Source organism: Rattus norvegicus, chromosome 7, assembly GCF_036323735.1.
Source record: "Rattus norvegicus strain BN/NHsdMcwi chromosome 7, GRCr8, whole genome shotgun sequence".
Taxonomy (NCBI): domain Eukaryota; kingdom Metazoa; phylum Chordata; class Mammalia; order Rodentia; family Muridae; genus Rattus; species Rattus norvegicus.
The window spans coordinates 126,274,114-126,400,440 of NC_086025.1; the positions used below are offsets into that span (position 1 = coordinate 126,274,114).

Below are 126,327 nucleotides of genomic sequence, written 5' to 3' on the forward strand. Positions count from 1 at the left end.
CACACCCTCACAGCGTGGCAAGCAGAAGGCGGAAAATGGTTCATGGGAAACAGTTTGAGATTTACTGCTAGGAGGGCCACCCCAGTCTGAGTGACCTTGTTACTTCCTGGTTGTCATACGTGATGCCTTGTGTCCTACAGGAGGGTAGGCTGTGTCTCTTTTGCGTCTACGTGATCAAAACAGGATTGAGGCTAATACATCAGACGCAGGGGGGTCAGTGTGGGGCAATCACTTGCTCAAAGGTGTATCACACAGCAGCAAGGGTGTCGCTTGGAGATGGTATCAGCTCCGCCAGCTCTTCTCACAGGCTGATTTTCCTCTTCTGATAACCACCAGTTAATTAATTGGAGTGTGGGTGTGTTCTGGAGTTACTATCCACAAGACAAATGACACCAGCTCCATGAGCAGGAGCTACAGTTCAATTTTTCTTAATTAGGCAGTGCTTATCTAGGGAAGGGTACTCCCAAAAGATCCTTGCCATCGCCCACCCTCCCAGGGGAGAGGGGTGTCATTTCATTGTCCCTGCATCTGTCCTTGTTTCGAATTCCAAAACAGGGTTTGCTCCTCATTTACATTTGGGGTCTATCCTGGACTTAGAATGCACAATTGGTGCCCCATTATTATGTCCTTAATCTGGGCAAAGTGAAGATAGAAATCCAAAATGAGGGTCACACTGCCTCAGCCACCCGACTCTCCACCGTTTCTGCCACCAGGCTGCACCCGCTCCACATTGACAGAAGGAAGCATTTTCAAAACCATGACAGTATCCGGTCTGTACCTGTTCTCCCAATGCTCCTGGAAATTTTCACCTAAGCCGGTGTGATGGCATTTTATTTTTAAAGTACCATATGGGGACACTGGCAGAAGGGACCCCCTCCTTCAACTGGATCCTGGAATGGGAAGCTAAAACCAAAGTACACCAAGTGTAAATGTTTCTCTCTCTCTCTCTCTCTCTCTCTCTCTCTCTCTCTCTCTCTCTCTCTCTCTCTCTCTCTGCTATTGTGTTGGTCTTTTTGGAGACAGGGTCTCACTCTATAGTCTATGAGTCCTGCCTTCTGAGGGCTGGAAGGCAGGCATGTGCCAGTGTGCTTGGGCAGCTGGCTACATCTTAACCATTTCTAAGTGTAGTTATGGTGGTTCACGGCACTATGTGAACCCATTAGACACCACTACCAGCTCTGTTCCACTAGTCTATGACCCCCTTTGATGGGCTGAAGAGATGGCTCAGAGGTTATGTGCATGCTGCTCTTGCAGAGGACCTGGGTTCATTCCCCGATACCCATCATTCATTTTTTAAAATATCCACCCAAAAGTGACCTAACATTCACAATAGAAACACCAAGCACACACTATCTAACTCTGGGCACATGCGTGTTGATGGCACTTGTGCTGGGAAGTTTCCTGGTACCCTCTCTCCAGCTCCACCCTCCACCAAATTCCTCACCAGCTCTGAGCTCTGAGATCGGACAGCACGAGCTCCCTGCCGGGTTCCTCCTTGCTTCTGGACGATGTTGCCTAGGTCCTGGAACCCTCTCTACCTCAGAATAGGTTAGGAAGGAGTAATAGCTGTCCACTGCCGTTAGCACTAGAGCTTTCCAAAATCTTGTGTTGTTCTCTTATCCCTTATGTGCAAATACTTATTACATTTAGCATCCCATTCCAGTATCCCCCCCATCACTTGGACACACTCCCACTCTTTCAAAGGTTCTTGTCGAACCACCAGTCCAAAGCCAACTTGGGCTGTCCTCCCTAGAAAACCTGCACAGAGCACTTATGCAGCTCCTCATAGTTCTGATTTCACACTCCTACATCCTTTCTGGTTTGCAATACAGGGTACTTGTGTGTATCGGGCTCTGTTATTGTCTATTAATCAATGCACCATTTCCAACTGACTAGGGCTAGTGCTGTTGCTGATCTGGCCCTGGTCCTCAGTTTCTCTCACCCTCCCAGGTTTGTTGGATACACTGTGGTTCTCTAACGACAGCACTGCGATGACGATGTTCAATATTCCACATACTGGATATATGGCTGAAGTATGGCCCGTGCTTTGTAAACTATAACAGTGCTCTAAGCAAAATACAAGTCACCGTTAAGTAAGATACAATGTGGTGTATCTTCAGTCACAATCTGGATTAGACTTCCATCCCCAGTCTTCATCTTCTGGCCTTACAGTTTGAACATCAGTCTCCCTTAACTGTCCCCAAGTGTATCTGAGCAGTCCCCAGTGAGCCACTTCACAGGTATTTAGGAGCAGGGTGTTCACTGTCTTCTCCTCTGGTTGCCTGGTGTCCTTGTGCTGAGGTCCTTGACGTTTTTAAGATTACTGCTGCACTGCCACTCCCTCCCCAGAGGAATCGTCTTCCCCCCAACTTCAGCAGTACTACCTCAGAGAAAGTCACACTTTTATGGGTGACACAAATGAGTATTTGGATGCTAGTTCTTACACGTGGGGGTAGGCATACATGGCACATGTAGAGGTCACAGGACAACATTCAGGTGGCATTTACCTTCCCATCCTGACAGGGTCACTTCGCCACTGAGTAAGCCAAGCTGCCTGGACCACAAGTCTCTAGGGCAGTGGTTCTCAGCCTTACTAATGCTGTGACATTTTCACACAGTTCTTCATGTGCGGTGACCCCAACTATGAAGTTATTTCCCTTGCTACTTCTTATCTGTAATTCTGTTACTGCTACTAATCATAATGTACATGTCTGTGTTCTCTGATACTCTTAGGTGACCCCTGTGAAAGGGTCATTGGATCCTGAAAGGGACTGTGACCCCCAGGTTGAGAACTACCGCTCTAGAGATTTTCCTGTCTTTATTTCCCATTCCCCCATAGGGACAACCCTGGATCACAGACTCTTGGGACACTGCAGCCGGCTTTAGTGGGCGCTGAAGATCTGAACGTCATCAAGCTCAGGTGGCAAGCTTTTACCCATTGAGCCATCTCCTCCACCTCAGATATAGTAAATTTAAATAAGTTTACTACAAGTCCTGGGATTGTGGGAAGTTCACCAGAAACACTGAAGAATAAGGGAGCCCCCAGCGGTGGTGCTGAATAATCAAGAAAATTGACAGATCCACCAAATACTGCTTCTAAATACGAGATGATGGAGCAAAAGAATTACACTAAAAAAAAAAAATTTTTTTTTCACACTGATAATGTCCAGCATTTTCAAATCTACAGATGTCTCTGTCTCTCCTTGCCAACCCAGGAAACAGCCTCCACCCTGGGAAGGCATGTTCAGTCAGCTAGTGATGACCAGAGACAGAATGGCCGTCAGGTTCCACCCTAGATTCCCATTCCACAGCCAATGCTTGCACTTCAGTCCCTTCTGAATGCCACATTTCCAGGAGGCAGCAAGGCACAGACAGTAGTATCCCAAGACCTGGTCACAAGCTCCTGCCTCCTGATGGAGCACAGAGGAGCTTCTCATGTTTCCCAGTAGCCTCCAAACTCAAGTGGAAGTTTCTACTAGTGTCATGTGATACAGACTCACATGGTGTTTTGCTGAGGCGAGACCCATGGGGAGACGCTCGATGTGGGAGAGAGTATAAATTGGACTCAACTGTGACAGTGACAGAGAGAGCTTGCATAGGTAGCTTGGCAACACTTCCTTGGTCTTCCGTCATCACCGATCTTGAGGCCTGGGCACAGGGTAGGCTTGGATTTTTCACAGCCTACTTTTAATAAGGGTACTTGAAGGCTTTGACCTCCCTTCTACCCCGCCACCTACCAGAGGCAGTAGAAAAGAATGGTTATCAGGATATGGGGGAAATGGACCGGTTTAGAAATTGTTCTTTGAAGCAAATCCAATCTGCGTTGTCAGGAAATCGGCAGTTCAGTTCACAGAAATCAGCAGCGGCAGCTCGATCCACTCACAGATACTTCATGAATGCACCAGCAGTCCAGTGCAGTAGTGTCGGGTAGCAGACACGAATCAGCAGCCGTGGCAGTGGCACAGCCTAGCAGAAGCAACCGGAAGTTCTCTGCTGTGCCACTCTCAACGAAGTGAAGACCAACAAAGACAGGAGACCAAGAAGCGTTGCAAAGATAGCTGTGCAAGCAGGCTATCACTGTCCACTGGGTCCTGTTTATACTCCCTCCAAACAGCATGTGACCTCCCACAGGTCTTGCCTCACCGCCTGAGCCTGTTCGGCAACACTGGAGTCTAAATCAGCTGACAGTGCTCTACCAATTGGTCAGAGTCTGAAGGAGCGGCAAGAAGCCGTCAGACCACCACCAGAAGTTTTTTGGTTTCTCTCTATAGTCACAACAGAGCTCAGCAACAAAACGTAAGGCGAGAACCATAATGTGCTCCGTTAGCGAAGAATCCTTCATCATCTGCCCTTTCATGTGCTCACTTTAGCAAAACACCCTTTCATCTGTGTCTGCTTCAGCTAAACATTCCTTCACAGGTCTGCTTTAGTAAAACATCCTTTCACACATGTCTGCCTTTACCTAAACATCTTTTGGCATAACTGACTTTCCAAAGGAACCGGAAGTTTCCTCTTCAGCAGAGAACTTCTCCTGGAGCACCTGCTGGTCCTGGTTGCTCCTGCTGATTCATTCCTCGGACACCGGGCTGTTTCTGCTGGGTCATGCTACCACTGCTGATTCCTGTTTGCTAACCTTGACACTACCAAACTGGACTCCTGGTATCCTGACAAATAGAGATAGGAATTCCCCAAGGAACTACTTTTTTTTTTTTTTTTTTTTGAGGTAGTTCAGCAACTTTATTTGACATTCAACAGGTTAGTTCTCGACCGTCTATAGATTTTTTTTTAATTTGGTAGCTACTTCTAAATAGATCCACATCCCCTTGTCCTGTTTACCATCTCTTCTCCCCCACCTTTGGACAGTGGGCTAGAAGGGGGTTTGAAGCATTTGAAAGCCCTTATTAAACACAGGTTTTGAAAAATTTAAGCCTATACTACATGTCCACCCACGACAGCACTTTAGGACAACTAGAGCTTTTGTGATTCTCCAACTCACTACTTCTAGAAGCTTCCTTGTAAACTGGCACACCTCTCAGGTCCTCTGGAAGAGCAGTCACCTCTCTCTCCAGCCCCTCCATTATTGATCTTAAGAACTTTTAAGGTCTTAACAACAGCCCCCATCAACTCAACCTCCCAAGACTGCTCACACTGCAACACCCCAGAAGACAGCCGGATAAACAATCCACAAGGCTGAAGGCCAGCATGACATTAACAGACGCACTAAACAAAATCAGTCCCTGGCAGAGTCGGGGTACTCTTCTCTGGGCTTGCCATTTAGCATTCCCTTAAAATTAGAGCAAACACTCGCCAGTCAAATAAAAGACAGCGTGTGCCCACCCAGTAGCTACTTCCCAAACCCTAGCCTCCTACCCTAGCAACTTCACCCAGAACTCACATACTGGTTGCTCTGAGTGGCCATTCCTCTTCAAAGGGAAGCCATTTTTAAATCTAGGGGCAAACCTCCATGATCTTAAACCCATCCAGTGTGCTTCATTCGCTTTGAAAAACGGGTGTTTGTTTTGTTTTTTAAAAATGTCATAACTAGCAAGCCAAGTAAAACCTACCTCTAATTGTCATCTGTCACCCGGAGGCCCAAGAACAAGCCAAGTTCACAAGGTGAGAGGTGAGGGACACGAGGTGCTGAGGTGCCTGACGCTTTCAGCTGCTCAGATAGCCGATTCCAGACCACCCACTTCCCTTCAGAGACTGTTACTAACAGCCCAAGCTGGAGACTGTGAAGCTGCTCCTGCATTGCCTTTTCCCTTGGTGCTGCAGACTAGGCGTCTAGCTGTCTTAATACTAGTGTATACCTACGGTGTATATGTCTGTGCACATCTGCAGTCATGTCGAGTGCCTTCCTCTGCCACGCTCCAACTGTCTGAGATGAGATCTCGCTGTGCAGACCCAGAGGCCTGGAGTTACACAACCCAGGTTGGCATCAAAACTCAGAGACCCACCTACCTCTGTCTCCCAAGTCCTGGAATTAACGGCTTTTAAAATCGCCTCTCTGCACCCAGAGTTCACTGGCTAGAGCAGCTGGCCGGCAGCTGCAGGGTCCACCTGTGCCTCAGCAGCTCGAAGGTTACAGGTGTCCTTCAGCATGCCGGGCAGCTCTACAGCTAGGACCCTAATTCAGGAATGGAACAGGTTCTCTGCAAGAGCACCAACTGCTCTTACCTGCTGAGCCCTCTTTTCAGCATGTAAAATAGTTTGCCTGGTAAAAAATTAAGACACATGAGGAAATCCAACATTTATTGAGTACATATTTAGTAACAGCATACAGCTTCTCAAGAAACACCTGAGCTGAACCTTCCAGAACAGAGCAAGGCATCTTCCAATACTGGTAAGCTAGACCCCAAATTCATACTTTTATACTCCCCATTAAGAGTTCTCAAGATACACAAATGACTTAAAATATTCACATTATTATAAAAACCAAAATATTTTTAAGGTAAAAGCAGTTTCGAGGCAGTAATGTCTACATAGCATGGTTCATCACGATGCCTTCCCGCAGCCGCAGGCCACTGTGCTCAGCACAGTAACAGACCCAAGCAAATGCTTGGCAGACGTGAGCCCCTGCAGCTGGTTCCAGGCTCTCATTTCCATCTCAGACACCTTCTGATACAGAGCGCATCAAATCCCTCTGATCAGCCCTCACATATAACGGTAATCGTGCGACAAGGGCATGTTCTGCTGTATTCAGAACAGGCACGGTCTAGAACAACGCCACAGCTATGGATTATTTTATAACATTTCAATATTCCCTGAAGAGATTTAATACAAAAGCTGAAAACAGCTATTAGTTTTGTGTTTTTAAAAAGTCCACTTGTAACAGTTGGACTTGTAACAGTTCAGACAGAAGTATTACCCCAGGGGAACGATTTACTGTTTAAATGGCATAGGTGGTCGAAATCTCTAAATGAACTTTCAGAAGGTGCGGTCATGGTGTGCTGTGTGTGAAGATGCTCCAATAGTCTGACTGCATGTTTTATCTACACAGGTCAAATGTCCCAATCAGTTCTCAAGTTTGATAGGAAAATATCTGGTATTCACAGCATTACTGAGAGAAATTCACTACAAAACTCCTGACTGTTTGAAACATAAAATTATAGAAAAGTCTAAGGAAATCACAGGAGATACTTGTAATTATTGGCCAGGATGAGGTGACAAGTTCTGAAAAGTAATCCTGACACTGGTATGTAACCTGGTGTAGATTGCCAGGCCAACAGGCACACACTGTCTCACGATTCTCTAAGGACTACATATCTGATTAGCACACACTTGTAGAGGTTTTTCTGTTTTGGGTTTTTTGTTTTGTTTTGTTTTTTTGTTGTTTTTATTTTGCTTCTTGAGACAAAAATCTCAACAAAGGCCATACTGCCCTTGCATGCACCTCAATTTCCCAAGTACTGGGTAACAGGTCATGTGCCACCACGCCCAGTTGTGATCCTTATAACAGCTTTTAGACATCGGTCTCAAATCTATATACCTCAGGGTTTTGTTTTTTTTTTAATCTTATCTTCAATGAATTAAAAAAACTACAACTATCAGAACAAGTTAGGTAGATTCTAGAAGAAAGGGGCTGCTTTGGCAGTGTAAAGGATGACCACGGCAAAACTGGCCACCTCGGTTACTTCCACCGGGTATTAAAATGCAGTAAGGTGGTTATTACTTTAAGACACTTGAAATTACACTTAATAAATGGATAACTGGCCCCACGCCGGACATATTGCACATTCTATTTTTCTTCTCTATTCAAAAACAAAAACAAAAAACAAACCAGAAACATTTTTGAAAAGACAGCTCAACCACATTAATAAGAACATCTCAAAGGAGCGAACTGTGCTTGTGCTATTTATTATAAGCAACTGGAAAGGACAGTGAGTATTTTTAAATGTTTTTAGATTATATGTATGTGTTGCCTGTGTGTGTGCATGTGCACCACATATGGGTCTGGTGCCCAGAGGTTAGAAGAGGGTGTTGGATCCCTTGGAATTGGAGTTATAGGTAGTTGTGGACCACCATGTGGGTGCTGGGACCAAGTGCTCAGAATCATTGAGCAAACTCTCTGTCCTGACAATGAGTATTCTTTAAAGGTTTGCTTTTAATGTTTCCACCATCTGTCTCCTGAGTCACTCACCAGTTCCACTGAAAGTATCCCCACTGGGACGGGGAGGAACAGGTAGGTGTAACCACTGCCCTAGCCACCATTCTAGGCAACGCCGCAAGCTAAGGATTATTTTATAATATTTCAGTTCTCCCTGAGGAGATTTTTATATATAAGTTGGAAATAGCTATACTTAAAAGTAAACAAACAAACAAACAAAATGGTCATACTGGCCTCTAATTAGCAGTGCTAGGGAAAAACGGATAGGAGAGATTTAGACATTACAAAGCTGTTTCCTTCACAGACTTACCCTGGATAAGCTAAAGGACATTAAAATGGAAAGTATGTGTGTTTCCACAGGCAAAGAAAATAAAAGGACAACTACCACTCAATGAACAAGGTGACCAAAAAACGTGTCTGTTATCAATGACTCCAACAAGACTGGCTCTGCTATCCCCAGCCGCAGGCTCCAGGCAGTGTAGGGCAAGCACTGACCTAGGCAGGGGACCCCATGTTTCCAGTTCCCTTCATCTGCACCTACCCATCTCCCCCCTTCCTTCATCTTTCGCTCACTTAGCCTTCTGTCATTCTTTTACCTCTCTCTCTCTCCTTTCTTGACTATTCATTTGCTTCATCCTTTTCTTCTCTTCCTCTCTTCCTTAAAATCTGTTCCTTCCACATACCATCAACAAATCCACCCTGGAGAAGACAGACAAAAAGCTCTCAGCCTCAGGAGGCAGCCCAGCCCCTGGCAAAACTGGATGCCATCAACACTGGCATGGCTGAGGAGCTACATGCGTCCCTCCAGCCACCCCTTCCACACCTCCTCGCCGCTCTAGCACGGTGTGGTCAGCACACCCCTCAAGCCCACAAAGGGAAAGCAGGCCAGTCCCCATCTGTTCTCGTCATGACACTGACACTTGACATAAGCCGATGAGAGCCATGAGGAAGCAGTGTCCAAGGCAAGCATGGCATAGCTCATGAGCTCATCCTCATAAAGGCAAACTGCATTTTCTTAAAACAGACTTTCTAGAGGTTTGATGCATTTTAAGATTCTTTCTCTAAACGGCCTCAACCAATCAGAGTGGAGCGCATGGGGTTGAGGCTTCGGCTACTGAGAAAATTGCATCTAAAGGTACTCATGAGTCCCTCTCTCGTCAATAACCCCAAGTGCTTCCTCTATCTGAAAATGGCACTTATAAGTTAGCAATTGTGCCAATAACTGTGACATCCTAACTCCAACCTTAAGGATGGCATAAGAATTTCCAGTGCTTCCTAAACTAGCTACATCGGAACCTTCTGAGGAACTCACTCAAAGCAGAACCATCGTGCACCAAGCGTATGTAAGACAGACCAAAGGCAGCTGCTGCTGTTGCTAAGGATGATGTAGTTGCCGTGGTTACCTGTAAGTACCAAACCATTTACTGCAGGGACACAGAATGATGCCTGAGACTTTAATATAAAAAAGGAACAGATGACGTAAATGTGGCAAGATCCTGACTGGTAACAGACATGACCAGTGAGAGCGCTGCACTAAGATCTTACTTCCTTCTCATCTCCTATTATTTTCTGCACTGCTGGTTCTTGAGCACATGAAGTAAGCACTCTGACTATTGAGGTATGGCCCTAGTCTACTTTGATATAATTTTTAATCTCTTCATTTAAAAAATTTCTTAAAGACTCCTTCCTAGATACAGTATATGTAGGACTTGTTTTTGGCAAGCTCTCTCACATTATAAGCCAAACTTCAAAGGCTAAGGTTCTCATGTTTCCACCTAACAAGCTAAACTTGAACACAGGCCACAGAATCTAACTTCATGATGACATTCTGCCAAGGAATCATGGCTGCTGCTCCCTCAACCTATCTGCGTACTGAGCTAATAACAATTCCTCTCCTGGGCGCAGATACTTTGATGGCATTTTAAACCTTCTCTTGGTCTGTCTCTGGCTGAACTACTGAAGTTGGAGCAACTGCACTGATCGCTTCCTACAGAGGATCCGGGACCGTCACAGCTGATACTGCTCCTTCATTAACTTCCCCTTCTCTGGGTGAGCGTTAAGGTCCAAGAGAAACAGAATACAGCCCGGGCCTCAGAAGCACCTGGTAGGAAGAAACTGCCCCAGAATGGCACACGCTACCCACTCAGAATACAGTAAGTGTCAAGGCAAGATGGACAAGGAGTGAAGGTCCAGATATTAAAAAGGAACTATCTTCAATGGTGTTCAAAGTAAAAAATACGCATATTTACCCAAACCAAAACGCCTTTTTCTACAGCTAGATGTAAAAATCTTCTTCCTCCAAACCATCCACCACAGCTGTCTAATCTACTCTAAGTAAGGCTCTGTCTGCATCTGCCTCCCTCTTCAGACGGATCCTGGAAATGCACTTTGAGGTAGAAGGAAAGCTGAAAGGACCACTGCTAATCTCACAGGCTTATGCATTTGGTCCGCTGCATTTTCCACCATCCTGGTAGTGTTGCGACTAGGTTCTTACTTTATTCTCAGCATAATATATTTTGCTTCCAGAATGCCCAGTAAAGCTGAAATTTTTCACTTAAAGTGATTTTTAAAATGTCCCCAAATATCTTAGAGCTTAGGTTTGGCAAGACAGTTTAATACATACAAAATGAACACACTTCATTTGTCAACACACACGTGCACACGCACACACAGCACTCTCACACACACACACATATACACACCACACTCATACACACACACATACATATACACACACCACACTCACACACGCACAAACACACACATACATATACACACACCACACTCATACACACACACACACATACATACACACCCACCACACTCACACACACATACTCACATACATACACACTCACACACTCTCACTCACACTCACACACTGGCACACACACACTGCCTCCTTTTAAGTTTTACTATTTTCTCCTTCCTCATACAGCTAATTTTTAAATGTGCAGCTTACGTAAAATCTACAAATAATCTCAAACATGATTGTCACCAAATGTCATAGAGCAGAGATGAAATGTATGTGGTACATAGATTGTCAACAGTTAACATTGGTTACATCACATTTCTTAAGAAACAGAACCTTTCTGCTCCTGTAAACTTTTCTCACACTTAAAGTGAGGTTAGTGCTGACATAAATTATTGCTACACTCACAGCTTGAATGTCTCCACTATGTCCGAGGTACACTTTCTCCCCATCCTCCCAGTCCTTACTTACTTGATCACGAGCCAACCCAGCCCCACAGCCCACACTGTCCAATGCGTTCACTAATGCTGGAAAGACACCAAGTAATGTTACAAACCATCTTCTTACTGCAGCACCAGAGTTTAACTTATTCTTCATGGCATGAATATACTGCTCATTTAATTCTTCCGAAGAGGATTATTCTGGAGACAGAAACGCCCCCTAAATCCTTTTCCAATACCATTCCTTCATATCTCCTGAGGCATTACTGTTTCTTCAGTGTACTTCGTCATGAAGAATCACCTTTCCTTTGGTGGTGTGTCGTAACGGTTTCTTATGCTTTTCGCCAACTGCTTGATAAATATTTTGTAAGTTTTTCCACAATACGTGTGAACTGTCTTCTGTAGTTCCAGTTCTAAAGGTTTGAGTAAGGAACGGACGGAATCATCCTCAAGAGAACACTAGAGAAGAAATATAACAGACAACAATACACACAAGAGTTTAATTATTTTCCAAATAAGTTCTTCAGTCAGTTAAACATTAACAACTTCCACCTGCTATTTCACGTGAAGTACACCCTTACCCAGTGTATCAGTGAATTAAGCATGACTACCAGAGAAGGGGTTGACAGTAAATTTCTGCAGACAGGGAGACTTCAGAAAGAGGCAGTGGAAAGGCCTCCCAGCCGGGGAAGAACACATTCAAGAGCAGAAAAGAGGCAGAAAAATGCGGAAGGGAGGTGGTGCTCGCCTTTAATCCCAACATTCAAGAGGCAGAGGCAGGAGGATCTCTGTGATTCTGAGGCTAGCCTGGCCTACATAGGGAGTGCCAGGACAGCCAGGGCTACACAGAGAAGCCCTGTCTCAAACAAGCAAACAAACAAACAAAAGGATGCAGAGACACTGGCACAAAGTGGCTAAATCTTGTTAAAGGCATCTGGAATAACTAGTAACAGCTAGACTCCCAGAAGAGGGAGCATAAAGTCTTCCTGTGCTCTCCATGGCACTCCATCCCCTGACCCCACGCAGTGAGACTGCTGATGCTGACTTAGACATGAACACAACGGCCAGAGCAGGAAGAGTGAACGAGTCACTTCCCAGAGAAACTCAGACCTATCATAGTTTGGTTATGTGTCTCCAGAAGATCCGTGTGCTAGACTGGACCCTAGATCACTCAGTGACGGTATATTTGGGAGGGGATCTATAGATCACTGATAACGTTCCTTAGACAGGACACAGATGGTAACGACTCCTGTTCCTTCTCTTGCTTCTCCTGCCATCTGCTCTCACCATGATGTAATGTTCTACCACAGGCAATGGGACCAGGTGACTATGGACTGAAATTTCTGAAACTGAGCAAAAGAACAAATCTCCCTACACATAAACTGGCCAACTCAAGCATTTCCTAACGTAATGGGAAGTTTACTGCCACACTGCACAAAGGGTCCAAGCACATATGCGAACTGCTAAGTACCTCAGACTCTTCAGGGCTGTCTAGAAAGCAACATCAGTTAAATGCTGATGAGCCTAATAATTTCAAAGTATACTTTTGGCCACCTTTATCTATAATGTAAAACATATAAAAATCTGAGATAAAATGAAGTGAGATTAGCCCTGAGGCTCACAGCCCGCCAAGGGGAAGAAAACAAAGCTCCAATCAGGTTGGAAGTGAACTAGAAGCTACTTCCCTGCTGGCTTGCTTTAGTATGGCTGGAAGATGCTTTGCAGACTGATGGGAAGAAACAGTGGGCAGCAATCATCAGACTCACAAAGGGTTAAAATGCTGAGAGTAAGTGCGGTGAATGCTCACCAGTAAGCGAGCCATCTCACAAAAGGAGGGTGTGGGGATGCCAAGATCTGGATCGCTGGGAACACTGTCCTCCAAGCCACGACATGGCTGCCCCACAGTCTCAGTGGCTCTGATTATCTCCGTGAGAGCAGGCACGACTGCGCAGAGCACTAGTGTCATGGAGGGATGGCTTGAAGAGGTGGCGCCCTTCCTCAAGGAGCTAAGGGGCAAGTAATGGTTCCTAAACATGGAAGCTCTCTTCTACAGCTCTACACTGTCCTCAGAAGTGCGCCCACTGGGGAAGCAGAGGGAGGGAGGGAGGGAGGGAGGGAGGGAGGGAGGGAGGGAGGGAGGGAGGGAGGGAGGAAAAGGAGAGGGCAGTAGAGGGACTCTCTGGGTAAAGGAAGGGATCAGAAGGACGACATGAGAGGTGATGAGAGATGAATATAGAAAAGTGCATATAATATACGTCACACTATATATGCCATATATGACACGTGTTCTATATGTGCTAACGAAGTACTAACTATGTAGAGGAGGGGAGCTAACAGTGACAAGCATGACAAAGACCCCTCCTTCTGTAAGTCATGTATGTGCACAGCCTAAGACGCTGGTAGTGAGTCTGAAGGGAGGTGGGTGTTCCTGTGCTCCTGCCAAATCAGAAGCACCTGCAGCACCAACAGGACTGAAGGGAATACTAATCGCGGAGGGTGGGTACCCCAAAGTCTATAGTGGTTATATGTGGGTACCAGATGTCAACTGTGAGCACAGCATTACGACTGCAGGAGAAAACTACACAACTGGAAGCTATCAGGGAGTGTTGCTGTCTACTAACCAAAGGAGCTTAGGAAACACAGGGCAGACACACTGCGCGTAATGCTGCTATGATGGTTAATAAATGCCACTAGTCTTAATAAAAAAGTAACTGCAGTTCTTAGGTATCAAAAAGATAATATATATAATTCACGTTCAGAAATGCACAGAGAGACCCTGTGACAAACCATGAAGCCGGATCTTGGGAACTGGTGACTTTACAATAAAGGATAGGAGATTCTTTACAGTGTATTTACAAACTCCTCAGGATACTGCAAATTTTAAGTGAAAACTTTGGCGGAGCAAACCTTACATTTCTTAGTGCTTCATACATAGCTCTGAAAGCTGGCTGCTTGTCGTCATGGTAAACCCCTCTGTTTCCATGAAGAATGAAGACTCCTTCCTCTTCTGCTTCTCGGCAATTGCTTCCATATATACAGTGATCTGGCCGGTAATTCCACTGACACGGGAAGACAAAAAGGCTTTCTACAATGAAGAAAAGCCCAACAACAGGGAAGCGATAAAGCACACAATGATTCTATTAAAAATCTATACATGGTATTTAGATTCCTCCCAACCCAATCAATATTCAAGTCTTACTGAAAATCCTAACAACCATTAATAAAGAGAAAACTGAGCCAGTGCGTCTCCTGTGGTGGGAAGGACTGACCTGAGGACACCATGTCCGTAAGCAAGCACTGTCTCCACTGTGCTAGCCCCAGCCCACAGCTTCCTGCCTCCTGATTTTTAATCTGCAATTGGTTTACAAATGCAAAGAAATAAAGGAATTTAGATGGTTACCTGGATTATGATAAAACATGATATTTAGCAGATCTTGGTCACCCCATGTGATGTTCAGTTTGTACTTTTTAAGCAGTGGCATAAGTATGTCTCCCCATTGTAGCCGTGCAGTGGTCATATCGTTCTGTTGATAAAGCATTGAAAAGTCTTAGCATTCACATTTCAGGGGAAACATAGCAGCTCCCCCTTCTCCCCTTAGAACCATTCAAAGCCCAAAGAGAACGGAAAGCCCCTAGTTACAAAATCACATATCGTGTGTAAACTGCATGTGAGGAGGCAGCTGGTCTGAGGGAAGGCTGCCCTGATGGTAAGACAGAGATGAAGCTAATGAAACAGGCAAAAGACCCACCCAGAGCGGCATGGTGGCTCACTACGTCATCCTGCTAAGGTAGGAACTATGAAAAGTGGTTTCTGGTTTTGTTACTTGAGACAAGATTTTACCAGTAGTCTAGGGCTATCCTCAAACTCATGTCCGTCCCGTATCTGACTCTGGAAAGCCAAGATTACAAAGTGTTGTGCTACAGCCATCTTTGAAAGTTCGAGGCTTGGTAGGCTGGGTGACTGTGCATGTCACTGCAGATGTCCCTGGTGCCCTCCTGGGTAAGCACAGATTTGTCCACAGCACCCCAGGAAAGATCACTGAGCAAACGACCTTTCCCTGAGGCACTCACTGGGACTCCTGTAATGTACTGCTCTCAGCCCGAGGGGATAAAGCACCACCAGTGCAAAAACTCAGCAATTAGTTTTGTCCTTATTTCCTATCATCTACAAACTTATTTTTGTCACGCTTCTTGCTTCTCTTTTTTCTTTTTTATACAGTTTTATGTAACCCAGACTGGCTTCGAACTCATGGCCTAAGCACTCTTGCTTCTCTCTGCCTCCCATGCTACTGAAGCATACTGTTTATTAAAACTTTAATTGTATGTATTTTATTTATTAATTCCCAATAATTTTCTTTAAACATCCAAAAGAACAATGGCCTCAACAGGGGAAAACAATCACATGCAGGCATTGTTCAGAGCACTTCTTGCCAGTTCAACCCAACTCTAACACAAACACACAGATATTAAACATGAGTCCATTTTAAGGACAGTCTTCATCATAAAATGTACGTATCTACGTGTGTGTATACATGTGCATGAGTGCACATATATGTATGTCCATATATAGATATGTACACACACACACACACACACACACACACACAATTAAAGCAGATATTTACAAAGGGAAAGAAAAATGACTACAAATGAACGTTTTCAGATTCACCATTGCAAACAACACCAGGACAGAAAGTACAAGTGCATATTAATCGTTTAAACAACAGAGTGTCCTGCTTATCAAGCAGTAAGAGATACAAAGAACTAAACAAAACTTTTACTTTTAAATTTTTAATGCTAATATAATGTAGCAGATTGGAACTGCACAGGGTATCAGCCGCAAAAATCAGGGACTAGACAAGGCCTTTTGTTATAAACAGGTTCTCTAAGTTTTCTTGTGATAATAACCATGAGGTCACATTTATGGAACTCTAAGGAACAATCTGGAAAATGACTGTGAGTCAAAAGATCTAAAATTTATAATGTATGTCCAAAGTTATTGAACAGGGAAAACCAAGGCAATGTTTGCCACAGAGACAGGAAAACGATGAAGAAAATATACATGAGGAAATCAGTAAATGTTATAGAGCCATCTCAGCAAGGTCCTGTAGATTAATGCTGAAAAATGACATCTTCACAGAGCCACATCTCTATCTGGCTTAAACCTGAAAGAACAAAGAAACAGGGTGAGGTAGGAACTTCTCAGGAAGCAGGGAGGGAACTTTAAGAACAGTAATGAATTTCAGCTATATTGTTTAGTTTTAAAATCAAAGTGTTAAATTATTTCCACTTTCTTTTGCAATACCAAATTCTACGAAGATCAAAATGCAGCTAGTGAGAAGTCAAACAGTTCTCAGCAGACAGATAATCCTACAGCACCATCTTCTGGCATGACATCGGCAATCACAGTCTAGCAATCAGAAGAGCAGGCACAGAGGAAAGCCTTACGGCCATGAAATGTAACCGCCCAGACGGTGAGCAAATGTAACAAAGTGTCCATTGCTCGGCAAGGGCTGACGCCAAGTGTGGTAGCTCCTCCTGGTGTCAACTTGACTTCACCTGAAACTGACTGACACCCAAGCAAATGACACCGGTGAGGGGTTTTCTTAACTAAACCATTTGAGGTGGGGAGACCTGTACACTTAATATGCGGTCACACCTTCTGCTGGCAGCCTATATAGAGGACAGGGAAGAAGGAAGCTCTTTGTCCTTTACCTCATTCTTTTTTTTTTTTTTTCTTTTCTTTTTTTCGGAGCTGGAGACAGAACCCAGGGCCTTGCACTTGCTAGGCAAGTGCTCTACCACTGAGCTAAATCCCCAACCCCAAATTAAGGGTTTTTTTGTTTGTTTGTTTTTTGTTTTTTTATGTATATGAGTACACTGTAGCTGTCTTCAGACACACCAGAAGAGGGCATCAGATCCCATTACAGATGGTTGTGAGCCACCATGTGGTTGCTAAGATTTGAACTCAGGACCTCTAGACAACCAGTCAGTTCCCTTAACCATTGAGCCATCTCTCCAGCTTTGTGGCCCTCATTCTTGATGGCAAGTCTGTTCCTCACAGGCACTGCAGCCTACCTCCTGAGGAGGATTCCAACCTGAAGACCAGCTGACACACCTTGCCAGTAGACTAAACAACTACTGGACTCTTATTCTGTTGGTAGACAGTCATTGTTGGACTATCAGAAGCACATCCTATAAGTCACTCTAATAACTCCTGTATGTATATGATATGTTTACATATATAAGTTCCACATGTACTATACAAATTTAATGAAAAAATTCATTCTATCCATGTGTTCCTCTAGAGAACCCTGTCACAGCATTAATGGTGGAAAGGCTGACATACAGTGGTGACATCGGCCAGCGACACTCTGCCCATAGTGAAGACAACACCAGCACGGACACAGGGGTGCACAGCTTTCACCCCAGCACTTGGCAGGCAGAGGCAGGCAGCTCTCTGCCTGCTGTAGACAGAAGTTCAGAACAGCCAGGAGCTCAAAACCACAACAACAAACCACAGGAAGGAAAAATCCGACATGACAGGAAGATCTGAAGATTGACGCGCATATGCAGAGGGACAGTAACAGCGCAAATTCTGATCTGCCAGAACTCGCTGAAAAACAAGTGTAACTACAAAATACAGAAGACTCTTAATTCCCCTGCGTCTAATTATCCCAAGCTAGAGATAAAGAAATAAGCTATGGAGGGAGGGAAAGCCTGTGTTTTCCCAGAAGTCCATGTTTTTACCCAACTTTACCTAATATTTATTTAAAACTTTGACTACTAAGTATCATGCTGTAAACTGGCTTTGTAGGGTTGTGTGCTTTTGTGTATTATGTATGTGTGTAACGTTATATGTGCTGTGTTCATGCAGTTACCTGTGGAGGCCAAGGCGGGGCAGAGAATGCCCTGGAACTGGAGTTACCAGGCACTTGTGAGCCTCCAAATTCGAGTGCTGGGAACCAAACTCAGGTCTTCTGCAAGAGGTCATCAGCACTGAACCACTAAGCCCTCATAGAAAGGCCTAAAGCACAGGCATATTACATCACCCTCCCACGTACAGATAAAGAAAACCCTGAGATAGTCAAGACTCACCCCACTCACTGAACTCTGAACTGAGACGAAATTAGAGCCAGACTGACAGGCTGCAGAATCTACATTGATAACCAAACACTGCCCCAAATGTCACTTTAGAGTCACGTTCTCTGTGCTGTACAATGCTGACAGCTCCCAGCACTGACAGTCTAGGGAAGGCGGTGGCTACTCGTGCCCTGCTCTTTTACTTCACCGTGAGAAAGACCATGATATGACCAACTTGAATTTACCACTGCACAACACTATCAACACTTTTCTCCAATTATCCTAAATAGAAACATTAGAAACACACACACACACACACACACACACACACACACACACACACACGGGGAGGGCAGTGAGATAACATCTCACCTATGTAGTTTTCTCTAGCTGGCAGAGATCTTTCTTGCCCCTGCTTCCTGAGTACTGGGATTAAAGATGTGCATCACCACATCTCGAGATACACACGTGTACACACACAGGGCATATTTATTTTTCTTTTGTTTTTCTCACAAGTAAGCGTATTTACCATATGAGTCCCTGGTGCTCTTAGAGACTAGAAAAGGCACAAGATTCCACTGGAATTGGAGTTATAGTTATCGGCTGCCTCCCGTAGATGCTGGAGACTGAGCTGGGGTCCTCTGTGACAGCCGTGGGTATACTTAGCCACTAAGCCATCTATCTATGCTACGTATCTATGTGTTTTTAGGACCTGTTTCATTTGTATTGTATGTGTCTGTGCCTGCAGAAGCCAGAAGAGGCCGTCAGATGCCCTGATGTCCATGCTAAAGTCTCAACACTGTGCAGTGTAAAGGCCTTAAGCACTGAACGGTCTCGGCCCTGAGCTAATCAAGGTTCTAAGAAGACAAAACCCCGCCCGGGAGAAGGGTGAGCCCGGTGGAGCGCCCGCTCGGGAGAAGGGTGACCCCGGTGGAGCGCCTGCTCGGGAGAAGGGTGAGACTGTGGAGCGCCCGCCTGTGCGCTGCCTACCTTGAAGTACTTTCTCCTCATCCGGGTCATGTTCATGAGCATCACTCCCGAGTTCACGCCTGTGCGCCCGTAGTACGGGTGCCGGGCGAAGCGGTTGTACCATCCGACCCTGGGCTCCTCGTGCTCCGGCGCCATGGCGGCGATTTGTGTGGAGTTGAATCTCTCCAGCAGCGACCAGATGTCATCAACAGGTCGCAGGAAGAGGACATCCGTGTCGACGTACAACAGCGAGTCAACCCCTTTCAGTATCAACTATGGGGAGGTTTGAATAGTTACAAACATATTTAATAAAAGGAGATTATCAGAAATTACACCTAAGTGATATGTCAACTTAAAATCTTTTAAGGTAACTTTTTTTTGTCATTTTTGAAAAATCCGTAGGTACTCTGCTATATTTTTCATCAAGTTTTAGAAAGGCTAGAAAAGCAAGCCAGGGGGTTGGGGATTTAGCTCAGTGGTAGAGCGCTTGCCTAGCGAGCGCAAGGCCCTGGGTTCGGTACCTAGCTCCGAAAAAAAGAAAAAAAAAAAAAAAAGAAAGAAAGAAAAGCAAGCCGGAATAAAACCCTCGCTCCTCCCAGTGAGAAACATCCTCACGGGTTGGGTCGGGAGGAGCCTGTCTTCTTGCTGCACACTACACTACTTCTGTGCCTTCACACGTGGAGCCTTAGCACTGAGGAAAGTACAGGGACACGGAAATAAAGGTCTCTCAGACCCATCCCTGCGCTGCACTGCTTCAGGGCCCACTACCAAGTGCCAGCAGATGGAGCCCAGGCTATCCAGATGGAGCCCAGGCTATCCAGACAGAGCCCAGGCTATCCAGACTGCACACCATCAACAAAGCAAACCTGCACAACTCAGGAAGAGCCAGGCTTTTTAAAACTAAGACTGGGGGTTGGGGATTTAGCTCAGCGGTAGAGCGCTTGCCTAGCGAGCGCAAGGCCCTGGGTTCGGTCCCCAGCTCCGGAAAAAAAAAAAAAAAAAGAAAAACTAAGACTGGCTCTGCTGTACCTTCTAAACCTTCAGAGAGCCGGATCTCCTTACAAACCTTTTAAGTAATATACCTGCAGGTTTAAATTTGTTGTTTGTCCCGGTAGATCCATAAAGCTCAATGGTTAGGTTTAAAGTAGCAGGAGTGTCCAACCTTTTGATATCTGAAACATGACATCACCCACAAAGTTCACACGCCCGAGGACCATGCAATCAAGTTACCAAAAGTAAAAGAATTAATCCCACAATATTCTATGTAAGTCTATAACTTTGTAACGGAATCAGTCCCACAATGTTCTATGCAGGTTTATAACTCTGTAACGGAATCAGTCCCACAATGTTCTATGTAAGTTTATAACTCTGTAACGGAATTAGTCCCACAATGTTCTATGTAAGTTTATAACTCTGTAACGGAATCAGTCCCACAATGTTCTATGCAGGTTTATAACTCTGTAACGGAATCAGTCCCACAATGTTCTATGTAAGTTTATAACTCTGTAACGGAATTAGTCCCACAATGTTCTATGTAAGTTTATAACTCTGTAACGGAATCAGTCCCACAATGTTCTATGCAGGTTTATAACTCTGTAACGGAATCAGTCCCACAATGTTCTATGTAAGTTTATAACTCTGTAACGGAATTAGTCCCACAATGTTCTATGTAAGTTTATAACTCTGTAACGGAATCAGTCCCACAATGTTCTATGCAGGTTTACAATTTTGCAGAGGCTGCATTCACAGCTGTCCCCTGTGCGCTGCAGGCTGAATGTGCCTGAAACATCTCAGTTAAGCACAAGGAGAGCAAGACTTGATCCTTTCTGCTACTCTGTCCATTTCCCCATCCCCCCAGCAATGCTCAGCCACTACCTCACGAGCAGCTACGCTGAAACCCAGTTCCTCTCAGGCTGCTACAGGCTAGGTTGGGAGCAGACACAGAAACATCTGATGGTGATGGCTGAGCCTGGATGTTGAAGGCCCACAGTTTAAAAAAGGGGAAGCTAGGCTGTGCCTCCCCGCCAACAGGAAAAGGGGTGAAGTTGTTTTTAGGTGTTACTGGGTTTCTCGTTTGGTTTTTTAAGTCTTGTGAAGAGTCCTGTATGATGGCTGATCTCAATTGTCAACCTGACTGCATCTGGAATCAACTAAAGTACAAGGAGTTGGGCACCTTTGTGCGTGTGTTGGGGTGGGGGCTTCTTCACTGGGTCACCTGAGGCTGAAAGACTCTCCTGAAATCTGAGCTGCACCTGCTGATGGGAGCCTGCGTAAAGGGTACAAGATGAAGCTTTTGGTTGGCCTGCTGGTTTCCTCCTGCTAACACACTTGTCTACACAGCTGCTGGGGCACTACTTCCCTGGAATATAAACTCTTTCTCTGGGACTCCAATGCAGACTGAAGCCTGGGGGAGACATCAGCCTTCTTAACTGGACAGCTACTGGATTCTTGGCCTTTCTGTCAGGAGACAGCCATTCTAATAAATGCCCTTCTAATATACATAGACTCATTTCATCAGTTATGTTCCTCTAGAGAATTCAGACTAATGCACCTGGGGTTTCAGTACATAGCCCAGGGTGGACTTGAACTTCCTGGGTTCTTCCTTCCTCAGCCTCCCAAGGAGGATCTGATCACAAATTGAGTACTAAATTACACCTAGCCCAAGACTTGTCTTTCTATCAATGTTCTGCCGCTAAGCCATACCACATAGAGTAACATCATTGGAAGACTGGGAAGACATTGTTTATGGCTTCACACTTAAAACCAGGCCGAGTGTTATGGACTCTCTAACGCCCATCGTTCAGGAGGCCGATGTGAAGGATGTTAAATTCAAGGCCAGCCAGGGCACTGTGGGCAAACTCTCTGAGGAGTAACTAGAAGGCTGCAAGTACAGCTCAGTGGTAGATGGGTTGTTCCCCACACTACTAAACAAAAAAATCATGTTTTCATTTTATTCATGTATCTATTTTATGTTCCAAGTTCAACACCAACATACACAATCGCATAGATTATCTTCCCAGTGTTCCCTGGGAATAGACGGGACAGGTACAAGGCACACGAGTGCTTTCTTTTACAGCAAAGGAAGGGAAGCTCAGCAAGAATTATCATTAGGGGAGAAAAGTATAGATCTACTTAAATCTTTTTTTTTGTTTTGTTTTGTTTTTTTGTTTTTTTTTTTTTTTTTCGGAGCTGGGGACCGAACCCAGGGCCTTGCGCTTCCTAGGCAAGCGCTCTACCACTGAGCTAAATCCCCAACCCCGATCTACTTAAATCTTGTTGAAAAGATAAGGTAACAGTAAGGTACTCAGACAACTAAAGGTTTTGAGGATGTTAGTCCCATCTAGGACTTTAGCCCAGAAGCATGCAAATGATCCAGTAAATTCAGTTCAAAACATCAGCAATTAAACCTATTAAGTACAAGTAGCAGAGAAATCCACAAGGCCATGCTCTCCTCTCATCACATATTGTTGTTGGTAAGGCATCTGGGTAATGACCTCTTCCATGGCCATCCCTCCACCGGACAAGAAGCCCCGTGAAACACTCACTGCTATGCACCCCGCACTCCTGCTGCCTGAGGAGAGACCCACACCACACAGAAGCAGCTGTAACACGGCAGTAATTCAGTGTAAGACTCAGGTGACGCCTGGCGTCATAGCCATGCCGTCAATCCCAGAACTTAGGAGGCAGGGTCAAGTGGACCTCTAAGTTCAAGACTAGGCCGTTCAACATACTGTGCTCCAGATCAACTAGGAAGACGAAGTGAGACCCTGCCTAAAACATAATAAGGCTCATATTAAAAGCTTACAAATTCTCATGTGTGTTTTAACAGCAGAAAGGAAATTTTAAAAAGATCCTAGGGGGTTTGGTCCCCAGCTCCGAAAAAAAGAAAAAAGAAGAAGAAAAAAAAAAAAAAAAAAAAAAGATCCTAGGATCCAAAACCTTTAAGCACAGCCTCCAAGATCACTGTGAAGACAACTTGTAGGCCAGCCTAAGCTAGAGGCTCCCTACCTATCTGAAAACAAACAGAAAACTCAAACGACAGGGCTGCAGGGACAGCTCAGTGGTTGGCAGTGCTCCCTGCTCTCCCAGCACCCACACCACCCCTAACTCCAGCTCCAGGGACTCCACGGTCTTCTCTGGGCTCCAAAGCCTCCACATGTACATGCAGTCACACACGTGTGTACACATAATTAAAACAATAAATGTCACAGAAATATTCAAACAACCAAATAAGGGCAACCTAAACTTACAAATAATTGATGGACTTGGGTATGGTGAGCTACACCTTAATTTACTCAGGTGCTTGACCCACTTAAGCAGCAATGAAGATTCTTCCCTATAACTCATATATTTTCCAGGAACTTATGCCTGTTTTGTTTGGTATGTGTTTTTGAAGCAAGGTCTCTCTGTTACGTAGTTCTGGCTTTTCTGTCTCTCTCTATGTAGACCAGGCTGGCCTTAAACTCCCAAAGATCTTGTCTGCCTCTCTCTGTGCTGGGAGTAAAGGTGTGCACCACACCTAGCAGAACTCACACCTGTACCTTGAACACTTGCACTGCCATAAGAAAGTACACTTTTAAACCGAATATACCACAAGAATTTTAAATCCTGTGACTGAGAAAAATAACCGTGGGTTTTAAATTTTAAATCAAATCAACTCAAACTTGTGGTATCTTCAGATTGGGGTTTGTTACCCAAAACCATCACCAAAGAGCTCTAGTGACCAAACGGCTCCCCTCTGCTCTCTCCTGCCCTACAGCTGTACAGCTGATGCAGGTGTCACTCAGGAAGGTGACTTCCACAGCAGTGCTGTCAGGGGTGCAGCAGCCTGACTTCCTGCTATGCCTGCAGACCCTGGACACTGAGACCCTTGCATGACTCTTTCCCTCGGTTAACGCCATTCACGTTTCTTAGGGCTGAAGATCAGCTCCATCACTGCGCTAATCCAAAGCCCCAGACTCTTCCGTTTTCCCTGTCCTTATGATCACTCCGACTTGTTCTATGGAAACTCTTTTCTTGTGTCTGACATGTGTCTCTGCTTACTTAATGAGGCTTATATGTAATTATTCGGAAACTCTTCTGTGGTGGTTTAAATAGCTCCCATAGGCTTAAGGACTTGAATGCTTGGTAACCATGGAGTGACACTATCAGGAAGTGTGGCCTTGTTGGAGTAAGTGTGTTGATGGGGATTGCTTTAAGGTTTCCAATGCTCAAGGCAAGTCCAGTGGCTTTTTCTTCTGTTGCCTGTGGATCTAGATACAGAATTCTCATCTACCTCTCCAGCACAATGTCTACCGGAATGCCACCATGCTTCCCACCATGATGGCAACGCACTAAGCCTCCAAACCTATAACCCAGCCCCAGTCAAATGTTTACCACTGTAAGAATTGCTCTACTAATGGTGTCTCTTTACAGCAACAAAAACCCTACTAACATGTTCTGTGTTAACTTTCAAATTTAAAAAAGAAAAAGAAACGAAACTCTGGGAAGAACAGCTCACTGGCAAGAACAGCCTCTGGGAAGCACAGGGCTTGAAGAGCTTCTTCCACTCCATGGCACTGTCGCTTGGGAAGGTGATGGGATACAGGCTATAGTTGAATCTCTGTAGAAATGACCAGCTGTCGAGCTAAAAACATAAAAAAGAATTAACGCTAAAAACAGAAGCCAATTTAGATTTGTTTCACTTTCAACCTTCTCTGTAACATCACAAACCAACAGCTACAAAATAAAACTGCTAAAACTAAAAGCCACACTTATATTATACAGTTAAAATTACTTTTTTACAGTTACTTTTATTTTAATTTACAGTTAAAATTACATCTATGTTATAAAGTTACAATTACTTCCTTCATTTTTATTTCAAATCTAAGAATCATAATGATACACTACAAACACTTTCCCATCAAGATCTAAGGCCCCGTGGATTTTGGTAAGTCAATGTTCAGGCCACTAAGATTGATCAGTCCAGAGAGCTAAGAATGAGAATCCGAGTTCAGATCCCCAGCGCAGTGCTGGGAGGAGACAGGGAAACAACTGTGCTGGCTCAGTCTGACAACAGTGACTTCCGGGCTAACCCAGAAATCTCATCTCCAAAAGCAAACAGAAAGGCTGACCACACAACGGTGACTCCTGCTTAGCCCCACAGCCCAATTCCATCTCCCTTATTTCACCCATATGAATTTTCTCAATTCTAAGCAAATTAAAATCAGAAAAATTAACTTATTACCATAGTACACATGATAAAATGTTTATATTGAGTGTCAGACTAATATAGCACCAGTTGAGTCCACTTATGTAAAGTTTAAATGTATACTGGCTTTCCTAATACACTATGCTAATAATCCTAATACATTATTCTACATATCCTAGTCCACTTTTAAAAATCATTAAGGACCCAAAATACATTTAAAAGAAAATCCACAATGAATTCTACTCTTTAGTTTTCCAAACTCACTTCTAAACACTGCCTTGGTCCATTCTCAAACATAATCTCTGACTGTTGTTTCCCAAAGGGCTTATGCTACTACAGCTGTGTAAACTGAGAAATGGACCCTCAGGAGGCAAGCGTCATCACTGTGATGACATGGGGTGAGGAGCACATGCTTTAGAACTTCTGGTTCCAACCCAAAGAGCAAACGGAAGTGACCGGGAGGAGGTGGGGATAGTGTGTCTTCAGTAACAATTGTGGTCAGGTACTCTTCAAAGCATGAGCATCTTCCCACAGTTTAAGAATGCTTTTGTTGTGACACCCTGCTTGATGTCCCTGTTAATCATCTTAAAAGAATAGCAATTCCATTTTCCCTTTCAATTTACAAATCACTTAAAGATCTTTGTAATATAACTTCAAAATGAAATCTTTGATATTTTTCATTTAATACTGGAATATTTTGCAATTTGGTCCATCAAATATCTGATATTCTTACATCAAAATCAAAGCCAAACATTTCACTTAACAATACAATAGCGAGCTGGGCCTGGGACTCAGACCTGTGTAATCCCAGCACTCAGGAACCGGGGCGGGGGGGGGGGGGGGGGTTAGGGTTAGTTACCTAGACTCTAGTTAGTACCTAGGGAGCACCAGAGAGAGGCTGCTGAAGAGCGGTTCTAACAGAGCAGATTCACGTCCAGTCAGCTCTGCACTGTTCAGTGAGCGCCAAGTACTTACTCTGTCTTTAAAGCTATCGTGTAGTTGGTCTTCAGCAAAAATGTGGACGTGCAGTGGCTTGATGCTGAAAATCAGAGCCGACTTCAGCATGGTCACAGTTTCTTCCAGTCTGTCACCACAGGCGACAACGGCAAGGTGCATTTTCTCAGTGGGCCTTGTTTTCAGACCATACCTAGCAACAGAGAGAAGCATTTCCAACAGCTCAGTATGCACTCACTAATAAAGTACTTTACTGTGCTCAAAACCAGTAAAGTTTACAACTGCTTTTTAAAATGCAAAAGAAATACCAAGCTACACAATATTAAATCACCAATCGAGCATGTCTGCGCTTTCTCCGGTTTCCCACGGCCAGCATCCCAAGAGGCAAACCTCCCAGGGCATAGATACTCAGCACTCGCACTGTGTCAAGACCGGAAGCCTGTGTGATCTGATCTCCTGCCATTCAGATACCTAAAATCTGCATTTTTTTTTAATTAAAATTTCTAATTCTATTTAAAACCCCTCCACATGCCTTCTTCAACCCAAAATCGGACCACTATAATGCAAGTAACGTACAATTTCATCCATAGATATTTCAGTATTTCATCTTACCTTAAGCCAAGCCCATTACAAGAAATCTGTTCATGTAACTGTTCACTGGCGTGCGTCCAGCTGCACTCACCGAGATGTGCAAACATTTCTGAAAGGACCTTACACATCAGGGTGTCTTTTAAGCAGGAAGGGTCTCCTCAGACCCCTCCCTGCCTAGGCAGGAACGTTCCCGTAACAGCAGTGGATTCAGGCTGGGGGCCCTTCCCGTCCTCTGGTGTGGCCTCCCCACACTGCCCTACCAGAGGCACTGGACAGAAGTGGTGCCTTCTCCCCACTGCTCCTTTAATCCCTTCCTCATATCAGCTCCGTCCTTCGTTTCCTAAGACGGAAACCACAGGGCACCACCTTATGCTTGTGTGACAAAGAAACATATCTAGTTCATCCAAGAACAACAGAAGTCACAGACACAGAGAAGACACGAGGCACGTAATTCTACAGAATTCAACGTCATCTACCTGCTAACTACTTCTCACAGTGGTTTTTAAAGTCTTCACTAAAATATCAGCCTGAGGACGGGGAGACGGCTCTGTGGCTGAGCACACCTACCGCTCTTGCAGAGGACGGCTGGATGCTGGAGCTGGCAGTCTCCCTCCCTTGCCCTCTGACGTACTTATGAGGAGAGGCTTATGTCACCACTCAACATAAGATTTTGCTTATTTTAGTATTGTTTAACAGGCTATCCACGGTTTCTGCTTTCCTAAATGGTCTCCACTGTCACTGTCCACAAGGTGGCTCACAACCATGTGCAACTCCGATGCACAGGTCTGACACCCTGTTCTGACACTGCAGGCACCAGACCGCACCTCTGCAATGCACATGCAGCATCGTGCAGACCCCAGCACCAAGTGACAAGAAGAAACGCGCACTGAGATCTCTACCCTCAGTACCAAGAACAGAAACAACTGCGGGAGAACTAGAAACCTGCTGTAAGCTTCTCCATTGCAGTTACGGAGAGCTGAAGTTTTCTAAGCTCTCACAGGGAAGCCACCTCTCTGGTAATTGTGGCCCAGAACAATGGTAGGGTCTTTATCATGCTCTTAAAGTCAAATCCCTGCAGACATAGATGCTACCCAAAAAGAACTTTCAAATAAAATCTACTTTCCATATAACAAGAAGAAATCTCTAGATAATTCAAAGAACACCAGCGGGCTCTCACAATTCAGTTAAGCATAACGTAAGTGGGAGGCACAGCACTGGCTGCCTGTGGGTATGAGGACCCCTCACAGCATGGCGGGAAGTGGGAGCTAGGTACACAGTTCTTGAGGCCCAGCAGGATCCAGCAGACCACTGGAAAAGAGACAGCAGCCTGGTCAGCCAGAAAGGAGCGGGACTACAAAGGCGTTAGATTTTGCTGCAGGCAACAGGAATCCTTAGCAGGCAGGCTTCCTACCCAGCTTTATTTCCATCAAAGATCCTCCCAGCCATCCTTCAAGTACTGCGAAGAGGCATTCCAACTGACAGCTAAACTTAGTGTCCTGAGTGACTGACTGGAAGTAGTAATGGTTGTTCTGATTGTCAAACTGACATACAGTGAGCTGGGAAGGAGGTCTCAGAGGAAAAACTGTCTAGGTCAGGCTGGCCTGTGGGCACACCCTGTGAGACACTTTCTTAACTGGGTTTACTGATCTGAGAAGGCTCAGCAACTCAGAGTCCTGGGCTCAGTAACAAGGTGAAAACAAGCCCAGCACTAGTTCATACAAATGAATCCATCGCCCTCTGTTCTTGAGTGTGGGGGTAACAGGTTTAGGTCACCCTGACTTCCCACAAGGATGGACTGTAACTGAAATTTGGAAGCCTCCTTTCCATTGTTTGTGTAGGGTATTTTATCATAGCAACAGGAAATGACACTAAGACGGGGGGGAAAGGGGAGCCTCTGAAAGTGTGAGGAAAGAACCTCACACAGGCAGTTCCTTCCCACCCCTAACTCAGTGCAGAAGCCCCTCTAAGGGCCTAAGCAGTATAAGCAGCCGTGCCTTTTCTTACCAGAGCAGTGTCTGGCGGCACATGTAAATTCTCTCATTTCCAATGACCTCCAGTATCCGAGGAACTCGAGGCTCACAGTATCCGAGGAACTCGAGGCTCACATAGAACAGGGAGAGCTGGGATGCACCTCAGTCATAAAGCTCAGGCCCAGCTTGCTCTGGGTTCAGTCTCCAACACCACCACCAAAACCCCAAAAGCTATGGCACTAGCGAATATCATAACAGAGTTAAAAACATGAGCACCTTTAAGTAAAGGAGACCTCTTCAAACTCTACAACCAACAAATACAGCACAGCACAATTGTGAGAGAATCATCACCATCAATACTTTGTCAAAAAATAAAATAAAGGGAAAGATCGTATTTCCCACATATTTCAAGGTGGACACAGAGACACTTACAGAGCAGACATAGCGTCCGTAACTGTGTGCATGATAAAACTTAACCAACAATGTTAAGCTTACGAGACTGACTAGTGATAGTGTGGGCAGAAGCGTGTAACACCATCTCTTCCTGAGGACTCAGGCAAACCCAGACCAAGGGGAATTCTGCAAAACAGAGTATCGCCTCACAAATGAGGAAGGCCCTGTCTATCTGCTACAGTCACCGAATGTGAGGGAGGTTTAGTTCTACTCAAGGAATTGAGTTAAGAGCTGGAGAGATGGCTCAGCACTTACGAGCTCGTACTCACTCTTCTAGATGACCAGAGTTCTGCTCTTATCACCCATATCACTCAAAACCACCCATAACTTCAGTTCTAAGGAATCTGACACCCTCTTCTAGACTCTGTGAGCACCATTCAAACTTGTACACAAACGCACATACGTGCACAAGAAAAAAGAAACTACCTTTAAGGTATTTTTCAGAACGATGACACATATTGCAAACTGGTTTACACTTTGTATGCACATGGTATAAAGATACAATACCACAAGCACAAAGTGTAAAAGAGGAAAATGAAGTAAAATCTCTAGTTTATGAGGCTGATAGAGTGGTGGTGCATGCCTTTAATCCCAGGAGGCAGAGGCAGGCAGATCTGGTCAAGTCCAGATTGATCTGGTCCACAGAGTGAGTTCCAGGACATCCAGGGCTACACAGAAAAAACCCTGCCTCATACATACAAACAAACAAAAAGAGCCTAATGCAGTGGTACCCTACTTCAGCTACCCGAAAGACTGAAACATGAAGATTACTTGCATTTACAAGTCAAATATCAGCCTGGGACAAGACAGAGGAATCTGTCTGTCTGTCTGCCTCTCCCCTCTCTCTTATACGCACGCGCGCACGCACACACACACACACACACACACACACACAGATGTAATATCAACTAACCCTTCCCATTTGCCCACAGGATGCATAAGTGAGGATTTGAGACTTTATGAGCCCCATTACACACACTACAACTGCAGCTTGTATTTCATAACTGTTGGAAGGAGAAGACCCGAGTCTTCCCTAGCAACGATCCCTCTAACTGGCCTCCAACTGAGCCCTCAAGTGGCCCTAAGCAGCTGCGGGAGGTACCATCTGAAGGTAGATGGATGGGCTTTGGCTCTGTAAGGGAAGCTGAGCTAAGCTTGAAGAAAGCCAGCGAGCAGGCAGCACTCCTCCATGGCTCCTGCCTTCAGGTTCTCCCGACTTCCCCCAGGACGGACTGTGTGACCTGGAAGAATAAACAAATAAACCCTTTCCTCCCAAGCTGCATTTAGTCAGAATATTTTATCAAACTAGAGCACAACTACACATCGATTTATCAGTAAAGCTCAACCATAAATTCCTCTAAGATTTACAGTTTATCTTAAAAACATTTGGAAAAAATTAGAGCATTTACACATAATATTAAAATCAGTAATAACTAAAAGATGAGATAAGGAAGAGAAAAGCTAACCAGAAGATCAATGTAGTTATGTGATACTGGAATACAAGAGAAAGACTGTTTATACAGTGAAAGGTTTGACCTACTACCTAATCTCACCTACTCTGATCTATTAATGAAATAGTAAGGGCCTACCTAAAAGCCGCTTCCCAAAAGCAGTTCACTCCACAAACATCAGAGGGCAGCATCCAGTAGGGATTCCAGTAAGACAGAGAGACCTCCTTACACCTGACAGTGGGAAGAAACAAGAGTCCTGGTGAGCATTTAGATGAAGAGCGGCCAAGGAGCTCACTGAGTAACACAGTAAGTGCACCTTCAGCTTACGGCATAAGACTCAAAGTCCAGCTGCCATAGAGAACTGAAGCATCTTTAGAAAACCAGTGTCTTCTTCACTTAGGGAACATTATTTTAAATAAAACTGCTAGGTGAAAATATCTTATGACTGGAAATGTTTCCTGGTCAGGAACTCACTGGAAACATTAAGATCTCCTTCCCTCTGATGAAGACATTTTATCTTTTTCTTCACAGACTATACATACTATCTTAGAAAATTCATCTGGCCAACATCCATCTGGTCACAAATGCAGGTATAATGAGAGAAAAAGAATCGTTAAGGGCTGGAGACATGGCCCAGCGGTTAAGAGCACCCACTACTCTTCCAGAGGTCCTGAGTTCAATTCCCAGCATCCACATGGTGGCTCACAACCATCTGTAAAGAGATCCGATGCCCTCTTCTGGTGTGTCTGAAGACAGATGCAGTGTATATAATAAAGATCTTTTTTAAAAAAAGTACAAAAAAAAAAAAAAGAATCATTAAACAGATTCAAATTAAATGACTGAAACTACTCAATATTGTGTTTCAAAATGGAAACAAGACACTGTGCTGACAGTCCATAATCCCTACATCCCTGCTTTGTTATACTCCAAAAATATACCTGCAGCTTTCTTCTTAAGGCTGGATAAAAAGTGGGTCACGTTACCAAAATGGTCTTCCCTGTCACTTCCTTCCAAGGTCGCATCTGACATTGACTGCCCTTAGGGATGTAGTAAGGGAAGTCACTCACCTAGGACCTGTCATCTTAGAGCACGGAGCTTCGTTTTCTCCGTGGATTCAATTGAAAGTTGCTATTCTAATATCAAGATCTATAAAATGTCAGACTTGAAAAACCCTTTGGTCTGATGTCCCACAAACCTCTATGATCTATGATCTAAGACAGGAGTCCTCAGCCTAAAGTCATATTACCATCTCTAGGAAAGATGCACACCAGACTAATGACAAAAAAGACTCTGGGACCAGGGTCTGACTGGTGATCTTTAAATGCTGCCTACAAAACTCTGCATGCTATTGCATAAGCAGCTACAGCACTGGAGGTTTAAGATCACTAGGAAAAGTCATACTGTTACACGTAGTTTACCTGACAGACACATCAAAGCCCACAAAGGTATATATCTTACTTTTAAAAAGAAGTTTAGTCAGGAAAGTAAATGTGTACCTAACTGCATTTCTTAAGGCAGTCAAACTCAGTGGCCCCCTAATAACAAAAATTTCAAATTGTGTCAAAGTCAGGTACCTGAAAATCCATTTACTAAGCCTCACAAACTTTTCAGATAGAGACATTATCAGTGTTATTTTAACAGCTTATTTACAGTCAGTACCTAGCATGTATCTCTGTTCTTGGCCAGGAGTGGGGTTAGAGGTGGGAGGTGTGGGCGTGGTGGTCAGAAACTAAGCAGATTATTCCATTTCTCCTGTCAAACTGCACAACAGGGTAACAACGGAAATGAAAATAGAAATCTCATTTTCAATAAAAATTATGTTGTAAAATTGGGTGTAACAATACCATTTTCTGTTGCAGCTCTCACTCTATTTTACACAGCCATTTGTGCATTGTTTTCTAAATCTGTCTGGTCCTAAGGTCACTCGTTAGTGACCTATCCTCTGCCTGGTTAATCAAGCATCTGTGGACTTTTCCTTACGTCATCTTACTGCTTTAATGAATACACTGCCCTTATTTTTACAGCATGGCAACCTTGAAGCCCTGCTTCTTGGACCTTTGAACCCAAGGATACATAGGTAAGACACCTAAGGAGTATGGAGAAATAACATGAGCTGGTACAAGGCAGCAATCCAAGAAGCCAGCACTAAATGCCAGTTCTGTGGCAAGCTGGCCTACAAGTGGGTTCTCTCCCAGACAGCTTTTGAGCCAACTTCCTCCTGTCAACACCAAGTTCTGCTTTCTCTTCCTGTTTATTACTATATTATCAAGTGAATGATCAGATACACCGCCAAACACTAGAAAACCTGAAGTGAGCAAGAGGCCAAGATCACAGTGTCCAGTGGGGTGAGAAAATATCTTTGATATTGCAATAGGGGATACCTACCCAGCAGTTGGGCTCCACAATCCTCCAACAGCACTAGCTTGCACCCTACTCCACTGACCTAAAGTGGGAACTCCTGGCTGGACCTGCTCATCTTCCGAAACTGACCGCCTACACTGTAGTCCATTCTCCCCGTCCTGTCAGGTAATCACTTAGGTCACGCAGGCTCCCTCAGACACTCATTTCCCTCCGTCCTTAGTGCAGGGCTTACCTCCTTTCCTACGTCCTCGACTCCTCCTCTGTCCTGTGATAACACCTTTCTAGAGGGATCTCATTAAGTCCAGGCCACTTATTCGAGGCTCAGATGAGGACAAAGCAGTCAGGAGAGTATGTGGACTCAGGAGACTAACTCAGAGTTGCCTGTAGCTGGGCCTTTGAGGACGCAGCACCACAGCATCCACCTGCACTAGACTGTTAGGCTTTCCTCAGGGGCCTTGAAGACCACCTTGTATCAGCCAGCTCTACTTCCTCTGTAAAAAGCATCTACCTAGTAAACTGTCCTAATGCTCTTAGCACTCAAGAACACTAAGATCAGCTATGTTTATAGGAAAAATATCTACGGCCAGGTAGAGTTGAGGGACAGAGAAAGGAGGAGATCACTTCAGGCCAGAGAGTGAGTGTGAGGCTAGCCTTAGCTACAAGAGACCCTGTCCCAAAACAACAACAAAAGTAAAGATGAACGGGAGTTCATAGCACCATCATTCCTAACAGTCAAACAGTGGAAATCCACCCAAATGCCTGTCAGCTAGTGAACAGAACGTGTTAGATCCATTTAATGAACAGTACCAAGTGTAGTAACCCATGTTATGGATGAACTCTGAAAGGCAAACTAAATGAAAGAGGGCAAACTCAAAATCCACTCTTGAACTGATTCATTACGGGAAATGTTCAGGATACGCAAATCTACAACCACAACAGACTCACGGTAGTTGAGGGCTATAGAGCTAAGAAACAGCATGGGAAGTAACAGATACAGGGTCCTTTGTGGGCAGCCAGTGAACTCTCTTGAGAGCTAATGCAGGCATATCAAGTTTTAGGGTGTTTCTTGGTTTAACACCATGTTGAAAAACACAAGTACATAGACAAGATTTAAAATTTACTACTGGAGGTTGAGGAAACTTCAGTCAGTAAAGTGAGAAGCAAGCCTGAGACCAGTTGGGATTCTCGGCGCACAAGCGAAAGACCAAACCTGACAGCACCCCTGGGGCCCTAGCATTGCAGGTGGAGACAGGAAGGTCCCTGGGCTTGCTGTCCAGCCATGCTAGTTCCATGATCAGTGAGAAACCTGTCTCAGAAAAAGGGTGATTGAGGAAAGACACCAAATGTCAATCTCTGCTACACACGCGCGCGCGCGCGCGCGCACACACACACACACACACACACACACACACACACAGAGTTAAAAATAAGTCCAGAAAAAGAGAAGCGACGTGGAAGCAGGACTCTTCGGGTCAGCTGTCTTGGATGGAAAGTCGGAGGCAGGTGAGCTTGAGTTCCAGGACAGCCAGGGTTAAAAACAAAACACAAACATCTGGCACCAGCTACTCGGAGGCTGAAACAAGAGGATCTGAGTCTAGGAGATGAGAGTGCTGTGAGTAATAGTGAGACCCGGCCAAAAACAAAACATTTAACAGTACTGCTCTCCTCAGTAACACCCCTCAAGCTTGACGCAGACTTAAATCCACGGACAGATGTCTTCTGAGGGGATCTGGGGGGCCATGAGCAAATGTGTAAAGAGCAGATGTGTCCTGAGTACATGTGATCGCTGATACATCAAGGACCTAAGCTCGATCCAGAACAGGAAAGCCTCTCCCCCTCAAACCCCACCCTCCCCCATGAGGCTCAGAGGGTGACCACGCCCTCCTCTGGCCAGTGTGACTAGTGAGAGAGTAGACAAGAACAATTACTAACAGTGTAGCTGAGGAAGACTGACTAGTGTGTGCTAGAACTCCCAACCCCACTTTCCTCCCCGAGGTTTACAGCCCATGAGTCCCCACTGCACACACTGCCCCCGTGAGTCCCCACTGCACACACTGCCCCCGTGAGTCCCCACTGCACACACTGCCCCCGTGAGTCCCCACTGCACACACTGCCCCCGTGAGTCCCCACTGCACACACTGCCCCTGACAGCTCTCTCCTCTGTGCTGTGGTTCCACACCAGAGGGCAGGTGCTCCCCACCCTCAGCCCAGCTTCTCTGTGCATGAGTGTCCTTCCTTCATTCCCTCACTGCTCCAGTCAGATTTCCAGGACCAAGTCATGTAGAACACGGCAGTCTTCTTTATTTAATTAAACTAAAAAAGGTATTTGTTCTTTGTTTCAAAATGTCAACAGCAACCACAAGATTTCTTTAAAACCTGTAAACAACAGAAGATTTCCTTGACTCTTAAGGAAAATTTGGACTTGACTCTTGGAGGAAAATTTCAGGCAAATCCTCTGTAAGGATATGGCGGACTAAGCTCAGGGCTACAGGGCAACACTATAGAATCTGAAGCCTGGGCACCCGCGACCACGCAGGGCACCCGCGACCACGCAGGGCACCCGCGACCACGCAGGGCACCCGCGACCACACAGGAGACCACAACTCACACAGCACTTTAAAGACTATTCTCAGCACACTGCTACACTACCAAGATTCGCCATCTGCCTGGGCAACTCACCTGAGACTGCTTCATGTCTAGACCACTTCGCGACTAGCTCTAAATCTGACCGTCCCCATTCTCTAATGTTGTGAGCACTCAGAAGTGAGGGAAAGCAGTTACATAAACAGATGGCGCTGAAACGGTCTTACCATTTCATGACCTGACCAGAAAGCGCACTCTCTTCCCTTGACAAAAAGTAAATCTGGATTACAGATATAAAATTTTTTAAGAAAGGAACTTTGGAAGAAAGTTAAAGATTAAGAACAATAAAGAAAAAATAGCCAATCAGAAAACAAAAATTTTAACATCCACTTCAAGATACACTTTCCCAACAAAAACTGTACGGGGAGGGGAATTTCAATAGAGATGAATATTTATACTTTAAAGTAAGATCTCTAGGCCAAAAGTACACTGTTTAGTGAAATGAATATCTCAAAAAGCTCATAATATTAATTACCAGCTTTTATTAAATATTATGGATCAGAATTATGCTAAGTATTTGGACTGTTTTGTATGCTTCCCTCACCAGACAATTCTTATCTTCCGCATGATGACTGACGTCAGGGATGGAGGGAGCCTTCGGTGTGTGACGAGCCTACAGGAGTCAGTGCCCCAAGAAGGAGATTACTAGAAGCGGCTCTAGACCTGCCTGGCTATGTGGGCACACCAGAAGGTGTACGAAAGGATGGCAGCTGTTGTTCCCAGTCTGCGCAGTCACAAGTTTTGCTACAGCAGCCAAAGAACATTCAGCAGAGGTGTGAGCAGAAGCCACTCTACTGCCCAACAAGCCGGACGGAGGCCACTGTTTGACACTCATATAGCAGGTCCCACTTGGTGAGCCCGAGTAAGGGCCTGCCCTGAGTATCTCTACTTCCTCCAGCGTTCACTGCCCCAACTCCCCTCTCCTTCAAAAACAGATGCAAGGAAGGGCAAACAGCAGTGCAAAGGAATAGTGGTCAAATCTCTCTCTCAACTGTCAGTGGTTCTCGGAGTTTATTTGCACCTTAGTAATAGCTCGTGGTTAAAACACAGGTTACTGGCACTCTAGTTTACCAGGTTTCTCTACCAGGTCCCAAGAACAGATACTTCTCCCCAAAGAGTGAGTGTGTGTGTGTGTGTTGAGAGAGAGAGACAGAATGGATGCTTACATGAAAATTAAAACAATCAGGGTTGGGGATTTAGCTCAGTGGTAGAGCGCTTGCCTAGGAAGCGCAAGGCACTGGGTTCGGTCCCTAGCTCCGGAAAAAAAAAAAAAAAAAAAAAAAGAACCAAAAAAAAAAAAAACAATCACCCTGCTTTTTCGGCCGCAGCCATCTTCCAGTAACTCGCAAAAATGGTAAATACAAAAGGAAAGAGGAGAGGCACTCAGTCTATGTTCTCTAGGCCTTTCAGGAAACATGGAGTCGTTCCTTTGGCCACATACATGCGAATCTACAAGAAGGGTGATACAGTAGGCATCAAAGGAATGGGCACTGTTCAAAAAGGAATGCCCCATAAGTGTTACCACGGCAAAACCGGAAGAGTCTACAATGTCACTTAGCATGCCGTGGGCATCATTGTAAACAAGCAAGTTAAAGGCAAGATTCTGCCAAGAGGATCAATGTGCGGATTCCTGAAGGGGGTGAAGAGAACGATCAGAAGAAAAAGGAAGCCAAAGGGAAGGGCACCTGGGTTCAGCTGAAGCGCCAGCCTGCGCCACCCAGAGAAGCCCACTTTGTGAGGATTAACGGGAAGGAGCCTGAGCTGCTGGAGCCCAGTCCATACGGACTCATGGCCTAATGGACACAAAGGAAAGAAAGGACCCAGACTGCAAAGTGTTTTCCTAAAAGAAAAAAAAAAAATCACCCTATCAGCTAGTTTTACCGTGCCAGGTAAAGTTCTAAGCAATTTATGCAACTACGTCACTTCGGTCCTCACAAATGTTCCACATCTAATGAGGAAGTCAACACACCAGTACATAGCAAAGGTTAAGGTGCTGACTCAAAAGCCTTCAGTCTTTCCTCTTTAAATTCTCAGTTCATCCTACCAGTGTTGACAGGACTCAGCAAACATGAACTTTAGGTCTAGCCAGTCTGAAAGGGAGAAAGGGAAGTGACAGTCATTTCAGAATGTGCATCAAGATATCAAGTGGTTAGTATTAAATATATGTAACTCTTGTCAATTACATTCCCGTGTAGCTAAAGATTCACTATCTACACCTACAGTAACAAAGAAACAAGTAAGAGAAGTAACTGTGTGACCAAGGAATCCTGCAAAAGTGAGTGGACTGGGGCAGGTTTGTGGAACTCTACTGACCCCCTGGAGGGGTCGAACTCAGCATGTGACAAGGCAAGTCCTTTACCACTGGGATACAAACTCAGCCCGTGGTCTGCTGAACCTGGGTCTCATTCTGTAGCCCAGGCTGGCCTGGAACTCCCAATGAAAACCAGACAGGTACTGAATTTTCCCTCCTCCTGCCTTATACCTCCTGAATGCTAAGAATACAAGTATAGGCCACCAAACCTAGTTTGAAATAATCACTTCAAATAGGATACACTAGGTGAAAAGAGATTTCTCTTCACTCACTGTCCTTACCATTTAAAAAATGTTTTCCTTTATAGAGTTGGGGTTCTTTTTTCCCAAGTACTTCTTGTTATATAATTCTGGGCAATTAATACTTTTTTTTTTGTTTTTGTTTGTTGAGACAGAGTTCTTCTGTATAGCCCCGGCTATTCTGGACATTGTTCTGTGGACCGAGCTGGCCTCGAACTCTGCCGGCCTCTGCTTCCGGAGCGCTGACTACTGCCAGTCTTTTAAATGTGTAGCTCAGGCTACCCTCGAACTCATGATCCTCCTGCTTCTGCACTCCTCAGCAAATCCTACTGGGGGCGTAGGATGTAGGTGATGGAACCTGAGAACACGCCTAGACCCCACATTTCTCTGTTGACAATCAAACCGTAAACCAGTAACTCACTATCTCCACGCAGGCTTCTCTTTACACCCGCCTCCCTCTGGAAGAGACCATCAACTCTCAGATACATACATAATAGCTCAAAGTGGATGGTACTCTCTCTACAATTCCTGTCTTCCACTCTCCAATTACTTGGTCTCAGAATTGCCCAAACACAGGTATCCTCCACCCAGGCAGTGCGAAACGCTCAGACTGTTAAGTAAACTGCCAAAACAATTTTCCATTTAAATTTCATAATTCTCACCGTGGCAGTGATTTATGCAAATCCACCAAATCATTATGCTGTGTTATAAATATCCAATTAAAAATGATATCTCATTCCCCCACTCCTCCCATAAAATATAAGCATACTAAGTATCGCTCACGTTTCTGAACTTCCTTTACGTTTCCGGAAAAAAAAAAAGTATTTTCAAAACAAAAATTCAAAGCTCGCTTTATGTCACGTCCAGATTTCTTTGGCCACGGTTACTGATAAAATGTTAAGATTTAGGAGGAAAATTTAGACACCTGGGGGGGGTGGGGGGTGGGGGTTCAACAAGGGCGCCAGCCTGATTCTTAAATAGTTCAGCTTCGACACCATGGAAACAGGAGGGAATTCCACTAGCCGCGGTGTAATTAGGATTTTGTGGGACACCACTTACTCCCAACGAGCCTCTCTGAAAGTCGCAAAGTTATTCAATTTCTAACTGGTCTAACACTGGCTCTGAAGCCAGACAGACAGTGCTTGGTAGTGGGAGCGGCGCATCCGGCCCTCCCGGACCCTCGAGCCCGGCAATGCGGCCCGTACCTGCCGGTCCGGCCCGGGCCCGCGCTGCCCGCGCCTCTCCCGGTGCCGCGTCCGCCGTCCGCCAGCCAGGAAGCCACCGCGGCCTGCGGCCTGCGGCCTACGGCCGCTCCTTCCTCCAAGGACACTGCGAGCTGGCTGAAGGCGTACAGCAGCGAGCAGAAGCCGCAGGCCAGGCACAGCCCTACGACCCGCAGGTAGCGCCGCATCCCGGCCCGCGCTACCGCCACCGCCGCTGCCGCCCTCACCGCCGCCGCCGCCTCTCCCGCCCGGGCGAACTACGAAAAGCAGCAACGCGCAGCCGCAGCGTGACCAGCCCGGTTCCCGCCCCTCCCCGCCCCGCCCCTCCGCCCGATTCCTCTCCAGGTCCCTCTGTCCGGTCCCGCCCAAGCCCAGCACCCCTCACACCACGCCCCTAGCCCTACCATGCCCCGCCCCACGCACTCCGCGCCACCCCGCCCCGCGCCAGACCCGCCCACATCCGGCGCCAGCCCCGCCTCTGTTTCAAACTACGTCCCAGACCTCATATTGTCCCGCCTCCGTGCCACGCCTAACGCCCGGCCAAGGCTCCGCCTCCTCAGCGCTCCCGGAAGCGGAGCTGAGCCCTAGCGCACTCCCAGCCTCCGCGCAGGACCATGAGATGGACGCTGGTTCCTCGTTAGAGATTACCCGGCTCTGAGCTGTGGACAGGTAGAGCGAAAGAAGCGGGGCTGTAGGCTGTTGCCCTAAATCTAGGATTTTTCCATTGCGCAGTTTGTGGCGCCGGGCAACTTGAATTCTGAGACATCGCTGCATTGACCAAAAAGAACCCGTGGTTACCGCACCTGCTAACTTTTCCTTGACTAATCCTGCTCCTCACGGACTTCAGCGTCCGGTCTAAAACGTCTGTCCTTCACGGGGTGTCTTAAGAAGGTGGCAATGCAATGGTGCAGTGCTTGCCCATCCACACAAGGCTGGGAAAGCAGCCTTGTTAGAGTTTGCTGACAACTCATTTGCATACCCAAAGCAAAACTGATACTCTCCAAACCCAGCCTCCCATCCTTCCAGCCGCACATTTCCCGCCACTGGCCAAGCCGTGAGCTTGGTTCACGCAGAAGCCTCGTGAGGACCTGGGGAGGGGGAGGGGCGTAGATATTGGGAATGTGCAGCTGGGGACTTTGGCTGGTGCTGGAGACCTGTGTTGACGATTTGACAAAGCAGAATGACTATAGCTTAAACTTCATGATTATTTTTAGATACCATTAGTCCCTGAATAGGCCTTCGTTGACCACCCGTGTCAGATCTAAAATACTTTCAACTCTAAACCTTTGAAGCAATCTCAGCGAACCAATGGTTTTCACCAATATGAAAGCTAAGAATGTCACTAGAAAATATTTGAAACCTGTCCATTTTTCCTGTTTGCTGTAATCAATCTGATGATCCAACCGGTGTCTGGAAAATGCCTTAACTTCTTTTATCCTGTGTTGGAACATGTTATTCCACCCAACCCGAATCCATGTTCCCAGGCCACGCACGCACAGGTCACTCATTTTTGCTTCAAAATCTCTTACTCACTTTCGAAGAGGGCTGTAGTACACAGGGTAGCCATCTGTAAGGGTGTGGACGAGCCCCAAAGTGCAGTTGCTTGTACCCCCCAGTAGAGCAGATTCCTGAGCCCTCTAAGGGTGGCCCTCTAAGGGAAGGAATTCTAGACGGGGCGAGCAATGAAAGCAGCTCTTGTATTCAGGAGACGGAGAAGCGTTCACGCCAGGATGAGTGAATGCATGAGCTGACAGGCTCTGACAGAGCAATGAGGCTGCAGAGGGGCAGCAGTTACTCTTGGAAACTCTTGGAGGTTTGAACTTGATCTGCTTCAAGGTTTTGAAGGAAGGAAGGAAGGAAAGGAAGGAAGAAGGAAGGAAGGAAGGTGATCACATTTGCGTTTTAGTTAGTCTGGCTTGAGTGAAGGCTGGGATGGAGATGAGAAATTTGAGTCAGTCCAGAGCTGAAACACATAAGTGCTTTAAATGCATGCTTAAAACACATTTATAAATGCACACTTGAGGGGCTGGGGATTTAGCTCAGTGGTAGAGCGCTTACCTAGGAAGCGCAAGGCCCTGGGTTCGGTCCCCAGCTCCGAAAAAAAGAACCAAAAATAATAATAATAATAATAAATGCACACTTGAAACAAAAACATTTCAAAATACAAGTAAAATGCACATATTTAAAAATGTACAGGCAAAACCACACTGAAAAGAATACTTAAAACTACATGCATACTTAAAAAGCACACTTAAAAGTGAAAAACCACTCTATTGAATCGTTCAAGTTGCATCTGGGTCACTGAGAAGTTTGCCCACAAAGGACAATGTGAAGGAGAGTCCAGGCTTAGAAGCTCTCAATCCTTGGCTCTACGACTTTGGCAAAGTCACCTGATGAACTATGGGTTATTTCCATCCCATAAGGATTAAATTTCCTGCCTTACGGGGGGGGGGGGGGAATCCAATGAACAAGGAAGATGTATATAGAGAAAGAGAACATACATTTGCTCATTCAGTAAATATTTATTGAATATTTCCTACATGCCAGACAGGAGGCTCAGGTGCACAGCATTCAGGGATAAAAGAGCGACCTGCCCTCAAGAGGGAGACAGGCCAGTAAAAACACCGTACAATTCTTAGAGAAATAAAAATAAAAGGGTACCGAATTACAAGAGCACTAACAGAAGGGAGAGCTGGAGGGTGTGGTACCAGCTAGGGTAAAGAGCAAGGACCCAGGCAAAACGGCCCATTTAAAAGATGCTGAGGAAATCTGGCTTGATGGCCAACACACACAATTCCTGCACTCTGGAGGCCAAAGAAGCATGACCACCACAGGCTCAGGGGCCAGCCTAGTCAACATAGTAAGTTCCACATCCAACTGGGTAGGTAACACACTGTGGCCACATTTTAAAAACGGGAGGTGGGGGTGGGGGGTTGCTAATAATTGTTTTCCCAAGAAACTACATGGAGGAAGAATGAAGAATAATCTCTTGACTCACAGATCATAAAAGCACATTACAGTATTAAAGCCAGCCGACAATGCATGTAAATGTGTGTAAAGAATAATCATGTTCATCTTTTATAACCCTTTTAATCCTGTAATTGCAGAAGTTGTTGTGGCAATAAAAGGCACTCTAAAAATGAAAATGTCCCCGCTGCCTGCACACCAAGCCCCTGGAAAGCTGAGGACACACCGCTCTCTTTAGCCAGGATTCACACTCTTCATTCTTCTCTTCCTAAATGGACTTTTCTTACCTGAAAACAACTTTACCCATTTCAGCATCAAGTGGCTATCCCTTTTATGCATCTCACGTATGTACTACAAGTCGATATCTAGAGCCACAATCTTTAATTCGCCAGTGACAGGATAAGTAAATTCAAATTCTCAACTCAAAACAATGAACGTGAACGAGAGAACTGAAATTTAAGCATCAGGCATATTCGAGGTGGTGATACTGTAGGCAAGGACAGGGAGTGAAGTTTGAAATCAGTATGGAAGATTTCTCTAGAATTAGACAAAAGATCTCTAGGAGATAGAAAGCAGACTCGGGATTTAAATGAAATATTAAGAATCTCTATTTTAGGGCTGGAGAGATGGCTCAGCAGTTAAGAGCACTGACTGTTCTTCCAGAGGTCCTGAGTTCAAATCCCAGCAACCACATGGTGGCTCACAACCACCTGTAATGGGATCTGATGACCGCTTCTGGTGTGTCTGAAGACAGCTACAGTGCACTCATATACATAAAATAAATAAACCTTTAAAAAAATCTTTATTTTAGAAGGTACAGGGCTAGGAGAGTTTTGAGTGCTTACTGCTCTTGAAGAGGACCAGAGTTATGTTCCCAGTATCCATCTTGGGCAGCTCACAACCGCCTGTAACTTCCACTCCAGGGGATCTCATGTCCTCTGGGCTTCACATGCACAGACACACACACACACACACACACACACACACACACACACACACACACACACACGTTAAATGGTGCTCTCTTATCTCCATCCATCCCTCTGTTAGGCCACTCGAATATGTATAGAGTCCTGTCCAGTATTTCCTTCCAGTTTCTGCATCTGAGTTTATTTAAAAAAGAAGTAATCCTTTGGACAAGTGATCTTGCCCGGGTGTCTCAGGAGCTGGAATTACAGGTGTACATCGTCTCCTGTCTCCCCCGTATTTCTCTTAGACATGCCAGTATTTTCATAAAGAGAAACTGATTTTTAGGTAGCTGTGGGCATGCACACCTCTATTAGCACTGGAGAAGCTGAAACGGGAGGATTGCAAGGTTTGGGCCAACCTGGGTGATATAACAAGACCCCGTCTCCAAAGAAAATCCAAAACAAAAACTGAAAGTTTGGCTGAATGTGGTGGAGCATGACCCTAATCCCAGCCATTAGAAGGCAGAGGCAGGTGGCTATCTATGAAAGCAATGCCAGCCTTGTCTACACAGCAAGGAGAGCTACATAGAAAGACCCTATCTCAAAAAAGCAAGGGTGGAATGTCCTCCCTCTTGTTCTGTGCCAGACACAGTCCTCTCCATTTTGTGTCTCAGCCTCTCTTGAGCCTGACACTGTCCCTGGGCTTTGACTCTGGAAACTCAAGCTGCTTTCTGTAAAGACTTGCTTCCATTTGTGCTGCCTAGGCTTTTCTCTTCCCAAGCTAGTTTCTTGGTGTCCAGTTCTTCCGACTTTTGCTTCCCTCCCCGACCTACAAGTAGGCACAGGTCTGTTTCACTGTTGCCATAATTGTAAGTCAAAAGGGGATCATGAAAGCAGCACACATGAGAAGCCTAAATTATAAAACCTTGGTCTTCAGTTTAGTTCTGGATTTCCCTATGAACCTCTAGAGAGAAGTGGTGAGCAGACATCAGCTTTCTTCTGAGTCATTAGATGAAAACTAGGATTCAACCTCAGGACCCAGACCTCAGAACTCAGGGAAGGTAGCAGTATCTCATTCCTACCCTAAATTTATCTTTGGCTTATCCTCACACTTAGAAATAAAGCCATTTTTACAAAAATTATTAGTGTTAAGGGGTAGAAAACTCAGTAATTGGGAGAGATCGTTGCTTTCTCGCAGACACCCGGCTGGGTTCAGTTCCTAGCACTCAAGGGATGGTTCACAACCCTCTAACTGCATTTCAGTTCTGACCTCCACAGGCACCAGGCACACACATGGTTTCCAGATACTCATACAAACACAACACATAAAATGAACATGTATTTAATTAATAATTTTAAGTCTTTTTCATCCAAGGGAATTGAGGCAGTTTATAAAAACAAGAAAACAAAGTCAAAATTGTTATATATATGAAATTTAAAGAAGTTAGAATAAGGACAGCCATTGAGTTCTACATTAAATTATTAAAAGCAGCCAATTTAGGGGCTGGAGAGGTGGCTCAGTGGTTAAGAGCACCAACTGTTCTTCCAGAGATCCTGAGTTCAATTCCCAGCAACCACATGGTGGCTCACAACCATCTGTAATGAGATCTGATGCCCTCTTCTGGTGTGTCTGAAGACAGTGACAGTGTACTCAAATACATAAAATAAGCATTTATTTTTAAGAAAAGCCAATTTTAACTGAAACTTTTTACATCTGCAGCAAAACTGAGAATAATCAATCTAAATTGTCTTAAGAGAATGGCTAATTTCTTAGATGAAGTAAACTTTTGCAGAAACCAGTCTGAGTAAAGTTTCTAATTTGGGCGATAATGCAGAACCTTCCCTTCAGCACCCCATGAAGAAGAACTGGTTTGAGTTTTCAAAGTTGGTGGGGGGGAGGGGTTCTTGGTGATTAAGAACACTTGCTGCTCTTGCAGACGACCTAGGTTTGGTTTTCAGCACCCATATGGTGGCTCACAGCCATCAATAACTCCAGTTCCAAGGCATCCAAAACGCTTTTCTTGCTTCCTCGGGCACCGCACACATGTGGTATATATATACTTACACATACAGGCAAAATACTCGTACACATAAAAACAAATATATTAAATAAATGACAAAAAAATGACATCTCAAATTAGTATGCTTAAAAGCATACTAATATAACAATATAAGCTGGAGTGATCACAAACAACTAGCTCAAACAACTGGTCAGTCATTCAATTAGCTGCAAATGCCCAAATGAGGCCTCAATATTCTAACGCAAACTTTCCAGTGGATGTTTAAGGCCTAGGTGAATTTTCTAAGGGAAAGCTCCCAGGCATCCCCTCCTTTAATACTTCTGTGTCTTACACATATTTTTACTGTTGTAGGGATGTCCCTTTATTTATACATCTCTGATATATGTACTCTGCATCTTTAGTATCTTTGTAACCAACTCTTGAAACAATAGCTAAAAGCCAAAGTATGCTTAATAAAGATGCTGAACTAGACAAAAAAATTATACCAGGAAAATACTGAGTTTAGGTAAGTGATGATCTGTGAAAAGATGCAGAATGTGAGGCAGGGGTGAGGTGCTTGTGCTGAAAGCATGAATGGGAACTGTTTGATTCTCCAGGACCTACAGTTAAACACAAAACAAGCAAGCAAGCAGAGACCCAGTGATCCATACTTGGAACACCGGGCTCGGGAAGTGCAGATAAGCAGGTCCCTTGGGCTTACTAGCTGGCCAGTCACCCTTGCCTACCTGATAAGCTGTGAAAAATCTTCAATTGAAAAACAAGGCCGAAAGTTAGATCAGTGTCTAAGAGCTGATCTTGCGCTTCTGCAGAGGACCCAGGTTTGACTTTCAGGACATAAATGGTGGCTGACACTATCCTAACTCCAGTCCGAGAGGATCTGACACTGCGGTGCATAAGCACACATGCAAGGCAAACACTCATAAAATAAAACCGAACAAACACAGGCACACATCTGTAATCCCAGCACTGGAGACAGAAGCAGGCTAGTTTCTGTGCTCTGTGCACCTGATACACACAGTGAGTTCCAGGTCAGCCAGGAGACATAGAGACCCTGTCTCAAAACCAAACATGTTTTATTAGAATTTAAAAAAATGAAACATGAAACACAGTGAGCGACACCCAAGGAATGACACAGGCAGTATCCATATAAACACACCTTACACACACATAAACATGGAGAATAGGAAATATGTCCCCAACACTGAAACCTGCCAGGACTCTACTTGACTTGTCACTGACGTATCTGGTCTTTCCACAGTATTTCAAGTGGTAGAGAACTGGCCTGTTGCATAGACAGGATGGTCTATACGGACTAAGAAAAGCCTAAGTCATAACATTTAAATGATGTGGGATAGCAGGTATGTATGTGTTATATAGCGGTTGTTTATAGAAAGAAAGCTTGTCTGTGGTAGCTTACAGTGACCCGGCTTGATGAAAACTAAACTATTACATATGTTGCTGCCCTGCTTAACAACATGTGCTAAGGGGATGGCTTAGGACTAATTATAAAGATGACTTCTCACTGTACATCACTGCCATGTCCCCAGAGACTAGTAAGACTGTAAGCTGCAGTTCCCTCCCTGGAGGTCTCCTGTCGGAAGCCTAGCCACCCTGATACTTTCTGTACTTCCTTCCTTCCTTCTTTCCTTCCTTCCTTCCCCATTCTCTCCGATGCCTACTCTCCCTTACCTCGATAGCAGTGGGAATTGTTTCCCATCACTTTTTTTTTTTCTTTTCTTGGGCTTGCTAGGCAAGCGCTCTACCACAGAGCTAAATCCCCAACCCCGTTTCCCATCACTCTTAATGGTGAGCAAAAGCCTTCCTCACTTTCTGCTTGTGAAGAGCACCAAACGTCCTTGTTTACTGTTCCCTTCTCTGCTACCCTTGAGCTCTTGTCACTGATTTTTCTGTACTGCAACTCCTCTACGTTCTTTGTTCTGGGCTTCTGAACATGCCTGCAGTGGCGAAAACAATAGTAATGAAGTCAACCTTTTATTGTTTGTTTGTTTTGGGGGTGTTGGTGGTGGTTTTTTGTTATTTTTGTTTTAAGAGTTTCTCTGTGTAGCCCTAACTGTCCTAGAACTGCCTCTGCAGACCAGGCTGGTCTTGAACTTGAAGAGATCCACCTGCCTTTGCCTCCCTAGTGCTAAGACGAAAGGCTTGTGCCACCACTGCCCTGCAACACATTATTTTCCTGCTATCATACACACACACACACACACACACACACACACACGCACAGGCACACACGTATGCACTCACTCCTCTCCCCCCACTTAATTCTCAATCCACACAGCATGACTAGTTCCTACATCAAATCTTTACAAAGATTCTCGAAGAAGTAAATTGCTAAGAAGAATTTCAAGCCAATAACCATTAATGTACACAGTAAGCCAAAATTACATTTTTAGGCACTGAGGATTTGTAACTAAATGAAAGTTGACATGCCATCAACTTAGTTGATTTTTTTCTACTAATGTACTTCATCTTGTCTATTATCACTATAATTTTAGGACAGCAGTCAATGAATCCTTTAACTAAAACCTTTAAGCCATTAAGTCATCCATCCCTGCTGTGTAATACAAAAGGTTTTAAGAGTGAATATTCTTATGTGCTTCAAAGTACATCTTCATTTGATATCTCTTTACTTTTATTCTGAAAAACAACAGCCAAAGACTTTGAGTATGGAGTTCGGTTAAAGGAACTAACTGCTGACAGGGCTGGAGAGATGGCCAGTGGTTAGGAGCACCTGCTGCTCTTGCCGAGTGCCAGAATTGATTAGCAGCACCCACATAGGAGCACACAACTGTCTGTAACTCCAGTTGCAGGGAATCCAAACCCTCTTCTGACCTCTGCAGGTACCAGGCTTGCACACAGTGCACACACATTCATGCAAGCAAAATACTCATACACATAAAAAAGTAAAAAAGAGCCCACCACTAAAACTCTACTACGAATTTACAAAACAGCTACAGATAGACCCAAAGCCCTGGCTCTGAACAGTCTTGCATATTTTAACATCAGTGCATGTACTAATGGAACGTGCATGCCTTCCTGATAGGAAGTCTATTTGAGGTAGAGTGAATAACGGAAGATGAAGGAAAAAACAAAATCCTACACTAGGTGGCGTCGTTCTTTTCTGCAGTCTCAATGTAGAAGGTGAGGGTCTCCATCATAGAAAGGTGGTCCCTTCTGGGACCAAAGCAAACTATGACAACACCGTCTTCTTAGGTTACCTAAGAAGCATTAAAATAATCTGGTTACAAAGGGGATTTTTAAAGATGTTTTACCTATAATAATAAAAGTAAAGGCTCACATTTACTGAGTGACCAGATGTTAAGGATCTTACATGGGTTAACATTTAATACCCACAAGAACCATGTACATCAGAGAAGGCCATCCCATCGCTGCCCCCGCTTTATGGACAGGAAGTAAGCCCGAGATTTACTCAGGTTTGCCTTCTGCAGCAGAGACCTGCGCACCAGGCGTGTCACTCTGCATCCTCACACCACGATGCTGTCCACCAGCACGCAAGGATGAGTGTGATCTACTCTGGTAAAATCGCACCTTTTCTAATGCTTTTCTTTCCTGCAGAGAAATTTCAAATATATTATGAAAATATATGATCACTGAAAGATATACTACCTTTACTCATTTTGTATTAGGAACTAAAGTATTTCCCCCATTATATTATAAGTATTTAAAATTGGATACACTAAACATTTATACATGAAAATCATCGATGTAAAAATAACATTTGAAAAGAACATGGCCAGTTAGTTGGTAGTCCATTGGCAGTATCTTAGAATAAAACAAGTTTTAAACCTTCATTTAACAACACTAAAGAATGAGGTGTCTGAATGTTTTCATCACAGACTTTTACTGTAACCAAGAAACTGGATTCACAACTAGCACGTCATAAGAGTGCCACTGTGCCAATGAGCGTACTGTATTTCAACAGTTACATTACCATGGAAACCAGTATCACAACCGTTAGGGGCCACAGCTTTACCTTCAAATGTTACCATGATGTCTTTTACGTGACAGGTGATATTCAAGTAAGGTTCTTGTCTTTAGTTTAATTTACATTTCAGAGACTCCCCCATGGGCAGATATATATTAAGCAAATGGCTAGAGAAAACAAGAGAACCTGAGAATTTAAGATATAGCATATAGTTTCTAAGATGGATTTTCAAATACAACATAACACACTCCATTTAGTTGTAAACAAAATGCAAAATCTTAAGTCATAAAAAATATTTTATTGGTAATTATACATAAGTGAGTGGGGCTGTAAATACTTTCTATTTCAGGATATTGATAAGTGCATAAACTGGAGGCTGTATCTGGAACCCAGAGTACTATGGTTTCCAGACCAATTGTTATATTTAGGAAAAGGCCAATTAAATCACCTTAGGAGTGCACCCCAGTACTGTGCAATAGTTACACGTTATATTAATTAGATTCACATGTCTATGACCCGGGACAGGTTTGGAACAAGGAAACAGTGATAAACTATCATTAAGTTAAAGCTTTTGCAAGGATGGCAGTTCTTTCCTGTTCCTGCCAGATACGTATACTCCTTCAACTTTAACGTCTTAGAGAATACAGGAAATACCAGTGTTCAATCAGAAAGCTACACAGTCCGTGTTTTATTGTTTACTATTCAGCTAGTAAACAGTACAACAAACCGAGGCTTTGAAAAACAAGCAAACTAACAAACATAAACTGCAAAAATGGATAAAACATAACTCAGAAACAATAATTTAGTAAAAACATGTCAAAAACATTGGCAAAGGTTCATACAAATTCTTTATTTAATAACAACTTTCCTATTTAATCACACCAAGTACCAGCAGGTGCATTAGGAGAATAGGCATTAAGAAAGTCCTGTCGCAGCAAGAGTAATTCAGCCGACCTCTGACTTGCATACATATAACTATTTGTTTCACAATTCTCAAATAATACATATTTAGGCAGCTTGCACTATGTAATAAAAAATTTAAACTCATTACATGCCAATAGTAGAGAATTCAATAATTATGTGTTAGAATTCACTAAACTATAAGTGAAAATAGACTTACCAATAACACTGCATAATGAATAATTCAACCACATTTTCATGGCCTTTCACAGCAGAGACCGAAATGTTACGTCTGGAAATGTTCGGTAGCTTACACTGCAATAAATCTAATGAATCCTGGCAAATTCATGTTTCATGTAAAACTCAAATTATAGGTTATGCATGAGTGTCTGTCATGAAAATGTGGTAGTTGTTGGCATAATCTGTGTTTCCATGGAGGACAGGCATGACTAAGTGGAGCTCGAGTGTTTAGTGCGACTCTCCGTTCAGGGACGAGGCTTCTCCGCGGGGCGAGGAGGACCTGGACAGGCCCCGCTCGGTGGTGTCCGAGCTGCAGCTGCTCTGGCTGTGCTGATCGGCGGCCGCGGCTCCGGATGCAGGCGCTGACTTCGCTTTCTCCTTAAAGTCTGTGATAATGACTGTCAGGTCTCCAACAGTGACTTCCAAGTGCTGCGCGCTACTCCGATCCACATTTTTTAATCTTGGTCTAAACACAAAAACACAATGTAGGTTTTAAACTCGTTTTTCTATCAAAATTCTGATTAAATGCTAAATAAAGTAACAGAATGGGTCACAGTGAAGGTTGCAGGCAGCTTAATAATGTTATTCCAATAGATGTTTTAGGACACAAAGACACCACTGTACCACAAAGGCAGCTGATGAAAGCTAAGGCTGGCGGACTGGAGAGGTAGCTCAATGGTTAAGAGCACTAGCTGTTTTTCCAGAGGACCCAGGTTTGATTCCCGCCACCCACATGGAGGCTTACAACATCCCTGACTCCAGTGCCAGCAGATGTGACGACACCCTGAGCTTTGTAGGCACCAGGCATGCACATACATACATGTAGACATGACATAGTATACATACACACATGCAGACATGACACTTGGGATACATAAAACCAAAGCCTCTTCGAATTTAAGCTTGTATTCTGATCTTATCTGATTTCTAACGTAACTTTCAAGGCCAGAAAACTTGTGATATTTTATATTGAGATAAAATAGCTTACCTGGGCGCTGTGTACAGGAGTATGATCAAAGTTAAAAAAGGAATATTAAATGGTTGTTCTATTGTTTTGAAAACCCCACGGAGCCCATCCTACCTGGTTCTCTTGTGACAGTTCTTTTTGCTAGCTGCTTCCTTCTCACTTTTGTCCTTCTCTACTTTGTCTTTCTTCTCTTTCTTCGACTGGGTAGGGGGCACGAACTGCTGAGTGACCTGCTGTGCGACCAGCTGGGAGACAGGGCGAGGTTTCCTGTGTGCATAGGAAAGAGAACGGATTTTATTATAACTTACAGATGCATGTTTGTATGAAACAAAAGCAGGTTGTGAAAATATATTTTACAATATTTTAAAGTTTAAATTTCTCATATATAAATTGTTATTTCTGTTCAATAAAATAGAACAAACTATGATAACAGTTAAAATCTAAGTCTAAGATATATACTCAGGCCAGTAGAGTGCAAGTGTACATAAAGGAACATGTAATATTATTTACAATTTATATCCAAGAAAATAAGGCACATATAACAAACATGAATTTTAAAAATTTAACAAACGTTTACACTTAACTAGTTTCAGTGTACCAGTGCTGTGGCTAAAGTACGGGGCCTCACACAAGCAAAGCAAAAGCTAAGGCACATAGCAGGCCCCAAGAAGTCGCTTTGACCTGCCCTTCCTTCTGAGAGAAAGAGCTAAATATCTCTAGTATCATCCCTCTAAAATCTTTAATTCATTCACTGATTATCTGTTTATGCCAAAATGCACCATTGAAATCTTTCTGTCTCCCGCCACAATCTTAAGATGCATTTTTTTTTTTTGGGTTCTTTTTTTTCGGAGCTGGGGACCGAACCCAGGGCCTTGCGCTTCCTAGGCAAGCGCTCTACCACTGAGCTAAATCCCCAGCCCCTTAAGATGCATTTCTGATGCAAGAGCATCCTCCATTGTGTGACGTCTCCATTTCTACAGTGCAGGGTGCCTTCTAGGCTTTGCCTTTGGATGCTAGCATGAGCACCTGGGGCAGGATTCAGAGAAACAGCCTGTATGTACCAAAGAAAGTGAGGAAGTAGGAGGACAAAGGAGTGAAGAAAAATATGAGAGACAGACACACAGACAGACATAGGGATATATCCATCCCATGTTTTATAAATAATTAGCGTTGTTGCTTAGAAACTCCTATCCTGGGGTTGGGGATTCAGCTCAGTGGTAGAGCGCTTGCCTAGGAAGCGCAAGGCCCTGGGTTCGGTGCCCAGCTCCGGGAAAAAAAAAAAAAAGAACCAAAAAAAGAAAAAAAGAAACTCCTATCCTGAAAAGAAACCCAAAGAAAAATCTTAGAACGCATAGTATTAAGCGCAGTCACACAACACCAGAACAAAACCTAACATACATGTCTCCTCCATCTGGAGATCCTAGCCTGCAGTGTGTACATGCATGTAGACACAGTAGCCCCCAGTGTGTACATGCATGTGGGCACAGTATAACATGTAGAACAGAGGACAATAGAGGGGGCACATACTGGATGATGAGAAGGACTGAGCACAGGTAAAGAGCCTTTCAGTCATGAAAAACGATATAAATGAAGCCAACTGTTCTCCGTGTTTCAACCCTGCCATGGTTGTTGTCTTTTATCTTTTTTTTTAAAGATTTATTTATTTTATGTATATGAATACACTGTAGCTGTCTTCAGACACACCAGCAGAGGGCATCAGATCCCATTACAGATGGTTGTGAGCCACCATGTGGTTGAACTCAGGACCTCTGGAAGAGCAGTCAGTGCTCTTAACCACTGAGCCATCTCTCCAGCCCCTTATCTTTTTTTTAAGTGCATATAATCAAGTGTTTATATTTGATAATAAAGTATAAAATCTGAGTCTTTATGCTTTCAGAATAATTATTATTACCACATAGAATCCAGAATGCAGGTGGTAAATACGATGTTCACAGCCAACATTTTTTCCTTTTGTTTTCTGAGATAGAATTTTACTATGTAGACTACTGAGCTGTCCTATAACTCATTATTTAGACCAGACTAGCCTCAAACTCAGAGATTTGACTGCTTCCGTCTCCCAAGAGCTGGTATTAATGTTTAAGGGTTTTTTATTAAAATTTAATTTTTTAATTAAATTTAATTATAAAAATTATATTTTGGATAGAGCATTTTTGAAAGTCTTATATTTTCTTAGAAAAGAAACAGGAAACAGCAGGACACAACCAGGAAATGAGAAAATATTGCATAATACTGCATAACCAAACAAAAAGTTTGAAGGCCAGCAGGCTATAAGGAAGCAGAGTCCACTCATTTTAAAAACAGAACGGACAGAAGTCCGGGTTCAGTGTCCAGGTTAACAGTTATACTAACAGTGCTCGAGAAGACGGCTGTGAGATAGTGCTTGCTGCACATCTGAGTTTGGAGTGCCAGTTCTCAGGTAAGAAGCTAGCCTCCTGACACACCTGCAGCAAACCCAGTATTGGTAACAAGGAGGGAAAGGATGGCAGCCACGGCTTGTTTAACACCAGCACAGCAAGTTCCAAGTTCTAATTCAAGGGAGTAAGCCTGGAGGTAAGAGGAGAGGAACACTAGAGGAAACCAGCCATCCTTCTGTGACCTCCATGCACAAGTCTGTGTGTGCTTACACACACACACACACACACACACACACACACACACACACACACACATCATACACATACATACACAACACGTGCAAAACCAGCTACACAGGGGCAGCCATCTTCCAGTAACTCGCCAAAATGACGAACACAAAAGGAAAGAGGAGGGGTACTCAGTCTATGTTCTCTAGGCCTTTTAGGAAACATGGAGTCAGTCCTTTGGCCACATACATGCGAATCTACAAGAAGCTTGATATTGTAGACATCAAGGGAATGGGCACTGTTCAAAAAGGAATGCCCCATAAGTGTTACCATGGCAAAACCGGAAGAGTCTCAATGTCACCCAGCATGCCGTGGGCATCATTGTAAACAAGTTAAGGGCAAGACTCTGCCAAGAGGATCAATGTGTGGATTGAGCACATCAAATACTCAAAGGGCAGAGACAACTTCCTGAAGCGGGTGAAGGAGAACGATCAGAAGAAAAAGGAAGCCAAAGAGAAGGGCGCCTGGGTTCAGCTGAAGCGCCAGCCTGCGCCACCCAGAGAAGCGCACTTTGTGAGGACTAACGGGAAGGAGCCTGAGCTGCTGGAGCCCAGTCCATACGGACTCATGGCCTAATGTACACAAAGGAAAGAAAGGACCCAGACTGCAAAGTCTTCTCCTAAAAGAAAAAAAAAAAAACCAGCTACACATATGAAAGTGATCTGAAGGTATTGTATTTATGGTTAGCTCTGTTAAGGAAATGAACACAACAAAGGTTAAGGCAATAGTTAATGTAATCAAGCGGTGTCAGAATCTCCCAGGAAGTTTTTTGTCTTGTCAACCCCTATCTCCAGTTACTGATTTAGTGACTTCTGAATGGAGACCAAGATTCTGTATTTCTAGCTAGTTTTCAAGTACTGCTAATTTGTCTGACTCAGGGAGGTTATGTGAGAAAACTTCTTCCTGGGAAGACACAACACACAATCTGACTTTATAGGGAACTCTCAACAGAACAAAGTATGGATACCACCAAAGTCCAATTTAGTGAACCAATGAGTTTTATTAGGGCTACTTATAGAAGCAGAAATGACTCAGAAACAACTGGATCACAAAAGCACACCCCAGCACGAGGGACCGCTCACACACCCCAGCACGAGTGCCCGCTCACAAAGCTAGGAAGCTGGGGTCGTCCCTGAGCAGAGGAGACCAACCCTCCCCGCCTCCCGCCTCAGCCTACAGCCACTCTAAGATGCCTCCACACCAACTGTCAAAATGCTGGCATCTCCTTGCCTTGTAGCTGTTGCAGGAGATGTCCACAGTGGTTCATCTCCTTTCCTGCCTCAGCCTACATGAGCTGAACTGTGGCGATACCTCTCTTCACCTCCCCAAGCAGCACAAGAGTGCCTCAGCCAAAGCCACCCCTGGTCAGGAAGGACTTCTCATCCAAACCAATGGAAGAGGAGGTAGGGAAAAGCTACCAATCCCTGAGCAGGAAAAGCACCAAGCTCCCCAAGATCAGGACTTGAAATCTCACCAATCCTCAATCCAGAAATCTCAGCCCTGAAGAGCTCTCCCGCCCTAGGAAATTCTATATAAGCCCTGACCTGTGTTCAATTCCCTGGACCCTCCAATAAATCTCTTTTATGGGATTTGCTGCCTGGTGTGACTCTCAGTGGAGTAAGCCAAGAAGCAATGAAGGGAAAAAGGGAAGAGGCAAAGAAGTAGAACGGGGCGGAGGCTACCCTGCCCTGGGAGCTGTAAAGCCTCTGCTGAGGAGGCTTCCTCAGAGATGTGTGATTGCTGAGCTCTGGGCCTCAGGATGCCCTTCCCTTAGGACATTGTCCCACCTCAGCTCTGTGCTTCCTGAGCTCTCATGCCTCAGGATGCCCTTCCCTTGCCCTCGGCTGTGTGGTTCCTGGACGTCTGACTCCCAGGATGCCCTTCTGTCCAAGCAGAAACACTTAGAACGCACTGCACAGCCTGCAGGCAGTTCAGGCTGGAGAGTCCATTCAAGGTGCCTCAGTTGCTCTAAACCTCCTCCACCCAGCTCCACTGGTTTCTTTCCAGGTCACTTGTCTGGCCTCAGGGTCGTCTTCACACACTGCTCCATCAATCTCTAGATTGAGCTTTTGCTTACCCTGTCAGGAGGAGAGGCCCAGCCATTTCAGGATTTCCTGACCCTCATTTGAGTTGTTTACCTTCTGTAAGGAGCTTCCCTGAAGGATAAATGTTTCAATCTCAGAGGAAACTGTTACACAGCAAAACATCTTCTGAAAAGCAGCTTCAAGAAATGTTATGACTTTTAGCAAATACTGTGATCAGGGCAGTAGGAAGCTCAAGACAGTGCAGAGGGTACACCTTAAGGAATCTTTACCTGAGACTAACAGTCACTGAAGAAACTCAAGAAAATTTAAGAGTATGGAGATCAGTCAGAAACAGATTCTATAGGACAATAAAGTTGTTTGGAAGCTTTCTGAATAGACCGGGGGGGGGGGGCATTCTTTATACAAAAATAAAAAAAATAGAGAAAATAAATAATCAAAAATGCCCAAAAATAAAGAAGCAGCAATGAACTTTCAACTGTCTGGACAGTAAAATCAAGGGTGAGTGTTAACTGATTAGCCTATGCCCTTATCACCTCTAACCAAGAGACACTTCTAAAGCAAGAAGCAAAAAGCCTTGACTTGCATGTAGCTGACATTCTCTGTGTGAATATTAGAATCTAAATGTCCATGTCCCTTCAGATTTCTACACTCAGACATAATCCCAAATACGATTAGAATAAGGAAGTATGGTGATTAAATCCTAAAAGCAGAACCCCTGAGATGAGTGCCCTGACAAAGGCTGCGGAGAGCCATTGTGTCCCTTCCACAACCACATGAAGTCACAACCTCTCATCAGACACCCCTCACAGGCATGACCTTGACATGTGATTCCCAAACTTTAAAAGGTGAGAGAAAGAAATTTGTAGGGGCTGGAGAGATGGCTCAGTGGTTAAGAACACTGACTGCTTTTCTAGAGGTCCTGAGTTCAATTCCCAGCAACCACATGGTAGCTCACAACCATCTGTAAAGGGATCCCATGTCCTCTCCTGGTGTGTCTGAGGACAGTGACAGCAACAGTGTGCTCACATACATAAAATAAAAAAAGAAGTTTGTTATTCCTAAGTACCCACCCCATGGTATTTTGTTATAGCAGCGAAAATAGACTAAACAGTAAAATCAAAGACAAAACAATACAAATAAGTAAATAAGTAAATAAGCCCAGACTGTTAAGCACTGGTAATTCACAAATTTAGGAACCACACTGGGTGTCAGAGAAGAATGTACTATTCATGTTCTGTCTCCGTGCCTGTGCTCAGGCAGCCCGGGTGTCAGCCGGCACTCTGTAGCCACTACAGCAAGTGCTGCTGCACAGTCAGAGTGTACCCTGGACCAGTAATGCGTGCCGAGCAGTGAGTAACCCTTAGCCTACTTTCTTACTGACGTCTGACATGGGCACGTGGCGCAGTGTGACATGTAGGCAGCCGGCTGTGACGCCTATCGTCCTCTGACGGACAGCCTGAAGACACCGTCCTGCCTCTGAGCTCCCGGCCAGGGTGAGGTACTTGCTACTCGTGGACAGACACACAGTGTGGGGGTCACAGTAACAGGTGTTTCTTTTCTTTTCTAAGCTATACCAAAACATGGAAAGAGAAAACTGAAAGATTCAGCATGGTTGGGAATATATTTGATCAGGCTAATGCTAGTAAAGACTAATTTAAAACTAGGTAAGTCCTCTAAAATAGAAATGTAGCTAAGAAATTGTCATTGCAGGAGATTTTAAATCTCAGGGTCTCTTCATTAAATTATAGCTTTGTCACATTCATATACTGTGCTTTGTATTGTCATTCCTTTAACCTCAAAATTTAATACAAATGAATATATAAAAATATTACTAACAAAATTATAAAAATTTAAAGTGGAAATCCCAGAGCTAGGGAGATGGTTCAGCAATTGAGAGCAGTTACTGCTCTTCAGAAGACCTGGGTTCAGTTCCCAGCACACACATGGCAGCTCACAACTGTAATTCCAGGTTCTAGCCTCCTCAGGTACTGTAACACACACACACACACACACACACACACACACACACACACACACACAGAGAGAGACAGACAGACAGACAGACAGACAGACAGAGACAGAGACAGAGACAGAATGTGTGCATGCTCACAAGAAAAACAAATACACAAAATAAAAACAATTCTTTAACAAGTTTAAATCCTGGAGTTTCCAGCCATTAGCAGATTGAAGTGCCTTATTCTTGTCATTACAATGATGATCACCGTATGTGCTACCTTAGAGGATGGGACCTGAAGGAACAGCTCCTTAGCTTTGCTACGTTTCTCTGGGTCACAGTACACACCATCGATAATCAGCCACTATGCTGCACTGAGGGCCTGAGCACGTCTGTGACATGCTCCTTGCCCCATGCACGGCCGTCACCAGGCGAGCTCCATCATCTACCCGGCACTGCCTCGCTGCACCACACTCACACTTTCATGCAAGAAGAAACCATTCCTAACTTTCCAACTCACAAATCTTAGAAAAGTTGCTACTCTCTTTTTTTATTCTTTGAGTCTTATTCATTCTTAACAGATATTCTCTCCCTAGAACAATTACTTCTTGTGGAGGCAGGGGATGACAGGCAGTCTAACCACTGTGAAAGTAAACATCTATTAGTAAGGTATAATTTACACCATAAATCCATAAGGCTGAATCAAATCCTTTATTTTAAATGACTTATCAATTCAGAATATTCCTTAAGAACTATACTCTCAATGGTAAAAATGAGATAGTTGAGAATATTATAATTAGTCCACAAGGCAAAGCCAACAGAACTAGTTGAACCTGTCAGAGGAGAAAAAGAGTATGTCAGGCTATAACCAAGTGATTAGATCTAACCTAAGGGTGCAGCAGGGTGGAGTGCAAGTGAAACAATGAACGCTAATGTACACCTGGATATTCAGGGATAAGAGCCTCCAATCACGCAGGAAAAGGAACCGTGGCAGGACAACAGAAGCCTTCTCTAAGTCAGAGAGCCATAGACTTGACATGGAACATGCTAAATACTGTGGCTGCAATGTAAACCGTCCCCCACTGGTTCATCACATATTTGAACAGTAGTTCTCCACCTAGGAGTGTTGTTTTGGGAGCACCTTTAAAAGAAGTGGACTGGGCCAGTGAGGAAATGCCTCCCACGTGACATTCATTTCTGGTTCTGACAGAGTTCTGCTCCTTGTCCTATCAGATGAGAAGAACAGACTAAACAGACTAAGGGAATGCCTCAGGAATGCCTCAGCACAGCAGACCAAGTGGGGTGCTTTCCTCAGGATGACAGACTGTGCTATGAAGCCATGGGCCTCTTTGCCACTAAGCTGCTCTGTCAGCTGTTTTATCAGTGGCAAAATAAGCAAACATAAAGACTAAGTATGTAGGTTTGTGAGTGAAGCAGGCCATGGGGCAAGCAGAACTGTAGACCTGGCATTCTAGTAAGCAGTCCTTACTATCTCCTCTGTACCCTGTACCCTGAATGGTATTCCTTAAAGAGACTTACGGCTGTTCAAGGTGCTGAGAAAGAGTGACAGTTGACTGCTTGGCCCTAATCAGGACATCGATATCAACCTGCTTAAGACTCAGGGAACACAGAGGAAGAAGGAGTAAAAGACTGTAAAAGCCACAAGACAGGGAGAAGGACTGAGAAATACTACTTTCTAGGCATGATATGACCACTGCAATCATGATCCCACACCTGCGGTTACGTACACTAGACCTGTATGAGAATGGGCGTCTTGACGGTCAGTCATGGAAGGGGAAGGGTCATGGGGCCCTGGTCGGCACTGCTGAGCTACTGGTTGTCAATGGCTACTGTGGGAGGGACTCATTGCTTTCAGCCGCTTACCATCAGAGAGCCTACCAGGCTCCAAAAGACAGTACGGCCTGGTTAAACCCACTGTATTACAAAACAAAACAAAGCAAAGCAATGGAACATGAAAAAGGCGTTTGCAGCAAGAAGAAAGGGTGAAACATGGTAAGAGGGACGTAGGAGAGGGTCGAAGGCAAGAGAAGACAGAATGCATTAATGCGTGTAAAACTGTCTTCTTTTATCATAGGCTTTTCTGTGTTATCTAATACTCCACTGTTTCATTCTTGTTCTAAAGACAAGGATTACCCCTCGTTTCAAGACTGTAACTCTACCCTACAGTTCTAAGATGGCTTAATCTTATTCAATTTTGAATGAAAAGTGTAGAGGAATACATTTATTAACTGAAACAAAATTCCCTACTACTCTTTGGAGGCTGAACGGGCTTTAACACTCCTTCAATAACAGCCATGGGGACACAGTTTACCACCATCCTTTTTTTTTTTTTTTTTTTTTTTTTTTTTCAGAGCTGGGGACCGAACCCAGGGCCTTGCGCTTCCTAGGCAAGTGCTCTACCACTGAGCTAAATCCCCAACCCCACCACCATCCTTTATAGACTAGAGAGGTACAGCTCCACCATGCACGTACTGTCTGCGCACGGGGGTCCCTTCTTCCCTTTGACAAGAGGAATGCTGAATGAGAGAGAAGAGTCTCTTTCCCCCAAGAGCACAAATCCACTTTTATTTATTTACTCTCCATTTAAATCCAGAAGGGATATAACATCACACAGAGTCTATGTCCAATGGCCTTTGCAGGAAGGTTGCTTTGGAATTGGGCTCGAACCATGTTTCTGTGGGCCTGAGTTACTTTTCCCCAGATCACTCTGGTTTTGTTTGGTTTGCCTCCAGGAGTCACTGTATTGGTTTTTGCTTTGTACACATAAGCACACCTCTGGCCTAAGTAGAACTCAATTTCATCTCGAGCATAAACGCCTTCAATTTTAAGAAGAGCCGTGTGCTCTCTTTAGTTCTGGGGACCTCGCTTGTAGCCAGCAGAAATGGCCTTGCACCACAGCCTTGCAGACATGCTTGCTTGTTTTAGAACTCCTGTTCCCAGTAGGCCCCAGAAACCTACCCCTAAAGTTCAGCAGCACAAACTTCCCTCACCTCCACTGAGAGTAGTGTCTTTTAATGGTGGAAACAGTTAGCTCAGAAAGTGAAAGAATGTCATTACGAAATAAACTTCCTTTCTCAACTATTTGTTACAAGACAAGTAATTAATAAATTAGTGTACTTGTTATAAAATGAAATGTCACAGACAAAATTAATGTGTTCAATGTGTTATCATTCCAGCTAATAAAAACATAAGAAAGTAAACAATCAAAACAAGTATGGTAGCACAAGCTTATCACCCCAGCACAGAATGCGCTGGACTGAGTGAGCTACATGGTGAATCGGCCCCCAATCTAGTTTACACAGCAGAAAACTACTATTATGCTACTAAAGAAATGTAGCAATAGAGGGCTCCTAATGACATACTGTTATACCTGAGATTAGGCCTCATCCAATGCACAGCAGAGAAGCATCTTCAGGCGGTAGGTGGAAATGCAGTCCCACAACTGGGCAGTGTGCAGAGTGAGAGACTGTGTAGCACCCAGTCCTAAAAGAAATGTCTTTACCAAGCCCCTCCTCTCAAAGGCTCAGGGATCTATGGGGAACAGGAAGCTGAAAGATTTTAGAGTCAGAGGGAATGGATGGCACCAAAGGAACACTGTCTTGCAGACACAACAGGACTGATGTACAATGTGAGATCACAGAGACTGTGATGTATGACCTAAACAGACACCCAGAGATTCAAGCCAGATGGGTTCCAACATGGAGAAGAGAAAACCTGGCATGGTATCCCACTTCTAACCAAGCTATTTATAATTGTTACTGCTGGCAAAAAGGAAACCAGTTCTTCTCAATGGGGTGTTACTGGGTACATCAACCACACCAGATCAGACCCTATGTTCAGGAGTAGCTGGCCAAGGGAGCTGAGGGAAACGGTACCTTTTTCTTTCATTTTGGTGGGTTTTTTTCTGTTTTTTGTTTGTTTGCTTGTTTGTTTTGGGGTGTGTGTGTGTGTGTGTGTGTGTGTGTGTGTGTGTGTGTGTGTTTTAAACAAGAAAGAGAAAAGATAGTAGATAAAAAGGTGGGAAGGGGGGTTAGGGATTTAGCTCAGTGGTAGAGCACTTGCCTAGCAAGCGGAAGGCCCTGGGTTCGGTTCCCAGCTCCGAAAAAAAGAAAAAAAAAAAAAAGGTGGGGAAGGATCTAAGAGTTAGGGAAGGGGAAAACATGACCAAAATATATTGTATGACAATTTTAAATAAATTATTACAGTATGAGAAAATACTTAACATACTGTCTAAGAATACACATTAATAAACTTTTAAAGAACTTGCTCTTGCCTGCTACCCTAGGTTTCCAGACAATTAAGTCCATAAAAAGCTTGAGAGCAAACACAGGCAGTGCCCAAAACTGAGTCAGGCATGACTACCTGAGACTTTATCATCTCTGAACATTGCAGTAATGTTGTACTCTGAGGTCCTAACTCGACAAAGCCACACAACTGTTTGTTCTCTCCACCTTATTGTACCCTGGCTTCCTCAACAGGTGGAGGGCAACTGCTGCTTTTACTTCTCACTGCTCTCTGTCCCTCCAAGACAGCACCCAGTGAGCTTCACACCTGATGGCATTCCGCCATTGTATAGCACCCCAACTGTTAAACAGCTCAAATGATCAAACTATTAAGGAAATGACAAAGCGGGACTTCTGTAACTTCTGTCTTACCACTTGGAGCACTTGCTCTGGGGAGCCGGCTGCTCTAAGGGACTTCAGCGGCCCTATGGAGATGCACATGGCAAGGGATTTGGCAACCCTGTCAACAGCACTCAGTGTGTCTGAGCCATCTTTGGAAGGAGGTACCCAGAGGTCAAGCCTTCAGACAAGTGCAGCCTCACTTAGCATCTTCTTCCCCAGCCCATCCTTCCTCCCTGAGTCTGACTAAACTGGCTAACCTGGAACTAGCAATCTTCCTGTCTTGGGCTCCTGAGGAATTGGGCTATAGGCATGGACCACCATGGCAGGCCTCAGCAAATATTAACTATAGCCTGAGAGTAATCTAGAGTCCGAAATATCCGCTAAAACCTGAAGCAAACTTACGACTTACCAAAATAGATAAAATAAATGTTCTAAGGCAATTTGTTGCAAAAATATGATTATGAACCTGTTTACTAAAAGCATGTGAACAAAGATGCAGTCACTTCTGCGTGGGAGAGGGGACACAGCAGGACGGGAAAGCTGAGCAACAGGAGAACAGCTTGTCAATGCACAGGCCACTCCCTCCGGGAGACAGCGGCTGTGCGGAAAGGGCAAAAGAAACCAGTGCGCTCAAGATTATCAATGTGCAACTGTTTCTGTGGCCCTAAGACAGCAGTTCTCAACCTGGGCTTCCCGACCCCCTTGGCTGTGGACCGACCTTTCCATGGGGTCTCATATCAGATATTTACATTATGATTCATAACAAGATTGTGTAGCAAAATTAGTTATGAAGTAGCAATGAAAATAATTTTATAATTGAGGGTCACCACAACATGAGGAACTGTATTAAAGGGTCTCAGCATTAAGGCTGAGAACCAGTGCTCTAAGATCACTGAATTCTCGAAATTGTCTTTAGTGTTTTATAAACATTTTACTACATTTATTTGTGTGTGTGTATGTGTTTGCCATGGAGCCTGTGGAGGTCAGAGAACTGTAGGAGAGTCTCCTCTTCCACCATGTGGATCCTGGGATCCACCTCACATTAGCAGAGCTCAGAGACCAGCACCCTCACCTGCTGAGCTGTCCACTGCACCTAGTTTATGAGTGTTTAATACATTTTACTTGTAGATACTAAAAGCATGGCACATGTCTAATTTTATTATGCAATCATCTATTGAAAACAATGAGGTTCACCTGTAGAGATCAGAGTTGATTTAAGATTTCTACATACAAAATATGATGCTGAACTAAAGACAGCCGGCCTAATGAAGGTAGTGTGGTCTCTAGCATTGATGAGATCCAATTTAGTAGAAAGAAACAGGAGGAACCCAGTAAAGACATCTAACATAGTGTATGTCCAAGTAGCTGCTGAGTAAATCTGAAAGGCAAGAAACATAAATAACACCTCGACATGGCAAAGTCAAAGAGAACTGTTCTTGAAGAGGGCTTTCCAAGCTGGTCCCGGGGCAGTTCCAACAGGCAACGCTGAAATGAAGGGCAGTGAAAGCAGAGGAAGCATGGAGAGCAAAGCCGCCATGTCCAAAGACAGACGGAATCTCCAAAGCACTTTCAGGAAAGTCTGTGAGCAGTGAGGTGAGGGAAACAGACAACATTTTTCAAGAGGGCTGCTGTAGAGGCTAGGGGGGGTCAGGCTGTGGGAGGCTTATGTGACAGAGTGAGGGATCTGCAGCCAGGATTGGATTCTGAAGGACTCTGGAGTTATTTTTCACAAACTTCATCTGTACTAACATTTTTAATTAATAGATTTTACATATCATTTTAAATGTTTTATAATGAAAATTTGAAAACAGTCCACTTCCACTCCTCCCTCCTGTCAAAGCAAGGACACTGGAGGTAAGTGAGAAGTGAGGCACTCTTAAGTGCCTGACACCAGCTGCCATACAGTAGAACTGTCCCATCACGGCTGTGTGGTGCTGGACACATATGTCCATGTGTGTAGAGGTGCTCACAGCTTACAGTGCTGCCACAGAAGATGAACCACAACATGTCAATAAATTGTTAAGTCAAGCATCAGGAAGTAAAGTCTGTTTATCTGCATCTACATATAATTTAAACATGATCCCACATAAATTATTACATAATAAAATTTATATAGGCTATATAACATTTTTATATCAGATGTAAAAGCTATTTTTATTTATAAATGTGTGTTTGTATGTCTGTGTATGCCCAGGTCAAGCAAGCTCTGGTTGCTCTGTGTAAAGCCAGTGAAAAACCACCACGACGTTTATAAAGCTAAGCTACTTCCAGATCAGATGACAAAAAGGAAGTTGTGGTTTTAAGTGACTTTCTTGCTTCCGATCTATATTCTGCTGAACAAAATTATTTTAACACAGAGAGCTAAATTATAAATGCTTTGTTTAAACTACCAAATGTCTAAACATGAAATAGCAATGAACCAACCAGCTACCAGGCATTAGATAACTTGACCCCTTTGACTAAAGATCAGAATTAGGCAGCCAGGATATGAAAAGTACATTTGAGACAAATTTCACTGTATTCCACAGAGCAACCATCATTATGTACAGAGCAGGGGGACTATGTGAGGATATTTTTGCATGTAAGAACTATACATTTAATAGTACATCATCTAACTCTATATAGTGTGCTTTTACTAACAATTAGAATTTTAATATAACTAAAACCATAAATGCACAGGTAAAAGGAAACACAAAGGAAATGAATGCTGGGGTGGGAGGTGGGGGACAAAATATGCAGGGAAAGGACTCCTAATAAATCCTATCCTTGCACAGACGTGACCATGTGGAACACTATAGAATATTTTTATTTAATGTAGTGAGATTTTAGTTAATAGATAAATGAAGAATTTAGATAAAACTGATTCTCTAGGTGACTAAATCTTATATGTGTTACTTTCTTAATTACACATAAGTTATTAATCTTAAAGATTCCTTAAGTGACGTATACGACAGCTTATATGACACTTTCCACCTGTATCCACTTCATATTAAATTCTGTTTTGAGTGAAGGAACCTGTCATGGTCACTTCCCAAGTCTCAATCAACTCCAGGTCTGCTGGGTCCTAGCATCCATCCTTCCGCACGCACAACACTGTGTGCTTCTGCTGACTCCCAGCACCAGTCTGGAACCTCACCCAGCAAGGCTCTCTGGACTCATTAAGGTGCTCTGGGCCATCTGCCCACATTGAAACAGTACTTCCAGACGGCTGCGTCATTCTAGCTGGTAATTCTCCTGTCTCCTGTCTTGTTGTCAATTACCACTTCTCAGTATATCTGTGTCTTCAGCCCTTCAGCTGCTTACACGTAATGTCTATCATAATCTGAGAGAATTAATAGAGGGGGACAGAGCTCCGTAGGTGAGGCGCTTGCTATAAAAATATAAACAACAAAATTTAGATTCCCAGAAACCCGCACAAAAGCCACGTAGTCGTGCCAACGGCCTGTAACTAGCATTTCAGAGGCAGAGAGCAGGGATGCCCACAACAAGCTGGCTGGCTAGACTAGGAAAGCCAGAGCCCTTGGTTCAATGAGGGATCCCGCCCCACCACACCTCCCCCACCACACCTCCCCCACCCTTCAGAGAGCAGAGAGAAATTGAGGAAGACACTCGACACCAGCTTCAGGCCTCCATATGTATTTGTACAAACTTCTACACACACACAGACATGTACACCTTCAACATGCAAACACACATACATACACACAAGTATTCCATGTATATGTGTAAAAATATAAAAGTTGTCAAAAATAACATCTCATCCTAGCAGTGCTTGTTGTTTTATGAAGTACTTCTTGTATACCATAACTACAAACTGACAGGGACAACTAGAGACCAAGCACAGCAGCCTTTAAAGCAGCCTTTAAAGCAGCCTGGAGCATTCTGGGTACCTGGCAAGCAGGGGGAAGTAAGGCAACGTTTAAAAAGTTCCCTAACCCCTCACAACCACAGCGGCCATGTGTTGGCTTCACTATTTGACAAACTGAAGAGGCTGCTGCATGACCCCACCAAATGGGAGTTACAAAACTGAGGACAACTTCAACAAGGCAGGTTACTCTAGAACATGAGTTACTCAATGTCACCCCAGCATCCTGGCTGTTTTACCACAGCCTCAGGCTTTCTTCTCTGTCACACTTCTCTGGTTTCTGTGACGCTGAGTACGTTCACCATCATTAAAGTCATCGAGTAAGAGCCTTTCGTTCATTTACTCTATATACCCATGAGCACACTCTTGACTGTGGTTTGAAAGTACATATTTAATTTTGCTAACACACTGCTTTCTTTTGTTTTTTGGAATGAATTTTTAACTTAACTAAAATTTTAGGAAAAACCTAAAATTTTTCCCATACTAATATACAAAATATATTTAAAACATTTTACTGTATGTTGGCAGTCCCAAAATAGTCTTAGACAGAGCACAGCTTAGACACACTGTTCTCTGCGCATCGTCCCTGTCAGATGTTTGGCTGGCCCGCTCTGCTGCTATTATTCCTGTGGCACTAATCCTGAGTTCTTCCTGTGAGTACTATGTTTCTATCAACTTGTTTAGTCTCCACCACAACTCTGACTTTATAGAAATTTAATGCTTTAAGAAAAGAATAGGAAATTTCAACCTCATCTTTATTCTTAGTCAGCTTAATTATTTACCAAATCATTCTGTGAAAATCTTTAAAAAGTCTCTCACAAAACCACCTAGGCCTGGCAAGCTGAAAGTTTCAGTCTCTCGTAGGGTCATTTTTATTAATACATAATTTCCTACCAAAAATCCATTCTCTTTGCCTCCCTTCCTTTTGGGCGACAGGAATGTCTTCTGACTCAGGCTGCCCTTGAACTCACCAGCTTTCCTAAGCCAGCCTTCTGAGGCGTGGCGTCTAGGTGAGGCCTAGCACACTGAGCTGCTAGTTCTGATTTACTAGCTATGCCGACTGAGCCTGAGGAACATCAGCACCATTCGTGGTGATGTCACTTCCTTCTTTGTAGTCCTAACTCTGCTTAGAGAACCTTCAAGTTCTAGCTAAGGAAACATGTGAGGCCGTGCACATATGCATTGTGTGCATGTGCATGTGTGTACGTGTGGAAGATGGAGGTCAACTCAGCTACTGCCTCAGGCGCTGTCAACCTCCATTTCTTCAGACAGTGTCTCTTAGAAACCCGAGAGAGAGCTCACCAGTTGGTTAGAGTCTCTCCATTCGGGGATTACCGGGATGCACGAGAATGCCGCACGCCGGGCTTTTGTGTGAAGACTAAGAGTTGACCTCAGGTCCTCATATTTTTGTGGCAAACACTTTACTGATGGAGCCATTCCCAGCCCCACTTAATTTCTTGTAATGAAAATAATGCTTTAGTTTTACCGAACTACACTTTGTTTTCTAATTTGTCTGTTAACTTTACTAATTATTTTTTTTCTATCTCATCTTAGGTTTATCTTGTCATTCTATATCCTATGTGGTATTTGCGTATTTAATTTTATTGGATTTCCTAGACAAACCACAATTGCCAGTTTGCAATAAAACATTGAACTAAGACTTTTTTTTAGGTTTGTTTGTTTCTCTGAAACAAAGTTTTATGGACTTCGTATGGCCTAGCTTGCTAGGTAGCAGAAAAAGACCCAGGATCCTTCTGTGTCTTGGGACAACCCTTGTAACCTCACTTACACAATGCTGGAGAAATAACCTGGAGCTACACTCCACTGTTCATACAGTACACTGAGCTGCCTGCTTGGGAAATTTTAACCTAGACATGTCATTAGTTCATTACTTGAGCCAATCACGTTGGCTCGAGATAATGTCTCAAGAATATTTACTGTGTCTCCCTTAATTGTGTTTGACTCCCAACACAGATCATCTTGACTCACTCATTTCAGGTGAATGGCAGTCTGAGACCAGCTTTTCAACCTAGCCAAGCACTCTATCAGATCAAGTACTTCCCTGGCCTAGGAAAACGGTTTTGGATTTCTTCTTGGAGGGAGGAACGTCTGCATATCATGTGCACACTAAGTGCAGGTGCACACGTGCCATGGCTTCTGGGTGGAGGACGGAGAATAACTCCCATAGTAGGTTCTTTCTTTCCACAGTGGGATCATCCAGGGATCAAACTCAGTGGTCAGGTCTATGCAACAAGCACCTTCACCCACTGAGTCATCCTAATTTCAGAAATTGAGATTGTTTTTAAGTTTAGAAAAGAATTGTGGTTTGCTTTCTAGGAGTTGCACTGTTATTGACAAAACCTTATTGCAGAGTACAATTGCTTAAAAACTGTTTCTCAGGCGGGGAAGGCAGGTCAACTAGTAGCACAAGGACCTGTTCCACCCCCAGAACCCATATGAAAGTGCCAGGCATGGTGGTGCACAGTAACCTCAGAACTGGAGTGTCAGAGGCAGGCAAATCTTGGTTAATAGCTAAGCTTGATAGTGGGCATTGCTAGTTTTAACAAGTACATATGGTCTGGTTTTTATGTTTTCTTTAATTTTTCCTTACACACGTTTTCCTTCTGTTTTCCTTCTTCTATGATACAAGTAACGCACAGATTAAGCAAACACATATGGAGTACTTATTACTTGATAGACACCATGCTTGAAGGAATGGAATGGTACCCATGGCATCAGCAACATAACATGAATGGTGCTGCTCGTCCCCCATCCCACTCAACAGCAGAAGACATTTTTCAGAAGTGGTATGAGGGTGACACATATTTTGTCCAAAATATGACATACTGAAATTCAAATATGCCAGATGGAGTGATACACACATTTAATCCCAGAATCTTGGAGGCAGGCAGATCTCTGTGAGTCTGAGGTCAGCATGGTCTATATAGCAGTTCTCGGCCTACAGAGGCTTTATAGAAAGATGCGGTCTTAAAAAAAACAATGACCAAAAAACAATTGTCCCAATGAAAGAATGGGAAAAAGAGTACTTCAAACAGAAACTAAGTACCATATGTACAAAAGACAGACGTGTGTGACAGAACTGAAGGAAATCAGCGAGCATGGAGTCTGTTGAGGGAGGAACCGTAGAGATGATGCCTGAGAAGCAGGCACGGCAGATGAGGTAGGGCCACGTTAAAGACTCCACGTACTGGAAGTGCATCTGAGAAAGAAAATGACGTCCATCACACCAAGTGTTGTGCGGAGAATGACATACTTGAACTGAGCAGGTCAAAGGGTACACTGCTAAGATAATCCAAGCAAGAGATGACAGTGATAGGTACGCTGGCAAACAGTGATGCTGGCCAGATGGAAATCCATGCCACCAGCTTAACTACAGTCTCTTGCCAGCCAAATCTTGGGAGCTATGTGTTTACTGCTAGTCCTAGGCAAATTTACTTTCACAGAGAGCACAACATGGACTTTTAGTTTGCATGTCTGTCTCTGTACCCCGTGCATGCTGGAGCAATCTCAGTTATAAAAAACATCATCTCATGTGCATAGTTTTATAATAAATACCTCTCTATTAATTTATAACTTCATTCTTTCAGTAACTGTTTATTGATACACTGCTCAGTGGAAAATGACAGCCGGCATATAACCCCAGTACCAAAAGCAAATAAACAACAGAGCAGGACAGCGTCAGGTGGCACAGGCGTGAGCACAGGCAGGAAAGCACCTCTAGTCTCACAAAGCTGGCCATTATGATGCGAAGTGTAATTAAACTTTCTATGTATCTCACTATGTCCACAACAGTACTTTAAAGCAGTTTAAAGTTAAACGAGTTAAACCGACACCTTTTCATGTTAGCCGTCTGCTCAGTCCTTCAAATCCATTCACTAAACTCTTATGTGTTTCCAGTCCCTTGGAACAGATACACAGAGACTGTTTCCTCCTAGGGTGTTTACTCTGGTAAACATAGGGAAACAATTGTAGGCACAGATATTATACAGACTGCATATAATTGTAGCAGAAGAAACAACAGAATATGATGAGATGGGCCTAGAGCACCTCTCAGAAATGCTGTTTTCTATCAGGAGAAACCAAAGCCTCTCAGCAAGGCTCAGCACCCTCTTCAGAGAAGAAAGGGGGAGCCACATAGGGACGGATGTTAGACGTTAATGAAGGGAAAAGCCAAGGGTAAAGGTCCTGACAGGCCTAGACATGGCTCAGCATGTCAGGCCGTCTGCCACCAAGCCTGATAACCTAAGTTTCAGAGGAAGGAGAGATTAAACCATATCTGCACCCTGGAGCGCGCATGCATGCATGCGTGTATGTGTGTGTGTCTGTGTTACAAATTTGCATGCAGTTACAGCAAACAGCTGGTGTATTCAAGAAGCAATAAAGTAAATTCAAGAGCAATGAGTGAAAGAAAATGGTGGAAGTCATTTGAGGAGACAGCAATGAGTCAGATTACACATTGTCTTTCAATCAAACAGAAAAAACTTACAATTTTATTCAAATTAGGATGAGAAAATAGGAGGATTGGAAGGGATCTAATCAGGAAAATAACATGATATTAAAATAAAAAATTACCTGGCTCTAAACTGGAGACAGATGGGGAGAGGAACAGAATAAAATCAGAGAAACTAGCAGAGCATTTACGGCACAAAGCCAGCAGAAATGATCACCAGTCATCCTAGGATGTTAGCAGTAGTGTGCACTAAGGTGGAGGGATTTCAACAACACTTTAGATACTGGTATGGCAAATACAATTTTCAGATGAATAGAAAATATAGGATAAGAGAGACTATCCAGAAAGTAGTCAGGAATCCATGTTGACCTGTGAACATGTTAAGTTTAAGACAGCTACACGCAGAATGTCTCAAGAATGGCCCAGCAGAAACGCTGAGCGCTTACAGTCGCCCTTTACATGTGTGTGCTGACTCTAAGATCCTCTAACAATGATCTTAGTGCAACAGTACACAAACAGGTGTTTTTAACACAGCACACGGTTTGGGCCTCTGCAGATTTATTGTGAAAAGGAGAAAAAATACACAAGCAGTTAAAATATAGGCTCTTAGGGCTGGAAAGATGACTCAGTGGTGAAGAGCATATAGCCTTCTTCCTGAGGACCTGAGTTTCGTTCCTAGCACCCACATATAAAATTCTCAAGGGATAAACTCTGTACAATGAATGCACTGGCCTCATTCCAGAATTATGTTACATTCTAAGAACTTTCCAATTAATTTGTGATTAAGAAGGACAAAGGGATATAGGTATGGGACACTGTCACCTGAACCTGAATATGTGGAAAAGCACTTACGAACGTTAAGATGGTTTACCATGGCTGGTCCATTAAAGTCTTCTTCTTTCGTGTCCAATGGAAGAATGAAGCTATAAATCCCTATGCTCTGGCGATGCGAGGATTTCACTACCTCTCAAGAGTAAGATTAATGCTTGTGGCCCTTATTACCATTTTCAGTAGAATCCTTTAAAATGAAAAAACCTGAGGTATAGCCCTATCCATTAATGCTTGTAGTGAGATCAAGTTCTTCCATGAATATTCAATTATTCATGAAGATAACTTTAATTAAATTTTATAATTCTTTATAAAAACCCTAATAATATACCAACAATAACAAACTGGGGAGATGGCTCAGTGAATAAGATGAAAAGCTGATTTTGATCCCTAGAACCGTGTGAAAAGCTCGGAGTAGAAGTGCACATAAGCAGCACTGGAAGGCAGCCAGGAGGACCTCTGCATCTCACTGGCCAACTAGGTCAGTCAGCTGATTCAGTTAGATCCTTAAAGCCCAAAGCGGGGACTGACAGAGGAAGGCATTCAAAGTGAACTGCTGCTTCCTGCACACACGTAATCAGCGATAACAACAGTAATAGCGACGCACTATACACACGGAACAGGTTGCCAAGTTGAAATGCATCTGCCCAGCATCACATTATGCTTTAGTTGGGAGCTTCTCAATTGAAACTTAAGGGCTAGTCTTCACAAAATGAGATGGGCACCACCACTAGGATTTATTCAATTTATCCCTCCTTAGCTTTTAACTTTAAAATTTTTCTCTTTTCAGGATTTTACATCTTCTAGCTCTTCTTTACCACCCATAAAAAATACACTCCCCTACCTATGAAGAAAGGAAATAACAGCATTATTTTTATAACGCACCATGACAGATGCGAAAGGCATTTAATTTCTATTATTAATATTACTATCACCTGGGCATAGTTCTTAGTCTGTTGACAACTTAAAAAGAAGGTGGTCTGTAGGAATGATCTCACTAGCAAAGCAGCACAGGCAGTTTTAGAAGGTAACGCTGATTCAAAGGCAGTAGACACATAGCAAGGAGAAAAACAATTCCACTGTCCCAAAATTATAAAGTCTACTAATTTTAAAAGAATAAATTCAGCTGAACATGGTGGTACATTAGTATCAGCTTCTGGGAAGAAGAGGCAGAAAGATTTTTCTAAATCTGAGGTCAGCCTAGTATACACAGTGAATTCTTTTTTTTTTAATTATTTATTTTATGTATATGAGTACACTGTAGCTGTCTTCAGACACACCAGAAGAGGGCATCAGATCCCATTACAGATGATGGTTGTGAGCCACCATGTGGTTGCTGGGAATTGAACTCAGGACCTCCAGAAGAGCAGCCAGTGCTCTTAACCCCTGAGCCATCTCTCCAGTCCTACACAGTGAATTCTAAGATAGCAAGAACTATGTACAGAGACCTTGTCTCAAAAATGAAGCTAGGCATGGTGGCACACACCTTTAGTCGTGCTCAGGAGGCAGAGGCAGGAAGGAGTATTTCTGTGAGTGCAAGAGCTGTTACACAGAGAAATAAGTATGTAAAAAAAAAAAAAAAGGGGGGGTTGGGGATTTAGCTCAGTGGTAGAGCACTTGCCTAGGAAGCGCAAGGCCCTGGGTTCGGTCCCAGCTCCGAAAAAAAGAACCAAAAAAAAAAAAAAAAACAGATCAAACTCAGAAAGGCAAAATTTAAATGAATTTTGAGAAGTAGAAATTCTTACAGACTAAAATACTACACGTCAGTGTTTTGGCTCAAAACAAGCTAGGGATTTACATAGAACTCTGAGTAAAACTACCTTAGTCTTAGCCACCAAAAGAAGAATGGTAAGCAAAAGAAAATGATCCAAAGAATTTAAAAAGAACTTTGGCCAGTGATGTTAGTTAACTTTAGAGTGAAGTATTCACTTGGATACCTAAGAATCCTGAAAGCACAAGACTTTATTCTTCGGTGTTTGGAACCAAAAGACCATGAATGAGGTCACAGTCAACATCATCGCCTGCTTCCCTTTTCTTTGCACTCGGACTCGTCTCCATGTCATAAGCACTGAAAGGCAGTAATGCAGAGTGAACCCTGGAGCCAGAAGAACGACGTTCAAGTCTCAGCTCTGGACCTCACCTCTGCTGCTGACTAACTGTACGGATGGTGTGTTCTGACATTTGTTCTTACAATGCGGTTCTGAGTGCTGTAGCTTGCATATGGCTTAAGACTGTCAGCAGAAACTGATGGTAATGCTAGCATTTGAGAAGTAACGGCTAGAAGATCAAAAATTCAGAGTCATCTTCAACGACATAGAATGAGGCCAAGCTATGCATGGTGACACACACCTTTAAAACCAGCATTCTTCCTCACACCTGCGGGTCTGAACCATACAGGACAGGACCTCATTGATATAGCTGAAAATATTTCACATTAATATCAATAGTATGCACTGGAAAATTCTCACATTATGCCCAAAATACACCCTTGGAAAGAGAACAGCTTTAGCACGTGGAAAGCGTGAAGCCACATGTGTGGGAAGTTTACTGTGCAGTTGTTTACGGGTTGAGCGCAGTAGGGATTATCTTCCCCCAGGACGACCAAAGAGAAGTGGTGCTTGAGTCCCAACTGAGGATAACAAGTGCAAGGTGAAGTCTGCAGTGTCTGTGCTGTACAAACGGCCTAAACAGAGTCAGCAATAGAACTGCTGGTGTGCACCATGTGTCCGAGACATCTTCTGACTCACGACAAAAACCCAAGTTTATTCTACATGTATGATTTGTGGAAATCATAGAATTTTGTGTTTAGAAATGACCTTAGAAATTAGATATTCTATTTTTTGTTTGATACAGAATTTTAATAAAATTTTCTGAGTTTTTTTTCAAAAGGAGCTCTGAGAAGGGTTAATTCTTACCAGCTTGTTTGGCATGTTTCTGATAATACCTGGGTCAATGATAGCCAGTGTGCATACTCTAGTATTTCCACACAGTGTACCCAATTCAATATTACTGCCGCTGTAGTGATAAACAGTTTTCAGACGTCCTCAAAGCTGGGCAGCTGTTGGCAAGGATAACTGACTTGGCTTTGCCTTGTCTGATCATCTTCAGAGTCTGTCTGTGCCCAAGCAAGAACTTTATACTTCTCTTAACAAGCTGGAGCCTGGAGCTGACCGACTCCAGGGACTTCCTCCTCTTCTTTGCGGACACTATCTTCCTCCCTTAGGTGTGCGACAACCCAAGATGGCCAGGGAGGGAGAAAGGATTTCTTGAGATTTTTATATGGATATTTAAGATTTCATTATTTACTGTTAATTGAAATTTAGATAAAACAAGTAGCAATTTGAGTATCAACATGATAATTATTTTAAATTTTCTATTATTTTATAAGTTAAAAATTACAATTTATATTGACATTCAAATACAGAAGAATTTTTCAAGAATTTTCAAATACATAATTTTTATAAAAATTGAAGATTTGTAGGATGCTTTAATTTTTATACATTTGAAACCTTATTCTTACCATATACTCAATGTATGTTTATCATATTAAATTGAATTTTAATTACATGTGATTTTCATAATTAAAGCCTTTTATTTATTTAAAACAAAAAATACCAGCACTTATGGAGCAGAGGTAGGCAGTTGTCTGTGAGTTCAAGACCAGCCTGGTCCATATATAGAACTCAGCCAGGGCTGGCTACACATGAGACCTTATCTCAAAAACAAAAAAATTAAAATTAAAATTAATAAATTGAAAAAAGTTTAAGATCAGTATGAATACATAAAATCATCTAAAAGAAAAGAAAAGATAGTGTATCCTAAGATTCATGTGTTAGAAACTTATCCATAATGTGATCACCTTGGGAAGGGTTAGAACTTAAGAGGGGGCATTTAGTAGGAAGTAATTAGATCATTGGGACTATCAGCCTCCACAGGGATTCCTCTCGGGGTGACTGAGTTCTTGAAGGAATGAGTCATTAGTAGCTCAATGTAGGAAAATAAATCAGTAAATTATTCGCTACACAAGCATAAGCACTGAGTTCAAGCCCTGACACATAAAAGCCAAGCATGGTGGTTCACACTTGTAGCCCCTGCACTGAAGAGACAGGTGGCTCCCTGTAGCTCAGTGGCCAGCTAGTCTAGCCTTATCAGCAAATCCCTATGTCCCAGTGAAAGACAAAGTAGAAGAAAAAAGTAGTCAGCTCCTGAGAAAGAGACACTAGAGTTTGATGTCAGCTGACCTCCTTGTGTCAGCTCACAAGGACCCGCGCGTGCATGTACACACACACACACACACACACACACACACACACACACACACACACCTATATGACTTATTTCAGATCAAGCTATTGACATTTCTAATATACAAGAAGGCTCCCTGGTGATCCTTCCTCATCAGTACTTTCAATGCTTTCAAGAACAGTATTGTTAGAAAATTGTATCATTCGTGTCATCTATGAACTTCCTATAAATGAAACCATTCAACTTGTGCTTCTGATTCTTACTTCTTTTATTCGACACTATCTAAAATATCCATCACACTGCATTATTTATTTCTATTGCTATGTAGCAGTTCAGCCTAAAAGCCACAGTTTTGGTTTTGAGACATTACCTTGGTGGCCTGAGAATAGTCTTGAAACTCCCGCTCTCCGCAGCTCTTAGGTGCTAGAATTACAGCGCAGCACCAGGTATGACTTACGCAAACTAGCACTGTAAGCCAGCACTGCTTCATTTCCAGAACTACCATGATCATTTTTGTACCTTACATTTTTTACACCAAGGTCATTCTACACACGTCCAGAAAAAAAAAATCCCATGATTACTGTCTAATGCTACATATGCATGTAATTCAGAGAAGTCACTTCAATAAAATTTGTTTTCATATGAACCTTAAATAAAGTTCCTATCCATAGAAGTAGAATATTCTTTTATTCCTGTCTAATTTTATATTCTTCAATAAAATTTTGGGAACTTAATAAAGTTTCTATAATGAAGACATTCCCATTTTCTAAATGGATGTTGCTAGTTTAAATATGGGCCTTCTAGGAACACTGATTTCTCTTTTTAATACAAATAACAGGTTCTGGAGAGACCCAGCAAGACTGCTTAGTGGATAAAGGCAACTGCCTTGAAAGCCTGGCAAGCCATTTAAAACGAAGAGGGAGAGATTTCCCAGGAGTTGTCCTCTGACCTTCACACTCCGGCACGTTAGGGTATACTCATACATGACACACATGTCCTAGTCAGGGTCACTGTGCTGTGATGAAACACCATGACCGAAGGAGTCTGGGGAGAGCAGAGTTTAGTCAGTTCACACTTCCACACTGCTGTTCATCATTGAAAGAAGTCAGGACAGAAACTCACACAGGGCAGGAACCTGGAGGCAGGAGCTGATGCAGAGGCCATGGAGGGGGGCTGCTTACTGGCTTGCTCCCTGTGGCTTGCTCAGCCTGCTCTCTCATAGAACCCAGGACCCACAATGGGCTGGGCCCTCCCCTATACATCACTAATTTAAAACATGTTCCCCAGGCTTGCCAGCATTTTCTCAATTGTGGCTCCTTCCTCTCAGATGACTCTAGTTGACAAAACTAGTCAGTGCGCACACTAATGACATATTTTTGAAAATTAAATTTTCTAGAAAGATGTTTATCTCATTTCTCTTCCTCTCCTTCTTTCCAAGTCTGTTGGACTTTATTGCCCCCTTTTTTGTTATATTACCTACAGAGACATATTTGTTATGCTTTTGACTTTAACAAGAATGAATTTAAGGTTTCACTATAACCCATGATCCATGTTAGACTTGGAAAAGCACTTGTTTCATGTCAAAAAAGGTTCACTCCTTTGTAAAGGTTATCCCTTTTTTTCAACTTTGAAATACATTATTTACTTTCCTTTATCACCAATTTTATGTCTCCTCAGAAAAAAACGTGTCATGAAATAAGAGAATCCTGTGGGGAACTGAGGTCTAGTCACAGTGTTAATACCGCTGGTCACACTGAGCAACAAGTCCTCTGAAGTAATTGGTAGTATTTGTATTAATTTGTATTAATTTTGTGTTATATAATACAGATTCATTAAATTTGTTTAATATTTGGTATGAAAGAGTATTAAATCTTTATAATTTGCTTTTACTAAACTTAGAATTTTTGTTACGTTTACTTGCAAAATTAAATAAGTAAATTTCGGATGTTAAACTATCCTTACATTCTTATTACATTTGAATTTCCATGTCTGTGTCCATAAATGAGCTTGGACATAATTCATTTCCTTTTGTGTATTCTTTTAGCTTGGGTTTCAAGGTAACATTTAGTTTATTAACCAAAGGCTGCTTTCCCCTTTTAAACTCTTTCTGGATTGATCTGTCCAACATTGAGTTTTGCTCTTTTAAAGTAACTGATTACTGATCTCACTCAGTACCCAGACTTCCCATGTTCTCCTCTAGGGTCTAACCTGGGTATCGACCTGGTGCCCAGTCAGACCGCCCTACCTGCACCACAGTCAAGCAACAACCCACAGGTCCTACCTGCTCAGCTTCCAACCACTGCAGGTTAAGGTCTTCTGCCCTCCCAGCTACTCCTTTCCCCAAACCCATGAGATCTAGCCTGGGTTCCACAACCAGTGCATCCGGCTAGACTATAACAAAAAGGAATTCTAGGCTTGGGCCAGGATCTCCCTAACTATCCCCCAAACCACAGGACTCCCCCACACCACCTCCAGCCTTTCTACCCCACTCTCCAGGCACACAGCAGGAACATGCACATCCTGTACAGCAGCCCAGTCCTCTCGGCCGTCCTGATCCATTCCACCCAAGCCATCTCCAGCCTCTAGACCCAGCTTGTGTGTGCATTCTCTTCTCTGCCCCAACCTGCTGCATCCATATCAGACTCAGAACTAACAACGACCACATGCCTAGATCTCACTGCAAACGAACCAACGATATAAAAGATCAAGCCAGGGTCCTCTCTTCAAAACCTAGCAGTCTTGTGGAAGTAAGTACCTGCGAAGATGAACTCCGTAAAACGCAAGCACCAACATGAGAGCTAGTCTTTAAGAGCCAGGCATGGTAGTACATGCCTTTCTCTCAGCACACAGGAGGCAGAGGCAGGCAGGCAGGCAGGCAGGTCTCTGAGTTTGACACCAGTCTGTCAACATATTGAGTTCCATGCTAGCCAGGACCACATGGTGAGATTTTGCTTAAAACCAACAGTAACAACCAAAACAAAACAAACTTATTCATGCATGGGACTGTAAGACTAGCCCACTCCCTGTGCAGCATTCCTAACTGCACTCTGAGTCCTTACTCCTTAACCTGCAGATCAGCATAGCCCTCACCTCACCTGCCTCATCAAAGCAGCTTCTTTCTGAAGATGAAGACATACAAAAAGCCACAACTGATCAAAATACAGGACAGCTGACAGGGGAGCACTCCTCCCCAGCAGAGTTTCCCAAGGGTCATGAGTATAGTGGGAAGTGGAGCAAAGAGGCTCTCAGAGCCAGAGTACCAGTATGCCTGCTGAAGACAGTGACTTCTACGACAGGGAAGATGATTACCTAAACAAGGCCTGACCCTCTGACCCTCCCTCAGATAAAGAGCTACAAGCAATTAATGCAGCTGAGGAAGAATTAGAGCTCTCCATGGATGAGTCTCCTGATAGGTTATTTTGTCCCAAGTGGTCACTATTAAACACATGCACATATGAGCAGTAACAAAGAGACTCAACGGGGTGTTGTTATAGGTGTAGGGGTGTGTGTGTGTGTGTGTGTGTGTGTGTGTGTGTGTATGATAGATAATAAGAGGTCATGAATTTGAGATGAGTTGGCAGGACGCAGGAGAAATCCAAGAGAAGATGGAGAAAGGAAACAAAGTAAATAGGTGCCATGTGACCTACTATTTAACCTTATCAATAGTGATCCTATTAGGGCTCCTCATTTTGGTTCCCTTGGAAGAGAAGAGCTTCAAAGCTCACCAAATACCATCTGACCACTGTAACGACTACAGAGTCTAGCCCCTCTCAGGAGGCCACAGCCATGCTTTCAATGTCTCACTTTCTTCCTCATTATTCCTTAACCCATGTGTAAAATATAGGTTTAAAATACCGAATGCATTCCCACTCTGCTGGGTAATGAAAATAGCAACAACCTCATTTGTTCCAATATTGTTTCATACCAACTAGTTCCCACACATCTGTGGTAGGAAGCAAAATGGAATTGCTGCTTTGGAAAATGGTCTCGCAGTTCCACATAGGTAAAAAGCTGAAGCTGTTAACAGCCTAGCAATCCTGTTACAGGTAAACATTAAAAAACTAACATAGAAGGTCCAAGATGTCACTTACTAACAGACTGTTTTGATCCCCGGGATGACAAGCAAAATAAAAACCCAAACCCAAAGCCAGGTGTGGTAGCACATGCTCAAAATCTCAGCACTAAGGAGCGGGGTAAAGAGGTAAGGAGTTAATCAGTCTGCAGAACACCTGTCTGTCTGTCTTCTGTCTCTGTCTCTCTCTGTGTCTGTCTGTCTGTGTCTGCCCCCCCTCGATATCTCCCTCTCTCCTCTCTCTCTCTCTCTCTCTCTCTCTCTCTCTCTCTCTCTCTCTCTCTCTCTCTCTCTCCAACCTCCTTGAACAAAGCCTGGCATACAATGTTCCTAGCAGGACTTTTCCAATAAGCACATAGTGAAAACAATCCAAATATCTGTCAATGGGACATGGTACTATCTACATAGAACTGATAATATTATTTGATGGAGGGGAACATAATGAAATTACCAGGTGCAAGCCTGAGTCCATGATTCAAAAGGCTGACATACAATGACTGCATGTGTCTATTTCCATGTAACATTTAATTTGAAAAGAGTTTTTCCTACAATACGGATATGTCTTCACATTAAAATTTACATCCATCTAGAGGCTCGTGTCTACAACAGAAGCACTCAGAATTACAGGTGTGAGCTGATGCCCAGCAAGACTCAGTTTTTTGTTTGTTGCTGTTTCAGACAGGGTCAATCCAGGTTGGCCTCAAACTCCTCATGCAGGAAGGGCTGGCCTCCTACCTCCAATGGGATCACAGGTGTGTACCACCTCTCACAGATAAGACCCTTTCTTGATGTAATTCTTAGCAAACATGACACTGGCATGTTAGAATAGGTAAAGCCTGCTCAATCTGTAATCCCTTTTAAACTGGGATTCAAAATTAAGAACTGTTTTCTCTTTGCTCTTTCTTTCCCACCCTGGCCCAGACATATATCCTATCCAAGAATTTCTGAAGCTGCCCCTGAACTCAAGGCGCTTCACATTCCAGACGTAAGTCTTTGGAGACTAAAGGTCCTGTCAGTAGTCACTGTCTGCCACTGGGCCACACTGAGGTCCAACACTTTACAGAGGTGCACTGCAGCTCACTTGTAGTCGTCATCAAGTCTTCTGACTAACTGTTCCTCGTCTTGTCTCACCTAAGGACTAGATATGAACTTGTTTTCTCATGATCGTGTACGGACACTCAAATCTGCCAAAGAACATTTCAAACTTTAATGTCCTTAAAATTAAATTTTATTTACATCTAGATTGAACAGGTATTCTTAAGAGTAAGCATTTATGCAATCAAGCACTAATTCTCTAAGACATACAAATCTCAAAAATGAAACACACTGCCTTTATAGCTTAATTTATAAAGACTGCACATGGTCTTAAAGTTAAAGTATTGCAATAAATACTCTCGAAATTACAATTCTCTTTTCCAAAGTTTTGAGATAGTGTCTCACTGTACAGCCCTGGAAACTGCCATGTGGACCAGGCTGGCCTCGAACTCAGAGATCCACCTGCCTCTGCCTCTGTGTGCTGGGGTTAAAGGTGTGCTGTAACCCCTGCCCTTTCCCCTCTTTCAGGCCCTCTGTCTTCTGCAGCATAACTGCTGAGGGAGGAGACAAGGTGGGAAGAGCCGGTCCTCTGGGCTGCCAGCAGTTCCTCCTGCTTGCCCGCCCGACTGGTGTGCTCACCATCCTTGGACACTTGCACAATTCTAGGAGCCCCTTGGTGTGCAGCTCATACACATACTCCAGAATAGTGTCCATAAGAATCCAGTCTGTGCACTGAGGTAACCACCAGGCCATCTGTGCCTCAACTTGCTAGTGGTATGACCTTGTGGCCTTTGTTAAGACCTGCAGTCATGGAATAGTACAGAACCATGGCCTGCTCTTAGCCAATGATGCCACAACAGGAAGCTATATTCTCCATCTTTAATGTGCCATAGCAGTTAGTATTATACTGGTTGGAATGTCAATGTACCAGTTTTTAAGGGAAAAAAATACAGTTTACATAGGATTTACATAGCCAACAGATGAATGCTTCATACACACAGACACCTGGTAAACGCATTCATGCACTTATACAGAAAACTCATCTCAGTGGCTATTTCTGTATTAGTTATAGCTTTAGAAACCACATAGGGTGGGAAATTAGTAAAGTCTTATCCTTGCTTTCAAAAAGCATCACTGGGGTTTTAAGTATTTAAAAATGTATTCCACAAAAATGTGTTACACAACTGTAATCACAGCATTTAGGAGGCTGAAAGAGGAATTCTGTGGTTTCAAGGTCAGCCCAGGCTATACAGAGCACAATAATCAGCAGCAAAGATTAACTTTTAAGGGCTAAACAGTGTTGTACAGGTAACTATGACCACAGACGTTATACAGCTAAGTACATTCCGTACATTAACACAATATCATCCAATTTCTGCTGCACCACAAAAAAACACAAGTGAAACAGATGCTACCAGGGACTTGGGAGATAGCCCGGTTGGTATAGTGTTTGCCACGAAAGCATGAGGACCTGAGTTCAATCCCTGACACCCACATGAAAAGCCAGGCAGAGAGGCTCACAGCTGTCAGCCATCCGCTGGAAAAACAGAGGATCCATGGGGCAGGTCCTCGTAACCTAATTAGTGTGCCCCAGACCCAGAGAGAGACCATGTCTCTAAACAGTAATGTACATCACTGTTGACAAATGATTGGCAGAGACTGCCCTCTGGCCTCTACTAGTACCTACCCATGTGCAACAACAAAAGTGAATGATGCCAGTCAAAAGAGGCTAATTAGAGGGGAAGGGTGGTAGGATGTATTTCGGCTTTCAAATACAGAAAGAAGAACGGGGAAGCCATTCCAAGAGAATGGGAAAGTACCAGCCAAGCCTTAAACTATCTAAGTGAGAGCAAAGAGCAAAGTTTCAAATTGAAGACAGTAAGACTATATGAAGAGGGGCTGGAGAGATGGCTCAGCGGTTAAGAGCACTGACTGCTCTTCCAGAGGTCCTGAGTTCAATTCCCAGCAACCACATGGTAGCTCACAACCACCTGTAACAGGATCAGATGCCCTGTTCTGGTGTGTCTGAAAACAGCTACAGTGTGCTCATATATATAAAATAAATAAATCTTTTTAAAAAAAGACTATATGAAGAGAACTGAAATAGAATTACAGCAGCTTTCAATACTCAGATATAAATAAAACTTTATGAAACAGCTGTAGAGGTATACTACTCAGGCTCTTGGTGCTGAAGCTGCCCTTTAAGAATAGTGATCTGGAAATATAAAGCAAAAGAAACCAAAAATAAGGAAATGTAGGCGACATAACTCAGTAGTAGAGCACTTCCACGAGAAGCTTCAGGTTTGGGTTTGAGCGAGTGAGCGAGAGAAAGGGGGAGGGAGGGAGGGAGGGAGAGAGAGGCAGGCAGGCAGATATGGAGAATTCTAATCCATAACTTATGGAATCAGTGCTCATAACAGCAGAAGTCTTAATTCCAGACGAACCATGAGAAAAGAAGTGCAGCATTCTTAAGATCATGCTTCAGATACTCCTTCAATGAAACAAAAATGCTCACTGAAAACTGCCACTTATACATGCTAGCCAGCCAGGCACGGTGGTTGCCTCTGTAATCCTCATAGCTGGAGGCGGAAGCAGAAGGATCAGGAGTTCAAGGATAGCTTCAGCCACTCAGGGAGTTTGAGCCAACCTGATCATTCCTAAGAACTGGTTTCAACAACAAAGAATAAAGCTTAAAAAAAAACCTTTTTTTTTTTTAAATAAATGCTAGCCCTAACAGAAATGTAGCTCAGAGAATGCTCGCTGTGTACAAAGCTAAGAAAGAAAAGAAAGGGGTAACTGCTAGTTGATTAAAAACCAAATGCCAGCCCTGGGGCACAAACTTAAATCTCAGCACAGACACAGACCCTGACACATCAAAGATCAGCCTGCTCTACATAGGAAGCACGTGTCTCACACAAACAAAGCTACTATTGCCGTTTACAATACTGTGCCAAAGTAATCTGACCAAACTGGTATGTGTAAAAATATACAAGTATTTCATTTAAAGCAATACTGTAAATAAACTCACAAAACAATCCAACACATAGCTTTCCTATTTTTAGAATTATTACACTATTTACCTAGAACACATGATTTTTAGACAGTTAAATAACATTCTTTAGAACCACTGTCTTACCTATGCACATATGTATTAGTAGTTCGCTATACTATCCATAATAGCTTTTATGACCCCCAAAAAATTATACAAACAACTCCCTTCCTATTACTTTCCTAAAGAGAAGAAATTTGAGAGAAAAATCTCGTTTGTGAAAACCAGATTACTTACCAGTAACTTGAGCTATCCTATTGGGTCTTTTCCCTCACAGATCCACCCCTTGCTTCTGTCCATCTCCAGGATCCTCAGGAAGCACATCCAGCACCCAGCACGGGGGAATTGAGGGCATGCAGCACAGACGCATGGGAGGGAAGCTGGGTAGGTTTAGGAGGCTAGAGACATGCTGCAGGCACTCACTTACCTTCCTGGGAGGGGATCACAACCGTCCCTCGGTCCTCAAGGCACTCACAATAGCGTCAGAGAATGTGGATCTGTGGAGATTACCCAATAGGAGAACTCCAGTTACTGGTAAGTGATCCAGTTTTTTCTTCTCTATCAGAATAAGAAGATTATTTAATTTTACTTGAGATTATTAACTCAGGTAGCACACAGGAGAAACAGATGTGAATGTGTCACAGAGCTAAGCATGTACTCACCAAAATAAAAAATAGATAAAAATGTGACTGATGTAGTCAGAAATACAAGGAAAACAACAATTTGCATGACTTCATTTGTAAATGCCCACTATAACAGCAGGTGTATTTTTTAAAGACAGATCTATCTATCTATCCAACTATCTATTTATTGTAAATAAGTACACTGTAGCTGTCCTCAGACACACCAAAAGATGGCACTGAATCCCATTACAGATGGTTGTGAGCCACCATGTGGTTGCTGGGAATGGAACCCAGGACCTCTGGAAGAGTAGCAGGTGCTTTTAACTGCTGAGCCATCTCTCCAGCCCCATGGCAGATGTATTTTAACAACAAAAATTAGCTATGAGACTAGCATTTCACTGAACTACCACCACTATTTTGTAATATTAGTATAACAATAAACAGTTGATCAAAATCTGCCACTTCTCAGGATCGTCAGGCCACCATGTAAATTTTTTACATTTTATTTACATTGGTGTTTTGCCTCCACGTATGTCTGTGGGAGGGTGTCAGATCCCCTGGAAGTAGAAATACAGACAGCTGTGAACTGCCATGTGGATGCTAGGATTTGAACCTCTTTAGTGAGGCCTGGGAAGATGGCTTAGTAAGTACCATGCTTGCTTTACAAGTACAAGGACTGTACAACTCATGTAAAAAAGCTGGTTGCTGCTGTAGGGTGGTCCACACCTTTAATGCCAGGATGGACTTGGAAGACAGTGTCAGTTGGATCTGTGTAAACTGATGGGCAGCCTGATTTACACAGCCAGTTCCAGGACACCGAGGATAGAGAGAGCCCGTCTCAGCATTTAGAAAGCTAGCTGTGACGCTCCATGCTTGTGATCCTGGCAGCAGGAGAGCAGAGACGTGGATTCCTAAGGTTTGAGGGCTAGCCACCCTGGCTTACTTGGACAGCACCAGGCCAGTGAGAGACACTGACTCAAAAAGAAAAGGCTAGTGTTGGGGTTTAGTTCAGTGCTAGGGTGCTTGCCCTGAGTGGTTTGTCAGTTCCAGAAAGAAAGGCAGGCAGGGAGGAAGGACGAGACTGAGGGAGAAAGAAACAACACCTAAGTCTGTGTACACCTGCAAACACGAAGCCAAGAGACCCCAGGCAGACGGCTACCTCCTCCTCACTGTACACAGGGCATCCTAGTGTCTTGAACTTCACACAGGCATTCTGTAAATTGCCCTAGTAGCACTAAATACAGATACACTTCAAAACATTGTATCTTTGAACATTCATCCCCTATCTTCAAGATCTTTCTAAAGATTCTTTTTGAAACAATGTTTCATACAGCCCAGACTTGAACTTATGATACTCTTGCCTACACTTCCAAGTGTTGGCATTGTGGGTATGTGTCGTCACTCCCAGGATAAACCAGGTGGGACTGAACCTCGGGTTTCATGAAAGCTAAGCATGCTACCAAGTGAGCTACTACACCTAGTGAGCTACCACACCTACTGAGCTACTGCACCTAGTGAGCTACCACACCTACTGAGCTACTGCACCTAGTGAGCTACCACACCTAGTGAGCTACCACACCTAGTGAGCTACTACACCTAGGTCCTTGGTGCTTCACTGGTCTTCATCTATGGAAATAAACCACAAAGTTTGTAAGACTAAAATAATACAAATAATTTCTCCACACAAACAAATTTAGAATGTGAAGATCTTATATTTCAATATTATTATGAAGTATCTAGTGCATGGCACAAATATCAAAGTCTCTTAGTAGCTTGCTAAAATTTTTACTAGATTCACATTTAGTTTTATCATGCACATTTCTCTGGGTAATTATATCTATTTTCTAAGTCTAAAGTATAATAATCATGAATGATTTCATTTTTAAGTGACTAATTCATTCAAACTGGGTATTGCAGCCACAGGGTACACTGCAGCCACGGGGTGCACTACAGCCACGGGGTGCACTGCAGTGCCACGGTTTGGCTGTGCTCTGAGTGTCTTACCACGCATCTGTCTTCACTGTAGTGATACTGAGTGCTGTGGAACATTTACACAGCAGGGCTGGGGAACTAGGCCAAGGACGGACAGGCTCTCAGCAGAGCAGGCAGTCTGAGCTTGCTGGGCTTGCTTCCCTGACTTGCTCTGTGGCCTGCCCTGTGCCTGCTCCATCACAGGGACTGTGCTCTTCCAGAGGCTGGACATAGACAGCCAGTCTACCCAACTGTGAACTCGACAAGCCACAGATCTCCATTCTGAATTATAATGTACAGTTTAGGGTTGGTTTTGTTTGGTTTTAGTTTATTTGAGACAAGGTTTCTCTGCGTAGACCTGGATACCCTGGAGCTCCCTCCAGGCTTGCCACAGACTCACGAGATTTGCCTCTGCCTCCCAAGTGCTGGGATTAAAGGCATGCACCACCACACCAAGCTCAGATGAATATTTTTAAGAGTCACCTAAATCAGTATATTTAGTTACAGACTCTCCCTTAACATCAAGCCACTAAACAATGGGAAGCACACTGCACAAAGAACTTCATGTATTTATATGGATTACAGGAGCAACTATCTGTTTCTAGAGCTAAAAGACATCATTCCAAATAAAGCAATATACAAGTTTTATTTAAAGCAAATACTGCCTCCATTTAGATATGTCTTCTAGAAATAAAATATAATTAAATTTATTTTAAAATAAGAGCATTAAATACATTCAGAATATTTTAATAGGCTAGCTTGCATTTGGCAGTGAAAGTTACACGTTGTTGTTATTGTATAAACTCAACTAAAATGAATTCGTTCTCTGTGTGTGGCAATAGGACTTTAACCAGGACCTCACACATGTTAAGGCAAATGTTCTACCACTAGGCTATATGCCTTCAAGCACATTTTATTTTAATTCCAGACGTCAGGATGCTCTGCTCAAAAATAGTGTCTTGAAACTCTACAATTACACATGCATCAACCGAGTTACTCCTTAGGATTTAAGAAGAACCAAGTGTTTCATCAGTAAAAGTCGCCTCACAGAATCAGTCTGAAAAGCCTGTATTAAAATGAGAAAATGAGGGGCTGGGGATTTGGCTCAGTGGTAGAGCGCTTGCCTAGGAAGCGCAAGGCCCTGGGTTCGGTCCCCAGCTCCGAAAAAAAGAACAAAAAAAAAAAAAAAAAATGAGAAAATGAGATAGCTAAAGCCAGCTAAAACCAAAAGCAGAACAAACAGAAAAACAGAGTGTAGTAGAGTAGCTAGCTGGACATGGTGAAGCGCACTTATAACCCCAGGTTGAGGAGCAGGGGGATCCTTAGTTTAAGCCACTTGGAATAGACAAATAAACTATCTCAAACAACATAAAAGTCAGGTGTGGGATTTTTACCTGTAATCCCAGCAGCGCTCCTGAGGCCCAGGCAGAAGACTCACCATTACTCTGAGGCCACGCTGAGCCATACAGTGAGCATACAGCCATTCTGGGCTTCATCGCTACATGGAAAGACGCTATCTGGAAAAGCGAGTAGGGGTGGGGCGTCTTCACTGTAGCTTCACTGTAGCGCACTTGCCTAACACGAACGAAATCCTAGGTTCAAACCCAGCAGTCAGAATAAGAGGCTGGGTAGGATAAGGATAGCAGGTATAGCTCATTGTTGAGGTGCTTGTCTACTACGTGTGAGGCCTTGGATTCTACCTCTAGCCATCTCTTTTGTCTGTCTCTGTCTCTCTTTCTCACACATACACACATACACGCACTCTGAATACTCATAACTACATAAGGACCGTCAATATTGTTCTAATATACAACTATAAGACACTATATTAGATTTGCCTTAGTAATGGAAACTACCCAGACATCCAATTTGCCAGAAATATTGTTGTGAATTATTTCTCTATCCCAATTTCTAATTTATAAAACAAGATCTTATATTGGCAGTTGTCAACAAATTCAGAAGTGAAAATATGAAGTCAGTGCATGTCCACTTTCCTGAGTGACACTTCACAGCTAATTCATAAGCAACTTGTGTCAAAAGTGCAGATGAACTCCAGCCCCCAAAAGTCTGCCCTGCTGTGCCCTGAACAACCTGCCTTATTTACATGCCAAGTCCCCAGAATGTAAACTCTGGTGGGCCTGACATGACTGCAATTCAACTGAAAACTGGATTGCAGCTTTGTAAGAAAAGGAGTCACAATATTAAAATTACTTTGGCCAAATCAATACAATATTTTTCAAGTCAACACTTTTTTTTTTTCCGGGGCTGGGGACAGAACCCAGGACCTTGCCCTTCCTAGGCAAGCGCTCTACCACTGAGTCAAATCCCCAACCCCGTCAACACTTTTTTGATGATTTACTTTGACTTTTTGCACGTTGGTGCTTTACCCATATGTATATAAGTACACTGTGTGCGCCAGTGCCTGTGGCAGTCAAAAGACGGTGCTAGATATCTGAAACTGGAGTTACCACGTGGGTGCTGCAAATCAAACCCTAGTCTTCTCTAAGAGCAACGAGTGCTCTTAACCACTGAGCCATCCTCTCCGGCACCTTCAAATCAATTCTAAATAACAACCTCTAAAATACAACCGTGTAAAACTGACTTTATACAAGAATGGCAAATTTTTCTAACATGAATTCAATACAGTCTGAAGTTGACAGTTCTAGTTACTATGACGACTGAAGCGTAGTTCTGAGCACCTTTTTGCCTCCTTTAAAAGGGAAGTTAGCCCTTCTTTATCACCAATAAGCAATGCTGTGTAATAAGTCTCTTTTACACTTTCCCAGGCTTGATTCTACTCATTCAAGCTTAAAGAGATTCCACTCTCACCGGAAAAGCACACATACAAACGTCATACGTGGCCAAGAGAAGGTGTTGACTGCTAAGCCTCATGGTCTGAATTTCATCCCAAGAACCCACATAATAGAAAAAAAAACAAGTCTAAAAAGTTGTCCTCTAAACCCTACACACAGACAAATAAATACACAAATGCAATAAAAGCACACACATAAGACTAAGAGTTTAATTCATTTGCAGATAATTTGCCTGTTTTGTTCAAGGTCTGGGGTCAATACACGGCACTTTAAAAAAATTTAAAGTCACCTACACAAAAAAGATGGCTCCTCACCTTTGCCTGCCCCTTGCCATCTGATCTCTGCCTATTTTAGCTGAGACCCCGTGAGCCTGAGGAGAGCCCTTATTCTCCTTTCCGACTCTGCTCCATGAACAGTGGCAGCCTTACAGCAGCATTTTAAACCGTAAGTTTGTTCAGATGTCACCAGCAGCTCACTGATCTTCACGTCTGAAGTCCTGGGTGGTTCCTATGGTTCATGCTCTAAGAATGGTTACTCACTCAGAACTCAATCTGACCCACTGTCCTTCAGGGATGGCTGGAACTCCACAGATCTGACAGACTTACAAACAGTGCACTCATGTGCTTGGTGAATTCATCAACAGAGCCTTACAAGTCCTCCTCCTAAAAAGACGAGACAAAGGAGCTTCCTCAAGCCAGATGTTCACCCACAATCCGCTAGGTGGCTATCCATATTTTCTTGTTCTTTTCTTTTTGTTTTTAAATTTTATACACACACACACACACACACGTACACTATAGCTGTCTTCAGACACAGCAGAAGAGGGCATCAGATCCCATTACAGATGGCTGTGAGCCACCATGTGGTTGCTGGGAATTGAACTCAGGACCTCTGGAAGAGCAGTCAGTGCTCTTAACCACTGAGCCATCTCTCCAGCCCCTAATTGCCCATATTTTCAAAGTGACACTTCTTTACAATTAAAAAAAAAAAAAGACATCAGAATCTACCCAAAGTTCTGGGGACTTTAACTACAAGACCTACATTTAAATGTATAGATTTATTCCTCCTCAGTAATATTTAAATAATAAATATTACTAGCATTCTTCTTTGGGCATTAAAGCTAGCTAATAACAATTTTATTCATATTTCTACCTATTGATATTAACCTCCCTTATTTAACTTATAGATACAATTCAAATTGTTGCAATTATCATGAAAAGCTGAAGACAAGCAAAATGCAGTATTATTCTTTAAAACTTTAAATACAAATAATTTTATAGCAGTGATACCAAATGTTACCGTTGATGTGGTAAGTGAGTGTTACATACGTATTTATTACATGGAACTTCATGGGAAAGCACTTCACCCTGCTTCTGCAGCGCTTCTTCAGTCTCCAATGCTTCTTTCCCCATAATGTCCCCTCCTCCACTCTCCTGTGCTTCTCTCATCTTCAACGCTCATCGTTACCACTGGAGGGAGAGGACCAGGAGCATTCTCCAAAGCCTTCTGAAGTCTCTCCTCATCTCTGCCGTCTACTCCCTCTCATCTTCCTCACTCGGTTCCTTGGCTTCCACTTAGTCACTCAGGCCAACAATTACAATGTACTGCCAGCTCCTCTCTCCTGAGCCTTCTCCACAAGATCTGAACTGTAGATCTACCTTTCAGACTTCCTCTGGGTAGCTAAGGCTTAACAAAGCCAAAAGTAAACTATTGCCTTCCTAACAGTTGTCACCAAAGGGCCTACTTATCATGTAAGTAAAGCCAGACTCCACTTGTGAGTCCTTCTTCCACATAACCCAATTTTCTATTCCCATCACCATATCTAATTAACAATCGAGTTCTATAAAATTTTCCCTGAACATCCTTAAATCCATTTACTTCCCTGTGCACTGGCATTGCCTTTGTTCATCATACCACGATCAACTCTTCCTAGATTTCTGCAATTACTTCTCCTAAATGGTCCTCTATATTTAGGATTAACCAGCAAGTGTGAATAAGTCAGAATAAAACACTACTGGCTGTGGTTCTAATCATACATGATATCGATGGTGAAAGAAAACATCTTTATATGCTTAAGAATAAAATCACAGAAAATTAAGCTCTTTTATCCAGTAAAACAGGAGAAATAAGAGATGTACCCCCATGTAACTCAAAATGAAATGAAATAAATGATCCTTAGGAAATAAGTGGAAACCAGGAGCTCCTGGAATCAGACATAGAATAAAGGCCTCTACAGTTCAATGAAGTACTCTCGGCTCCTCCCGAGGGCGCAGTCAGGCAGTGAGGACCTCCATTAACACTCCCCACTCGTGGTGAGGCACACTGCACCCATCAGATGACGCAACTCCTTCTCTCTCTCATCGCCAGAACGCCAAGTGCAGTAAATGGCAACCTGCAGCTTTAGACCAAACCGTGACTCTCAGACCAAAGGTTCCCTTAAGAAGAAAACACTTTAGGAAGAAACAGTAGAACGAAACCAACATCCTGCCAAAGCATGACGTCACTGTAAGCACAGAATGCTTCCGGATTAGTCGCCTATTAATACTTCAGCTCCTTAACACCCTACCCTCCTGGAGTATTTCTTAGATAACAAAATGTTAAACTTACTCTTCTGGTCAAGATATGTATATGACAACTGACATCATCAGTACACCAGGAAATTCATTTATTCATACATTGCTAAATTTATGCTCACCCTTCCCCTAATACACACTAAAGGAAGAAGAGGTATTAAGTAAAGGAAGAGGATAAGTAGAATAGAAAACATGAAAGATTTTATTAGGAACTAGTTACTCTTTATGTTCTGATGTTGTGGGTAAGCACACTGGAATCCAGCTATTTTATAATCAAGACTCTATCAGCACTTACATATTTGATTGCTTTAGCTAATACTTTTTACAACATGTACTGTGCTAAAACTTTATAGTTATTACTTTCATTTAAAACTGTGAGAAAAGTATTTTTATAATCTCCATCTTAAAAATGGGAAAAACTAATATTCAAAAATGCCAGAAAGTGGTAAAATAAAAGTTTGCAATAGGAAAAAACAAGCAAGCAAGCAAACAAAACCATTCTGTCTTAGTTAAGGTTTCTATGGCTGCAACAGAACATCATGACCAAAAAGCAAGTTGGGGAAGAACGGATTTAATCAGCTTATATTTGCTGTTTGTTTCCAAAGGAAGTCCGGACACGAACGCAAACACGGCAGAGTCCTGGAGGCAGGAGCTGATGAGAGGCCATGGAGAGTTGGGGCTTACCAGCCTGTTTCCCATGTCTGTCACCCTGCTCTCTTACCAGCCTGTTTCACATGTCTGTCGCAGTGCTCTCTTACAGAACCCAGGACCACCAGCCCAGGGACGGCACCACCCACAATGGGCTGGCCCCTCCCCATTCATCACTAATTGAGAAAATGCCTTACAGCTGGGTCTCAAGGAAGCATTTCCTCAACTGAGGCTCCTTCCTTTCTGATGACTCTAGCTTGGGTCAGGTTGACACACAAAATCAGCCATTACCTATTTAAATACAAGAGGAGGGCTCCAGTGTGGTCTACACCATGCTGCTAACTGCTGAGAGCTCTTCAAGTTCCTTCTCTACATTTGACTTTTCATTATTATACTGGAGAGATGTAAAAATTTTTTTAAAAAAAGTATGCATGCTACCACAAGCCTCAAAGACCTCTCTCTCAACAGCCTGCAACCATTTTCACCTTGGACATAGCTGGAGCCCTTCCCCTGCTGGTTTGGAAGACCTGCTAAGACTTCTGCTAAGAGCCAAGACTTTCCTATGTGGGCTGGGTATGTGCTCACAGGCCTTTTATCTCAGCACTTTGAGAGGCAGGGACAGACCAGTCTCTTGAGTTTGAGGCCAGACTGGTCCACAGGTTTACAGAGAGAGAGTCGGGTCTACACAGAGAAACCAAACCCTGTCTTGAAAAGCAAAAACAAAAAACAAACAAACAAAAAGTATTATGTGTCAAGCACTGACAGAGCCCAAAAGTGAGCATGCTTTGTCTAAAATAAATGGCTGTGATTGGTCCAAACCATCCTCCTCCCTCAGGTTCTCGCCTGCTAATATTACAGACATGGACCTTCATGTGCTGCTCTTTAGTTCCTATTTGTAGGAAGTTTTATGTTAGATGTTAACAAGAAGTATAACTACATCTAGGTATGAAGAAAATTACAAAAAAAAAAAAAAAAAAAAAAAAGAAAATTACAAGAAATCCTTAAATGCTTGGTAGGGAGTTTAAACTCTACCTCAGCTAGACAGAAATGGTCCTGACCTCCAGATACCTTAATCTCAAATTAACTAGCTATTGGCCTGGCTTATCTCCCGACCATCACCATCACCACCATGTTAGACTAGATCCTCAAATCCAAAGCACAATAAAATAGTAAAGACCTCATTCTAGCAGATTCCAAACACTGCCTCTTAGGTCTTTAGGACAACACTACAAAACTCTTCCCAATGTGGCTGAAATCCCAAAGGGGGTGCACAAACACCAGTGGCCTCAACTGCTTAAGAGACTGAACACCAGAATCCTACCACAAGTCTCATACAGTCGTCTCCACTCTGCAGACTGCCTGAGCCCCTCAGGGTACCGAGCAGTCACAACTAGTCTGCCCCAGGAAATGAGCATGCATTCTGCGGGTTCTTTGAAGATTCCAACTCCTAAAATTCTAGTTCCACAGTTTTCTAACAAACGGTATTGTCAAATATCTACAGAATCTTTCAAAACAGATGACTGTTAGTCACAGAACAGTTTATGTAACAATAGAAAGAGTAAAATCTAAGAATCAAACACTGTAGATGTTCAACAAATATTTGATTAAGTGACTACTTAAAAACCACAATGATACAATATTTCATTACAAGCTTTAAATGGAATAATTTAAGGGAAAATATTATTTTTAAACCAAAGTTCAAGGATTCAGATGAAACCTTTGGTTTAAATTCTTGAACCAAACACTTGTTCTCACTAAGTGTAATGGCACTCTAGCCAATTCTGAAGAAAACAGAGAAACAAGTAAAGTCTTAGAAACTCTCCCAAAGAAGAAAGAACGAGCGGACCAAGCAGCAGTCAGACAGCCTGGCTGCAGCTCTGGATCTGACACTGTGACTAAATGGTCACTCCTCCTTCCCAGTCTTGTAGGGAAGACTGACAAATGGAAGGCTATATAGGAACAGACTGTGGCCATGGTAAAGTACCAACTAGTAATAGAAAAGCTTTGGCTGAAATCCCATGCCAGACCTGATGGTCACTAAAGACTAATGTGCTGAGAAGATTAGCAACTGTCTCCCTGAACAGTAAAAGTCACTGCTCAACACTCACGCTGCATGCTCTGCCTGTGCGTGTATGTGCAGCATGTGAGGGTTTCGTGCCAGGAAAGGATGGAAAAGGACATAGATTGACCTGTCACAGGGTGGGCACGTATCCCCAGAGCATCCTATGTATCCCACCCTTACCCCCACCCTCAGGGAGCACAAACCTTCTCTCCACTTGGGACCTTTCCACAGGTAGGTGTGGCAATGAGAAAGCAGCTGCCAGCACCACCTATCGGCGCCTTAGTGGCAAAGGCACAGCCCTGAGGCACTAGCGCTCGCCCTACCTAGCCCCTGGCTGGGAATGGGAAAGTCAATCAGCTTCAGGAGCAAACCTAATACACCTGGAGGAGGGAGCTTCAATTAAGGACAGGGCATGTCAGTGGGGCATTGTCTTAACTGCTGACATCAGAGGGCCCAGTCCACAGTGGGCAGTGCCATCCCTGGGCAGAGGACCTGGGTTACATAAGGAAAGTAGCAGAGAAGACAGAGGGGACCAGACAGCAAGCAGCAGTCTTCTATGCTGCAGTTCCTACCACCAGGCTCCCTCAGTGACAGACTCTGATATGTGAGGTGTAGTAATCCCTTTCCTCCCAAGCTGCTTTTGGTCAGTTTTCTCAGCGACTGAAACAGGGATGAGGGTTGGAGATGCACAACCGTGACTATAGGTTACAGACAACCAAGCAGTGTTACCTGAAGCCCTGCTCTACCAAACTGATGGAGCGATGGATGGGATTGCTCCTGCTGACTGGACCCCGCGGCCAGTGCTCTCTCCCTAGTGTGAGTATGCTCAGTGCAGAAGACCATTGGCCCTTGCCTCACCTCAGGTACATAAGCTAAGCTCCGAATGCCACACAGATTTAGAGAAAGCATCTTGAAAACATGTAAGAGCAACTAAAAGCACAAATAAGAAGTTCACATAAAGTGCATGGGCCAGGGACACTATGAAATTCTTGAGTTTATGGCTATGTCAGGTGCCAATAACAGCCAACAGGATGACAGAAAAAAAATCCTACAACGCCTGTGCCTATCGATGTTAAAACAATGGCTTAAAACGTGCACGAAGGGACACTGCATGAATGGGAGAAAAAGGAAAAGAGAACTCTTAAACCGTAAGCCTTATGGTTACTGAAGGAACGCTGGATCCCGGACATGGAGAAATGAGGCAAGGTTAGTTCAAAGCAAACTCTCTACTAGCTATGATTTGTAGAGAAAGGTTCTAGGAAGGCTGAGGAAGAATTGTTGCCAGTGGTTACTCGGCATGTCCCCTTCATTTTAAAGCCATCAGTGGCCCAACAGTACCATGACTGGTACGAGTATACTCAACTACCTTCCAAGACCTGGTCCACTGGAAGGAACTCATGATTGAAAGAACTCCTTAGGCAGGACAAGAGCCAGCGGCTGGGGAGGTCACAGAGGATGCTGGAGAAGTGACTGCTATCGTGTCTGCTAACTGGATGTGATCTAGCTGACGGGTAAATTCCGAGGACTCTCTTCTCCATCCCACGCCCTCAGCAAGGCCTATCAAACCACTTCTGTCTGTGCCCGTGGGCTGCAGGCAGGCCTGTCGGGTCTGGTACACAAGCTTTATTTTACAGGGTCAGTGACTGCTGCCGACTCACAGCCAGTCAAAGCCACCAGGATAAGTGACTCTGACCATGACAACAGCACAATGCTCCCCCTAAACAGGAGAAAATAATCCTACATCAGGCTCAGGGATCACAAGAAATAAAAAAGAGCCAGAGAACAGACTGAAATGTCATTCTGCAGCCACTGCCACTCTGCAATCAGTGTGGCTGCACAAGACATTTCCTACCTGCAAGGAGAGAAAGTACAGCCATCTAAGAAGGTGCTCGAGTCACCCCCTCTCCTCTATAAAAACATGCAAACAACTGGCACAAGGAAGACTCCTCATGGATGGTGCACGCTCCTCTTCTAAGTAACCACAGTTAAACTTACTGGCTCACCGGTGTGGGGCAGAACTGTTTCTCGGTCTGTCTCTGCCTCCTTATCTGAGGCACATAGAAATAGTATTGCCCGGGGAGAGCCCAGAACACCTGAGCACTGTGCTTTGAGGCTCACCATTTTCACAAAGAAATGGCACAGGAGGCTGAAGTCTAACTACAGAAACAAAGGATCTGAGACATCCCATGAACGACTGTACATGAAGAATCCCATAAGTTAGGGTCACAGTAGAAACAATGGTGGTGTCTAGCTTAGGTAAGAGAGAAAGTCCATGCCACATCCAAGGGAAGGAATGCAGAAAAGTCAGGTATGACTGGGCAAAAATTAATTTCAGAGACTTACTAGGAAAAAAGTGTTTGTGACCTCAAGGAAAGAGTATTTTCTTTTCTTTTTTTTAAATATTTTATTTATTTAGTATATATAGGTACATTGTAGCTGTCTTCAGATACACCAGAATCTGTTATAGATGGTTATGAGTCACCATGTGGTTGCTGGGATTTGAACTCGGGACCTCTGGAAGAGCAGTCAGTGCTCTTAACCGCTGAGCCATCTCTCCAGCCCACCCCCACAAAGAGTATTTTCATTCAAAAACGAAAGCCACCAACAAAGGCCAAAAAGGTGACACTGGAAGACTGAGATCAAGTCAACAAGGTTTAGCAATAAGGTAGGCCATCAGTTATCAGAGTAAATAAGGAGGAGTATCTGTTTAAGTCAATCTACTTTAGGAAGAGAAACCCAAGCCTGGAAAACTAGGCTACCAGTTCACATAGGTTTTGGTCTCAGGATCTCTTCATGTCAAAAAGCTATGTCTATGTGGTTTTTGTAAAGAATTTTATTTTTATTGTATGTACATGAGTGTTTGCCTGTGCATGTGCATGTGTACCACATGCATGCAATGCCCAAGGAGGTAAGAAGAGGTCGTTAGATGGCCCTGGGACTGGAGATATGGACAGTTATAAGTAGCCATGTAGGTTCTCGGAACTGAACCATGATCCTCTGAAGAGTAGCCAGTCCTCTTAACCTCTGAGGCATCTCTCCAGCCTGTTTATGTATTCTCATCTCTATGTATATGCTACATTGGAAATAGAAACCCTGAGATCACAGGTCAGTGACACAGCATTGCTTAAACCCATGAGGCCTTCATTCCATGTGCAGAAGCCACACAAATATATAATATAGATTTGCTAGTTCATTTTAAAACATATCACATTTTAGTTAAATGATATATTCCCTATAAGGGGGGAGAATCTCTGCATTTTCCAAAATAACAACTTAGTATACAGTGCTTTTTTGTGGACTTCCTAAATCTACTTAAGCAGTGTGTTCTGTTATACCTATTTATGCATTTAATTTTTTGCACTATGTTATCTTGGCCCAAAAATATGAAATATACTTAGACTTCAATAGATATGGTTAAAGAAGAAAAAGGCCTCTTTTCTTTTCTTTTTACAAAGACATTGTCTTAACACTGTAGCCCAGGCTGACCTGCCTCTGCTTCCAAGGCACTGGAGCGAGAAGCACACACCACCACACCCAGCCTCAATGGCCCTTCAGATGATTACGGATCTTCTTCTTACCAAGGAGTCGTTTCTTAAAGTTTAGCTGCAAGGTAAAACCTAAAACCACATCAACTAAATATTCAAGATATTCCCTTAAGAACCTTCCTGTTTTGTACTTTATCTATGCAGGGCTCTTTAAAACCACATACTGCATTGATTATCAGGAAATAACAGCTCACTAAATTCTACAGATCTTTGAATGTGGAGACATTTCATGAAAATATCAGAAATTCACTGGTATCAACACCAATCTTACCAGGAAAAAAAAAACAAAAACATGGAGAATAGCAGAAAGTAAAAGTAGTGCATACGAAAATTCTGTGGTATTCAGACGGACAAAGCTCATTACTGCAATTATGGGTTTTCAAAAGCATAGTTTTTCACTTGACTTACACCACTGATAAAAAATACTGTCAATTTTTCTCTTAGAAGTGACAGACTTACTGAATTTACTTTCAGAAAATTTGTATGAAAGATTCACATCTGAATAGTTATGATTTTCCAGGTAGCCTTTCAAGTGAAAACAATGTTTCATGAAGTCACCTAGTTGGACTTGTGCCAGCGGCAGCACAAGCATCTCCCCTTGGCCGCCACCCACTGTACTCCATGGCCTTCAGCACAAGTGCTCTGTGTGTACTTCCCTTTCCACCAAACCACTAAGAACAAAGACGTAAGGAAACCAGCCTTGTGTCCTGCCTCACAAGGCCCCACTTAGGTGACACTAAGGGGAACTTTCACTAGGCAGGGACGGGTGTGCTGAAACACTGGGGCAGTGCCTCTGCTCTGAAGCACACTGGATGGACACGGTTACCTCCCACCACCTCTGAACTGTTCACAATGGGCAACAGTGAAAAGAACAACCAACAGATTAGTGCTGCTATGAAAACGATTTGGGTATCACTAACTATTGTAAAGTGCTCAGAGTTCCCAAGGTTCCTGCTTTGACACTCTGAAATCATCACTAGGTACCATCTAAATACTTATCCCCCTCACAATTTCCCTGCAAACAATGAAACTGCATGAGGTCTTTAACCTCTGTCTCTTCAAGACAGAGAAGAGCAATCCCTAAATAACAAGTACAACTGCCCTTCAAGTAGTGGAGGTTCAGGACTGTGTATTTCAAAAGAAAGCCCAGACAATTAAATGGCCCTTGTTTTGCCTCTCTTATTTCTATATCCAGTATCTAGAAGAATTGGTACCAAACCTCAAACTAAACAGAAAGCCACTATAACAGATAACATGTCCACTGTAAAGATTTTCATCTGGTAATAATTGGCTGTGTTTTAGTTCCCTCAAAATGTGTACTTGAGAATTTATTCCTACCTTACAGAAACTGATATAACTTGCTACCATTAATCAGCTCCTAACAATAATACTGTGCTATCTATACACTGTACATACATTTTAGTAGGGAACTGTCATCTCTTCAGCTTACACTAAAGATATAATAGCACATCTCATAAAGAATTTATTCTTATTTATCCATTTATGTGTATGAGTATTTTGCCTGCATTTATGCTTATATACCATGAATGTGTCTGTTACTGACAGGCCAGAAGAGGACATCACAGATCCTAGGACTGGAATTATTGTCAGCTGTGAGTGCTGGAAATGAAACCCAGGTGCTGAAAGAGCATCTGGTGTCCTTAGGCAATGACCTACCTTTCTAGTCCCTCACTTAATAAAATTGTATATATGTCAAAGTGTTTCTCATCCATAAAAACATTACTAAAATCAAAGAAACACAAAATTTCCTCACTATAATGAGTACTAACTCAGATTTTGTGTAACCAAAGATAATAAAGAAACTCTGCTGGACGCTAGCGTGGTTCAAATGAGATATGAACCTGTTACTGGACTCCTACCTACCACAAAGCTAACACTTTCCTACGGTGATGTCTCCTCCTTATCTCCCCAAAGGGACCCAAGGAGATATCCTGAAAATCCACATTACCTGTAATGCTTCAATGTCGCCTTTATTTATAACTATCTGCTATCCAAATTAAGCAAGAAATTTTCTATTCCTCCATGAAGATACTCGTCTTAGATCAATCATCCAGCAATTAACACCTTCACAGGCGATACTAAATACTTCCCTTTCTCTGACACTGGACAGTTTATTTCCTAAAGTTTTACATTATTACACTTACTAAATTTAAAACAAAAGCCAGCTATAAAGGAGACTAGATAGCACCTCTGACAATGTTTTTATCTTATTGGTTTTTATTTTGGTCTTGCTTTTTAAAATACTCCCTGCCAGGGGCTGGGGATTTAGCTCAGTGGTAGAGCGCTTGCCTAGGAAGCGCAAGGCCCTGGGTTCGGTCCCCAGCTCCGAAAAAAAAAAACCAAAAAAAAAAAAAATACTCCCTGCCTAGGATGCCTGGAGCCTGTAACCCTAGAACTCAGGAGGCTACAGCAAGGGGCAGATGGTATGTCCAAGGCTAGCCTGAACTACAGGGCAGGGCTGGGCTAGCCTGAACTACAGGGCAGGGCTGAGCTACTCAAAAGAATCCTGGTTTTCTTTCTTTTTGAGGGACAGGGTTTGTTTTGTTTTACATTTATCATTGTTTCTCATAAAAGCACAATATAGAAATTTAATATCCTTGAAGAATATTGTTTATAGTCTAGATTTTATTTAAACTAAAGCCATCAAATACAAAATTAAATTCAATGATAAAAATGGAATAAATTTATAGGATGTAATTTACTAACTGAGGAATTAAAACTATGTCTAGTGGTACCTGATTGTGGTCTATACCTTATGAATATAGCCTCATTCTGCAGAATGACATGACCTATCAAAGATGCAGCCAAGGAAAGTAATTGTCTGCTCCATTATAGAGCATCTGAATCAGGTGCTTTAATAAAAATTTTACATATAGGTGTGTATACATCCATTCCAGTGAAATATTGAAGAAATACTATGAACCCATCTTTTATAAAGACTTAAAGAAGAAAAGCTTTCAGACATCTAGAATAGCTTAGGCTTGGCTTTACATGGCAACTGAAACAGATTCAGTTCAGAGGTCGTTCTGACCCAAGGGATTCAAATGCTGGCTGTGGTCACACAAACAAGTCATTAGCAAGCTGTAGCCCTGTGCTGCAGCTGCCTGCTCCCTGCTCTCCCTCTGGCCAGCCTTACTCTTTAAATTCTACCTGCCAATAAACACGTCAACTGGGGGAATAACCCCCAACTCCTCAACTCTTGCCTTCCATCTGTGCTCCGCAGTCCTCCGTCCTGTTTTCCTCTCATTCCTCTACGGAAACAGTCTCATGTAACCTGCATCTTCGTATTAACAAGGCCCTGGTGTACGTCTATGGCTCTATCCAAACGTGGATGCCACTCGACTTCAGAAGAAGCAGAAGGAAACATAACAGCAGAGAAACTCGAGCTCCTACAGTTAATTTAGGGGCAAAGTCAAAAGAGACAATTCAGAGAGAGGAAGAAGCTGAGAGGGTCATAGTGCAGAACACTTACTTTTGGGAACACAGTGTCCCTTAAGACTTCTGGTGAGTGGCCCAGAGCCTCTTCAGTTTCAATCCAAATGACAATGCTTCTCTGAGTCCTCCTCAAGTAATGTTTCCACCACTAAAAATTGGATCTACAAGAGCTCAGATATACTGGTAATAAAAAAAGTCAGGGGCTTCCAAGTGGGCCCCAGGCCCCTTTTAAAGTAGGCCCACTTCTGTCCTGGGCCAACTCCCCTGTGCACTACAATCCTTCCAGGGGCAGGGATTCAGCCTGGTGCTTCTCTTCTGAGTGTCACCACCTACTCTACTTCTCCGTTCCTCTAAGCCCAAGACTGGCTGTGGAGTAGGACACCAGCTTCCCCCTATCCTTGCTGTCCCTGCAAATAAACAAACAGACTCGTCTAATTCCTAAAAGTATGAGAGAATAGAAGGAAAAACAAAAACAAGCGAACAAAAAAGGCACCAATATAGTGGCAGAGATCAGGGTTATAGTAATTGTCTCTACTTCAAAACGCCTGCCTCAAAATAACCAATCAAATGAGCTACATATTGCGTATGTCCAAATATGTATACAGTACACACTAAGCCATTCCCATCCTTACACAGACATACACCCTGTGCTTTTCAAAACACTTATAACAGGAGTCCAAAAATAGAAGTAGCTTCTCATTTTAGAATCTTTCCTTGAACTTAAAAAGTATTTAAAACCTTGCTTTTTAATAGATGCCAAGAAACGCCGAAAATATTCTATTCGATGTAAATGAGGACTCACAGTAAAAAAAAAAAAAAAAAAAAAAAAAAAAAACCTATTGAGATTTACACGATAGGTCTGTCAAAAGCGGCCAGTATTGTAGAAACAATAAAATCTCTACATGTCTCTACACTCACCATGTTAATAAAATTCTATAAACTGAATTTTAAAACCGGGATACCTCCTTTTTAGAAACAACTTTGACTATTTAGAATGTCAAAATTATACAGGCCCTCTTTTTCAAACAGAAAATTCCCCATGTTCTGCGATAATTTATATTCTAATAGGCTTCAGAGTAGCAAAATAAATACGTTACTTAAACATTGCTACAAATCACAGGACTCAAAGAAATGAACTTAAAGTCTGCCTTCCTGCAAGGGACCTGTGACCAGGTGGAGACGGATCAAAAAGGCCACTGACTTTTTAAATGTTTTTAAAAGACAATACTATATATCTACCACACCACAAATTTAGGGCCAGAAACAGACAAAGATCAGGATACCCCGTTTGTGTAAAGATATTCAGGCACTCGAGTAAAAATGCGTTGCTGGGCTCGCCTCCCAACTACTTAATTGTAAAATATTACAGAAATGGAACAAAAACCAGACGTGAAACCTTGGCCTGACCCTTCCGGACATCCGTTACTAAGAAAGTTTGATCTATTACGATCCTACAGCGATACTTTTTCCCCAGGGGGACCGAATGACATCGCGGCCTTTCCTCCGTCCCTTCCCCCTCCCCGTCCCCGTCCCCGCCCCCTCCCCGCACACCAACACCACAATGCGGCCAACGTCTCCGCGCCCGGCTGGGGAGGGGGACACCGCGCCGGCCACGCACTGAATAGCAGCGGCCGGCGACCCCCTTCCATAATTCATCCCCCGAAGCAGGCGTCGCGGACCACGTCGCCGCTGCCGCCGCGGCCGCCACCGATCCCTCGCCGCAAGCCGCGGCTCAGCCGGGTCGCGCCCCACCGCGGACACCGCCTGGCTGGCCGCCCCGCCGTCCCGCGTCGCGCGGGGGCCGCGGGCCGCGGACGCGCGGGACTCACCGGGTGGAGGTGCCCTTCCGCACATCGCACATCATGCACTTGAAGGCCTCGGCGCTGTTCCGGAAGGTGCAGACGCTGCAGTCCCAGTAGCCCTCATCCGAGGCGGGCTTCGGCTGCCGCTTCGGCCTGCAGGACACAACCGGACACGACGCAGCGCGGGGTCAGCCGCAGGCCGCGCCCGGCCCCGTGCCCCGCCCCGCCCGGCCCGCGACCCCCGCCCCGCCCGGCGCCGCGCGGGGGAGGGGAGCGCGGCCGCTGACCCCGGCCGCCATCGCGGCCCATTGTGGGCAGCGGCGCGCGGCGCCGCACCCCCTCTCCACACACACACACACACACGCACACACACACACACACACACACACACACGCGCGCGCCCCGGGCCGCGCCACCGGGCCGCGGGCGCTCCGCCGGCGGGCGCCCTACCTGGTGGGGCTCTTCTTGTCGCCCATGCTCGCTGCCGACGCGCGCGAGGCCGCGGCCCGTCTGTCAGCGCCGAGGCGAGGGGCCGGCGGAAGCGCGGAGGCGAGGGGGCGGGGAAGGCCGCGCCGCGAGCTGCAGCCGCCGCCGCCGCCGCCACCGCCGCCGCCGGATCCCACGCAGCCTCCAGCTGTCGGGGAAACTCCTGCCCGCGCGCACGTGACCCGCGCCGGCCAACCAGCGGCCGCGCCGGAGACTTCAAACGCGGGGAGCGCGGCCCAGCACCCGCGGCGAGTTCGCGGCGCCGCCTCCCTCCTGCTCACCCGCTCGCCGCCCGGAGCGCTCAGGCCGTGGCTCGCACGCCCGGAGGGGCGCGGTGGCTGGCGCCCGCAGACACACGTGCGCCCAGCGCGGCGGGGACCGTCGTCCTTCATTGGGGGTAGCGACCCAGAGGCTCGGGAAAGGTTCGGTGCCCTGCTCTGACTTACATAATTCGAACGTGACGAAACCAGGGTCTGATCCTGTTTTAATTCCAGAGGCGTCCTCTTGGCCTCACGGGGCTCTGCAGTGGCTTGTTATAAAACGGACGTTCGTGAGCTTTCCTAAGACGAATGAGGTTGCTTGTGTCCTGGACACCACCTCCCCAGCCTCGTTACTTCAGCCTATCAGAGACACACCTCGCCTGTTAGACCCAAACAACCATCTCGCTGGTCCTTTAAGCTCTGCTCCCACCTCCCCAACCTAGCGGGTACCCCACAACCAGAGTTAGCGTGCCATCGCTCTGATCGAGAGGCGACCTTAGCGTGCCAAGTCAGGAGAGCTGCTCCTTTGAAGAAAGGGTAGATGAAATCCATCCTTTCGCGGAGCCCTGCCTTTACTGCCTTACTTGGGTGTGCTGATGGAGGCGGTGTAGCTTAGCGTTAGGCTTAACTAACTGAAGAGGACCCAGTTCAGGCACTGAGTACTTAACAGTTGATCTGTGTGACTCCTAGTTGGGATACACTATAAAGGGTGTTTAGAAAATCCAGCTGGACTAAAGCAGGATAAAGCAAATTTTCATCATAATACTCAGAGGGGGGTGGCAACTAAAAACTTAGGAGTTAATTATTTATGAAGTCCTTAGTATTTTGAACTATATTGTCCGTGGGTAATTTAAATAGGAAAGCAGCTAAAAACCGCAGCTAAGGGAGACTGCTGTATTGATGTATTACTTACCAAAAACATCAAAAGTTAATAACCGAAGGGGGAATGCTGACCTTTTATCATTGGGAATTAGAGATTAATTGGGGTAATTAAGAGGGAACCGGGCTACCAGATTCTGAGAGAAGAAACTTTTTTTTTTTCTTTCGGAGCTGGGGACCGAACCCAGGGCCTTGCGCTTCCTAGGTAAGCGCTCTACCACTGAGCTAAATCCCCAGCCCCCTGAGAGAAGAAACTTAAAATGAAGTATAGCAGAACGGGCAAGCATATGGCTCAGCGGTGGAGCACTTTTGAAAAATCATTTTAAAAAATTGTTTTATGTGGGGTCTGCTTGGTTGTTTAGTTTTTTTTTGTTTTTGTTTTTGTTTTTTTTTGCAAAATAGACTTGATCTAGTTGAGTATAAAAGTTATATGTTAGGGCTGGAGAGATGGCTCAGCGGTTAAGAGCAACCTTCTACTCTTCCAGAGGTCCTGAGTTCAATTCCCAGCAACCACATGGTGGCTCACAACCATCTATAAAGAGATTCGATGCCCTCTTCTGGTGTGTCTGAAGACAGCTACAGTGTGTATATATATATATATATATATATATATATATATATATATAATAAATGAATAAATCTTAAAAAAAGAGTTATATGTTAGAGGTTGCATTAATTTTCCAGGATAAAAGTAAATGTCAGAGGCTGAGTGGCTTGTGCAATGGAATTGTATTTTCCCGAGATACTGGAGACTCCAGGTAGAAGGTGAGGATGTCAGGGCTGCTTTCTTCCAAGGCTTGCAGATAGCCACCTATCTAGCTCCCACCTCCAAAGGGGCATCTCTGTGTGTGAGTGCTTTACCCTAATCTCTTTGTATCCCATCTGCCCGTGCCAGGCTCCCTGGATTAGGGCCTACACTAGTTTCCTCATTTTTAAATGATGTATACAGGCATTGGTGTTTTGACTCCATGTGTGACTGTGTGACAGTGTGGGGTCCCTGGAACTAGAGTTACAGACAGTTTTAACCCACCAGGTGGATTCTGAGAATTGAACCTCTGGAAAAGCACTCAGTGCTTTTAACCACTGAGTCATCTCTCCCAGCGCCAACAACCTCATTTTAATTACCTCTTTAGAGAGAAACAGGAAGAGGGGTGAAAGTGCAAAGCAGAGAAGCAGTCCTGTTGGGCCAGCCCTGGACTGGCCTGTTGCCTCTAGTGCATAGCCTACAGGAATATACCTGTCAATCAAAGAACCCGTGTTCAGCATCTCCACCTTCCTTCCTGTAGCTCCCCACAGGGTCCTAGTTGATATTAGTAACTGTCTCATGTTTCTTCGGTGTACTTGCTAGTTTTATGTCAACTTGACCCCAAGCTAGAGTCATCAGAGAGTAGGGAACCTCCGTTGAGGAAATGCCACCACGAGATCCAGCCAAAAGGCATTTTCTAAGTAATCAATGGGGAAAAAGCAGGCTAAGCAAGCCATAAGGAGCAAGCTGGTTGGCAGCACCCCTCCATGGCCTCTGCGTCAGCTCCTGCCTCCAGGTTCCTGCCCTGTGTCAGTTCTGGACTTTCTTCAATAATGAACAGCAATATGGAAGCATAAGCCAAATAAGCCCTCCCCTCCCCGTGCTTTTTGGTCCTGGTGTTTCATCCCAGCAATAGAAACCCTAAGTCACTTAGCCAGGCCGAGTTCTTACCCGGCGAAGTTCTTGAAGAGTCTCTCTGCTCAAACGGTGTAGACATCATGTGAATGCTAAGGTCTCCACCAGCTTTAACTATTAGAAACTAAAGCAGTGAGAAGTGTTCTCAAGACCACCTTGCACTACAGACCACACCACCATCTTCACCCTCACAGCGCATCAGCAGCCCACGGTTACCACTGTCGCCAGGTTCAGTTTCCCCATTCAACAGGTCAAGTCCCATGTTTACCAGGTGGCCCCGTGGTGTAAAGAGTGCTAAATATCCAAGGAATGATTTCATCTTTCCGTGCATTGGAACCACGACTGTGGTCTCACGGAAGCAAACGTCTTAGGACTCATAACCCCTAGTTAAGTAGTGTTCAGTATGGAGGCCACAGAAAACAAAATGTCTGCACGAAGATATGATGAGGAAGAGCCACATCCCCTCTCTCCCTTCCTCCCTGTCTGTGTGCACATGAGTGTTCTAGTCTGTGTGCACACAGGCATATGCAGGCCACCTATCAACATCAGGTGTCTTTCTCCATCACTCTCCACCTTCTTTTTGAGATCAAGTCTCCCGCTGGGCCTGGGGCTCTCTGATTCAGCTAGACTGGCTGGCCAGTGAACCCCGAGATCCTTTGTCTCTGCCTCTCCCGTGCTAGGGAAAAGGGCTCACACCTCTGCATCCTGCTTTTTCTGAGGGTCCTAAGAAGCTAAACTTGGGCCCTACGCTGTCACTAGAACTTTCTCCGTTGAGCAGTCTCCCCCACCCTTGCACTTGTATTCTGGTAACCAGAAGGGAGGTACCATCTTTTGACCTCTGATCCAAAAGACACATTGCATCTTGCAAAGACAGCATCACGGCAAGCATCCCAAGCATGGTGATTCACACCAATAATCCTGTCAGTCAGGAAGGACTGCTACTGAGAGTTACAGGCCAGCCTGGGCTGTAGAGGAGAGGCACATCACAATAAACAACTTAAGTGGAAGCATCATACTCTTTGAGGATGTTGTCCGATGCAACCAAGACTTCTCTTCAGAAGCATCGTACTGTTCTGCGGGGGCCGTTGCCTCGTAGAGATGGAGTATGTGGTGTGCTTAGTGAGTTCCGTGAGTGTGAGCAGAGTGATGGCCGAGTCCACGGACAGTGGTGCCAACAGGGGTGTTCTGTAACGCCTGTTTCACTGAAAACACCTTTCTTCCATTCCACAAGGAAATAGCCAATACAATAAAACTCAGCTGATTTCCTCATTCAAGGAAACATGCCACAGTCACTGTTGGTTTGTGCTGTCTCCTAGTTAGGTACTCAGCCGTGGTAATGTAGTCAGCGAAGCTGCGAGTTTAGCTTTAGTGCTGAGCGCATGCAAAGGCTCTGTTTCAGACTCTATGGCCACCCTGCAGGTGAGCTCACTGAGAAGGCACTAGGGTGGCTGGGGAACAGGCATGACATCCCTGTTCTCTTGTTACAAGCTCTTCCTTCACCCCATGCTCTTTGTGGATTAGTTTTATAGCCTGCTCTGCTGTCCCTTCTGAAATACCCATTCAATACCCGGTTCTCACCTTTTTACATCAGTCCTCCAGTCATCTCTGAGTACCTGTCATGTGGCTTAAAGATTAGAAATTACACATGAATCAGCACGCACCCCGCACCCTGATGACCATGCCTTAAGCCAGATGATGTGGGCAGTTGAACTGCTAAACTTTCTCCTTAACAGAGTTTTTCTCCACTGCAGCCCCCAGAGCCACTTCTCATTAGGATCAGAGTCACACAGCCATCTACCTTGGTCATATATAGAACCATTTATAAACCAGGCCTAAGGTTTTCTCTTTTATCTATTGCATGAGATTCTTCATAAAGCTTCCAGTGTGGACAGAGGGGACACCTATTGTGCATTTGTCTCTCTCTCCCTGCTTATATCCAATATCCTACACCCCACTTCTATGGAATGCTTGTTGCTAGGCCTATACGTGTAGATTGTGGGCTTGGCCCATTTCAGAAGAAGAAACTCAATGTGGTCGCTTGGTATTATGCCATGGTTAGCCGATCCATCCCTACACGAAGTTAAGTATAAAGACAGCAGCATGCCCCAAAAGAGGCATAGGTTTGCTCCAAAGCCATGGAGGTCCACACTGTGACTTGTATACTGTGTTTTTTTGGTACAGAGAATATCTGCTTAGTGTGCTGCAGCTAGACTAGTTCATAGACATGGGTATTGGAATATTACATCTCGCCATTCTCACTGCACTTGTTTTGATATAGGGAGTGTGTGTGTGCGCGCTCACAGTTCCACCAGGCGCGTGAGCCACATGACATGGTACTGGGATTTGAACTCTGGTCCTCTGCAAGTACAGCAGGTGCTCTTAATTGCTAGGACGTCTGTCCAGCTTCGTCTCTGTATTATTTTTTTAAATAATAGCATTTCATGTATACCACTTCTTTTTTTTAAGATTTTTATTTATTTTATGTATGTGAGTACACTGTAGAGTGAGCACACTGTAGCTGTCTTCAGACACCAGAAGAAGGTTTCAGATCCCATTACAGATGGTTGCGAGCCACCATGTGGTTGCTGGGAATTGAACTCAGGACCTCTGGAAGAGCAGTCAGTGCTCTTAACCACTAAGCCATCTCCCCAGCCCCATGTATACCAGTTCTTATCAGAGTCATTTAAGTTGCTTTAAAAATGCCCTGTGGGTTAGATTTTTACATGCACTCTTATGGAATGTCCAAGACTGCAGAAGAGAAGCTGGTGGCAGTAGGAGTTGCTTGGCGTGTGTGCATTTCTAAAAGTGCAGCTAACTTACTTGTTCACAAAGAGTTTTAAGTTCACTGTCACTAAGAAGCAAACAGTCTCGAAATGAAAACTTCTTTACTGGCAAATGTATTTATACCTTGGTGTGTTCTTGCTCATACCTTGGTGTGTTCTTGCTCACCAGCCCTGTAGGTACTGATGGAGCGCAGGGCCAGCTCCGCGCATACCCCTCAGTCCAAAATGTTAACGACACTGCACTTGTTAACAAGCAGCATCTTAATGAACCCATTGCGAAGATTTTACCCCATCACTCACTTATTTCGTTTTTAGAATTATTTATTTTATGTATGTGAGTACATTATGTGTTCAGACACACCAGAAGGGGGCGTCAGACTCCATTACAGATGGTTGTGAGCCACCATGTGGTTGCTGGGAATTGAACTCAGGACCTCTGGAAGAGCAGTCAGTGCTCTTAACCTCTGAGCCATCTCTCCAGCCACACACACCCCCAGTCATTTATTATATTAGCTTATAAGCTTTCAGTGTGAAATACACTAGTTATACTTAGGACCTTTGGTAAGGTAAAATATATTTTAAATATCTTTCCATTCATATTTTTGACCTGGAAATTTCTGCTATGGCATCTGAAAAGTTAGAAGTACGTAAAAGTCTTTCTGCCAAAAACACCAAACCAGAACTAAACCAAACCAAGACAAACAAACAAACAACAGCACAAACACAGCCACCACCCTTCCAAATTTCTCAGCAGAAAAATATTTTTTCCTCAGACTTAATCGTGGAGAATGATATATAAGGGGGGATTTTCAATTTTTTGTCTTAAAATTTTCCATAAGAAAATGTTTGGAGGCCAAGTGTGGCGGCGGCGACACACGATTTTAATCCCAGCACTCAGAGGCAAAGGCAGGTGGATCTCTGCATTTGGGGCCAGCCTGGTCTACATAAGGGCCTCCAGGACAGACAGGACTGCAAACCCTGCCTCAGAAAAGAGAAAAGAGAATCACTGGACCAGCATCTGTGTATTTGTTTTTATAGTAATATAAATAACACTATCTGAAGAACGCATTTCATGAAAAGAGAGTAGAATCATAACCACGCCATCAACGCAGAAAGAGCTGTTTGAGGGGAGGCGGGGCTGACCAGAGGGAGTAGAGAATGGGGAAGGGAAGCGGGCAGGGCTAAGAACAAAAGAAAACAGCATACATGGCCAAAATAAGGCTGTGCTTGCTTCAGTAACCCAGATTCTAAAATTCAAACCACATGCTTAACATGGCCCCTGCACAAGGGTGTATACAAATCTGTGAAGGAGTCCATATTTTTAATGTGACCACAGTACATTCTGAACAGGCAAGAAATGCCATAATGAAACTCATCATGATGATTGATTGATATATGCCAACAAAAACATTAAAATGTCCCTAAATAACACACGTTGTTAATATATCCTAGAAACAAACGCATCATAGAAAGATGTTCAATAGCATTCTGTATCGTGTGCACTTTAACTATTGCTGACATTTCTTAGAGTCTGTTTTGTTTGTCTGTTGTTGCTATGACTCCCACTTTTATTCTCACAGGCAATAATTCAGGGGTCCAACGTGCGCTTAACCTGAGCTGTGCTCTGTGTCAAGAAGACTCTCTTCTGGAAGAAGGCTGCAGCATCCTGAACTTGGAGAGGCCCAGGTTCAGGTCCAGGGAGGGATACACGCTGTACCCTTGTGCTGAAGGCCCTTTAGGCAGTGGTGTCAGCAGCTCAGGGGTACGAGTGGGCTCTCTGGGTGAGCTTCGCCTCTTGGGAATTGGTCAGGTCCCTTTTCCTTTCTTTTACCTTTGTTGTTGTTGTTGTTGTTGTTTGTTTATTTTTGGTTTTGGGGTTTTTTTTTTGTTTGTTTGTAGTGTGTATGTGTGTGTATGTGTGTGTGTCTCTGTGTGTGCGCTGTGCGTGTGTGTGCGAGCCTACGTGTGCACACGAATGCCTGCATGTGGAAATTGAAGTTATGAATCATCCTCAGTCTCCACCATCTTTTTTTTTTTTTTTTTTGAGACAGGAGCTTGATCACCAATTCACCTACCCTAGATGGCCCTCAAGCTCCAGGGATCCACCTGTCTCTCACCCCTAGTGCTGGGGATCTTTCCAGAACTGCATTCCTGCAGGGTCTCACACGGAAGACCAGACTGCTATCACTCCTGGCAGCCTTGCCTCTGCCTCACCAGTCCAGGATCACAACTGTGCACTACCACGCTCAGCTTATATTTCTAAATCGTTGAATAAATTCCTGAATTACTTTGAAATGATAGAATTTTATGGAGTTAAAGCTATCTAAAATTCTGCCAATCTGTTTATTTTAAGGTGAAAGACAAATATGTATATAAAGTTCTTTATAGTGCCAGGTGTGGTACACATGCCTTTAATTCCAGAGGCGGATCTCTGAGTTGAAGGCTAGCCTGGTCTACATAGTTCCAGGCCAACCTGGGCTATGTGGTGAGACCCTTTCTCAAAAACAGAACTGTGGGTGTGGGTTCGTGTATGTGTTTGTATATGTATTTGCATACGTATTTTTTAATATTTTTATTAATTTTTTATTTATATAAGTACACTGTAGCTGTCTTCAGACACACCAGAAAATGGCACCAGATCTTATTACAGGATGGTTGTGAGCCACCATGTGGTTGCTGGGAATTGAACTCAGGACCTCTGGAAGAGCAGCCAGTGCTCTTAACTGCTGAGCCATCTCTCCAGCCCCCTGTATACATACATACATACATACATACATACATACATACATACATACATACATACATACTACAGTGAAATTCATTCTCCTATGAATTTTGGATAATGTATAGAGTCATGTAAAAAGGATCACACAGTCAAGATGTAGACCAATGGGTTGGAGAGATGGTTCAGTGGTTAAGAGCACTGACTGCTCTTCCAGAGGTCTTGAGTTCAATTCCCAGCAACCTCATGGTGGCTCACAACCATCTGTAATGGGATCTGATGCCCTCTGCTGGCATGCAGGTGTACCTGCAGATAGAGCACTCATATAAAATAAATGCATCGATCTTTAAAAAAAAGAAAAAAAAAAAGTAGAGGCACTTCATCGTACCCAAACTTGTCACCTGCTGTCGAGTATAGCTAAATTTAACCTCTGGCAGTTACTGACCTACCTCCCACTTTAGATCACTTTTCCTAGAATGCACTGTGTAACGATTTCCTCCAAGATTGAAACAACCTGAAAGTGGGCAGTCCCATCCCTTAAACTGAGGTTCTGGATCAAATAAAAAGGAGAAAGCAAGCTGAGGGCCAGCGTTCCCTCCCCGTTCCTGCCCTACTGAGGGCGCAGTAAGAGCAGCTTGCGCATGCCTGCTGCAGCTTCTTTTCTGCTGTGATGAGACGACCAGCCGTTCTTCCCTGGTGGGGATTTTGTAGCGTCTGTAGGCGTGAGGGAAGCTGTGGCCGTTATAAATGCAGTGGGATATGACACACAGATTTCTCTGCCCTATAAAAAGCAAAAGTACTTTCCAAAGTCTTTTCTTAGGTCATCAATCTGTTTTATACCTTACCTTCTGTGCTGATTTTCCACAACTGTATTACAAATTACGGTAAAGCTTAACAGCCGAAGGTCACTGACCTGACCAGAGATCAAGCATCTGGGCAGACATGAGTTGAGCGTCCTGGCTCCGTGTATCACGCAATCTCAGTATTGGAGCAGACATCATCTCAGAGACTGGCCGCAAGCACGGAGCCCTTTTGGCAGTTCCTTAGAGGCTGCTGTCTGGAAGTCATCTTCATCGGCCATCTGCCACGTGGACGTGGACCTCTTCCTAGGGCAACTCAAGATGCAGCTGGCTTCCATGAGAACAAACCAACCGAACAAGTCGTGGGAAGCCGGATGTGAGCAAGACTTTTTTCTTTAAGATTTTATTTTTTAATTTGTGTGTTTTGTGTGTGTGTGTCGGGGGTTGGGGGTGAGTAGGGTGTGTGTGTGTGTGTGTGTGTGTGTGTGTGTGTGTGTATGGGGGATGTGTGTGTTTCTGTGTGTGTATGCATGTATTTGAAGTATGTGAGACGGGGGTGTGTGTGGATATGTGATGTGTGTGTTTCAGGGGTGCTTATGTGTGCTATGTATGTAAGCATGTGTTTGTGGTATATGTATGTGATATGTGTGGCGTGTGAGTATGGGGCATAAGTGTGTGTGTGTGAGTATGGGGCATAAGTGTGTTTCTGTGTGTATGTGCATGTATTTGAAGTGTGTGAGATAGGGTGGGAGTTGTGGATATGTGATGTGTGTGAGTGTGGGGGGATGCTTGTGTGTGCTGTGTATGTAAGCATGTGGGTGTGGTGTATGTATGTATGTGGTGTGTGTGGTGTATGGGCATGTAAGTGTGTGTGTGTGCAAATGTTTTTCTACATTTATATATATTTATATATATATATAAAATAAGTAAATCTTAGAAAGAAAGAAAGAAAGAAAGAAAGAAAGAAAGAAAGAAAGAAAGAAAGAAAACCTGAAGGACGAGTGTCTTCTGGGTAAAGTTTGTCATCATTACCACCAATATTACATTTTTCATTTATTTGTTGCAGCAGCCCCACACATGCATCCATGCATGCACATGCACATGTGCACCCACACACACATACATACACAGACATACACACACATACACACTCCTTCTTCTTGGCTAGATTGCAAGAAGGCTTTCAGATGAATACCTTTTAGATTAATGGGCTATATAATTATAGGGGAACAAAGCATAACGTCTGTATGAACGCCATGTATAGATTGTACGTGGTAGAGCTGGCCTATTTGCAGATCATATTCTCGTACTTAAATCCGCATAAAGCACAAGTGGCTTTCTTATGAGTCCCATTTTCCACAGCTTTATTTTCCTACTCTTACATCATTGCATTCTCAAAAAAAGTGTGAAATTTTATGTAATCATAAAATAGAAATATCAAAAATGCCAGTGGTTCTTACTGTCAATGTTATGACCTTGTTCTGGTTAGATCATGTGGGATGGTAACTCCTGGCATATGCATAGCCTGTCCTTTATTCTCACTCCCACACAAGTTAACCGAGATGGGAATACTATCTAAATTAACACATGAACGATGCTTCTTCAAGGGTCTATCATTCAATATTCAATCCCTGTCCTAACAAAAGCAACAAAATGAGGCCCCCTGGCACCCTTCTCTGCAGGTGAGCTCATTGGTCCTGACTAACAAGGAGATAGTATTCGAAACTCTCAGGAGCTCTTCATTAGCCCTGATATGTGTGAATACAGACACATGAGAAACGCAAATAAACAAATACAGGTAACCCATGAGATGTTCCCAGGTAGAGTTAACTGCGAGGTCCCAGTGTGGAAGAAACAGTTGCCACTAGGGCTAAGGCTCAACTACTCACTTATCTGAAGTCAAAGCTGGTCAACCCATTGGTCCTAAGAAAGGTGACAAACGTTTTCCTACATTTAGAAAGAACCATTAGCGCAGCCTTTGTGAGTGAGCCAATCCCTGCTGTTCATAACCCGAGGGCTCTGATGACTTATCTCGGGCAGATCATGTACCCTGAGTTGTTTCCCGACAACAGAGACAGACTCGCACCTGTTCTCCTGCTCTCTGACTCAGCACTTGTGGGGCAGTGAGCCATGCCAGAAAACTTGGTAAGGTTGAGTGTTCGAAGCCCAGGAACCTGAGAGGATGGTAGCTGCTTCACCTGCTTCTAACCCGTTCCCTGTCAGGGGCCACAGTCCCTGCATGGAAATGTGACCTTCACATAGATCAGAGCAGAGTTCTCCATGCTATCGAGGCATCTCGAGGCCCTGAGGCTTTAGCCAATAAGCATCCTTTCCCAGACACCTCTTCCTGCAAAAGGTATTTAATCTCTGGCCCACCCTGAGGAGATGGTATGCACCCATTTCCACGATGAACCCTCAATAAACAGTTTGGAACCAAAGGCTGTCTCGCTCATCAAGAAATGCTGTCGGGAGTATGGGGAAAGCCTTCGTCTATCTACAGAGTTGCACAGCCTAAGTCTTCCACAGAAGTCCCCTCTGCACTCCCAGACAACCGCTGTTAATCTAAGGACTATCACGGATGAGCTAAGCTGGAGTTCCCCCTTCCACAGGAATCCTCAGAAGCATCTGGATGTCCAGGAGTTTGGGAGCTGGCTCCGGGCTCCTCATCCCAGACCCATGGAATCCTTCTGATCCAACAGGAGTTGGGAGTTTGCAGTTTCCAGTGGCAACTGGATACCCAGGAGTCAGGGAACCCCAGCTTCGGCCTACCACACCTTAGACTGTATTTTCCCATCCCCTGAGAGTATATTAGTGCTTCCCTCCAGCCCTCCACCCAACAGCAAGCATGGGTAAATGCAGTCTAGCACCTCTAGTTTTGTCTTCCCAGCCGAGTTCCTATACCCTAGCCATAAGGATGCAAAACAAAACACTTGCACAAACACCTAAGTGTATTCAAGATACAGATGGTTGGTGCATGTATGTAAGGAAGAAAATCAAAGTATCTGACCACAGCATCTCATGTTATCAAAAGTCAGGTTTGAGGGTAAAGGTGTTAGTCAGTGGTAGAGCATTTTCCTAGGATGAGCAAGGCTGTGCATTTTCACACGTACACACACACACACACACACACACACACACACACACACACCAGGTTTGGTGTAGCATGACTTTTGAATTCACTGGAGATCAGACTACACAGCACATCTTTACTGGATTCTACAAAGGTCTTCTTTTTTTTTATGTTTTCCCTTGGTTTGATTCCTTTAGTTCAATCTGATTTAACCCGAATTTTCCTCAGGACCCTCTTTTCTATCTATCTTGATCAGTTTCCATTGTCGTTGGATGGCATGGATTCTGTTCGTTGCTAATCTCTGTTTTTGTTTTTGCTTTTTTAAAGGTTTATTCATTTATTATATATAAGTACACTGTTGCTGTCTTCAGACACACCAGAAGAGGGCATCAGATCCCCCCACAGATGGTTGTGAGCCACCATGTGGTTGCTGGGTTGCTGGGAATTGAACTCAGGACCTCTGGAAGAGCTGTCGGAGCTCTTAACCACTGAGCCATCTCTCCAGCCCCTTGCTTTTGCTTTCTTTCCCGAGCTCAAATTCCAGCAATCAGGAGGCAGAAACAGGTGGATCTCTTGAGTTCTAGGCCAGCCTGGCCTATGGAGCAAGTTCTAGGGCAGCGAGAGCTAGAGAAATATTAAAAAACCTAAATAAATAAATAAATAAATAAATAAATAAATAAATACTTAAACAAACAAATAAATAGAAACTGAAAATATAATACACAATGTATAGAGTATTGATTATTATTGTCATACAATTTGCTTTCAGTTTTCCCCAAATCCACAGAGCACACAGCACAAAACCTTCCACTGTGGTTGATTACTGTTACAACTCTGACAGATGATACTTTGTTAATGCTTATTTATATCCATCTTCCAGAACCTTCTTCTGAAAAGGATACTTTCTCCTGGTGCAGAAGATTAAGCCCAAGGCCTGTGCTTTGTGCACTGTACCAATGAGTAAATACAACTCCAGGTCTATCCCTTAGATAGCCTGTGAGTCAAATGTTCCCCTCAGGGGGAAATGGAGTGTGAAGCTAACAGAAGTAGAAACGGTATCAGTCTTCCTCATATGCAAATCACTTGTATGTACTGTCACTGTCTCAACGTGGGGAAACCGCTAACTTTAAAAGGGAGATGACAAAGTAGCATCTGCTGGAATTTTGACAGTGATAAACCACAGTGCAAGGCTCTCTAGTGGGTGCTGTCTGGATTTGATCTCCTTGTCCCAAAAAACAAGAGGAAAAAACAAAGCAGTTAGACATTTTAGCTCAGTCTCCTCAGGGTTGCTCCACCATGGTGGGGAAAAGGTGGCAGAGCAGAGCCTCCTGCCTTTTCCAGTCATTGTTTCAGCTTCCATCCACTTAGGCTTCTGGCCCTAAGTCAGGGTTCAGCACTATCACTGTGTGTGTGTGTGTGTGTGTGTGTGTGTGTGTGTGTGTGTGTGTGTGTGTGTGTGACAATCTGGTTCCTTTCCTTGTGCTTGAAAATAGAGGTAGGTGGCACAGCCTAGATGAGCAGGAGTTGGGTGAGACAGTAGACTTGGAGTTGTGGAAATGCACCACCAATATCAGCACCATGGGCCCACTCAGAAGAGTGATTGAGATTAAGAAGGTCTCAAGGGTCACACTGGACGATACCTAACAGGTAGCTTTTAAAAATGTGCTATGGGTGTGGCCACCGAAGGATGGATGAGTTGGAAGTCTCCATTCTTCCCAGATCATGGCCTCAGGACTTGACTAGAAAGAACTGCTACCATGGGGCTGGAGAGATGGTTCAGTGGTTAAGAGCACTGACTGCTCTTCCAGAGGTCCTGAGTTCAACTCCCAGCAACCACATGGTGGCTCACAACCATCTGTAATGAGATCCGATGCCCTCTTCTGGTGTGTCTGAAGATACTTATAGTGTACTTATATATAATAAATAAATAAATCTTTAAAAAAAAAGAACTGTTACCATGGAAAATATTTCTAAGTATACTGAGATACCCAGAATTAAATTCTTTAAGAACCAAAATAGGGCTGGAGAGAAGGTTCAGTGGTTAAGAGCGCTGGCTGCTCTTCCAGAGGTCCTGAGTTCATTCCCAGCAACTACATGGTGGCTCACAACCATCTGTAATGGGATCCGATGCCCTCCTCTGATGTGTCTGAAGACAGCTACAGTGTACTCATATACATAAAATAAATATTTTTAAAAAAAGAACCAAAGTAGACATTCACAAGTTTTTGAAAAAGAAGAAAAGCTATTCATATCTTTTTTTATTCATATCTTTTAGTTTCATTTTATGTGTATGTGTTTTGTCTGCATGTGTATCTGTATACCACATGCACGGCTGGTGTTCACAGAGACCAGAAGAGGCCAGTGGATCCCCTGAAACTGGAGATAATGTGTGGATACTGGGAGTCAAACCCAGGTCCTTCATTGAGCAGCCAGTGCTCTTAACTGCTGAGCCATCTCTCCAGCCCCTTTTAAAGGTTTGTTTTGTTTGTTTAGCAAGTAACAGTCCCTAAGTGATTTGTGCATGTGTGCTTGCCTACACACATGAGGTTGCATATGCCACAGAACATGTGCAAAAAGTCAGAAGACAACTTCTGGAGTCAGTTTTCTCCTTCTACCAAGTGCACCTCAGGGATTGAACTCGGGTCTTTGGCTTGGTAGCAAGTGCCTTTACTTGCACTGCCCCATCTTGGTGGCCTGATAGTCGTGTCTTTGATATTGCTTTGTTCCCAACGTGGGCTTTAGAGATACGCAATTGCATTTGGGAAGGTGTGGTGGTTTGAATAAGACTGGCTTCCATAGGGCTGGAGAGATGGCTCAGCGGTTAAGAGCACCAACTGCTCTTCCAGAGGTCATGAGCTCAATTCCCAGCAACCACATGGTGGCTCACAACCATCTGTAAAGAGATCCGATTCTCTCTTCTGGTGTATCTGAAGACAGCTACAGTGTACTTATATATAATAAATGAATAAATCTTTAAAAAAAAAAAAAGACTGGCTTCCATAGGCTCATATATGTCGATGCTTAGTCCCCATCAGTTTTCCATAGGATCATATATGTCAATGCTTAGTCCCCATCAGTAGAACTGTTTGGGGAAAATGAGGAGATGTGGCCTTGTTGGAGGAGGTGTGTCACTGGAGGTGGACTTTGAGGTTTCGAAGGCCCACGCCAGGCTGGGTACGGTGGTGCATGCTTTTAATCCCAGCACTTGGGAGGCAGAGGCAGGAGTATCTCTCAAAATTCAACGTCTGCCACCTACAGAGAGTTCTGGGACAGCCAGGGCACAGGCAAACCTTGTGCAAAAAAAGAAGGTGGGCGATTATATCTTATCAATCGGATCAGAGGTTGTTGTGTGTTCTTTCTTGAAGTGATTTAATTGAATTCAAGAGAGTGTGTGGTGGCCGGAGACACTGGGCTGCCACGGAATTGGGATGTGTGTGTCTAGCATGGTGGCAACCTGCTTTGGGAACTAGATGGGTAGAGAGATTGTTGCCAGACTCAGAGAGAGACCATCCGCAGTGTGATATGGGATGGAGCAGAGAGGGTGAGATGTTTTGCTGCCTCCTTGGCGGTCTTGTTTCCTGGCACAACAGGGAGAAGTCACCTCTGCAGGTCACCCTTTGATCTCAGTTTATGCCCTGTGGCATGTGGCATGTACCCACCCACATAATATACATAGGTGCATGCAAGTATTTTTGACAGTGTAATAAATCCTTACTATTTTAAGCACAGGGCAGTGGATGTGGCTGTTTGAATGGTAGGCTGATGGCATTTGGGGGGGGGGGTCTTTGTATTTAGTCACTCAGCTATCACCTGCCCTCCCAACCCCCACCATTCAGGCTTTGCTTCATTTCCAGACTTCTGTCCTGTTGTTTGGATCCTGCTGGCCCCTTTTCTTTGCAGGACATCAAGCATAAATTGTCTAAGGGAGACATGACAATGTATGAAGAGCTTGGAAATCAGAGGGTCCTCTGTGGGAGCCATTGTAAGGAAGCGGTCAACTTCCCGTGAACTGTGGATGGGCCAGAGTGCTGAATGTTCTTCCTGCAAGGTGGCCTTCTATGGTAAGTGCTTGCACTTGGAAGCAAGAACATGGAGGGATGTCCTGAATGGCCACATTATCTCTGTGGGAAAGGCAAGTCCTGGGAAGTGGGCTATTCTTGGCTCTCGCCCTTGACCAAAGATGATAAGACATAACAGTAGGTGTCTTTCCTCACTGTGCTTGCATTCACTTAAGCTAACTGTAAATGTCACCTCCTGTGTTCTTGCTTTAACAATAAAAACCGAGAAGTGACTTGATTTTGTCTGAACACAATTCAAGAATGGAGTGGTGAGAGGGGAATTCTGAGTGCTTGTGAGAAAACTCACCACCCCCTCAAAAGACAAGAGTCACGTGACCTCGGTTTCTTCAAAAAACATCGTTGTTCTTGGAATGTGCTCTCGTGCCCCTCCCAGGTGCACTGGATAGGACTGGATAATTTATTACTTATTCATTACAAATGGCTATTGTTATTTGTTTACATGCCTCTGTGGAAAGCAATGCTTTTTGCCCTGTGCAGCTCGACCTTGTGATTGTATGCACCTGAGAGTGTATTGAGAACTTTACTCAGGTGAGGTTTCCTGACAAATGGACTATAAATCGCTTGACTCACTGAATAAATGTGGCTATTACATGAGACTTTACTCTGCCCCATTTTTAGGCTACAATCTCCTAGTTTCCACTGCTGTTAGAGTGGTAAACCTTTTTCTCTACTGTTGAGCTCAAAGCCCGTAGTCTCCTGGTACCCAGCACAGGTCTTTGGAATATTGGTTGATCCTCAGAGACAGCCTCTCTGACTGCGGGACTGATCAACAGCCATCACGGATAGGAATCTGGAAGAAAGGATGTCATTATTCTGGACAAAGCACACAGATGCTTTACACCATGCAGGAGGTTATGTCCAGGGCCAGGATTAGTGTCTAAAGAAGCAGAGCTGTTTTTAACCATGAGGTGTCTGGGAACCATTATGTTAGAAAATCAATTGAGTTTAAGGTAGAGTCTGACATCAATTTAGTTTGACTATGAACATCTTAGAGGACCGAGGATACAATGCCTGGGTTTCCTGGCCCTTTAACAATGGCACAGGCTCCTACTTATGCTGTTAACTAATGGCCATCTGGTTTTGTATCATCATTTTAACTCTGGGATTTTTAAGAATGAGATCCTAAAGACTCTAAGAAGAATGTACTGATAGTTACGTACTAATACTATAGCAAAATACAGCAGAACAACTTTAAGAAAGTGAACAAATTAAAGAGAAGATTATGTGAGATTATGATCACCAAGTATATGTTATATTAATAGCGTCTTTAAAAAGAAGCAACAGAGACTGGAGAGATGGCTCAGCAGTTGAGAGCACTGACTGCTCTTCCAGAGGTCCTGAGTTCAATTCCCAGCAACCACATGGTGGCTCACAACCATCTGTAATGGGATCTGATGGCCTCTTCTGGTGTGTCTGAAGACAGCTACAGTGGACTTATATAAATAAAATAGATAAAATAATTCTTAAAAAAAGAAGCAAGCAAACCAAGGCACAACCACTAATACCTATTTAATGAAGCTCATCTTTGCATTTAAGAAAATGTCTTTTTTTGTGATTTTTTTTTGTTTGAAGGGAATTTTTAAATTATTTAACAGTTCACGAGTATGTATAGCCTTGTCCGTGAGAGGCTCCTGAGGCAACGATGCTTCTAAGGGGTTCTGGATGAGCCCCAAAAAATGTCAGCTGTGGAAATGGAGATGCCACTGTAGCTCCGTATGATTGGATTACGTTGCAGGTTCTCTTATCTCATAGGGACCTCAACTCAGGTAAAACTGGCCCAGTGGCTTGGATGCAGAAAAGAATTCCAGGACCAGCCAGTGTGAGGCAGAGTTGAGGGTTTTGTTTTGTTTGCTTGGTTTTGTTGTTGTTGTTGTTTGTTTTTGTTTTTTAAGTCCAATATATACTAAGCTCTCACTATGTAGTCCTGGTTGACCTGGGATTCACAATGTAGACCAGTCTGGGATTTAACTCACAGAGATCCACCTGCTTCTGCCTCCTCTCAAATGCGCACCACCACTCCCAGTTATTAAGATGGTGTTTTCTGTCAGCTTTAAGCATGAGAGTGAACAGAAAGAGGGGCACTCAGAAAGTAAGGCGCATCCTAGAGTCTGACTGTACGCTTTGGGGAACCGTTCAGGGATAAACTATTAAATCGGGATTTTGGACACTTTAAGTTATTCAAGTACGGGCTGGAGAGATGGCTCAGCGGTTAAGAGCACTGAGTGCTCTTCCAGAGGTCCTGAGTTCAATTCCCAGCAACCACATGGTGGCTCACAACCATCTGTAAAGAGATCCGATGCCCTCTTCTGGTGTATTTGAAGACAGCTACAGTGTACTTATATATAATAAATGAATAAATCTTTTTTAAAAAGTTATTCAAGTACACATCAGCAGCAACCTCCTCCCCCACATGTCTTATTCTGAAGAGAAATTCGCCCTTGGGAAAATTTGTCCCTCAAGCCACTACTGACTGACTCATTGGACACATGCAGTAGACAGTCCCGGTAGACCAGGTTACATAGATGATTGTCTTCAAACCTCATTGCCGGAGTCTAAGAAGTTTTCTTTCCAGGTGTAAACTGTTTCCTTGGGCTTGGCTTGAGTCCCAGCACTCAGGTTCTATCCACATGTTAACATCTGATCGTATCTTGGGTCTATGTTTATGTCTATGTATTGCTGAACACAGAGAGAGAGAGAGAGAGAGAGAGAGAGAGAGAGAGAGAGAGAGAGAGAGAAGAAGAAGAAGAAGAAGAAGAAGAAGAAGAAGAAGAAGAAGAAGAAGAAGAAGAAGAAGAATGAGAGGAAGAAGAAGGAGGAGGAGGGAGGGAGAGAGGGGGAGGGGGAGGAGAGAGAGAGAGAGAGAGAGAGAGAGAGAGAGAGAGAGAGAGAGAGAGAGAGAGTCTTAGGGGGTTTATTCTGTGAAGAGACACCATGACCATGGCAATTCTCATAAAGGAAAACATTTAACTGGGGCTGGCTTACAGTTCCAGAGGTTTAGTCCATTCTCATCATGGCGGGAAGCATGGGGATACACAGGCGGGTATGGTGCTGGGGAAGGAGCTGAGAGTTCTAGAACTTGATTTACAGGTGGCAGCGGCAGGAGACTGTGAGCCACACTGGGTGTAGCTTGAACGTAGGAGACACACTTCTTCCAACAAGGCCACACTTAAATGAAGGCCACACCTCCTAATAATGCCACTCCCTATGGGCAAAGCATCCAAACACAGGATTCTGTGAAGGGGGAGGATTTACTTTTTCAAACCACCACACATACACAATTTTGAACTGATATCTAGGATTATTTGGCTTTATAAGTGACATTTATTGCACCTGGTTTATGTAAACTCGGGGCCTGTTGCACACTGGGAAAATATTCTACCAGCTGAGAGGTATTGCCAACCATCTAAAATTTACCATTACAGGGGCTGGAGAGATGGCTCAGTGGTTAAGAGCACCGACTGCTCTTCCAGAGGTCCTGAGTTCAAACCCCAGCAACCACATGGTGGCTCACAACCATCTGTAAAGAGATCTGATGCCCTCTTCTGGTGTGTCTGAAGACAGCTACAGTGTACTTATAAATAATAAATAAATAAATCTTTAAAAAATAAAATAAAATTTACCATTACAAAATTCTTTGGTCTTTTTTTTTTCCTAATAAGTCTAATATTAAGGTGGGAACTTTTGAGTTTCTAGAAAAGCCAGAGAACATTAAAAGCATAGAAGCAGCTATGCTCCTGGGAAAACGTGCACCACCAGCGCATCATACAGGGTAGTTAATGATGGTTTCCAATTTCCAGTTAGAAAAGTACAGCAGGCAATTGCACATGTCATCGGACCACTGCAGAGAACAAGAACAGGTTTACTGCATGTTCAGTAAACTTTGGGCTACCAGTCCAGCCAGCCAGGGCTACACAGCAAGACCGGCTGCCTCACTTTCTAAGACAGGGAGTCTCACTACGTAGCCCAGGCTGACCCCAAACTAACACTACCGGTGTCTCTGCTTCTCCTCTGCTGGGATTACGGGCAGGCAACCCCGCTACCCAGGTTGGAATTTCTTCTGCTCTTTACCTTGACCATCCAAAACTTGATATTTACATGCGTTTCAGCGAGAAAGGACCCAAGTTGCTCGTGACTGGCACCATTGACTTTTGTGACTCAATCGGTTTCTTCATGTGTCTAGCGACTTTCTGCGGCAGTTCACTCGGAGGAGAATGTGAGTCGTTTGCGCTCGGACGTGGTCCCAAGAGCACCGCTCAGTTTCTGATATTGGAGAATCACTGTTTGCGGAATGTGTGTGTCTGTGTGTCTGTGTAGGTATGTGCTGGTGGTGCCCCTGGAGGCCAGAAGAGGGTGCTAGATCCTCTCGTGTTGGAATAGCAGTCAGTTACGAGCCAGGAAGAGGTGCTGAGCTCTCCTCTTCTGAATGAAGAGCAGTCTCAACCAACGGCAGAGCAATCCCTCCCCCATCCTCCTCCTCCATCTCTTCCTTTCTGTCTCCTTTTCCTCCTCCCCTTCTTCCTCTTCTATTTCTATATGTCTCCCGCTTCCCCTCCCTCTCACTCTGTCCCCTCTTCCTCCCTCCATCTTTTGAGAAGTCGTTCCCGTGTATCCCTTCCTGGTCTATAACTTGTTACACAGAGCAGGCTGGCCTCAACCTTGTAGCGATCCTCCAGCCTCTGCCTCCTAACTGCCGGGATTACAGGTTTAATTTAACCTCACAGGAGGAATAGGCTGGGCCGATCTGGATTCGCCCTTCCTGGGGCTTTGGTTTTATCAGAAGGTACAGCCCTTTGGGGGGCCTACCAGGAGCCCCAGCTATGGTTCATTTAGTGCCTCAAGCTTTGTTTACAAGTGTGTCCTGATGAATTTGATGCCAATGCAGGATTGTGCTGGCAACACGCGTCAAGGATAATTAGTCTCCCTCCTAGAGGGCCGGGAGCTTGTGGGAGGCTTCACCATAGCTACTGTGTTTGTCCAGCCTGTGCAACCTCATGCCCCTGCTACTCTCTGAACTACTGCAGCTTTACGTGAAGATTTAAAAGTTACGATGGGTAACTCTACGTTTCCACACTGCTTTTGGCTGTTTCATTTCCACATTTAGGATTAACTGGCTAATTTTGGCAGTAATAATCCTGTTAGAATTTTTTTTTTTTTCGGAGCTGGGGACCGAACCCAGGGCCTTGCGCTTGCTAGGCAAGCGCTCTCCACTGAGCTAAATCCCCAACCCCGCTTTTTTTTTTTAAAGTTTACTTATTTATTATATATAAGTATGCTGTAGCTGTCTTCGGACAAACCAGAAGAGGGCATCAGATCCCATTACAGATGGTTGTGAGCCACCATGTGGTTGCTGTGATTTGAATTCAGGGCCTCTGGAAGAGCAGTTAGTGCTCCTAACCGCTGAGCCATCTCTTCTGTAGTTTTCTTATGGTCTTTGTCTAGCATTTAGTATTAGTTCGCTGGTAGCCATAGAGATGACTTCAAGTGTTCCTTTCCTTCTCCATTACCAGAATTACTTGTG

General features: G+C 43.9%; 2 protein-coding genes, 1 long non-coding RNA gene and 1 pseudogene across 11 annotated transcripts; 1 reads left to right on the forward strand and 3 right to left on the reverse strand.

The window, feature by feature from the left end:
- Positions 1-6,235: 6,235 nt before the first annotated feature.
- On the reverse strand, positions 6,236-46,690 carry Gxylt1 (glucoside xylosyltransferase 1). Of its 6 annotated transcripts, none has more exons than NM_001100887.1 (8): positions 39,720-39,974; positions 31,099-31,191; positions 26,517-26,688; positions 24,852-24,977; positions 19,373-19,624; positions 14,700-14,823; positions 14,212-14,384; positions 6,236-11,758 (listed from the first exon to the last, which is right to left on the reverse strand). In NM_001100887.1, exons 1-8 carry the CDS (start codon positions 39,923-39,925, stop codon positions 11,597-11,599), a joined length of 1,308 nt encoding a protein of 435 aa, NP_001094357.1. In that variant the 5' UTR covers positions 39,926-39,974; the 3' UTR covers positions 6,236-11,596. The 6 variants fall into 6 exon arrangements, with proteins under 6 accessions (NP_001094357.1, XP_038934832.1, XP_006242254.1 ...); XM_039078904.2 differs by lacking the exon at positions 39,720-39,974 and adding an exon at positions 30,612-30,750; XM_006242192.5 differs by lacking the exon at positions 31,099-31,191 and having other exon boundaries at positions 39,720-46,690.
- Positions 46,691-49,490: 2,800 nt separating this feature from the next.
- Yaf2 (YY1 associated factor 2) lies at positions 49,491-104,948 on the reverse strand. Of its 4 annotated transcripts, XM_063264282.1 has the most exons (6): positions 104,521-104,725; positions 104,098-104,223; positions 85,024-85,074; positions 62,446-62,466; positions 51,819-51,971; positions 49,876-51,203 (listed from the first exon to the last, which is right to left on the reverse strand). In XM_063264282.1, exons 1-6 carry the CDS (start codon positions 104,544-104,546, stop codon positions 50,966-50,968), a joined length of 615 nt encoding a protein of 204 aa, XP_063120352.1. In that variant the 5' UTR covers positions 104,547-104,725; the 3' UTR covers positions 49,876-50,965. The 4 variants fall into 4 exon arrangements, with proteins under 4 accessions (NP_001128343.1, XP_063120352.1, XP_038935851.1 ...); NM_001134871.2 differs by lacking the exons at positions 62,446-62,466; positions 85,024-85,074 and having other exon boundaries at positions 49,491-51,203; positions 104,521-104,671; XM_039079923.2 differs by lacking the exons at positions 85,024-85,074; positions 104,098-104,223; positions 104,521-104,725 and having other exon boundaries at positions 61,758-62,503.
- Positions 68,428-78,980, reverse strand: LOC108351562 (60S ribosomal protein L30 pseudogene; annotated as a pseudogene).
- Positions 104,841-112,414, forward strand: LOC134479778 (uncharacterized). Its single transcript, XR_010053505.1, has 3 exons — positions 104,841-104,978; positions 111,719-111,919; positions 112,190-112,414. It is a non-coding gene; the product is annotated as an uncharacterized LOC134479778 (long non-coding RNA).
- The last annotated feature ends 13,913 nt before the right edge of the window (positions 112,415-126,327 follow it).

Excerpts from the sequence above, each read along its gene's own strand:
- Gxylt1 (NM_001100887.1), bottom strand. The coding sequence starts at position 39,925 with ATGCGGCGCTACCTGCGGGTCGTAGGGCTGTGCCTGGCCTGCGGCTTC. Across the intron at positions 31,192-39,719 it reads GGCCCGGGCCGGACCGGCAG|GTGTAAGGAGGTCTCTCTGT; the intron begins GTACGGGCCGCA and ends TCCCACTGTCAG. Across the intron at positions 24,978-26,516 it reads ACGATAGCTTTAAAGACAGA|CTCGACAGCTGGTCATTTCT; the intron begins GTAAGTACTTGG and ends TTATGTTTTTAG.
- Yaf2 (XM_063264282.1), bottom strand. The coding sequence starts at position 104,546 with ATGGGCGACAAGAAGAGCCCCACCAG. Across the intron at positions 85,075-104,097 it reads CGGAAGGGCACCTCCACCCG|ATCCACATTCTCTGACGCTA; the intron begins GTGAGTCCCGCG and ends TAATCTCCACAG. Across the intron at positions 62,467-85,023 it reads TTGAGGACCGAGGGACGGTT|GGCCTTCCGCTTGCTAGGCA; the intron begins GTGATCCCCTCC and ends AACCGAACCCAG.